Raw genomic sequence first — 114,555 nt, 5'->3', positions numbered from 1 at the left:
TAGGAAACTTTATTTAAATTATTTAAGAAGTCAAAAAAAAAAAAGAAAAAAGACTCCCATTCTTCCAAAAAAAAAAAAACATAGAAACTTGTGTATGTACATTGCCATGCTCTGGACCTATCTATCTTCATTTCCTAAGACTTTTCCATTCTTCAAAAAAAAAAAAAAAAATTTTCCCATTGTTTGAAAAAAGAAACGTGTGTATGTAAATTGCCATGTTTTGTATCAAGCTTATCTTAATTTCCTGAGATTTTTTCATTCTTCAAAAAAAAAAAAAAAGAAACGATTCCCAAAAAGATAGGGTTTATAAATTGAGAAAATAAAAGACTTTTCCTTTGTTTTTAGGTATGTAAATTGCCATGCTTTGTACCAATCTTATCTTCATTTTTTAAGATTTTTTCATTCTTAAAAAAAAAAACAGAGAAAGAAACGATTCCCAAAAAAATAGGATTCATAAATTGAGAAAATAAAAGACTTTTCCTTTGTTTTTAGGTAAGTATATTTAAATTATAAAAAAAAATAGAAACTCAGAGAGAGAGACGGTGAGATGTTTATGTAGAGAAAAAGAGGGTGAGGAATATCGTGGGAGAGAGAGAGAGAGAAAGTTATCAAGAGAGATAAGAAAAAAGAGAGATAAAAAAAGAAGATATTTGAAACATTATATACGGATAGTTCAAATAAATTAATATAAAATCTAATATCCATTCGAATTGCAACATTGTTTTAAAATTTCTGTATATTTTAATTCTTTATTTTTTATTTTTTTTGAGTTATACTATGAAATCTTGTTGTGACTGGTAAAACTCAAAATGGTAATAAATAAAATGTAATATAATTGTTTTTAAAATTTCTGTATATCTTAATTTTTTTCCACTGGTTATAACCAACATATATCAGTTTGAACTATTACCAAAAAAAAACCAACATATTTCAACTAAAGCAATTATGATTATTTTATTATCACCTTCTTTTTCTGGGAAAAATTATTTTATTATTACCTGTATTAACAGATATCAGTGTAAATTATCATGGAATAGTTTTTATTAGAATGTCTGATTTGATCATTATCCGTTGCAGAACTAGTTTAGATGGTAGTTATGTAGACATTTAAAAAATGATTTAGTTTTATTGTTATATATTTCTACTATAAGATAACCAAACTTATCGTTTAAAAAATAATTTAGTTTTATTGTCATATATATCTACTATATAGGGAGAGGTATATCGAGAGATAGAGAAAGAGTTATTTTCGGTTGCTAATTAATCGTTGGAGAGTAAGTTTAAATTTTTTTTTTTTTTTTTTGAGTTGTACTTTCACAAAACTTTAGATAATAGTTACGTGGGAAAAATAGAAAATAGGAAGAAGAGACATGATTGTTTGGAGAGAATGTGTGACTTTTTTCAGTTGCTAATTATTCGTTGGAGAATTAGTTTAGATGGTAGTTACGTGGACATTTAAAAAGTAATTTAGTTTTGTTGTCATATATAAAATAGTACCATCTTATCTTACCCAAAAAAAAATATTTACAATATTATCCATTATTACATGAACAATCGATAAACCCCCTCAATTAATTGTTATAATTTTCAGCTAAATTCAATTCTTCCTCAATTAATAACATCATCTCTTAAAATAAAAAATAAAAAAATATTGCAATATTATCCATGATAAATCCTCCCTCAATATTGCATTAATTATTCTTTTATAAAAATTAAGGGTACCATTAATTTCACTACTTAGTTTTCTCACGATTTTAAAGCTAAATTCAATTCTTTCGCCATTAATAACATCTTATCTTAAAAAAATATATTACAATATAAAAGCAAAAATAGATTACTGTAATATTTGTTTATATAAATAATTTTTATTATTTAAGTAAAACATCTAAAATGTTGGGTGTTCATTTCGGTGATTCATACGTGAAAAAAGCAAACACGTGCATTTGCACGTGTAACTTTACTAGTATATATATATAGGGAAGCAATTTTCTATACGGGAGTGTGGCCTACGCCAGCACTCCCATGTGTCTATCTCTCTCCTCCTTAAAACAAGGGGGCAGAGGTGTCTTTTCACATGGGGAGGAGAGAGATAGACTCATGGGAGTGCTGGTGTAGGCCACACTCCCGGACAGAGAACCTGTGTACAGTAGTGGTATACTGTATGTTAACACCTTATGTGTCTATCATTCTTCCAGCCTTTGAGGGGTAAGCGAGTCATTTCAAAGAGGGAAAAAGAGATAGTGACATAAGGTGCTAGCATACCCATCCATCTCTCTCTCTCTCTCTCTCTCTCTCTCTCTATATATATATATATATATATATAGAAAAAGTTCTCTGTCCGGGAGTGTGGCCTATGCCAGCACTCCCATGAGTCTATCTCTCTCCTCCCCATGTGAAAAGACATCTTTGCCCCTTGTTTTAAGGAGATATATATATATATGGGAAAAAGTTCTCTGTTCGGGAGTGTGGCCTATGCCAGCAATCCCATAAGTCTATCTCTCTCCTCCCCATGTGAAAAGACATCTTTGCCCCCTTGTTTTAAGGAGGAGAGAGAGAGACACATGGGAGTGCTGGCATAGGCCACACTCCCATACAGAAAACTGCTTCCATATATATATATATAGGGAAAAAGATCTCTGTCCGGGAGTGTGGCCTACGCAAGCACTCCCATGAATCTCTCTCCTCCTCTCCATGTGAAAAGACACATTTGCCCCCTTGTTTTAAGGAGGAGAGAGATAGACACATGGGAGTGCTGGCATAGGCCACACTCCTGGACAAAATATATATATATATGTATGTATTTTGACAAAACTTTAGGCTCTTATTGGTTACAGCGGATATTAAAAGACATGAAAATTTTCAACCTAAAACTGAAACCTTTGTAATCAGTACCCTACATGGTTATACCACTAATTCCAAAGTATTCTATATTTGGCTATTGAATTTCACTTTACTTTGCATTTGAATCCGTTGAGTTTAAAAAGTAAACTACAAATTACATCTGAAAAAGCATCATTACTTAAGTAAAATAAAAATTGTATCTAAAAAAGCATCATTACTAAATACAACATGAAATTTAAGTAGTTTATATAATCATGTTTGAAAAAAGGTTTTGAAAGAGGCTATTAAAAAGATGGATAGACATTCTATTTCTATAGCTTATCATTTAGCTAATTTAGCGCGATGTAATTTAATGTGAGGAACATCTTACTTGTATTATTAGTTTATTTTTTATTTTTAATAAATCTTCTTTTTTATAAAAAATAAAATAAAATTTCGTTATTTAGGTTTGAAAATTTTAAATTCCCATCCCTTTAATTCCCTTTGCAACCAAACATAGTCTAAAGGGAAGTGAGCCATTGGGCTCCTCTCCAGCATGGGGTAGATGTCAACACATGGATGGTGTGCAGATCGAACAACACCCCTGAGTTGGGAATGGTGCACATCACATAGACCCAGCTCGGGGGTGCCGTTTGATCGGCACCCCATCCACGTGTTCACATCTGTCCTTGCGCTGGATAATATTCAGCTCGGGTTTGCGTTGGATGATGGCCAGCTTGAGTTTGCGCTGGACAATGTCTGGCTCGGGGGTGCGCTGGAGAGGAGCCGGATCCAAAGGGAAATTGTAAAAAAGCCAATTGGGAAAGCTTCATTCTTGACGAGTTAGACAATTGAGATAAGCCAATAAATTTGATAGGTGTTATATTTACAGGGTTATCCATTGATCCAATAATCATAATTTTAAATCATCAAAAAATACCAAAAAAAATAATGGAAAAGATCCAATAAAGGGTTGGGGGGAGGTTTGCTATAACCTTTTCTTGAAAGAGTGGGGAAGAATCTTAAAATCAAAGTCAAGTTCTTTATTTATTATTTTTTAGGTAACTGACAGTGGGATACCCAATGTTTAGATAAAATACACTTACGCTACCCAATGTTTTTGAAAGTATATTTGGGGTGCCTATTTTTATATTTCCAATTATAACCCCAAAACATAATTTTACACCAATGCACCACCACCACCACCACTACCTCCGACACTATTACCACCTCTTGCAACACCCCTCCCCTGCAACCCCTCAATAGACATACCTTTCAAGTTATCCTTCTATTTCCCTCATGACTTGGGTCTTTATCAATTGGGTCTTGCGGAAGAGGACGCAAGAGATTATTGGGATATGAGAAAAATTAAATAGTCACAAAGTGATAGGTGAGAGACATGAGAGTTTCTCTTTCAGCCTTTCAATTACTGCCATCAGCCCGTCCCATTGTCTAGCGATTCCCTTTTGAGCTATCCTTCCATTTCCCTCTTGACTTTGGTCTTCATCAATTGGATCTTGCAGAAGAGGACGAAAGAGATTATTGGGATATGAGAAAAATTAAACAATTACAAAGTGATAGGCGAGAGACATTAGAGTTTCTCTTTCAGCCTTGAATTGCAATGAGCGATGCGTGATGACCTCGTCTTGCATAACTTTGTGATCATCTCTCCACACTTTCTCTAATTTCCTTGAAAATTCTGCCAAAACGCAATGAGAATTTGAGATTGTGATTGAGAGAGATTGATTGAGCTTCTTTTGTTCCCAGTCTCAATCCACATGTTAGGACTTAGGACTGGTTCGGCAATCCCCATTCTCGTCCCGCCCTTCTTTTTTCTAGTAACCCATTGTTCCCCCTTAAATTCTTGGAACCATACAAAAATGAAACTGTAAAAAATGTGACTGCCTTGATTTTTGTTTCGAATTCTTTCATGGTCTGAGGAAGCGGATGGATTCAGTGGAGAGGGTTAGAGGAATTGCGGGGGCAAGGGAAGGGCAGTGGGAATTGCATGGTAGGGAGAGAGAGAGAGATGGTCGAAATGCAGCATGGAGAAGAGGGAAGGGAACGGGAAAATGAGCAGTAGAGGAAGTGGGTAAGGAGGGGTAATATTAGAATGGGTCTAATTAGCTTTAACAAGCTCACTTAGTTTGAAATCAATTTCAGCTTTAAATTAATAGTACTAATCACGGTTAATGTGATTGCATAAGTTGTTGTTGGGTAATTGTATTACAACTCCTTACAAATAATTGAAACAACACAAATTGTAATACAATAGATTGAGTAGTAAAAACTAGGCTTGACCTTTGGCTGAAATGAGAAGACTAAAGCTTGAATTTGATGTAGAACCACACCCGCAATAACTTGAACAAGCTTGAGGTTGAGTCATACTTGTGGTGCTGCCTTTAAGGTAATTGATGCCTCCTACTGTCAATGAGTGTTCTGCACCACTACCCCAAGATAAAACAACATCCAACTAGAAGATGAAGCAGTCCTTCTAGTCCCTTGAAGGAGCCAAGAGCTTCAACACAACAACCTTCTAACACACTTAGAAGAAAAGAGAGAGAGAGAGAGAATAATACTCTTAGTGATTGCTAAGTATGGATATAAACATGTATCCAAAGATGTATCTTACAATGCAATTGGTTGGGTTTATATAGGCCCAAGACCAATCCTTGCACTCCTTTGGAATTCCCAAGAATTACCAACCACTTATGACCAAATTGAAGAATGAGATTTATGGACATGAATATGGACATGAATTGGAGGTTAATTCCAAATTCATGGCCATTCCCCACTAAGGGTCATGAATGGTTTTAAAATTCATTCATTCTCCACTAAGACCATAAAGGCCTTAAAACTCCATAAAGGGTCATCCTCCATTAAAGACCATAAATGCCTTAATACCCCATAAAGGGAGAGACATCACCTATGGCCATGAATTGAGAAATTAATCTCATTCAATATCCTTGACCCACCTTCCCACTCATGATAGTGACAATGAAAAGACTTTAGGGTACCCATAGGATGTTACAACCTTTGGAATTCAACCATTACTTCTTTGATCATATGGGTCCTACACTATAGCAAAGCAATCAAAATATTTTGAAACTTAAATAATAAAATAAAATATATATTAAATATATTTTAAATCTAATAATCCCCCACAAGTTTCAAAACGACACGAGACACACATGCTGTGACTGAATTAGACACTATAGGACACATCGTTGTAGGTGTCTTCTAGACTTGAACCTACACTAGGTCTAATGGATCGCGCTACAGAGTAGAGGTAGAGTCAAACTCCTTGAACCTTTCTCATTGGTATAGCTGATCGTTCCATCAACCATATCCCATAGGTCGACTCTTGAGCTACCCGTCATATAATCACTTTGGACTTTTGAACCGGCCATGTCCCTTATCTTGAACTCGTGAATGTTTTAAAAAATTCACCTATAAGTTCTCATCGGCGGCGGTCACACCCTACATTCACTTAGGTTAGTTTTTGGTATGCACCACAACTGACACACCCCCATATTTCCTGGGATTAGACTAATTAAGAGTTTTACCTCTCAACCTCTTTTTTTGTGGTAGTACTAATTCCACCATCTACAGCTTGGAATGAATATTTATACGAGTAGTAGTACAGAACTGATCAACCGGTGACTTCGTTTGTACCCCTTGAACTTAATTCAGGCATTTAGCCTCTTCACATAGGTAGGGTGTCCATCATTTGACCTATGGATTAGGCATTAACCCCATTCCTGTAGATGCACTACTCAAGTTCTTGACAGACATAGCCTTTGTGAACATGTCAGCTTGGTTACTTTCTGACTTCACATAATCGATAGCTATCATTCCTTCATCTATATATTGTCTCACAAGGTTGTGTCTGAGACGTATGTGCCTCCTTTTACCATTGTATATTCGGTTCTTGGCTAGATGTATAGCCGCTTGGTTATCATAATGTAGTGACACCGATGGCGTCAGTTTTTACCACAATGGAATATCTGCCATTAAGTTTCTAAGCCGTTCGGCTTCCGTTCCTGCCTTTTCTAAGGCTATGAAGTCAGCTTCCATGGTAGAGTCTGTCCCACAAGATTGCTTTGTGGACTTCCATGAGATTACACCGCCTGCTAGTGTAAACACATATCCACTAGTAGCTAAGGACTCGTTTGTATCCGAAATCCAATTTGCAGCACAATGCCCTTCCAAAGCCGCTGATTTAGCACTATAGTGTAAGCTATAGTTTATAGTGCCATTTAGGTACCTTAGTAACCTATCAACTGCGCTCCAATGCTCCTTACTTAGATTGTGAGTATGTTGACTTAACTTTCCTACCACAAAGGTAATATCTGGACGCGTACAATTCATTAGATATGTGATCGAACCAATAATTTGAACATATCTTTTTTGATTCACTGGTTCACCTAGGTTCTTTTTCAAATGACACCCCATATCAAAAGGTGTTTTAACCGCTGAAACTTCATGGTACCCATACCTTTTAAGTATATTTTTTACATAACGGGCTTGGGATAATGAAATATGATTTCCTTGCTTGGTGATTTTGATCTCAATGATCATATCAGCCTCTCCTAAGTCTTTTGTGTCAAAACTAGACATCAAAAGTTTCTTAGCTTGATTAACCATTTCCAAGTTTGTTCCCATTATAAGCATATCATCTACATATAGTAGTATGAATACGCCCCTACCATCATAGAACCTGCTATATAAGCATCTTTCAGCGTCGTTTACAACAAACCCATTTGAAATTAGAACCTTGTCCAATTTTTCATGCCATTGCTTTGGTGTCTGCTTCAATCTATATAAGGATTTCCGAAGTTTACAAACCTTTCGCTCTTGGCCAGTTACAACACAACCTTCTGGTTGCTCTATGTAAGTTTCCTCCTCGAAGTCCCCATTAAGAAATGCCATTTTCACATCCATTTGATGGATGACCAAGTTATGTATTGACGCCATTGCCAACATAACCCTTATCATGACAATTCTAGACACCGGGGCAAATATGTCAAAGTAATCAATATTAGGCTTTTACCTAAAACTTTTGACAACAAGTCTGGCCTTGAAACGATCAAGTGACCCATCACTTTTTAATTTCTTTCAAAATATCCACTTAGTTTCCAAAGTTTTGGACTCGAATAGTAAATCCACCAATTTTCAAGTGTTATTCGGCAAGATTGAATCTAGTTCACTCTTGATTGTCTCTTTCCAAAAGACGGCATCCAGTGATGTAATAGCCTCTTTGTATGTAAGAGGATCCTTATCTACTAAATAGACAAGCCACTCATCATCTGTATATTTGGGTCTTTTGAGTCACTTGCTCATCCTAGGCCGACTTTCGTCATCATTACTCAATTCTTGATTGGTAACTCTTTCATTTGACACCATTTTCCCATTAGTCAATTGACTATCCTTACTTGTAGGTAAGTTGGACTTAAAGAGAAATAAATTTTTTAAAAATTCAACGTCTCTTGATTCTATGATGCTATTAGGCTCAATAACATCATCCATGGCTTTAATCACCATGAATCGGTATGCCATACTATTTGTAGCATAACCCAAAAACACACAATCACATGTTTTTTATCCCAATTTTTTTTTCTTGGAATCCGATAACAACACCTTAGCCAAACAACCCCAAACCCGTAGATGTTTTAGACTAGGTTTCCTACCAAACCATTCCTCAAATGGAACCATACCAGTCTTATTATGTGGGATTCTATTTGATAGATAACATGCCGATAGCATGGCTTCCCCCCACATATCAAGTGGTACACCTGAACTCAATAACATAGAGTTCATCATCTCTTTAAGAGACCTATTTTTTTTTTTTCGGCAACCCCATTTGATTCTGGTTGGTATGGAGCGGTTGTTTCATGGATAATTCTATTTTTCTCACAAAATTTATTAAGGTTAAAGTACTCAGTTCCTCTATCGGTTCTAAGTCTTTTAACTTTTTTACTAAGTTGATTTTCAACTTCCATTTTGTAAGACATAAACGCCTTTCCGGCCTCATCCTTTGATTTGAGTAAATATACCATGATATATCTAGAGTGGTCATCTATGAAAGTTATGACATAGTTGTTTCCTCCCCTAGACTCATATGACTTGTAGTCACATAAGTCACTATGGATTAATTCCAAGAAATCACTCTTCCTATCCATAGTCTTGTGAGGCTTTTTGGTTAACTTTGTCTCTACACAAGTTATACACTTGTTCACAGGAGGTTCCACCTTATCGATGATCATGCCTAACTTGCATAGTTTGATGATATATTTCACACTACTATGTTCCAACCTACCATGCCACAAATCAAAAAAGTTAGAAGAGACAACCATGTAAGCAGAAGAAGTATTAGTTTTCTCAATTACAATATTTCCAACACTTAGTACAAATAACTCCTCACTAAAGTATCCCTTCCCCACAAAAATATTATTTTTAGTGATAACCGTCTTATCACTTTCGAAAGCTAATTTCATTCCTACTTTATTAAGCAAAGGAACTGAAATTAAATTACGCCTAATATCCGGCACATGAAAAACATTGGTGAGAACCATAGTCTTCCCCGAAGTGAGTTTCAAAGTCACTTTTCATTTTCCCATAACAGGAGCATTTTAGGAATTTCCCATAAATATCTTTTCATCCTCTGTATTCATGGAATAAGAGGAAAATATCTTCAGATCACCACAAATATGTCTTGTGGCACCGGTATCCAATACCTAATCCTTTGTTTTTTCAACTAAATTTGCTTCTGTGACCATAGCAATAAAGGCGTTGTCTTCAACTAGGTTCACCTTTTCAGAATTTTTCTTCCTGAACCGACAATCTTTCTTGAAATGTCCTAGCTTACCACACACAAAATAAGTAAGTTTCTTCTTTTTGAAAGAAGGCTCATCATTGTCTTGACGATTCTTCCTTTTCTTGCTTTGTTTGTTGGTCTCTACCAAGTTCGCTTTTAGGCGTCTTTCCCTAAGGTCTTTTTCACCCTTGTCCTTGTGCCGGTTCTTCTCCTCAATTTTGATCCTTACAATCAATTGGTCTAGAGTCAACTCCGTCTTCTTGTGCTTCATAGTCACCTTAAAGGCATCCTAAGAAGATGAAAGTTTTTCAATCAAGGCACCGGTCACAAATTCTTCTGGTAGAACCATCTTTTCCTTTGCTAGCTTTTCAACCAAAATTTGAAATTGATCAATTTGATTTGAGACGGTGTCACTATCTTTCATAGCAAAGTTTAGAAAGTTAGCCACCAAGTACTTCCTTGAACCAGCATCCTCAAGAGAGTACTTTTTTACCAAGGCATTCCAAATCGAACACGCATACTCCAAAGAACTATACACATGGTATAGGTCATTTGATAATGCGTTCAAGATTCGATTTTTGCACTGGTAATCCGCTTGAATCCAAGCCACCCTTTTGCCCTCCTTTTCAGGATCATTATTTTTTTTCGGCATGGGTTCAGTCAAGGCAAATACCACCCCAATTTGGACTTATGCAAACAACATCATTTGCCTCCATCGTTTGAAGTTTTGATCTCCAAACTGTTCGATCTTGTCAAATTCAGAGATAATCCTCATCTTACCCAAATTCGGGATAAGCTCCGTCACCGACGGGATAATATTGGTGGGAATTGACTCAACGGTAGGGAAAAGAAGAATCTCCTTACCATTGCGGCTAACAGGAACTCCGCCTTCTTGGTTGTTGAATGCTCCTTCAATACTGGTGTTTGAAGGATTTTCTTCGTTGGCAGCTCCATCAGCGGTGTTGTTGTACGAAGCATCACCCTTGTTGCTTACAGCTCCAAGATCAGCCATGAGATCTTACAACAATCAATTACCTTAAACTTGTTGGGTAATTGTATTACAACTCCTTACAAATAATTGAAACAACACAAATTGTAATACAATAGATTGAGCAGTAGAAACTAGGCTTGACCTTTGGCTGACATAAGAAGACTAAAGCTTGAATTTGATGTAGAACCACACCCACAATAACTTGAACAAGCTTGAGGTTGAGTCACACTTGTGGTGCTGCCTTTAAAGTAATTGATGCCTCCTACTGCCAAGGAGTGTTCTGCACCACTACCCCAAGATAAAACAACCTCCAATTAGAAGATGAAGCAGTCCTTCTAGTCCCTTGAAGGAGCCAAGAGCTTCAACACAGCAACCCTCTAACACACTTAGAAGAAAAGAGAGAGAGAGAGAATAATACTCTTAGTGATTACTAAGTATGGGCATTAACATGTATCCAAAGATGTATCTTACAATACAATTGGTTGGGTTTATATAGGCCCAAGACAAATCCTTGCACTCCTTTGGAATTCCCAAGAATTACCCACCACTTATGACCAAATTGAAGAATGAGATTTATGGACATGAATATGGACATGAATTGGAGGTTAATTCCAAATTCATGGCCATTCCCCACTAAGGGTCATGAATGGCCTTAAAATTCATTCATTCTCCACTAAGACCATAAAGGCCTTAAAACCCCATAAAGGATCATCCTCCACTAAGGACCATAAAGGCCTTAATACCCCATAAAGGGAGAGACATCACCTATGGCCATGAATTGAGAAATTAATCTCATTCAATATCCTTGACCCACCTTCCCACTCATGATAGTGACCATGAATAGACTTGAGGGTACCCATAGGATGTTACAACCTTTAGAATTCAACCATTACTTCTTTGATCACATGGGTCCCACACCATAGCAAAGCAATCAAAATATTTTGAAACTTAAAGAATAAAATAAAATATATATTAAATATATTTTAAATCTAACAGTTATAACTTAAGACCCCTTTACAAGGCTTTTTAAAAAAAATAAAATTAATAAATAAAAATAAAGTGAGAGAAAGGTGAGGGGAGTTGGTCTGTCACAGAGTATGAAAGGGCAAAAATCTTCGGGCATTGAGGGTGAAGGTGTCCCATCAGGCTTTGAAAAAATAGGTAAGGTGGGATAGTAGAGACCAATCCCAGTTACAATGGATAAGACTAATCTTTGTATGAAAACTAGGGCTGTGTTTGATATGCATTCTCAACCAAGAATGAGAACATTATTTGGATACATATTCAGCGTATTTTTAATTTTAAAATGCTTCATCTCTTAAAAAAATATTTTTCACATTTCATCGAATAATTTATGAGAGCTATTTAATGGATGGGTAATGACTTCTTCAGATGTTAATGAGAAATGAAAGCCACGGCATTGATCTTGAGTTAGATGGGAATCTTCATGCTTAGAAATTCCTGGAAGATTGGACATTGTTCCTTTATGTAAGCAGAACAACCATGAATGAAGTAGCAAAGGAAATTTCAGATCAAATAATCAAAAACGTCGAGGATGGGGAAGGCTGCTTACAATCCGTGTTTCTCGTCAATGACGACACAAATTAAATCGCAGTGAAGAGGAGCAGTTAACATAAGAAATCAAGAAAGGTAGCTCAACCTGAAGAATGGGAAAATATCCCATTCCAGAATTTTGAGAATGGACTGTATACCAAACAATGTTTTTTAGAGTCCAGAATGTGTTCTTGATGTTGGACAAGTGTGTGTCCATCAAACCTGGTTCGGTCTGGTTCAACCTGGTTCACCTTTATATTGAACTTTTATACATTTTAGTTTAATATTATCACATGCGATATAAACTTTTTGAGCATTATGTATCCGTAAGTTTTACTTAAAATGGTAGTCACGACTAGGGTTTGGGCTGGACACCCTTATCATATGGTCATCGTATTGGGTATGCCTAGACATGTGATGTCAGGGTATGAATGCGAGTGCTCACATGTTTGATGTGTGTATTGGCGAAGAATCTACTTTGTCGATTCCCTCATGTATTACTGCCAGATGTAGGAAGGGATAGACATGTGTCATCAACACCATTTGCTTGAGGAAACCCTGTCGGTGCAAAGTGCGATCGCATTCTTTGATTCATCAATGACTGAGACTCAAGCGAGTCAAAGTCGGTGTTCTAGGAATGCGTGAACACTTTGTGAGTGAAGGAATTATCCAACATGGTCACCACTGCCCGATTAGGGGAACACCAAGATTGAGACTGTCTGTGTATGGTCGGATCAGAATTTGGATAGAGTGTTGTTTTGGAAATGATTTTGCAAAAATCTATTTTACATAAAATGATAGATTATATATAATTATTTGAACAAAGTGTTTTATCGAGTTTTGCGGGACCCAATCAGATGCACAGACGCTCTTATATGGACATGTACTATGGAGTGGGGTTTGACAGTACATGTGTACATGCCCTAGATTCCATAATGATGGTGTTGATTAGTGGGGGGGGTTGTATATGATAATTTGTTATCATATAGGGAGTTATTTAGAATTTGCTAATTTAATTGGTTCTTTATTTAATTAATGGATATGGTGCTAATTATAATTATCCATAAATATTAAATAAAGTAACTAATTAATACTTTCCCTATTAGATTCTGCTTCTTCACCAATTAAAAGCACTTTGAGTTTAAACGGAATTGCCAAACAAAGAGAGAGAGAGACAGACTCTCACTCGGATTAATTCTAATCCCTTCAGGGTTTTTAGGAAACCCTAGCTCTATATATAGGGGACCAAAAACGCAGAGGGGGCACTGCTCCACGTTTTTGGCTGGCCCCCTCTCTTCTGCGTTTTGGACTCTCTCTCCCTTTTTGAGATCTCTTCTTCTTCTTCTTCTTGTTTCTCTCACCTGTGATTGAGAGTTAGGGTTTCGAGAAAACCCAGATCTGTGCTTGAAGAATTTTAGAGCATCTAGGATTGGCTTGAAGAACCTTGGTAGCGCCACTTTGGAGGTTCAGATTCTTTTACTTGGAGCGCTCATTGGAGGAAGAACCATTATCTATTGGAGGAGCAACCCTTGAGGCTCACCAGGTTAGCAATTCTTGATTGATTCCTTCAGTTATTGAATATTTAATATTTATGGGATGCGAAAGAAACTCGAATCAATTTATTTCCGCTGCGCATTCGAGTGTGGGATGACTCCCTCTAGCCTTGTGATGGATTAGAGATGTTTTTGTCCATGCCTAATGCGTTCCATAATTGCGTGGGACACATGAGGGAAGGAGAAACCCTAACAGGGATGCACTAGGGATCCCATGGGCAACTATGGAAAATCCTAAAATTAAAATGGGGCGCCCATGGGACACCATGGGCTAACCCAGGGCGTGCAATACCCTAATTGGTTTATAATTGGTTTCCCTAAGGAACCATGGTTTTATCCCTAGACCGTAGTTTAACCTACAGTGTGGTATCAAAGCCACCTTTCCCACCCATGAATATTAGATAATTAATGGTTTAATATGATTATCAGGAGTAAAATGCAAGTTGCACATGGGTGGTTATATTATAGTTGTTGTAACAACCTTCCAATGTGCATATGGGTAGTTACAAGGTTGTTAGTGTAACAACTTACCCATGTGATGATGGATTTGGTAATTAATTTGTTCATTCCAATTGTTGAAACATGGTATCCAAGTGGGGATGATAATTAATTTTTATTTAAAATTTTTTTAATCATGGTTATATGTGGGGAGGGAACGCACACTGCCAAGCCTCTGCGCACGCCCTCCCCCCTTACCCTGCCCTTGTGCGCAATCCCCTGCTGCCCTTGGGCCTTGGGCATATGGGCTGCGACGGGAGTGCTTGCGGCCTGCTCTTGTGGTCTGCATGCACTCCCCTTGATTCCCCTCCAGTTTTTAATAAAAAAAAAAGGATTATTTTTTAAAATAGAATTTTAAATGTTTGTTTTGTTTTTGGAGGATGTTGATGGGTGAAGGGATCCCTCCGTCCACCCACTTACGATTAAAATGTGATTTTAATTTATGGGCTTGGATACATGTTATCACATGTGATGTGGTGATTCAAAGATTGAAGAAATCCATGTTATTTTGGTTTACTTGCTTTAATAATGCCCATGCATGAAATTATGTTATGATGTGATTATGGGAATGACATTCTAATAAAATGGATGGATTGTTGCATCTATGGGCAGCCCAAATGATGGGTTGGTTTCTCTATGCGGGGTTTCTTTATTATGAAAAAGAAAGTGCATAAAATTTTTCTTAGGTTTCCATTGTAATTTTAGAGGAGCTAGGACTCCCAGGGCATGTTGATGGTGATCCCCATGTGACGCTCAAAGCTTATGGAGATGCAAATCACCTACTTTGAAGACGTGATCGGACGGAGGAGATGATCGAGGCGTGGCATCCATGGCATAGTTGATGCACCCAAGTTATTAGTTTTATTTTTAGTAGGAGGGTTTTTTAATTGCTTCTGATAAAAATGCCGCCATCCCATAATCACTTGTAATTAATGTTGATTAATTATGTTGTTTAAATCTATCCATGATATGTGAGAATTGATTAATCCCTCTTTGATCATAATACATGTATGATATGGACTAGTCTTAATCGGTAGACATGTCTATGGCCTCCTATTGAAGATAAATGTAGAAAGTGTGTGACATGACCCCGCATAAGCAGACAGGACATTGCCAGGATCTCTGTCACTCATTTATCTATATTTACCTCTATCTAGATACGTTAGGGTATGGATAGTGAGAGCCTGAGAGGGCACTAAGACAGTGGGCCATCTTTCATGATTCCATGATTCTAACTAATGCAATAGGTAAGTACATGACTTGGGTATCTGTCAGCCGACAGGATCTGGACTTGACACCCAGGTGGCCAAAAATATTGGAAGCCCATGAGGCGGACAGCTTAGTCCACACTACCATGGTGTGTGTAATGACTCCCGACAGGGTAAGTTATGTATGCAAGGGTTGTAGGTATCCAATTCATCTTTTGGGTCATGAGGGAGACCCAAATCATGAAAGACCATTAATGTGTGTGTGCTCAATTTTAATTTCAATGGTTGTTGATAAGCATGTGCTTTTTACTTGTACATGTGTAGATTACTTTACAATGGCTGCCATTAATTCCAACCTGCTAACACTCATTAGCGAATACAAACTTAATGGTACGAACTATGTCGATTGGTACCGGAATATTAAGTTGCTCTTGACTGCTGAAGGACTGTACACAGTTCTAGATGAACAAGTTCCTCCTCAACCGGACCCAAATGATTTTGAGGCAAATGAAGAGATGCAGGATTTCATCATGAGGGATTCCAAGGCATCACTTTATATCCTAGGATCGTTGAAAAAATCAGTTCTGGACTCGATCAAGGATATACGCATTGCTGGGGGTAAGATGGATAAGCTTGCTGAATTGTTCAATAGGCAGTTGACACACATCCATTCTGATGTGGTGAGTCAAATCCACAACACCGAGATGTCCCAAGGGACTCCAGTGATGGATCATGTAATGAAAATGATCAATCTGTTTGAAAAACTGGAATCCATGGGGACTGATATCAGCCTGCGATACAAGACCAATATGATCTTAGCGTCACTCACTCCTGCCTATGCACCCTTTAAGATGTCCTACAAGATGTTCGATAAGGAGGTGGAGCTCACCGAGCTTGCTAACGCATTGGTAGAAGTGGAGGCTTCCTTGAAAAAGGATAAGGCTGAGGTCAATGCAACTGATGTGAAGCCTTCTTCAAATGGGAAGAAGAAGAAAAAGGGAAGTAAGGGTAAGACCCTGAAAATCAAGGGTGGGAAGTCTGGCAATAAAGGCAAAGGCAAGTGCTTCTATTGCAAGAAGAAGGGTCACTAAAAAAGGAACTGTCGTGCTTACCTGACGACTTTGAAAGACAAGAAGCCGGATGAAACAGATGCTGCTAAAGAAGGTACATGTGGTGCTTATGTTCTTTATAAGTCTAATTTATCTTTTGAACCGACCAATTCTTGGTTGGTGGATAGTGGTTCCACTATTCACATTTGTAATGATTTGCAGGGGTTCAAGGAGACAAGGAACCTGGAAAGAAATGAGGTGCGTCTTCGAATGGGCACTAGAGCTAAGACCATGGTAATGGCTGTGGGGATTTTTATTTTAAATTTTAGTTCTGCTTGTATAGTTTTAAAGGATTGCTATTATGTACCCTCTTTTAAGAGGAAGATTATTTCAGTTTCAAAACTTATTTTGGACGGGTATAGTTTCTCCTTTAATTCTAAATTAATTATTCGTTTTAATAATTCCTTTGTGGCATCTGGATATATGCAAAGTGGTTTGTACTTTCTAGATTGCCCTATTAGAACGAATGTTGTTTCAAATGTTGATTTGAAACGGAAAGCAGCTCCAGTGAACTCAATATACCTGTGGCATCTAAGATTAGGTCACATTAACTTGGACCGAATCAGTAGATTGGTGAGGGATGGACCCTTAGAGAGTCTGAGGGTGGAACCATTCCCCACGTGTGAGTCATGCCTTCAGGGCAAAATGACCAAGAAACCCTTTAGCAATAAAGGTACTAGAGCCACAGATCTGTTAGAGTTGATACACACTGATGTGTGTGGACCCGTAAACATACAAGTAAGGTATGGGTATGAGTACTTTATCACATTCACCGATGATTACTCTAGATATGGATACATATACTTGATGCATAGGAAATCGAAGGCCTTTGATAAATTCAAAGAATTCTAAGCCGAAGTCGAAAGATAGCTCGATAAATGCGTCAAGTCCTTACGGTCAGATCGTGGAGGAGAGTATCTATCGGATGAATTTAAAGGATATCTCATATCACAAGGGATAGTTAGTCAACTAACTAATCCAGGCACACCACAACAAAATGGTGTATCCGAACGACGCAATCGAACCCTATTGGATATGGTCCGGAAGATGCTCACTTATAGTGAGCTGCCTCTCTCTTTCTGGGGGTACGCTTTAGAGACGGCAATTTATATCTTGAATAGGGTTCCATCAAAGTCTGTAGCCAAGACACACTTTGAGTTGTGGAAAGGGCGAAAGCCCAGTCTTCAACACCTTAGGGTATGGGGTTGCATAGCACATGTGTGAAAGCAACAGACAGACAAGTTGGAGTCTAGGACTTCAAGATGCTATTTCTTAGGCTACCCCAAAGGCACGATAGGCTATTATTTCTATGACCCAGTTGACCAAAAGGTCATTGCAAGTAAACACGTCACATTTCTGGAGGAAAAAATGATGACCCAGAGGTCCGAACCAGTAGTCATTAAAGAGCTATCGGATAGCTCAGAAACGTCACTTCCAGAAGTGAGGCTAAGTGACATACCCACTGAAATACCAACATTTGAAGAACCTCGATGCAGTGGGAGGACTATTAGACCACCCACTTGGCTTACTCTTCTCACCAAAGAGGAAACAGTGGAAGAGTTCCACGTGGTATCGGTTGAATCGGATGATGATTCGATGACATATTCTGAGGCTCTAAAGGATGTTGATGCCACTAGGTGGCTGGAGGCAATGCGCTCTGAATTAAATTCAATGCATTCCAACAAGGTCTGGACTCTAGTCGATCCACTACTTGGCGTTAAGCCGATTGGATGCAAATGGATCTTTAAGAGGAGAAGGACACAGATGGAAATGTCGAAAGATTCAAAGCGAGACTGGTGGCAAAGGGCTATACCCAGAAAGAGGGTATAGACTATGAGAAAACCTTTTCACCAGTGGCGATGATGAAATCCATCAGGATTTTATTGGCTATCGCTGCACACTTTGATTATGAGATCTGGCAGATGGATGTGTAGACTGCATTTCTAAATGGGTTCCTTCAAGAGGAATTCTACATGGAACAACCAGAGGGGTTCTCTTCCTTGGAGGAAGAAAGAAAGGTGTGCAAATTGTAGAGGTCCATTTATGGGCTGAAGCAGGCTTCCAGAAGCTGGAACATCAGATTTGATTAATCAATCAAATCGTTTGATTTTGATCAAAACATGGATGAACCATGCGTTTACAAGAAGATCAGTGGGAGGGCAGTATGTTTTCTTATTTTATACGTAGATGACATATTGCTGATTGGTAACGATGTAGTTTTTCTTTCATTAGTAAAACAGTGGTTATCCATAACATTTTCGATGAAAGACCTTGGTGAAGCTAGCAATATCCTTGGGATCAAACTCGTGAGAGATCACCAGAGAAGGATGCTAGGCTTGTCGCAGGCTACCTATATAGACAAAGTCCTTGCCAGATTTAGCATGGAGAACTCCAAGAGGGGAAGTGTTCCCTTCCGACATGGAGTCAGTCTTTCTAGATCTCAATGTCCTCAATCTCAGACGGACATTGAAGAGATGAAGAGGATTCCCTATGCTTCAGTAATAGGGAGTCTTATGTACGCTATGTTGTGTACGAGGCCGGACATTTGTTATGCAGTAGGTATGGTAATTCGTTATCAATCTAACCCTAGACGTGAGCATTGGAGTGGTGTCAAGAATATCCTTAAGTACCTGAGAAGGACTAAAAAATATTTCTTGGTTTTTGGATCTGATCAGTTGTCAGTATTGGGATACACAGATTCGGATTTCTAAACTGACAAGGATGACAGAAAATCCACGTCTGAGATGGTATATCTAATGGGTGGAGGTGCCATTGTGTGACGGAGTGCAAAACAGAAGTCTACAGCCGATTCTACTACCGAAGCAGAATACCTTGCAGCTTGCGATGCAGTAAAAGAAGGTGTTTGGCTGAGGAAATTCGTATCAGATTTGGAGGTTATCCCTGACCTTATTAAGGGCCCCATACCCCTATTATGTGACAACAGAGGGGCCATTGCACAAGCTGAGGGGCTAGGGCTCATCAGAGGAACAAGCACGTGCAGCGAAAGTATCACCTCATCAGAGAGATTATCCAGCAGGGCGACGTGAGTATCTCCAAAGTGGACACAACTGAAAATGTGTCTGATGCCATGACAAAGGGTTTGTCTCCAGGAGTGTTTGAGAAACACATGGAGGGCATGGGTTTAAAATGTATGGGGAATTGGCTTTGATGTACAAGTGGGAGATTGTTAGACAAGTGTGTGTCCATCAAACCCGGTTCGGTTCGGTTCAACCCGGTTTACCTTTGTATTGAACTTTTATACATTTTAGTTTAATATTATCACATGCGATATAAACTTTTTGAGCATTATGTGTCCGTAAGTTTTACTTAAAATGGTAGTCACGACTAGGGTTTGGGCTGGGCACCCTTATCATATGGTTGTCGCATTGGGTATGCCTAGACATGTGATGTCAGGGTACGAATGCGAGTACTCAGATGTTTGATGTGTGCATTGGCAGAGAATCTACTTTGTCGATTCCCTCATGTATTACTGCCAGATGTAGGAAGGGATTGACATGTGTCATTGATACCCTTTGCCTGAGGGAACCCTGTCGCTGCAAAGTGCGATCGCATTCTTTGGTTCATCAATGACTGAGACTCAAGCGAGTCAAAGCCGGTGTTCTGGGAATGCGTGAACACTTTGTGAGTGAAGGAGTTATCCAACATGGTCACCACTGCCCGATTAGGGGAACATCAAGATTGAGACTGTCTGTGTATGGTCGGATCAGAATTTGGATCCAGTGTCGTTTTGGAAATGGTTTTGCAAAAATCTATTTTACATAAAATGATAGATTATATATAATTATTTAACCAAAGTGTTTATTGAGTTTTGCTGGACCCGATCAGATGCAAAGACTCTCTTATATGGACATGTACTATGGAGTGGGGTTTGGCATTACATGTGTACATGCCCTAGATTCCATAATGATGGTGTTGATTAGTGCGGGGGGGTTGTATATGATAATATATTATCATATAGGGAGTTATTTGGAATTTACTAATTTAATCGATTCTTTATTTAATTAATGGATATGGTGTTAATTGTAATTATCCATAAATATTAAATAAAGTAACTAATTAATACTTTCCCTATTAGATTCTGCTTCTTCACCAATTAGAAGCACTTTGAGTTTAAACGGAACTGCCAAACAAAGAGAGAGAGAGATAGACTCTCACTGGGATTAATTCTAATCCCTTCAGGGTTTTTAGAAAACCTTAGCTCTATATATAGGGGACCAAAAACGCAGAGGGGGCAGTGCTCCACGTTTTTGGCTAGCCCCCTCTCTCTTGCGTTTTGGTCTCTCTCTCCCTCTTTGAGATCTCTTCTTCTTCTTCTTGTTTCTCTCACCTGTGATTGAGAGTTAGGGTTTTGAGAAAACCTAGATCTATGCTTGAAGAATTTTAGAGCATCTGGGATTGGCTTGAAGAACCTTGGTAGCGCCACTTTGGAGGTTCAGATCCGTTTACTTGAAGCGCTCATTGGAGGAAGAACCATTGTCTATTGGAGGAGGAACACTTGAGGCTCACCGGGTTAGCAATTCTTGATTGATTCCTTCAGTTATTGGTTATTTAATATTTATGGGATGCAAAAGAAACTCGAATCGATTTATTTCCGTTGTGCATTCGAGTGTGCGATGATTCCCTCTAGCCATGTGATAGATAAGAGATGTATTTCTCCGTTTCTAATGCGTTCCATAATTGCGTGGGACACATGAGGGAAGGAGAAACCTTAACAGGGATGCACTAGGGATCCCATTGGTAACCATAGGAAACCCTAAAATTAAAATGGGGCGACCATGGGACACCATGGGCAAACCCAGGGCATGCAATACCCTAGTTGGTTTATACTTCATTCCAAGAATGCATACCAATCACTGCCAAGGGCTTAGGGTTTTTTTTGTTTTTTTTTGGGGGGGGGGGGACTTTGTCTGGAAGTGGAGCTCCTACACCCAGACTCAGGATGGGAAAAAAGGAAAAAGTGCCCAAGTACCTACTAACCCACTCACACCCCCATTCATATCCAATGTGAGACTATTTTTTTCGCCTATTGCGTGGAACCCCAACATTCTCCCCTTCCACACAGAACCTACCAAGATCTTCTCCATCTCTCCCTTCGTACGAGAGCTTTTGAGATCACACTGGATTTCCACATCTTGGCTTTCCCCCAAGTTTGACGCTGCCACAAATTGGGCCGGCCGTTTGGTGGCAAGCTTGGATGACCTACACAAGGGCTTGAAGCTACTGCTACAGAGTTTTGAACTAGGCGTACGTCACTGGTGCATCTAGACCTGGGTGTCGCATGTCATGGTAGGCTTCACCTTGGAGCGTGCTAGAACGCTTGATTTCTTAACTTAGTTGGTGACTGTTGTGATCTTCTCCTTTGATGGTTGGTTGGCAACTTGATGTTGCATTTCTAGTACTGGCTTGTGTAGTTCTTCTGTTTCTGGTTGTCATGGTGGTTCTCCTTCTTCACTGCTCTTTGTTCCCATAGACAACGTCAATCTGTTGCCACTGAAATCTGATAAGATGACATATCATTGGAAGACCTACACACCACCTAAAACCTTTGAGTGTGCACAAGAGAGGGACAAAGTTGGACTCCGGCACAGACTCTCTGATGCTTAAGTTAGAATTCGAACAAAAACAGTAGAGCTTGGAACAATGAGAGAGCACTAGAGAATAGAATAGTGTTAAATGTTGTCTAAAGCCTTTACACCTCAAGATTCACCTTCTTATTTATTGGAGGGGTGGTGCGTGAATCTAACTTCTTAACATGGTGGTGGACAGTGTAGGCTTTTCAGCCTATGGGTGGTGGAGTGAATCTGAATTTTCTATAAATGGCAGTTGGCCCTGACTTTTCTACGAGAGAGGAGATGCACCCAGGCTGATTGGGTGTAAGGATACCCCCAGACCTTTCTGCATGTCGGGGCACGCTCTGACGTCTTTGACGAGCTACTTAGTTGATCTTTGCTTTTCTATATTGTAGAAGTCCATAGCTTTGCCACGTGTCCTCTGACCATAGGCGGGTCATTTTTAGGTTTATCAGCTTATATGGCCCCTTGCACCCAAAAAAAAAAAAAAAGGAAAAGAAAAAAAGGAATCATGACCTTTTTGTTCGGGGCTAAAATCATTTATCCCTTGTACAAATCAAAATCAAGGAATTTAAAATTGGGAAAAGTATCTATCAGCTACCAGCAGCTGCTCTATCTATCTCTCTTTTAGTGCACTCTCTCTCCTATTCCAACCCTTTTCCCTGATTGGTGGGTTCTCCATACCTCTAGCTCAGAATATTCTTAGAAAAATATAATATCTTAGATCCATTTAAGAAACAAATCCTTTTCAAAAGACTAGTCTCACCTATTTGTGTATATTTAGGAACTTCTCCATCTTTGCAATAATTAAAATGCCAAATTAAAGCATTGATTTATGTTGTTAAAATACATAATACATGGTGGAAAAAGTCCAAAATAAGGGTGTGACGCTAACCTTTTTTTTGTACAAGAAGGAAAAGAGATTAAAAATGAAAGTCAAATTATTTAAAATATAAAAAAAATGTAATATCTTTGATGGGAGAAAGATCCCTGTCAGGCTTACATCTCACTCTATACTGATCCTAAAAACTTAATCTAGGAATGGAGGGAAAGCTCAACCACACTTCAAGGAGATCCACTAAAATAAGAGCCTCTATATTCCACAGTGCATCATGTATTATGGAGCTGACAGGAGTTCTACTTTAAAGGCCTGAATCCAACTAAATCTGGTCTCCACAATTATTAAGAAGTACCCCACAAGAGTGCTATGGATCAAGCCACACTTTAATGTATTATCCATTCCCAATTTGATGTTCAATCAACCAAACAATCTAATATCTGTATTTTTAAATTTTTCTCCATACCTAGGAGCAGTTCATAAGAGGTTTAATATTCCACAAAGAATCATTCTTGAGTTAGCTCTGATTGATCCATTTGACCCATAAATTCTCTCTCATCCAATGGTTGAAAGTACGACTATGTATGTATACGACCATAAATAAATCCTTTTGCCAACGTTTAAAATGTAAAAATAATAGTTTAAAGCTTATAGAGACAAGGAAAAATGGGCATATGTATCGTTTGAATTATATTAATGGTTTAATAATGGTGGCAAGAGTATACTTCGTTTTTGAATGAAGATGTTTGGTTTCTATGATTTGAAATGTTCATCTTACTTTAAAATATTTTTTTTTGGTGTAAACACCAAAAGAATTAAAAATAAATAAATAAATAAATAAAAAATAGTATGATTGAGTTATTGGAGAAAAATTAAAAAACTAGCTTTCATCTATCCACAGTAAAGGAGAATCCCTTCACCATGGCTGAAGAAGATGAAATGGGAGTCATTATTACGGAGAAGGGTATTTTTGACAGGACCTAATTGAGGGTGGGTATTGATGGTAGTTAGATCTCAGGTGAACCCTACTCCATGGGAAAGGGAAGCTTTTTCCAAAGAGAAAAAAAGGACAAAGTTTTCTTTCACCACATAGTGAAGATTCAACCACCATTCTAGGATTCATAAAACCCATATAGGGTTTTAGTATGTTCCCAAAATACCCTCCAATAGCCACTCGCCCATCAAGAAGTCTGCGGTGAATGAATTCCCATTCACCATGGCTGAAGAAACACTCAGTTATTTTTTTTTTAATAAAAACTGTGGAATGACTCCAATGTGTTAGTGGGTGGGATTCCCACCGGATGTGTTTGCTGATTATGAAACACACAATATATAAGACCGTTAAGAAAAGAATTGCTCTGGTTATAGTATGTCTTTATTGTGGATAAATGTATTTATCTGATCAGTGAGAGTAATTTCTTTTTTTTTTGTACTTTAGGTTGGTGTTATATTCCTTGTAAATAATAATGATGTTTTTCTACACGAGACAGAACAGTAGTAACTATTTTGATATATTATGAAACACACAATATATAAGACCGTTAAGAAAAGAATTGCTCTGGTTATAGTATCTCTATTGTGGATAAATGTATTTATCTGATCAGTGAGAGTAAGTTCATTTTTTTTTGTACTTTAGGTTGGTGTTATCTTCCTTGTAAATAATAATGATGTTTTTCTACACGAGACAAAACAGTAGTAACTATTTTGATATGAAAATCTTGGTGAAACCTCTTATGTTCTAGGCTGTAACAGATTATGTTGCATTCTTGGTTTGTCTCGAAAGACCTATTATGGAAGAGGACACATTTACCAAAAATCAGATGAATAATATATTGGGGTGGTGCTACTATGGAATTTGTTCGTTCAAATTTCTCTTGCATTGTATATATTTATATTCTACAATTAAGTGGTCTTGTTCTATTGCTGACTTTTTAATGTGAAGCTTGGTAGATGGACAGTGAAGTGTGAAACACATTGTTTGATAGCAAGAAAGTTGCATCCCCCTCCCTTGCCAGTAGTAGTAGCAGTCTTCCAAATTAAACATCAGATATTAAAACCTATAATAGACATTAGTATATAAAAACAAGAGGTAGTTTTCCTTCACCCACCACCCTGGACCTTGACCGAGGGTTTATCGACCTTGTACTATGAGGGGGCAAAACAAATATGACCCTTTACAAGTGTACTTAATTTTTCTTATAAAATATAGGGGCAATTACTATCACTATCCTGCACTTAGCCTATATTTACTAAAACTACCCTACCTTAAAATTCATTTATGATACTATCCTACTTTTAAACTTTACATCTCCTTCTACCTTCATATTTTTAAATACCCAGATTGCCCTTCCTTTGTACCTAGTAACTTGGTAATCTATTTAACCTACCATTCATCTTCTACAAAGCACCCACCCGCTTCTTCTCTCTCCCGTTTTTTACTCCATTCAGTTATTTTTTTTTGTTTTTCTTCAATCTGTCTATTTAATTAATTTTTTATTCAATATTGCATCCTTATCGTTCTTCTCGAACAAATCATGGTTCTAAGTATCAGTATCGTATCGCCCATAGCAGGCGATACATACTGGTTTGCTAGTCATCGATATCGATACCGATACCGTATCGGTAGCACGGTACGAACAAGGGGTAAAATGGCTAGAAAACTCATTTTTAAGGAGATTCAGGGGTAATTTTTCCCGATACAGCCGATACTGTATCGGTTTTGCAGGTTACTGATACTCGTTCTTATACCGTGCACTAAAACCATGGAACCGATCGACTCTCTTCAAAGCATCCCACTTCTTCTCTCTCTTCCTCTTTTTATGCAATTTACTTTTTACTATTTTTTTTTGTAGTAATTTGGAGTTTTAGTGGGCAGTTTTTCAAATATTTAGCCAAAAGTGGATACGACATGAAAAGGGCACTGGATTGGATTATGCAGCTACTATTTTATGAGGGTCTTCTCATGGTAATTCCTGATTGAGGGACTCGAATATTACTACTTGAATGGAGAAAAACCTCAACAAGCAATTAGGTTGTTGATTGCATCTTCCATGATTATCTTTGTGGTTTAAGCCAAAGAGAGACTTTCTTTATACTGTGTATATTTTAGTGAATGAAAATCTTTTTGTTAGTTTTATTTACTAGAAATTCTTTTTGTCAGTTCAGTTCTGTTTGATATTTCTTCAATTGCATTGACAATCAGGTCCTGGTGCAACCATTGGGGGCATGTGTGCTACACGTTGCTCTGGGTCATTAGCTGTAAGGTACCACGAGTTTTCCTTTACCTTTGGCTTTCTTAGATGTAATATGCGATGAAACAGAAAGTCTATCTAGTTGATAAGTGAATTTTCTTTTGTTTGTGATTTGTTAATTCTTCTGACCTGGAAGGTTCCCGTTTTTCTCTGCCAAAATGACTATTTTAACATGGGTTGCATTCACAAGTGAGGTAATTGATACTATTAGCTCAACTACTTTACTATTGTCAGTTCCTTTTTCCAACCTACTGAACAGAAAGAATAAAAACTTAATACTTTTTAACATGGGTTGCATTCACAAGTGAGGTAATTGATACTATTAGCTCAACTACTTTACTATTGTCAGTTTCGTTTTCCAACCGATTGAACAGAAAGAATAAAAACTTGTTGGCAGAATCGTGGGTTAGAAAGAGACAATGAGAGAAAATAATGTGTTGTATTCATTGATAGGTAAGCCCCTCTATTTATAATAGAGGGGAAATTACAAAGAGACTAAACTAGGCGATGTGGGACTAAAACCCACATAGCCCACTTACACTTAATAACATATGAAGAATAAAACTACCCCAAAAAGACCAATACCCCCCACGGTATTCTAGATTACATATTCCAACACTCCCCCTCAAGCTGGATTATACAAATAAGCAAAGAAAGAAGATCCAGCTTGAACTAAAGAAAAAATAACTCCTAATAATGCTACCACTCCCCCTCAAGTTGGCGCATACAAGGTACTAATGCCCAACTTGAACAAAAAAGGGAAAAAACGAAGTTGTAGCAGAATCCAGCTTGACAAATGAATGCAGCTCCCAAATAAACCTTCAAGAACTTGAAAAATAGATCTTCAAAACCTTAGCAGACTTGAGCAACAAACTTTCACCAATCTTTAACAGTTGTCCAGTGATGAATCTCTGACTGATAATCTTAAAGATAAGTAACTAGGGTAGCGAGCAGATGAATCAAGCAGCGGAAAAAATCAACCCAACTGTAGAACCTCATATAGGCAGGCAATAACCAAACATCTTCAATACCTTAATGCTTCAATCTCCCCTTTACGGCAAACTCAACCCAATTGGCAATGGTGAAAACTCTGATCTTCTATGTTTTGCACCAAGTGTTCCTGCAAATTCTGCTTCTACAATGTCTGCAGGTGTACTGTACATAATCCCCCCCTCACGTGTAGTACAAGTGGACATAACAGAGATGATGTAAGAGATAGGGCAAAAACATAATATTCCAGAATTTTCCAAGAGGTGCTAAGGGTAATGGAAAAGGAAGAAATGGCAAATTAGAAAATACCATTAACTTCCAAAGGGGTTATGGGTATAAGCCAAAGGTATGTTTTGGGACGTGGTGAAGTGAAAAGAGCAATGGGATAATGAACCATGAACAAAAACAATGCAACACAGTAATCTTCAACCTTTTTCAATCGATCAAACTAATTCCAAAACACCAATCTCCAATGATCAGATCTGAATTATAAAAAAACAGGTCTGATTTTTAGAAGGAGAAGGCACCATTCTTCAAAAACTTGATCGATCTTCACACAAGGAAGAACCAGTGTGCAAAAATCCAAACTATAAACTCCCACATGCTAAATAGAATTGACGAAGATATCTGGACAGCAATGGATGTAAGAAGCTTCAACAAAAAACTTGGATCAGATTTGAATTAGTGAATAAGGCTAGGATCAAGCTCTCAAAGTAAGCCGGATACGAACCAAAAAAGCTTCACATAACTGAATAGGTTCGTAGTTGCAACCAATAACCTTGGAACACACTGTTGTAATCCCAAATAAGCTGATCTCCAGGGTAGTAGATTCGAGTCTTCAATAATGAAAGAAATTCGATCTCCAATAGTAGGATACTCAGTCTCAATAATAGGGCAGCAATAGTCCACATAAAGGCAGCAGTAACATGTCAACCAGTCATGCTTACAGAAGCCAATCAATAGAACCAGCAAGGTAGGTAGTAAAGCTCAATAGAACCAGCAAATATAAGATAATCACTCAGTAGATCCAATAGGTAGTTGAAGCAGCCAGCCACATAAGAACAAGGAAAATAGGTTGATAATTGGAAAAATCGAGCCATAAGAATGAACCTGAATTTTTTCCAAAAATAACTGATGAATGATGTTGAAATATGGGTTGAATACTCCTTTGATATGTATAAGACTCTCCTCAAAATATGAGCTTGATAAGAAAACCCTAACCCTAAAATCGATTATTGTCAGGGTTTTCTTTAGAAAACCCTGAAATTGAGATCGATTTAGGGAAAGGGGGCTGTAATTGCTGATGTAGACATATAATAGATGCTGACCAAGGCTGCTAGAATGGAACCTCCAAGGTGAACAATCAATCTCCAGTGAGAGTGAGACCTGATCTTCAAAGGGGAGAGATTCCAAAAAATCGTAGAAGTAGAGCAGGGCAGCATTACAGCACTACACCAGCATAAAGGACCTTCTTCAAGCCTTGAACTGATGAAGGAGAGTTCTCTTTTAATGTTAGAACCACCTCCAAAGCACTCGAACAGCAACAAACATCCCTAGCCCAAATCGATTTTTATCAGGGCTTTGGAAAACCCTGAAAAGAAGAGATCGATTGGGGTAGGGGTCTTCAAAAACTTGGATAGGTGCAATATTGAGGTCGATTGGTCCTTGAAGTGGGAGTAATCAACCCTCCAAAAATTAGCAAAAGCCGAAACACGAAAGTCGGGGTTTTTGGCACTAACCAAATTAGTAGGTTAAGGAATTTTTGCTTTGTAGAAACAAATCCAGCCATTAGAAAGGGTCCAAACTTAGGTCGAGTAGGGCTTGTAGTAATAGGGAATCACCCCCAAAAGATCAGTTGCATCTGAAAAAGGAAACACCAAAATCGATTGGAGTCAGGGTTTTGAAAAACCCTGACAAGTTGAGATCGATTAGGGTATGGTGGCTGGAATTAATTAAAGCTTGGAGAAAAAGGAAATATGGAATGAGGATAATGAAATAGGGTAGAAAGGGGCTGGAGAAGGGTGCATAGGGAGGCTCCAACAATGGAGGATCAGTCTTCATTAGGTAAAAATCAGATCTCCAAAAAATTTTGGACAGCTCCAATATAGCAGGTATGGCTCCAGTAGATTTCGAACAGAATTTTTTACTAAATAAAGGTAGAAAGGGAGGGGGGCAGCAACTAAATCATTGGTATGCTGTGTGTACCTCATTAGTGCTGCCCCTTTACAAGGTTGAGAAGAAGGAGAAGCCGAGAAAAGGAGAAGTCGATTGAAGAGATGGATTAGGGTTTTCTTTCTCTTTTTCTAACCTAGATCAGACCAGCTCTGATACCATGTTGGCAGAATCGTGGGTTAGAAAGAGACAATGAGAGAAAATAATGTGTTGTATTCATTGATAGGTAAGCCCCTCTATTTATAATAGAGGGGAAATTACAAAGAGACTAAACTAGGCGATGTGGGACTAAAACCCACATAGCTCACTTACACTTAATAACATAAGAAGAATAAAACTACCCCAAAAAGACCAATACCCCCCACGGTATTCTAGATTACATATTCCAACAAAACTTAATACTTTTTAAGCATTTTCGAGATTGGATGATGCATCATATTTCAACCTGCCTTAAAAGATAGGACTTAAGGCAACTGGAAATTATGATTCAGTATATGATCAATATGGGTCAATTGCCTTGTGGGTCCCCTTAGAACTATTTAAGGGTCTAGTCTGTCTTCTGTAGCCAATATCGACTTCAATTGTGGTGATGATGGCTTTAGAATGGTTATTCTGTTAGCGGTTTTGTTAGTTTTGTTTATCTTATTTACTAAGTAGGTATTGTGGTAATTTAGGGCCTGCATGATAACACTTCTTTTTCTTTATTTCTCTGTTTTTTTGTTCTTGGGACGAAAAAAATAAGAGAAATCCGTTTGTTAATACTGGTTCATTTTTTTGTTCCTGGAAATGAATCGGGACAAAAAAGTTGTTGAGAAATAGAAAAAAATTAGTTTTGTTTATCTTATTTACTAGGTAGGTATTGTGGTAATTTAGGGCCTGCATGATAACACTTCTTTTTCTTTATTTCTCTGTTTTTTTGTTCTTGGGAAGAAAAAAATAAGAGAAATCCGTTTGTTAATACTGGTTCATTTTTTTGTTCCTGGAAATGAACCGGGACAAAAAAGTTGCTGAGAAATAGAAAAAAAGAAGCTCCAATTCGAAGCTTCTCTGTCCCAAAAATAAAAGGAAAAATTAAGGGGAGAGTTGCTCTTTAATGAGCACATGGTTAATTTGATGGGCAAAACAGTAATTTCATGTTCAAAATAAAACACCACCTCCAATGCAACTTCGACCACCACCGTCGTCGCCGCCACCACCTCCACCACCGTCATCGCCACCTCCTCCACCACTATTGCCACCGCCACCTCCACCACCACCACCGTCATTGCCACCATGGCACCACCTGTTAGAGTTAATGGAATAGTAGTATAAGGGCAGTTTGGTCATTGTCTTATCATTAGACATGGCTAAGTTGTATTTTCTGTTATTTCTTCTTTATTTCTATTTACCTCCCTAGGGAGGTCTATGTAAATCTTTGAATAGTTTAATGAAGTGAATATGTGTGTTGAGAATCACTAAACATACAGATTCGATTCTCCCCAAAACTTTCTTCTTCTTTTTCTTGCTGTGAATCTTGTCCCATTGCTTGAATCCTTCCATTTTTAAAAACTAACTTTGTATCAGAGCAGTTCTTTCACTGGTTTGAGAGTCGACTAAGACTTGGCTGTCCTCTTCACCTCTTCTTGGAACCCTAGAAAGGTAGAGGGTTCCATTAGGGGTTGTATCATGTGAAATACCTCATATATTGCATTCTTTGGAGCTGTTTCTTTCAGACCGACAGCAAATGGAGGAAGATTCTCAGCTTATGAAGAGCATTTGAAGCCCTAGAAGCTGGACAGAACACTACCGCCAGCCTGGAGAGTCTTCTTCCCATCTCTCTCTCATCTCTTCACCTATTGGGATGAGGTTTGAAGTCTTTGAATCGCCTGAGGGTTCCCTTTTAGACCCCCAACAGCTCAGTTCCTAAGAGGAGCTGATTGAGGAGCTTAACTCCAATCTGTGCTGCACTTTAGGTATCGGCAGATTCTGGTTCTTCCTTTCTCTGAGTGCTTTGGTAGTTGTAATGCGTGGAATAGTCTTTTTTGTCATCTATTTGGGTGCTTTGGTTATTGTGGAGTGGAACCAAAGTCTCTTTTGAGTGTTAGTTACACTTTTTCATCAAGGATGTGCTTTCGAGTTACTTGTTAGCTGGGCTGCTACTTGTTGTTTCCCGTTGTTGGCAGCCAACACATTGGATGGTTATGAGATGTACTCAAGGTTTTTGATTTAAGTTCTCCTTCCGGATTTACCTGCTTGGGCAGTGTATTGTTCCCTTTGTTTGCTGGATTTCTTGCTTGTGTGTGGGTAGAGGTTACTCCCCAGTTGTGCAAGACACCAAATTGTTTTGTTGAGTATTTTGGTACCATGTCTACTATGTCTGGGGCTGATTCTGAGGTCAGTGGACCACTTTCGGCTAGTGGCCTCCCCACTATGGCTTCCTTTGACAATCCCAACACTCAAATAACTGTTGTGAAATTGGACAATACCAACTACTTGGATTGGTCCCGTTCTATGAAGTTGTCCCTATGCAGTAGGGGAAAGTTGGGATACATTACTGGGTCTATCAAGGCTCCTGCTACAACTGATCCAGGCTATCTCTAGTGGGAGACTGAGAACTCCACTGTTATGACTTGGCTGATTTTCTCCATGAAACCTGAGATAGGTAGGAGGTTTATGAGTAAGGAGACTGCCAAAGATATCTGGGACAGTGTCTCCAAGGTTTTTGATAGAGTTGGTGATGCAACAAAAGTATATCAAATCCTCCAAAAATCATCCATATGAAACAGGGTGATAGGAGTATATCTGACTACTACAACACTGTAATCAGCTTATGGGAGGAATATGATCACTATAACAACCTCTAGCTGTCCAATTCTGATGATGAGGTAAAGGTCTACAGGAGCCACGAAAAGGAAGGGATCCTTATTTTGCTTGGTGGTCTTAACCCAGAATATGAGCCTCTTCGCTTGCAAATCTTAGGGAGATCTCCCTTTCCATCTCTAGATGAAGTGTGCAGCTACTTGCAAAGTGAGGAAACCAGGAGAACAACTATGGATATTGCACCATCAACAGAGAGATCTGCACTTGTTTCTAGTTCCCACAGAGACTGGAAAAGTGGAGGGAAAGGCCAAGGACCAACTCGTGGAGATCACCGTGAGAGATTTAAATATGATCACCGTAGAAAGCTTGGACAAACCAAAGACAGGTGTTGGGATCCACGGATAGCCCCCTGGTATGTGTGGTGGTTCATTTAGTGCCTGTGGAGGCAAGCGAGGGGGAGTTTGGGCTCACTCTATGACATTTGAGTCTAAAACATCTGAACCCCAGCCTGCCCCTGATTCCCTTTCACAGGATGATATTGTAGCCTTCCGCTGGTTGGTGTCTCACCTTGGAGGGTCAGCTACTGGTCCTATCTCTGGAGGGTCAGCTACTTCTGCCTTAGCTTTGTAGGTCTCGTCTACTCCTTATACTGCGCCCACCTGGATTATTGACTCTGGAGCCTCTGATCACATGACTGGTATGCCACAGTATTATGATTCCTACTCCATTTTCTCTGGCTGGGACAAGGTAAGGGTTGCTGAGGGTTCCCTTTCTTCTGTCTCTGGTAAGGGTAATGTGAGAGTTACCCCTTCTATTTACCTTGAGTTTGTTCTTCATGTTCCTGATTTTGCTACTAACCCATTATTTGTGAGTCACCTAACAAAATCTTTAAATTGTTGTGTCACTTTCTTCCCCTCCTATTGTCTTTTTCAGGATTTGGAGACAAATAGGGTTATTGGCAGTGGGACTGAAAAAGGAGGACTCTACCTTCTTGAACCACGGTTACTTGATCAAGATACTGCAACAACTTATGTTTGTGGTCGGAGTGACCGTAGTACTTTGGAGTCTGTAATGCTTTGGCATCAACGTTTGGGTCATCCCTCTTTTGTTGTTATGAGGAGACAGCTACCCCACCTATTTACTTCTTTTCTTTCTTCTTATGTTTTTTAGTGTGAATTTTGTATTTTTGCTAAACATTGTCGCACATCTTATCCTTATCGTGGTAATAGATCTACTGTACCTTTTTCTCTTGTTCATACCGATGTTTGGGGGCCTTCTCCTATTACTTCTTGGTCTAGATTTCGTTACTTTGTTTCATTTGTGGATGACTATTCTAGATCTACTTTGACTGTTTTGTTGAAACAAAAGAGTGATGTTTGTGATGCTTTCAAGGATTTTTATTAGCTTATCAGTACTCAGTTTGGTACTCGAATCCAAATTGCTAGGTCTGATAAGGGGGTTGAGTACATGTATGGGGAGCTCCAACAGTTCTTTACTGATAATGGCATCATCCATCAACTGGCCTGTGTTGGCACCCCTCAACAAAATGGGGTGGCTGAGAAAAAACCGCCACTTGTTGGAAATCACACGGGGTCTTCTCTTTGGTATGCATGTGCCTAAGACTTTCTGGTCTGATGCACTTCTTACCGCTGCCTTTCTTATTAACCGGATGCCAACTCAACTCCTTGGCTCCAAATCTCCTCTGGCTCTTCTTTCTCCTCAATCCTCAGTCTTCTCCTTGCCTCCAAAAATCTTTGGCTGTGTTTGTTATGTTCATTTGAACAAATCAGCCTGCACCATGCTTGAACCCAAAGCTCTCAAGTGCATCTTTTAGGGCTACTCTGATTAAACCAAATGGTATAAGTGCTACCATCCTCCTTCCTGAAGGCGACTTCTCTCCAAAGATGTCACCTTCTTTGAGTCTATTCCTTACTTTTCTTCTACTCAGCATCCTCTTTAAGAGGAGAGTACTAGAAGTGAACAGGATGCTGATGTCATTCCTTTTCTATCTCCCTTGCCTACCTCCACTTCCCCATTCCTATTTGATATTAGAAAATACAAAGAAGTGGATGTTGTTGATGTTGATGGTGTTGTTGATATTGATGCTGATGGTGTTGTTAATATTGAGGTTAGTAGTGGTGGTGATGCTAGCAGAAAAAAAGAATATAAGGGAATAAGATTCAAAGATGTTGTATTCACAAGAGGTGAATGCTTATTAAAGGGAAAAGGAAAGCAACCCCGGTATGCGTTGAAGGGAAAGCAACCCTGCAAAACCCCTCTTTGGATCCACATCCTCGCCTCATCCTCCTCGATCATGTCTCCTATAGGTATTGCCTTTTCCACTGCCCTTGAGTCTTCTTCCATTCCCAAAAAATGTTATAGAGGCCTTATCCGATCCAAAATGGATGCAAGCAATGCCAGAGGAAATGGTGGCTCTGGAAAAGAACAATACTTGGACCCTAGTTGATCTTCCCAAGGGGAGAACTCCAGTTGGCTGCAGATGGGTTTATACCATCAAGTATAGATCCGATGGTACAGTGGAAAGAGACAAAGCTAGGCTGTTTGTAAAAGGGTATAGTCAAGTGTATGGCATTGACTATCAAGAGACTTTTGCCCCTGTAGCCAAGCATAACTCAATTAGAGTTCTTCTTTCAGTGGCAGCCAATAAAGATTGGCCAATGTACCAATTAGATGTGAAGAATGCATTTCTTCCTGGAGATTTAGCAAAAGAAGTGTACATGTAGCCTCCATCTGGTTTTAAGCGTCCCTCAGCTGAAGGGAAGGTGTGTCTCTTGAAGAAAGCTCTCTATGGCCTCAAGCAACCTCCTAAGGCCTGGTTTGAGAGATTTAGACAAGCCATCCTGAAGAATGGGCATTATCAGAGTCAAGCTGACCACACCTTGTTTATCAGGTGAGATAATGGTACAGTTACAACTCTCATTGTCTATGTTGATGACATTGTGGTAACTGGGAATGATGTTGCTGAGATAAATAGATTGAAGTCTTATATGGCTAAACAATTTGAGATCAAAGACCTTGGACTCTTGAAATACTTCTTGGGTATTGAAGTATCTAGATCAAGGAAAGGAATCAACATCTGCCAAAGGAAATTTGCCTTGATCTTCTGAAAGAGACAGGCATGATGGGGTGCAAACCAGCAACTTCCCCCATTGATCTGAATTATAAGCTTGGTGATGAATGTGGCTCTTCTCTTATAGATGCAAGCAAGTACCAAAGATTAGTTGGGAAACTAATCTATCTCTCCTTGACTCGACCAGACATCTCTTATCCAGATGGAGTGGTGAGTCAATTCATGCATGCTCCTAGGAGTGGACATCTGGATGCGGTGTATCGCATCATTAGATACTTGAAATCCAGTCCAGGAAAAGGTCTTCTGTTTGCCAGGCATGACCATTTGTAGATTGAAGGCTACACAGATGCTGATTGCGCTGGTTCAGTCTTTGACAGGATATCTACTTCTGGGTACTGTACCTTTGTGGGTGGTAATCTAGTTACTTGGAGGAGCAAGAAACAACCAGTTGTAGCTACATTCAGTACAGAGGCTGAGTTTAGGGCCATTGCTCATGGGGTGTGTGAGCTTATATGGCTAAAGAGATTTCTTCAAGACTTGAGTTTTGAAACTGAAGGGCCAATGAGACTTTATTGTGACAGCAAAGCTGCTATAAGCATTGCCCATAATCTGATTCAGCATGATCAAACCAAACATATTGAGGTTGATCGACAGTTCATCAAAGAGAAGCTGGATTCTGGTTGCATTTGTACTCCCTTTGTGAAGACAAGTGATTAAGTAGCAAATATCTTCACCAAGGGTCTTGTTCCTAGTCTATTTAGTACCTTATTGTGCAAGCTGGGAATGTATGACATTTATTCTCCAGCTTGAGGGGGAGTGGTAGAATTATTAGAATAGTTGTATAGGGGTAGTTCTGTCATTGTCTTATTATTAGACATGGATAAGTTTTATTTTCTGTTATTCTTGTTTTTTTATTTACCTCCCTAGGGAGGTCTATGTAAATCTTTGAATAGTTTAATGAAGTAAATGTGTGTTGAGGATCACTCAACAGACAGATTCGATTCTCCCCAAAACTATCTTCTTCGTCTTCTTCTTCTTCTTCTTCGTCTTCTTGCTGTGAATCTTGTCCCGTTGCTTGAATCCTTCCATTTATAAAAACTAACTCCATCTCCACCTCCTCCACCTCCACTGGCGCCACCTCCTTCACCACTACTACCACCTCCATCGCCACCATCTCCATCGCCACCACCACCTCCACTACCACCTCCATTGCCACCACCACCACCGCCGCCACCAGCTCCACCTCCACCTCCGTCACCGCCACAACCACCACCACCACCACTGCCATCTCCACCACCACCTCCACCACCGCTACCACCTCCATACCTCCGTCACTGCCACCACCATGTTCACCAAATTTTTGGTAATTCTATAGAAGTTCTAGAAACAGAAATGATTTTACATAACAAACGCATTGTTGTTTCTTTTCTGGCCCAGAAATACAAATTATTATGCGTTAGCAAATGCATTTTTTTTGCCCAGAAATTTGTCCTAGTAACAGAATCACAAAAAGTCATTTCTGGAATAGAAACATGGCCCAGAAACAGAAGTGTTATCATGCAGGCCCTTAGTTGCAGATTTGTTTGGTTTAGGTATAGTTCTATTTCCTGTTTCATGTTCTTGTGAGTTGGTTTGGGTCAGTTGGCTCAAATTTAGTTATTGTTGGTGTTGTGGTCCATTTCCAATAAGATAAGTTTCATTTACCTGTACCCACAAATTTTCTATTCCTTTTAACCCAATTTCTGGGGGTCCTTATATGAATCGGCAGTTGCTTCTTTTGAACATTAATGAATGAATGGAGCAAAGAGTACTTGTTTGTAATGCAGTTCAGAGTTCTAAATGAAATCTAGAAGAACACAAGGCTGATGAACCAGACTAAGTCCAGATTCAATAAAGCAGAACAGGGACAGAATTATTAGCTGATAGGAGAGAGAAAATATTTCACAATCCAACGGTTAGATCTGAACCAAAATATGGTCGAGTGTAAAGGACTGATAGATCTATCAATTGATATAAAACTCTTGAAAATCAGAATTCAGGAATCAGGATACAAATGATTCCCAGGCTGCTTAAGTGTTAAGCTAGAAGCAAGAATTGAGAATTGATTTTGATGATGATCTAAGAAGCAGTTCAGATATGATTCAAGTAAAGTTCTATAATCTCGGATTTGATTCCAGAAACTTTATTCAGTAGGTAACAAACAGAATACTAAATTTGACTTTTTTTTTTTTTTGGTGAATAAATAAGTATTACCAAACCCCAGGAGGGGGCCGGAAGGAGAAAAGAGGGGGGGGGGGAGAAAGAAAACCTGAGTCAAGTCCTTAAACTAGAAGGGGACTGCAACATAGTACTATCCAGACCCCAGGTAACAACAATGTGCCTGTTCCTTGGGGTATCCATGAGGGACCGGTGAGGAATAGTGCTGATCTTAGAGGAAACTTCGAAGGAGATGTCTTTCCAAATCAAGTCGAAAGATCTAGATTTGGAAGTCCATCTCCTAAGATTCCTCTCCATCCAAATATGATGGACAACAGAGCCAAAAACAAGCTTGCCAATACTGTCACAGATGGAGCTGCCTTTAAAAGCATTGGTCAACCAGATGCATTCTCGGTCAAAAGGAAGGTGTCTCCTGCTTCGATACTAGATGGAAGAGAGGGCTTTTTTCCAGATGTTAGAAGAAAAAGGGCAAGCAAAGAAGAGATGGGCAGTGTCCTCAAAACCGTTCCAGCAAAAGGTGTAAGAGGGGTGAACAGGGATGTGGCGGTGCAGGAGAAAGGCTTGAGTGGGAAGGCAAAGGTGAAGCGATCTCCAGGCTGTAAGCCTATGGCGAGGAATGGAGCCTTTGAACCAGACTAGGCTGTGCCAGGGGACGGGGGCGGAAGGGTTGCGGACGAAGTTCCAAGCTGATCTAGTGGTGAAACTGCCAGAAGGGGCTGGGAGCCAAATTGACTGATCCACAATGGAAGGAGAGGGAAGGTGTAAGGGGGGGAGGGTAGGCCAGATTTGGGATAGGACAGAGGGAAGGGGAGAAGGAGGGGACCAGGAACCAAGGGAGATGATGAGAGATATGGGGGCAGATTTGGGGATGCCAGAAGAGTAGACAGCTCGAGGGCCAAAGACATTATAAAGAATGCCTAAAGGATGCCAAGGGTCAAGCCAAAGGGAGGTAGAGGAGCCATTAACAATGGCGGTGGAGGTGACCGTCACGGCAAGAGGCCGGAGAAGAAGAATCTTACGCCAAACCCAAGACGCGTCTGGGAGTAAAGGAGCAGTCCAAATGGAATCATTCTTGAGAAGGTGGGAGTAGACCTAGTTGACCCAGATGGAATCGTGCCTGGAAGAGATTTTCCAGATGAGCTTAAGGATCCCGGCTTTGTTGGAGTCCTGAATGCGGCGAATGCCTAATCCTCCTTCAGCCTTGGGGAGACAGACAGATTTCCAACTGATTGGATGCATGAATTTTGAGGTTTCTTTGCCTTTCCAAAGGAAAGCACAGAAGAGGTTCTCAATGGCTTTGATGGTGGCTTTAGGGATGGCGAAAATGCCACACCAATAAATGTAAGATGATTGGAGGACCGATCTGATACATTCAAGCCTACCAGCATAGGATAAAAGTCTGCCTTTCCAGAGCTGAAGGCGCTTACGGATATTATCAAGCATGGGGGAGCAATGATGGTTGGTCAGCCTGGCGGGGATGAGAGGCAAGTCAAGATATTTGACCGGAAGGGAGCCAAGGGAGAAGCCAGTCAGACGGAGGAGGGATTCCTTGTCAGACTCAGGGATCCCAGCAAGGAAGAGTTTGGATTTAAGGAGATTTATTCGGAGCCCAGAAAGGTCTTCGAAAAGGCGGAGGGAGGACAAAATGGCAGCAATGGAGGAGGGGGACGCCTTGGAGAAAATCATCAAGTCATCAACGAAGGCTAAGTGGGTAAGGTTGATGTGCTTGCATTTGGGGATGGGGGAGATGAGATGGAGATCAGTTTTGGATTGGAGGCTCCTGGAGAGGACTTCAAGAGCAAGGGAGAAAAGGAAGGGGGAGAGGGGGCATCCTTGGCGAATACCAACCGAAGACTTGAAGAAGCCAGCAGGGGAGCCATTAACAAGAACAGAATAGGAGGGGGAGGAGATGCAGGTGTGAATCCAGCGCACAAAAGCATTGGGAAAACCCATTTGGATGAGCATGTTACAGATGAAGTCCCATCGGATAGAATCAAAAGCTTTATGCAAGTCAATCTTCATGAGAGCAGCAGGGGAATGGGATTGACGGTCGAAGCCACGAACAATCTCAGAGCAGAGGATGATATTGTCCGCAATACTCCAGCCCGAGATAAAGGCAGATTGATTGGGGCTGACCAGATCAGGGATGACTCGTTGGATCCGATTGGCGAGGATCTTAGCAATGAACTTGTAGAGGAGGTTACATAGCGAGATGGGTCTGAAATCAGACAAGGAGGATGCGCCATCCAGTTTGGGAATGAGGTAGAGGAAGGTTTGATTGATCTGGGCAAGTTGACTGGGTTTAAAGAAAAAGTTGCGGATGGCTTTGAAGAGCTCGCCTTTGATCGAGTCCCAGCAACTAAGGAAGAAACCCATACTAAAGCCATTGGGACCTGGGGCTTTATTGGTTTTGTGGGAGAGAATTGCTTTGGAGATTTTGTCATCCGAGGGGATAGATAGGAGGAAGTCAGAAAGAGAAGGGGGAACAAATTTATTGATGAGATTAGGGGGAAGTGTGGATACGGAGTGAGGAGAGGGGTTGAAGAGAGAAGAGAAGAAGGAGGCAGCTTCGGCCTTGATCCCAGAGACGGAGGAAATAGGGGTCCCATCCGAAGAGATGAGATGGGTGATGGAGTTAGAACTACGCCTGGCACGCAAAGAGCGATGGAAAAAGGCTGTGTTCGAATCACCCAACTCGAGCTACTTGATTCTGGATTTTTGGCGTAAAAAACTTTCTTCGAGGAGGGAGAGAGATGAGAGCTCCTCGGAGAGCTTTCTCTCCTCCAAAGCTAGATCTTGAAGGGAGGGGTCTTGTTGGAGGGAAAATTGAACACGGGCCAGATCTGAACGGCATGAGGAGAGGCGGGAAGTGATGTTGCCAAAAGTGGAGAGATTCCATCTCTTGAGGGCCGCTTTGGTACGACGAAGCTTGGAGGCGAAGGCGAGGAGAGGAAGGGAGGGGAAATGGATAGGAGGGCGCCAGGCTTGGAGAAAAGTGGTTTGAAAGTCGGCATGGGAGGACCACATGTCGAAGAATTTGAATGGCTTAGGGCTAAAAGATGAATAGGGCTGGATAAGAAGGAGGCAAGGACAATGATCTGATAAGCCCTGAGGGTGGAAAGTAGCATGAGAATGAGGAAAGGTAGTGAGCCAAGAGTCATTAATGAGGAGGCGGTCTAGCTTACAGGCAACTCGCTCAGGGCCAATCCGTCTGTTGTGCCAAGTAAGAGGAGACCCAGACCACCGAAGATCATCAAGACCGAGATCTTCAATGCAATCATTGAAGGAGTTGATAGAGGGAAGGTTAATGGGCCGACCTCCTAATTTTTCGGATTGATATCTAACCACATTGAAATCACCGCCCACACCCCAAGGTAGGGAATTAATCCCAGATTTGAGGAGAGATAGGTCATTCCAAAGGGCTAGACGGTCAGCAGCCAAATTGTGAGCATAGACCACAGTGAGGAAGATGGAAGAGGGGAAATTCGGGAAGGAGAGATGAAGGTGAAGGAGTTGGGAGGAGGAGTGAGAGATGGAAATGTGGATTTTGGTGGGATTCTAGAGTATCCAAATACCACCATTTGGGGAATGGGTGTAGTTAGAGAGCAAGGACCAAGAAGGAGCAATAGAAGCAGCAATACGGGAGGAATTCTCTTGGAGGACACGGGTCTCTAGGAGAGCACAAAAGGAGGAGTGAGAGGAGTTGATGAACGATCTAAATTCATGGTGCTTAGCTAGGGAATTGAGGCCCCTAACGTTCCAAATGAAACCAGTGGCCATGACTAGGGGATAGAGGGCAGGGAGGACCTAGGGGGAACACTTCGGTATCGTCTGTGGGAAAAGACAATAGCCGGGTTGCGAACATAAGGGCGCCAAGGGGGGAAGGGTCTAGAAAGGCCAAGAGGCTGGGGGGGAGAGCAGGAATTGAAGGCAAAGGCACTGAGATAACTAGAGGAGCAAGGGGAGGGTCCTCAGGAAGGGTGGGGAATTGGGATTCAGAGCTGGACCGGGTTAGAAGAGGCCGAGGGGAAGGATCAGGGAGATGGGGAGGTGGGTCAGGGAGATGGGCTAAGAGGAGATGGGCTGGGGGTTTAATTATAGGAAGATTGTAGGCAAAATAAGAGTTAAAAGGGGGAGGGGGGTTCGGTTGAGAAGGAAAAGAAGAACGAAGGTTGGCATGGGTGGGCTTAAGAGGGATGGGTTTAGAGGAGAATTTAAGACTACTGGAACAGGTGGATATGGACGAAAGGATGGGCTTAGGGGGGGTGGGTTTAGAAAAGGTTTTAAGGATTTTGGAACTGGTTAAAGAGGAGGAGACTGTGGGCTTGATGGGTGAGGTAGTGGTGGAAGATTTGAGTGGGCTTAAAAGGGCTTTGGGACTGAAGGGCTTAGGAGAAGAGTTAATGGAAGTGGGTTGATGGGCTTGAGCGTGAATGGGCCAGATGGGTGTTAAAAGGGTTGATGGGCCAGAAAGACAAGGGGATTTGGGAAAAAGTTGAGGAGGGGTGGGATGGCTGGAAAGTAAGTTGAGAGGACACTTGTCAGGAGAAGGTAAAGTGGGGACAGGGGGGTTTAAAAGTGGAGGAGAAGAAAGCAAGGAGGGTAGTTGTGAATAGGGAAAAGGTGGGAGAGGGGGGGAACTACAAAAGGGGGAAAGGGGTTGGGGAGGGGGGTTATGCAAACCTGACGCGAGCGCAGGAGTCGAACTTCCATTCCCAGAGAAGGCATCGTTGACCAAAGCTTCAGGGGCAGGGGCATCGTCAGCAGCAGAGGGAGCTTGAAGAGGCAAGTCCTGGTTAGCGAAGGAGACAGGGCGTGAAGAAGCTCCTCCTCGATCAGCAGAAAAGTCCTCACGGATCCAGGGGCTCCGAGACATCACAGTGAAAGTCGCATCATTCAAGGTGCAAGCAGGGCTTGTTGGATAGCTTGAAGTAGCCAGACCAGAGGGCTTGCAGTGCGGCAGAGCGGACAGGGGATCAGACTGCAGAGTCTCTGATCCACCAGAAGCAGCGGTAGTCGACGCAGAGGTCTGGGGCATAGCAGGTTTCGAAGAGCAGGCAGGCATCTGGGCTGCCTTTCCAAGATGTTTCTCCGGCAGGGCAGCAACGTGACGATTATTATTGCGCCGGCGGGAAGAGTTGCAGCGGCGAGAGGAAGATCTTCCCCGAAGAGGTAGATCGACGGGAGGTGAAAGCTGCGGGAGATCGTGGTCTTCAGAGAGGAGATAGTTGACATTTGAAGCATCTGGCGAAGCGGAGACTGCAAGTGGAACTTCAGACGAAACAGGGGCAGTACAAGCAGCTTCAGACGAGACAGTAACTACTGGGGTAGCAACCGGCGGAGCAGGGACTGCAAGGGCTTTCCCTGAACAGGACAAGGATTGGTGGCCAAAGACTTTACAGTGGATGCAATGAGGCGGCAACCAGTCGTACTTCACAGGCTGTTCGAAACTGAAACCATCGTCCTCCACGATGGTAATGGAGGAGGGAGGGGGGCAAGCGGCAGATATGTCGACACAGAGGCGGGCGAAGGAAAGTCTGAGCATCTTAGAGGTTCGTTCATCTGAGTACAGCGGCACCCCAATGACCGAGCCTAGCCGGCTGAGACACTCTTGGCTCCAGTAGTGCAACGGAAGGCCAGGGAGGGTAATCCACAAGGGAATGGAGCTGTGGTCGACCTTGTGGAGCTGGATATAAGGAGTCCATTGGCGAAGGAAGATTGGTTTGGAGCCAACCATCCAAGGGGCGCCAGCAAGGGCTCGAGCTTTGACATCGGGGGAGTAGAATTTGAAGATAAAAACTCCATTATCAAGCAGGAAGAGGTCCAGCGCTCCAAGAGCTTTCCATTGCTTGGAGAGGGAGGCTTTGACAACATTGAAGGAGGGTCTGGCCCCAAGGAAATGGCCCACGAGACATTCGTTCCATTTATTGATTTCAGGTGCTAAAAGACTGTTTGGGCAGAGGGCGTAAGTAGCGCCATTCTCAGAGGAAGGTTGGATAAAGTGTAGGGAGGTTGCAGAAGAGGATGAGTCACGGTGGAAGAGGTGGTTGCCCCAGTTTTTTGCAGGGGCAGGAGTATCGGAAGGTAAGAGAGTATTAGTGGTGATGGAGGGAAGAGAGGAGAGGGGGGGGAGCAGCGGTGGTGGAGACGGGGAGATTGAGTGAAGGGGGCGGTAGAGGGTGGAGGGGTGGTGGAGGGTGGAGGGTTGGCCGGAGGGAGTGGCGCTACCATGATCAAGGGCCCATTTTGCAGCAAGGGTATTTGTGGCGCAAATGTTATTAATCTCCGTGTGTTGGTTTTACTCCAGGCACATATCTGCTAGCAAGATATTAAAGCATCAAATTTTCCAATTTACTCTAAATTTGACTTATTATAGGATAAGAGAGATTATAAAAAATCAGAAGTAGAAGAAAGAGGATAGAAGAGAAGATTGAAGAGATAGCATCTGATTTGCAGTATAGTTCAGAACTAGAAGAAGAAGAAGAAGAAGAAGCAGAAGAAGAAGAGAAGAAGGAAGCAGTAGGCTAGAAGAAGAGCATTCTCCCACATTTGCAGTGCTCAACAGCTTAAAAACTCTTGAAATAAACTCAACGATATTATTCAAATCATATCTGACTGATGGGTTGTGTGTGTATATATAGGGAAAGAGATTGCTGCCCAGTTGTGTAGTCCCTGCACCAGCGTGGGGGCCAATGAAAGCGCGTGCAGGTGCATCTGCCTGGATGGGATTTTTTAATTTCACTGGGGTCTGGACAGTAATTTCTCGTGCTCTTGTGTCTCAGCCCAGGAACCATGTGACCCGGAAGCATTCTTTTTCCCATATATAACACATTTTAAAATTCCTAAATCAACTCACAAAAGGACTCCTATCCACTCTCTTATACTGACTTGACTTAATAGACTATTAGACTCAAACCAAAACTCTATCTAGCTAATAAGTTATCCTAATCTAACTCAAACACTTAACTATTAATCCCATGAACTAACTTCACCCCCACCATATGGGCTTATAAATTAGGCTCATTAAAATGAAACTGAAGAAAACAAAAGGCCCAATGTATGATATAACTACCCAAAGTTGAGTTCAAGCTTGTGGTTGATGCTTCTTCCATGAAACCATGAAGACTTCCAAGCACACATGCTATATAAGGTGCTAGTGCTCTTGGTAAAAAGAAAAGTATGATAATTTATAGAAGAGGAAGAATGAAGAAATAGCAGACCCCTCAAATGCCGAGAGTGCAATGGCTGTAACAGAAGAAAAATTACAATGGGAGGGTGGGCTAACTATTCGTAAAAGATCAAGCCGTATTGTGTAGCTTGCTCTATCAACTCTAGAGTTATTGACCACTGCCTCTATTGCTATGAGATACTCAGCAGCAAGGCAAGAGAATCAGTCTCTGTGTTGGGATGAGACAGTCTCGAAGGATCATTCATACCACCGAGGATTGAGTGAGACTGATCATTGATTGGATCTCTGTTATCGCCTTATAATGCATATCTGGCATGTTAAAAAGTAGCTAGTTGACTGAAAGACTTCCCAAAATGTCAACATTATGCAAAGCTATGTGAACCTTCTGAAGTCTGAACAACTGAGAGATGCTAGGAAAATTCACTGGTGTTTAATTGCCTATGTCCAGTTCTTTTTTGGGAACAAGAACGAAAATTCATCATTTGGTATAGGTTCTTGTTACTTTACTAAATTATTCTTACCATATTTTGTCTTTGATTGGATTTAATGATTTAGGTTTTAGCATGTAGGTATGGAACTATGCGTGATAATGTCATCAACCTCAAGGTTTGTTTGATCCTCTTCTAGTTTCTGCTATGTTAACTTGGTAAGTCAGAATCGTTTCTCAAATGTATCTTTGCAGGTTGTTCTGGCAAATGGGGATGTAGTCAAGACAGGTTCTCGTGCAAGAAAAAGTGCTGCAGGGTGTGTTTCTCTTTCTATCTCTTTCTCTCTGTTGCACACACATGCACACACACACACACATAATCTCACTTATTAATTTGTTTTTTGTGCTTGAGAAGAAAATAACCAGGGTGCTCTTGCTCACTCAAATAAGCTAGTTCAGGCAAATGAGAAAGGGCTGTGAGGCTTAGAGTGTTCTGAGTTTCCACAAAGCTCTGTTTATCTCAACTGGGTTTATTTTCTATGACAGTTGTTAAGTTAGTTTAAAAGGGCATACCCTGTGCACAAGGCTCCCGCCACTGCAGGGTCTGGGGAGGGTGTTAAGTTGGTTATCTGTCCTTAATCATTATGTGTTTAATGTCCTAGGTTGATACTTCTGCTTTTGGCTACTCATAAATGACTAGCTGTGGTTCAATGATTTTGGATTTAGGTGGTGCTGCAATTTGAATTTTGAGATGGAAAACACCTTGGTTTCCTAGATTCTTTTTATTAGTAGGTTGTATTTTTATGAAGTTAAGGCTTAAAAAAGAAGTTTTGCAACATGCATGGATCTTAGAATCATTTTTTTTTATTTAATGACACAGTAAGTGGTTCAATAGATGCAGCTTCTATGTCACTTAATGTGAATTATGCCATTAATGCTGTTAACATACAGACACTTCTTCTGTAACTTATAATGTTCCAAATAATTTTCTTGATATTTGGGTAAGCACGTGTGAAAGGCTTTGTCTGAATCCTTTTGTTAAAAATGCAATGCTGAGGTGATTGGAGGGACTGATTTCTCAAGCTTCAAAACATTCTGATATTTGTAATTAAGCGAGCTACTGAACTGCTAAATCAGCTCAAGCTTAAGCAGATTTCTGCCTTTTTCGCAAAGAAGCAGAGAAATTTTAGAGTTCTGAGGTGCCAAATCCTCAACTCTCTTATTAGATCTCTTGAAATGCTGGCAGAAGGTTAGAGCAGGTCTTTGAGGAAGATATGGCACAGGCAAGACTAATGGTAATTGGATATCATATATTTCTGTATATACATTAACCCAGACTTTTCCAGAAGAAAGTAACTAAAATCTTTGTAAAAGCATATTTATGGACAAGTTCCTCTCCAGAAAGAAAGCAATAAAATTCAAAGACCCCTCATAATATCATTGTACACTTAAGTCCCTTTCTCAGCTTGAAAACTCTCATACATCTCATTATGTAACCTAGCATCTGTGAACTATTCTCCCAACAAAGAAAAATATTATCCCAAAATGACTAAAAGACTGAAGCCGGACAAGATGGGCACCGAATCAACCTGACTTAAAAGTTCAAAGTGATGAAAATACCCCTGTTTAAAGTCCTAAGGCTGCCCAAAAAGTTTCATGAGTTCCAAAAAGAACTATGTAATTCCACATAAGAGACAAAGTAAGTAGACTACTAAACACTGCCTCAACTTTGAAACAGACTTTGGATGACAATATAATTAGAAGTAGTGCAAAGATCGATTCAAGAGAAGGGCAAGGTATAAAATTTCGCGATATATCGGTATCTCGGGCCTACCGAGATATCCGAAATATCAGAAATATGTCGAAATTTCGCCGAAATATTGCATTTTTTCTGCAATATTTCGGGAGTTCATCTTGGTGGAGTTTTGGCCATACCTAGGCCTGATACTTCATGGACACCCTTATTTAAGCTAAATAAACACATTTAAACTTTCATATTGCAAAAAAATGAACTCAAAGTGGTGTTTTGGGCTTGCACCCTTGATTGACAGTATAAGGTCGCCGACCTAATGTATAAATAGTTAAATACACATTGATTAGACAGTCAAAGACAAAAAAATTTAAACATACTAATTAAAACTCATAAGACATAATTGATAAATCATATTCTCATAAACTCCATAATAGTCAATGACTCAATACTCAATAGCTCAATACTTTAATATGCAATACACAAAGTCACAACTCACAAGTTCACAAATCACAACTTACAACTTACAAGAGTGCAAGACTCACAAGTCACAAGTGCTAATAATAGTTGGTGTCTAACATATATTTAATTGATCCCCATCTAAGTTATATTACCCCTAATTTTTTCCTATTTTAGTTGTAGAAAAATCAATTTTTAAAACCAGAAAATTAAAAAAAAAAATTACATATGGAAAAAAAAATTCGACACCGTGAGGTTGTAGATCGGCCTCCGGTGTCTAACATATATTAATATCATCACCATCCAACATGTATTGAATATACTAGTTTCAAAAAAATTAGTTTTAGAGAAAAGAATTACCTTAAATAGTGAAAAATCCTTCACAATCTTGCTAGGTGTTTCCGACGTGTTTTTGGGCGATGATCCGTGGAAGAAGATGAAGAACAAGTTGGAAGATGCTTAGAATCCAAGTTGGAAGAGTAGAAAACAAAGAAAAAACCCCAAAAACAGCCTCTGCCCAGCTCTCGGTCTATATTTCGACCGTTAGCTGGCGAAATATGGTATTTATAAGGCCTCTTTAATGAGTCACGTGAGGTGTTTTGTAACATTTCAGCGATATTTCTGTATATCGCTGAAATGTGCCGAAATGTTACGAAATATCGTCGAAATTTTGTCCTTTATGGTTTCGCCTTCACATCTCGTCTCGGCCCAAGTGAAATTACCGAAATTTCACGATATATCACCGATATATCGCGAAATTTTGTACCATGGAGAAGGGAAGAGGAAGTAAGAGGTGAGAAGAGAAGAAGAGAAAAAGATGTGTGTAATAGCTTGGGGAGTGAATCGATTTCTCTCCCCTATATAGATTCACTAACTTGAGGTATGAGAAATTACATACAAACTCCCCATGCTAACATAAGGTAGTCTAGGGAGGTAAAAGGTAAAAAGTAAAAACACATTACAAAATAATAACCCAGTACCCAAAGTACCCTTATTACATAAACTCTTGACAAATATTTTCTAGTTTGATGCTAATGGTGCTGAATCTTGGATGAGACATTTTAAGCGCTGTCTCCAGGGATTTGAAAGAGTTAATGCTTTTTTACTTTCTCTTTCTCATTGGTATTTCGAGGGTGTCTATTTCTATTCATGTAGGTTATTTTCTTGAGTCTCTAAAACTTGCTGATTTTTTTTTCTCCTTCTCTTCCTATGCTCTTAGTTTATTTCTCCATACTTCAGTTTCATTTGCGAAAAAATTTGCTATGATCCAAACATTTAGTTTGATTTCGTCTCTGTATAAGCTTATACACAATAATTAGCTTGAGGATAATGATACTAGTTAATCAAATAATAATAAATAGGAACAAGGTATTGATAACAGGATTGTCTATCTTTTAGTAAGCCATGCTAATATTTTGTTTGTCCTAGATACGATTTGACGAGGCTGATAATTGGAAGTGAAGGAACCTTGGGAGTAATAACGGAAATTACTTTGCGGCTTCAAAAAATTCCCCAGTACTCAGTGGTATCTTTTTCCCTTCCTTTATTTTAAGGCATTGTATTTTCAGTTCTTTGAAGTTTTCCCCAATGATGTATTTCTTTTGCAATAAGGTTGAATGCTCTTTATCTACAAACATTACCTCAAAAAATTCAAAGTGAAATCTTTTGGCGTCTTAAAAGATAATTTTTCTTTTCCTTGGTTGTTCATTTGAACTGGTTTTCCACTTCCCAATCCTTGATATGAGAATGAGATCAATATAATGCCTTGAGGGTATAAAGGACAGGGAACTGAAATCTTGATTTACTAGTTGCCACTCTTTTTTATTAAATAAGCTGATAGTTTAGGACTAATGGTAAAACAAAAAAGAAAAACATAAAATGTTGAAGATCTTGGGAAAAGATTTGCATAATGTTTCTGGTATCTGAACTATCAAATAAAATATGTATAAATTCTAGTGACACACTATACAAAAATGCAAGGTAATTTACAAGTGAAGCCAACCCTATGCCTAAACAATACAAACAAGTGACAAGAAGTAGCTTTGGTAACACAGTAATGGTTCTAATTTCTAAACTGAAATGTCTCATAGATCAGTTGATAAATACTATGAGATCAACCAGTTAGTCAGTTACTCTACAACTTTTGTCCCAATAGGAGTAATTTTCTATAAATGGTGTAATCGGGCTACTAAAATTTCGATATAAGTCTTCACATGTTCATATTATGCCTTACATTCAAATTGCAACATTGCAGGTTGCAATGTGCAACTTTCCAACAATTAAGGATGCAGCTGATGTTGCCATTGCCACTATGATGTCTGGGATCCAGGTATAGTTTAAGCTGCAAATCTTTACATTCATTGTATTTGTGGTAATTTTTTCTATCATGCTGAAGTTTTATTTCTTTTTAATGGGGAAAGTAAGGAATGACCACATTAGAGCTGAGTTGGGAGTAGCTCTGATTCATGATAAGCTAGGAGAAAGTCATTTGAGGTGGTATAGCCATGTTCAACGGAGGCCTTCGGATGCTCCAGTTTGGAGGAGTGATTTGATTCAGATTGAAAGATCTAAAAGAGCCAAGGGCAGGCCTAAAATAACCATAGGAGAGGTGGTGAGGAAAGACATGCATAGCCTTGGCCTTGTACCACGTGTGACTTCGAATGAGCTGATTGGAGTGCAAGGATCCATGTAGCCGACCCCATTTAGTTGGGATAAGGCTATGTTGTTGTTTTTGTTGTGTTGTGGGGACATAATGTCTCTGCTTCGACCTAGTCCTATTTGATCAGAGACTAACTCCTATTCTATGCGTTAACTCTTTCCTCTGTTTCTTAAGGGCATTTAATATGGTTGTTTTCTGTGGATTTCAGTTTCTATGAAATTACCCACAATTTATTAAAAATTTTCTCATTTAGGAGGATCATTTGTAATGTATTTCAGTTTGCCCTTGGCATGTATGTAAGCATGTACTGCCTGGGCCCATAATAAATAATTTGAAACTCCAAATAGTTTAATGGTGGTAATCTGTACTTGGACATTGTCCGATGGTGGTTTAGGATCAGCCATCAAGTCCAAAAAGTAATAGCAGCAGCAAAGTAATCGGCTCTTGAACAGAACCTGGTTAGGTTTAACAGAGAAACCCAAAAAAAAAACACAGCGGTAATATTCCAACCAGCAGTAGCAGTAGCAGTAATCACAAACGGGCAAAAGGCTCTTACTCAGGTTCTGATTAGGGTTTGAAAATCTGAGAAGAGTAGCAGGAACCAATCGGCTGCAGTAGGGTTTGTAAACACAGAAGTAGCAGCAGTAAATAGGGGTTTGAAAACCCAAAAGTAGCAGCAGTAAATAGGGTTTGAAAACCCAAAAGGAAACAACAGAGAAGATGAACTGCAGGGTGAATCTATAAGAGAAATCAGATTTCCTAGGTTAATGGATCAATTAGAGATAAAATAGCACCTGATATGAAAACCCTCAATGGGTTACTGCAGGAAGTAGTAGAGAGAAAAAATTAAGTTGAATCTGCAGTCTTCAATAGTAGAGAGGATCCACAGATTTGGATCAGTATTATATGTAGAAGAAATCGGGTAGATAGGATTAGTACAAACCCACCCTAGTTTTCCCTTGAAAACTCCATCTAGGGTTTAATCCATAACAATATGCAGCAGTGGGTGCTGCACCCCTTGAAGAGAAAGCCTTTAGAAGACCCTCAAACCAGAACGCATCACTTCCAGTCTAAAGGTGATGCTCTGATACCATATGACAGAGTATAGATGAAGAAAACCAGAATCGAGAATGGAGGAAGAAGAGAGAAAGAGAAGAAGGTGAGGAAGAGGAGAGAACTGTTAAATTAATCAGTCTCCCTCATAATGCTTGTATTTATAATCTCAAATTACAATAGAAAGGGGAACTCCTAATCAGATTAGGAATTCCTAATCATGATAGGATTCCAAGTTACAATAGGAAAAGAACCATGAAATAAAACTAGAACTAGAACTAACAACTCAAACTGAAACTAAGACTAACAACTCATAGTAGAATTAGAACTTGACATAATTAGAAACTATGACTCCAACTAAGACTAGGAAAATAGAAGATACACATATCAACCAAATCACTGTTCACGTGAACAGTACTTCCACAGTAACAAATTTCATATAAAGTTTCCGTTGAACATAGTTGTCAAGGAGACACCTTGGCGTCCAGGCACCTTGACAAGTATCGTCACCTTGGTTGCCTAGGCGGGTGCCTTGATTACCTTGTTGGTGTCACCTTTGCATCTAGGCCCCCTCTAATCCCTTGAATCACCTCGGCGCCATGACAACTATGTTGTTGAATACTAATAGCCGAAACAGAATCCTATTGTTTTAGAGTACTAAAAAGCTATTGCGTTGTGATTAAAAGCTATTTGTTGCTCACTCTCTCTATCTTACCTAGGTCCAAAAGTACTGCTATGCTGGTAGATAGACCAGTATGGTTTTTCTAGTCTGTTTGGAAACTTTGCAATGTCCAATTTATGTTTCATTCAGATCATACGAAGTTAAATGTGCCGCTTTTGCAGTTTAAATTGTCAAATGGATTTGGATGATACAGACTTGTTTGAGCATGATATGGACTACATGATTTGCTAATAGATGCATTTGTCTGTTTTCTATATGTTCTCATGTCTTCACTAGGTGTCCCGAGTAGAATTGTTGGATGAGGTTCAAGTAAAGGCTATCAACATTGCGAATGGGAAAAATTTTCCTGAAGTTCCAACATTGATGTTTGAATTCATAGGGACAGGTGGGAGTTAATTCCTTTCTTGTCCTTTTGTTGGCTATATATTTTATTTTATTTCCTCTTTCTTAACTGGAAACTCTGAATCACTTCCTTGAAATACATTTGCCATTGGACATATGGTGTTTTATTGTCACTTGCTAATTGTGTAGAAAAATTATTGCCACTTCCTCTCAACTGGTCAATCTGCCATTCTTTTCTTCCCTCAATTTTGTATCACTTAGTTGTACTAGCAATAAACAATGTTTGTAGAAATTGGATGAAGGAGGTTCTACTTTGCATTATCCATAATTGTATTCAGTCCCTTTAAAAAGGGGATAGGTTAAGAGATGGCATGAGCTTTACTCACACGAGGGCAGTTAAGGAGGTGGTCAATATGACGAGAGGGAGATTTCTCAAAGTGATTATTTTAGATATTTGGGTTCTATTGTAAATAAAGAAGGCAATATAGAAGATGATGTTGCCTAGAGAATTAAAATATGATGGATAAAGTAGAGAGGTGCGTTTGGGGTGCTGTGTGATTTGGCATATTCCTTTAATGCCTAAAGGAAAATTCCATAAGACAGTCCTACGTCAGGTTATGATGTATGGAGTGGAATGTTGAGCAGTTAAGAAGCTTCAGATAGATAACCTAAGTGTAGCAGAGATGAGGATGTTGAGATTGATGTGTGGCAAAACTAGGAAGGATAATGTAAGGAATGACCATATTAGAGGTGATTTGGGAGTTGCCCCGATACAGGATAAGCTCAGTGAAAGTCGTTTGAGGTGGCATGGCCATGTTCAACGGAGGCGTTGTGATACACCAGTATGGAGGAGTGATTTTGATTTAGATTGTAGGATCTAAAAGAGCTAGGGGCATGCCTAAAATGACCATAGGAGAAGTTGTGAGTAAAGACATGCATAGTTTAGGCCTTGTCTCAAGTATGACATCAGATAGAGCTGATTGGAGGGCAAGGATTCATGCAGCCGACCCATTTAGATGGGTTTTTGTTGAGTTGATGTCGATGTTGTTGTGCTCTTTTCTTTTGTACCATTATTTTTATAATGTTGCCTTTGCAAGGATCCATATAACTGACCCCATTTAGTTCGGATAAGGATCTATTGTTTGTTGTAAAAATAAAAGAGAACCCCCTTTAAATGATTGTATCATTTGATCTATTGCATTTATTGTAGAAAAAAAAAATGAGGTGAATGATCCGGAACTTAATTCAGTGTAATAAAAATCTTATTACCACTACCTGGGTCAGCAACAGATGGCCCAGAAACTTCTTTAAATCTGTGAGAGTTAAGAATGTTTTCATCAAATATTGGGTCCCTCCCCCAGTGTATACGGCATACACTCTTTGCCATTTGTACATCACAAGTTTAGTCTAGAAGACCAATGTGTAGATCATGCTTTCTATTTACCAGATAACGTTATCATAATTTTGATATTCACTGATCTTCAATTTTCAGTGATAATTTTGCTGATTCCTGTAACATATGCAGAAGCATATTCACGGGAGCAGACGTTAATGGTTCAGAAGATTGCTTCTGAGCACAATTGTTCTAATTTTGTCTTTGCAGAGGATCCTGAAGCTAAAAAGGAACTTTGGAAGGTGAAATGGTTTATCAGTTTTTTACATTCCAACTCATTGTATACAGATTACTTTGATAGTTATCCCAATTTATTATTTTCACTATGTTAGGCCTTTGTCAATAATAAATCCAGTTAGTTTTTGTAACTATTTACTATTTATTATATCCTCCTGCACAGAATTGAAATATTGCTTGTTATTGCTGTTGAATTGACTCTGAATTATTTTTATCACAAGCTCTTGATAGTCATTCTAAACGATTTGACCATAGTTCATGTAATGGGTGTGCCTTTTGGAGGTTGCATTGAATTTCATGGGCTGGATGTAACTGCCTTGGTTTAGTTTCCTTAATTTTCTGTTTAACGGTGAAAATCTTAAAATCTAATATGCTCTGATTTAGGACAGTTTGTTGGTGTAATCATTTCTTTACAGTATTTATCAATAAAGTTGTGCATGGGCCTCCTAAGTGTGGCTTTGGAAGAATTGGGTGCTAATTTAAAATTGTAGGCAAGTTGTGGTTATCTGATAGTCCTGCGAAGAAGTAGAATAGTGAATCTTTGAGTAAGTTAAGGTCAGGGTTCTACAGGGAAATTAGGGGGGAAGCAAGCATGATTGAAACCAAAGTGAAGGGTTTAAAGGTCTGGTTGATTAGGTGGAATTATATTTATACTTGCAGTTGTACTTGAGGGTTTTAAAGGGTTAGATTATGGTACTAGGTGAAATTTGGCAAGGAAATTGCTGACCATGGGGATGGATTAAACTCAAGGAACAGCTAGGTTAAACTAGGATTGCGATGTGGTTTTGTAGGTTAGGTGTATTTCCTTCGGCCTATGGCTGAGAACGGAAGCCTGGCTGGTGTTTTCAGATTCTATTGTGGAAATACTCTTACACAATGGAGGGACAGAACTGAAAATGACATAAGCAGCTGATGGTTCACAGAAGAAATGGAGAGGATATTACTACGTTCTACTCTCTAAAATGACATCTAGTTCCCCTTAAATCGTAAAGTTCTCATAGAAAAATCACAATCCACACAGAAGTTAAGCAGCAAATGTGCTTCTCATGGAAAAAAATGTCTAAATAGTGAACTGGGTTACAGAGCCTTGTCCACCTAGTTGGACGTTGCCCTTTCACTAGTAGCAGTAGTGGTATCCACTTTCGGTTCAAACTAGAAGGCAGAAATGAACCTAAACATTCTTAAGACTTAAGCTCGATAATAAAATGAGAGAACCATACCTGGATTCAAAATTACAAAATAGCCCTATTACCTAAGCTTCAGAGGAATCGAATTGTTATCAAACTAATGGATGGAGTTCCAAAATAGGAATAACAATGGCAGGTTTCAGGTGGATTTCATGAATAACATCGCTGAATTATGGGTAATTTCATAGAAACTGCCATTGTTATTCCTATTACAAAAAAAATATAGCATATTATCGCTTGCATGATCCCAACAAAAAGGAAAAAGCACACCAATACATCCAGTAAGCTACTCATTCATAAAATCCTCTCATCTATCCCATATACAAAAGCAATTCTCCCCTCTAAAATCAGGGACAACTAAACACCAACTAACCATCCTCATTGCCTTGAATGCAGTCCTCTCATCTGTCTCTTCCTTTGCCAAAAAAGTGTTAGTGTTTCTCTCCTTCGAAATGCACCAACAGGTTGCATAAGGAATCATCTTCCACAAGATTTCCATCCTCCCCTCAAATGGGCATCCCTCCCACTGCAACAAAATCGAAAGAAGGGAATTAGGAAAACTCCAATTCACCCCCATCCTCGAGAGGCAGTGAGGTACTTCCCCCAAGCTTCCAAGACACACACATAAAAGGAATAGATGACACTCATTTTCTTGTCTGTCACCACAACTTGCACACATTCCATATACTCCAATCTCTTTTGATCAAATTGTCCATCATAAGGATCTTTACCAATACTGCTGTCCACATGAAGAAGCAAATCCGCGGAGGCACCCATCGATATCAAATCAACTTATAAGTAAAACAGCTCCCCTTGATGCAGCATCTTGAAAAAAGACTTATGGAAATGTTCCCCTCCTCCTTGTCCCCAGCATCATCCTGTCTACCCCTCCCTCTTTTCAAATTGACCGCTCTCTAAAACCTGCATTAAAGCCTCCACCCCTCTACCTCCCCCAATCATTAAGGTTTCTCCTAAAATTTGATGACCAAACTCTGTCTTTCCATCAAATCTGTATACTCTTTAACCATCGCATCCAGATGGCCAATGTATATATATCCTTCTGAAATTTTGATCGATCATGACTTGTCCTGAGGTAGCCCCATCTGAGCCTATCTAAGAGTTGAGGACCTAAAATTGGAAGTGGCTGTTGTGGAATCATACTTGTCTACCTGCTCCTTTTCATCTGATGGAGAACACTGTGGGTAACAAGATTTGACTCCTGAGGAAACTACTTGTGTCTGTTCACCTAATGCTTGAGAAAATCATTGTGGTTTTCAAACCCTTTGATATTGTTGTATTATAGGTTCAAGGGTAGAATTGTCCTAGGGGTTTTTTTGTCCTTGAACCCATTCCAGAATGCTCTTTACATTATAAATAAAGATGGTTGTAGTCACTCTGACTCAAGCCAGTATTCATGGAATTCAACACGGTATCAAAGCCAAAAATATTCCTGGAATATGGGAATTAAAATTTTTCATTTTTTTTTCTCTCTCTCTCTTCTTCTTCGTGGTTCTGCCCTAAGGACAGCCACTACCATAGGCTCCTCCACCACCACAGGCCTCCTCCACCTTCCGCCACCTCTGCCAGGCCCCACCAGCCCCTCCACCACCTTCTGCCACCTCCGCCAGGCCCCGGCAGCACCTCCACCACCTACCGCCACCTCCTCCAGTCCCGCAGGCCTTTTGCCCTTCTTTTTTCTCCCACGAGAGGTCCCCTTCCTTGCCATTATTTTTCACCCACCCTTGGTGTTGAGTTGACTCCCACCGAGGGTCCTTTACCTTCCCTCATGTTCTGAATTTTTGGAGGCTTTATTTCTGCGATTTTTTTATACCAACCAACATGCCTGGCAATTCAGAGGTCTCTTCTGCTTCATCTGCTTCTGATGGTTTGTCGCAACGTGACCTCATTCCGTTTCCGGTGAATCCCATCAAGTTAAATGGAAGCAATTATCTTTTATGGTCTCGCTCTTGCTTGTTTGCAATTGGTTCCCGTGGTTTCTCTGGCTACATCACGGGCACTCTGGTTAGGCCTGTTGAGGCTGGTTCTGCACAGGATAGATGGATGAATTTCAATTTCTTGGTCATGTCCTATCTGGTTAATTCCATGGACCAAGAAATTGTCAGGGCGTTACCTTATCCTTGATTCGGCTGCGAAAATTTGGAAGACACCCCAGGACACATATTCTCGGGTTGGGAATGCCGCCCAATGTTATGAACTACGTCAGAAGATCCATTCTACCAAGCAGTTGGAGTTGTCCCTTTCTCAGTATTACAATACCATGTGTACCATGTGGCAGCAGTTGGATTTTCTGAGCACCTTTACTGCCACCTGTGATGTTGATGCCATGGCTTTCCAGAAGTGGGAGGATGGTTTACGTGTTTTTGATTTTTTGGCCGGACTTAATATCGAGTTTGATCAGATCCGGGCCAATATTTTGAATCAGGACCCACTTCCAACTCTGGAGTAGGCCTATGCGATCCTTTCGGCTAAGGACAGTCAGCGTACAGCCATGGTTCATCCTGTTACTGAGGAACAATTGGCCCTTATTTCCGGTTCCCAGTCTTCCCGTGGAAATTCTTCCCGTTCTGCTAACTGATCGGACATCTGGTGATCGCCCTCCCATTAATTGCGATCACTGTGGAAGGAATGGCACACAAACGACCGATATTGGAAGCTTCATGGTCGCCCTGCCGATACTCGCGGGAGTAGGAAGGGTGGTTCCAATTGGCCAAGTAATACCTGTGCTCATCAGGTAGCTACTGAAGAACAGCCTGATCAATCTCTTTCCCAAGTCGTGGTTGAACTGCAAAATCTACGGGATATGGTGAATCGCTTGGACACATTTTCTTCGGCATCTATATCTCCTTCCATGGCTGCCTCGGCTCTCTCTCTACCTACCAATCCCAATACACCTTCTTCCACAAGTATTTCATTTGGTGGGAACTACGCCTCAATCATGCCCAATTCTTGGGTATTTGACTCAGGGGTAACCGACCATATGACAGGTTCTTCATCTCTTTTTTCCAAATATTTCCCTTTATCTGGTCATAATAAGGTTCGTATTGCTGATGGGTCTCTTTCTCCTATCTCGGGGAAGGGACCTGCGCAGTGTACTTCCTCTCTTAGCCTTGCATCTGTGTTACATGTCCCTAAGTTTACTACTAATTTGCTTTCCATTAGTAGCCTAACCAAGGATTTAAACTGCAAAGTAACTTTTTCCCCGAACCATTGTTTGTTTCAGGACTTGGCAACGGGCAGTACGATTGCATGTGGTAGAGTGGTTGGTGGGCTATACGTGCTTGACAGTTCCCGGGCAGTTTTGACATCTCAGTCTGCGTCTTCTGATTTTGATTCTGCATTGTTTGAGTTGAATAATTGGCATCGTCGTTTTGGCCATCCACCGATTGGTGTTTTATTTGATTTATTTCCTAGTTTAGTGAAACGGTGTAATAAATATAATTTTTCTTGTGATGCTTGCACTTTGGCAAAGCAAACTAGAAGTATTTTTCCTATTTCTAATAATCGAAGTTTAAGTCCATTTTGATGTGTAGGGCCCTGCCCGATGTGTTTTTACTTCTGCGTTTTGATGGTTTGTCACTTTCATTGACTATTTTAGCCGGACCACTTGGGTCTATTTGATGTATAGTAAAAGTAACGTCTTCACCTGTTTCACCCTATTTCATAAAATGGTCCAGACCCAATTCGATGCCAAAGTGAAGATTCTCCGATCAGATAATGGAAAAGAGTACATGGATGGTGCCTTTCGCTCATATTTGGATAGCCATGGAATCATACATTAGACTTCTTGTGTTGATACTCCTGCTCAAAATGGAGTGGGTGAACGCAAGAACCGACATCTATTGGAGGTTGCTCAGTCTCTTATGTTTACTATGGCTGTTCCTCCTCGTTTCTGGCGTGATGTTGTCCTTACAACTACTTATCCTATCAAACGGCTTCCCTTGCGGGTTTTAGGAGGCCGCTGCCCTTTGAAAATTCTGTTTGGGAAATCCACGTTTGTTGTGCCTCCCAAGGTCTTTGGCTATGTAGTGTTTGCTCGGAATCACCATGTACACGGAAAGTTTGATCCCAAAGGGCTACGATGCTACTCTGCTACCAAGAAGGGGTGTAAATGTTATCATCCTCCTATACGATAGGTGTTTGTCACTATGGATGTGGTGTTTTGGGAGTCTGAGGCTTACTTTAAACAGCCGGTACCTCTGCAGGGGGAGATTCTAAGTGGTGAAGAGGTCCCGCTGATTACTCCTCTGGACATTGAGATACCTACCATAGAGGATGTCTTTGTTGAACTAGAAGATGGAATTACAAGTCAAGAACAAAAAGTGGGACAGACTGAGCAGTAGCAAACGATCCAGGGAGAGAATAATGTGAAGACTTACTCTCGTGGAACTGATTTTCCTTTTCATGGCCCTCAGTACAAAGAGATCACCACCACCGATCCTACACAATCGGCATCTGTTCCTACTCCAAGTCATATCTCTGGTAAGCTTCCTCCTGATCTCAGTCTTGATTTACCCATTGCTATTCGAAAACCAAAGCGGAGTTGTACACAACACCCTATTTCCAACTTTGTGTCATGCAACTCTTTAACTCCTGCTTTCTATGCCTTCGTATCTTCTTTATCCTCTGTTACCATCCCTAACAATTGGCAGGAAGCAATAGCTGAATAGAAATGAAAGGATGCGATGAACGAAGAAATGCTTGCCCTTGAAAAGAATCAGACCTGGGATTTGGTGAATCCTCCACTAGGAAAGAAACCCATTGGTTGTAAATGGGTCTTTGTTGTGAAGCACAAGGCTGATGGCTTAGTGGAAAGATACAAAGCAAGACTAGTTGCCAAAGGGTTTACTCAAACCCAAAGAATTGACTATCAAGAGACCTTTGCTCCTGTAGCAAAGATGAATACTATGCGGGTTATCATTTCTTGTGCTGTGAATCTAGGTTGGGAACTCCAACAACTTGACGTGAAGAATGCCTTCCTGTATGGAGACTTGGAAGAAGATGTTTACATGGAGATACCTCCTGGTTTTACTTCTTCAGAGACCTAAAGAAAGGTATGTAAGTTGAAGAAGGCTCTGTATGGTCTGAAGCAGTCACCAAGGGCTAGGTTTGGTCGATTCTATAAGGCTATGATTGCTTATGGGTATAAGCAAAGCAATGCTGATCATACTTTGTTTGTTAAAAGGATGGGACAATAAGTGGCAATTCTGATTGTCTATGTTGATGACTTAGTAATCACAAGTAGTGATGCACAGGAAATCCAGAAGTTAGACTTCTTTGGTCACCGAATTTGAAGTCAAAGATTTGGGCAGGTTAAGTTATTTCTTAGTGATTGAGATTGCCTATTCAGACAAGGGCATATCTCTCTCTCAAAGAAAATATACCCTAGATTTATTGAGTGAAACAGGGATGCTTGGGTGTAAACCAGCAGATACCCCTCTTGAGCCAAACACACTTGAAGAGTAAGGAAGGTGACCCAGTGGATAAGGATAGCTATCAGAGGTTAGTTGGCCGATTGATATACCTCTCACATACCCGTCCAGATATCACATTTGCTATGAGTGTCGTAAGTTAATACATGCATGACCTCACTCCTCTTACTTGGAGGCAGCATATAGAATACTTCGCTACCTTAAGTCATCTCCTGGAAAAGGAATCTTGTATTCTCTACATAGCCATCTCCAGACAGAAGCATACATTGATGCAAATTGGGCTGGCAGTCCTGACAGGAAGTCAACATCCGGGTACTGCACATTTGTTGGAGGAAACCCAACTACTTTGAGAAGCAAAAAATAAGCAGTTGTAGCTCGATCGAGTGTTGAAGCTGAATTTAGAGCTATGGCACAGGGTATTTGTGAACTTCTCTGGTGCAAGGGACTTCTTTAAGATTTGGGTATGAATGCTGATCTTCCAATGCAACTTTACGGTGACAGCAAGTTGGCAATCAGCATTGCTCACAACCCGGTCCAACATGATCGTACCAAACATGTTGAGATTGACCGACATTTTATCACAAACCAATTGGAACAGGGAATTATTTGTATTCCATTTATCCAGTCTAGTGAGCAGCTGGCTGATATCCTTACCAAAGGAATCAGTAGTAAGTTATTTTGTCCTATAATTAGCAAGTTGGGCATGTTTGATATGTATGCTCCAACTTGAGGGGGAGTGTTGTAATATGGGTTCAAGGATAGAATTGTCTGAGGGGTATTTTTGTCGTTGTACCCATTCCAAAATGTTCTTCTTTACATTATAAATAAAGATGGTTGTAGTCACTCTGGCTCGAGCCAGTATTCACGGAATTCAACAAATATCTTTTGGGATCTCAAATTCTGTGGACGTACTCATTTTTCGTCTAATTTTTTGTAAATATTAGCTCAAATGCATTTTACTACTTGGTTGAATAAAGCCTTGAGCAATGGTTAAAATGGTTGAAAAGTTGCCTGATTGATGCTGATCATGGTTCGAGATGTCGCGAGTTCTTGGCGAGGTCTCGTGAGATCTCGGCAATTTTCTCAATTTCGACCAGGATCGAGTCGAGATAGAGTGTGAAATAAGAAGAATACATTTTCTCACCCAAAATTTTGGTATCTTGCTGAAATGTCACAAATTCAGTTATATAAATACCATGTTTCGACTTGCCTCAGTCAAAATTTTGACCTATTCTCGGTATACTCGACTGGTTTCATCAGTTTGTAAAGAAAACGGTTCCATATCTTACAAAAAAAAAAAGAAGCTTGGAACACTTGGATTTGATGCTCAAGAACAACATTTGGAGGAGATTTGCTGCCCAACAACCTTGGAGGAGATTTAAACTTGAAGGCCTAACACTCGTTTAATATTAGGATGAGCATATAGGGATAGCGGCCCGAACCCGCCCTGAGCCCGAACAGGGCCTGGGCTGAGATATTGGTCTTGAGGGCGGTCAAGGATGGAAATTTCTGGCCCTGAGTCAAGGTCTGGTCGGGCCAGGGTTGAGGCCTCGGGCTAAGCCTGGCCTGGCCCAGCCCGACCCTGTTTTAAGTTATACTATACAATATATATATTATAAACTTTAAACGTCACCCACATTTTGTTATATAATATATTATATAAGAAGACAATAAGAAACATAATTCATTTTATTACAATGTTATTTTACGTAAAATTGATAATTTTCTCCTTGGTCCATTCCAGCCCATGCATTTCCTTCCCCCTCCCCATGATCAGGGCCAATCAGGGTCAGCCCGGGCCGACCCTGAGGGCGGGTCGGGGTGGGATTTTTCTAGCCTTGAGTCAGGGTTGGGCTGGGTCTGGGCCCAGCTAAGAGGACTTAGGGTTGAGCTAGGGTTCTATAAAGCCTGGCCCAACCCGACCTTGTTGCAGCCCTAGATAGGGGTGACTTGGTACTTGGTAGTTGTATCACTTATTTGCTCCAAATCTTACCAAAAAAAAAAAAAAAAAAAAAGCTTGGAACATATGGATTTTATGCTTTTTTGTTTTTTTTTGTTTTAAACCCGATTTTACTTGAGACCCAGGCCAGGCCCTAAATGTTTATTTTTAATTTGAGAAAATAATAAAGGAATACATGGGGGGGGACATACCACCTTACCCCAACCCATCGAGCTAACACACTCAAGTCCTTACAGACACTCCTTCCCCCAATAAGGGGAGCAAAACAGAAGTGCTATTTCCTGAGAATCCGCAGTCCAGCCTTGTCCTCTCGAAGAATCTCCTGGAGCATCCCAGAAGGGAGACAACCCTGATGGAAGATGTTAGACAACCCAGAGTCACAAGCAAGGTTTGCCGAACAATCAGCCGCTCTATTGCTTTCTCGAAACGCAAAGGTCACAAAAGCTTAGGCATAAGAAACTAGCTCCAGCACCTCCCGGAACCAATGCCATCCCTTCCACAAGGAACACCTTTTTTGGTTAACCACTATGGACTCAGTGTCCGAGTTAACCACCATGTCGAAAATACCTGGCAGAGAGCCAGACCATCCCTTAATGCTCTGAGCTGAGCTATCGAGTTAGTACAGGCACCATAGAAGTTTGAAATGGCCGCCAAGACGAGACCGTTCGAGTCCCTAATGACCCCTCCACCCCCTCCAAAGCCCAGATTGCCCCGACAAGCACCATCCACATTGAGTTTTACCGAAGTGAAGGGAGGATACCAATAAACTGGCAAAGGGCGTGCCAGCTTGGGTGTAGGGGCTAAAAGCCCAAAACACTATAAAATCAACTTGTCTCTTACTGACCCCAACCATCCAACCTTGGTTTTAATGCGCTCCACTATTGAAGCAGTAGTGCGGCACCTTTCCCTGTGCCTTCTAGAGTTTTTCTCCTTCCAGAGCTCCTAAATGATCAACGCAGGCAAGATTCTTGTGATATACGAACTAAGGCTTTTTCCACTAGCTGCGCCCTGCCAAAGAGCGATCCTGCCTCTGACATCTTCAAAGGGAAAGGTAGTAATGTCAAAAAGAGAAGTAACCCCACACCTTGGAAGCTGTACTACCCGACACCAGACAGTGATCAGTAGTATCCCTCCGAGGACTCCCGCAGCAGCTGCATTTCGAGGCCAAGGGAATTCCCACCAACATTAAAGAATCATCCGTGGGGATCCTTCCATTAAGGAGCTGCCAAGAAAAAAAAAAAGCCATCTTCAAGGGAACGGTTTGGTTCCAAATCCACTTCGCATAAGGGATCACAGGAGAAGCACTCCTCACCTCATTCCATGCCGACCTAGTAGTGAAACAACCATCACTAGCTGGGGTCCATGCCAAGACATCACATCTATCTGAGAGAGCAAAATTAGCCAGATTAACGGTCTCCTTGATAGCCGTCGAATCAATGAGAGCTAGAATGTCTGACCTCCAAGCACCATCCTTCCCTAAAGCATCCTTGACCCGCAGATCCAAGTCCACTAGCAGCCCGTTGTCAACCTGGTCAATCAGTGGGCCAGCGTCAGACCAGTCATCCAGCCAAAAGGAAATATTACCATCTCCAAGAAACCGCCTTGACTTCTCCAGTAAGAAGCCCTTAAAAGCTAGTGTGCTACGCCAAGATTTTGAGCCAACACCATGCGACCCTGCTAGGGCAACATGGACATTTCTGAAGAATTTGGCCCTGAAAAAATCACTCCACAGAGAGCGCTCTGAGAGGACCCTCCAAAGGCCCTAAGCCTGAGCGAGAGGCCGACATCCTCAAGATGCCTAACCCCCAGCCACCTTTCATCAAGAGGTCTATAGATCTTCCACCAACTCACCCAGTGCCTGCGTTTCCCCACTCCGAACTGCCCCACAGAAAATTTGCAAAGATCCCATATAATCTTCGAAGGACTGACCTTTGGAGGAACCAGTGTTGCGAGAACGTGGATGGGGATGGATGAGAGGACATGTTTCAATAGAGTAACGCATCCCCTTGATGATAAGAGTCTTCCTTTACAGCCTACCACCCTACTTTTAATCTTCTCAATAAGCTCGTCAAAATAACAAATCCTAAGCCTTCTTGAGTAGAGTGGCGCCCCCAAATAGGTAATTGGGAGCGACTTTCTAGGAAATCCAGTGACCGCCCCTACCATCTAGGCTCTCGCCAGGAGACCTCGTCTCCCAACCCAAAACAACTCTTTTGCCTATTTACCAACTGACCCGAAAAGCCCTCATATTTGCCAATAAACCCCGTAACTTGCTTGAGCGAGCTCTTCAAAGCCCTGATGAAGATAATGGTGTCGTTAGCAAAAAGTGAATGCGAAATCCCAGGGCAGTCCCTTGTTAGCCGGAAGTAGGACGCATGCCCCTCCACGAACAGATTTTTGATACCCCTGCTCAGCACCTCCTCTGCCAGAATAAAGAGTGGTAACAAAGGATCCCCCTGCCTCACCCCTCGAGTCGACTTGAAGAAACCGGACTGGCTACCACCCAAAACAATTGAGAAAAAATAATTCTCCACGGTCTTCCTGATTAAGGCAATCCAGGCTTCACTGAAGCCAAATCTAGCCAGAACCAACCATAAGTACTTCCACTCTAATCAGTCATAGGCTTTTGCCATGTCAAGCTTGAGGATCACATTACCCCCTCTAGCCTTCCTGTTCAAGTCTTGAGCAACCTCTTGGACAATGTAGATATTATCATGAATACACCTGTCTTGCACAAAAGCCCCCTGTTCCTCCTCAACTAAGGATGGGAGCAGTCCTGCCAACCTGGAAACAAAGATCTTGGCAATAATCTTGTAAGAAAATTTACAAAGGCTAATAGGGCGGAAGTCCGCCATTACCTCCGGGTTGTCCTTCTTGGGAATAAGCACCAGATTGGCCGAGGTGAAGCTTCTAGGAAGCGGCCCACCCTCGAAGAAATCCACCACAGCATCCCAAACATCATGGCCCACCACCTCCTAGCAAGCAGTAAAGAAGTACCCGGAAAAACCATCTGGGCCTGGCTCACTATCACATGACAATGCGAAAACAGCCCCCTTCACCTCCTCCAAGAAGGGGGTCAGCAAGAGAGAAGCATTCTTCGACTCAGTCACCACCCTGGGAATCAATGTCAGCAAACTTTCATCCACCAAACATCCTTACGAAGCAAAGACTCTTGAGAAGTGACGCACCGCCTCAGACTGCACCCTAGCAAAGTCAGCGATCCACTTACCATCTTCCCCTTTGATTTTACTTACCCTGGCCTTTCGGCGCCTGACGTTAACCGTGGAGTAGAAGAACTTTGTATTGCAATCCGCCTCTTTCAGCCAGGTGACTCTGGACTCTTGTTTCCAGAATATTTCCTCCTGAAGCAAAACCCCCTGCAGGACATTCCTTGCCTCTTCCAGCGCCTCCCTAGCCTCCTCACTAGCTCCTTGATCAAAGGTCCCCTCTGCCCTGCTTACCGCATCCTCCGCATCCCTAACCTTCTTATGCACATTGCCAAAGACCTCCTTGTTCCACTTTCGCAACGCACCACGAAGCCTCTTGAGCTTCAAAAACAACCCAACAAGAGGGGAACTATCCACCTGCTCAGCCCATTGCCCCTTGACAAAGTCAAAAAACCTGGGTGCGACAACCACATCTGCTGGAATTTAAAGGCTGAAAATGCTCGGCTGCAAGTAGCAAAGAAGGCGAGCCAAATGGGAGCATGATCAGAACACGTGCGATTAAGGTAGCTCGCCTCACACCGGGGGAAAGCCCCAATCCACGCAGCATTCACCAAGAACTGGTCTAACCTGGCCATAACCCTTCCCGCTCCTGAGCGATTATTCGACCAAGTGAATATATTACCGGTGTACCCTGCATCAATAAGTCCAGCACCACTCACAAAACTCCCAAACTCATCCAGAGACATCGAGCATTCTGGGCTGCCACCAACCTTCTCCAACGGGGACACCACGGCATTAAAATCCCCACCCACCAACCATGGGAAGGGGGTAGACCGGGAAAAAAGCTCCAGCCTCTCCCACATCTCCCTCCTTTCCGCCACCGAGCAAAGTCCATGGACAAAGGTGGCAACAAAGGTTCCTGCATTGGCATCCACACATTCCAGGGTCACAAACTGACGTTGTTCCTCCACCCAGTAATTTGCAATAAGGCTCTCCAGAAAACCCAAATCCTCTCTGAAGTGTGCACCGAGTCCAAACCCACCCGCCTCTACACCAAGCGCGCTTTTGAAACCTGCGCCTCGGGCTCCGTAACAGCAACAATGTCAATCTTATGCAGATTAATTAAAGTTTTCAGCCGCCTAGTGGTAGGCTTATTCCCTATGCCCTGGGCGTTCCAAAACAAGCAACTCATTTGGAACCGTTCGGGGTGGAATCCAGCGATCTCATCGATCTCGTAACCCGTCGCGGAGGTCCCTCATTTACTGGTCGCACCTTCTTAGCCTTCTTAATTTTCTTCCTCTTGTACACGTGGGCAGCACTGAGGAAAAGAGCCAGAGAGGGCTGCCGCTTTCCAGCGTGAGGGCCTGACTGCCCTACGACCGTACCTTCCTCACTAAGTCTGTTCAGCGTTTTGTTAATTCGCCCTTCAATGGCAGCATTAAAAACTTTGAAACTCTCCAGTAAAGCCATGCGGCTTAAGGCAGGTGTGGTAGCCTGGCTTGACGCAAGCGGAGTCGTCCTTAGCCCTTGTGGGCCCAGCTGCGACATCAAAATAAGGCAAAGGGGCATCACCCTCCGACATTACCCCGTGTTCAGCCAAGGTACAACCCGTAGCATCCTCAGTTCCCTTCGCAAATGCTTCCAGCCCCAGGCCACTAGGCGCAACCAGTGCCACTACCCTGTGCTCGACGCTACCATTCAAATCTGCAGGTAAGTCATCAGGCCTCGCGAGAGGGATCTCTCCCTCTTCTAATGGCTGTGCTGCAACCCCATCAACAGGCCTTTCTTCGCAGGCTGCTCCATCCGACTGGTCCCCTGCGAGCAAAGTAGCCTTAGAAACACCGTCTCAGGGGGACAACACCGCCGCTTGCACATTTCGCTGATCCACGGCCTGATGCTGAGCAGGTATCCAGCGCCCTCCGCGTCTTGCCACAGGCTGTCTCTGAGCAGGCAGACCCCCAATCACGCCATGCAAGGGCCCCTCTCCCCTTGGAATAAAGAACCCCTCTCCCCTTGGAATAAAGAACCCCTCTCTGGTTCTGGCTCCAGCATCATCTCCCACACTCGCAGCAGCAGGGCCACCAAGCCGACGATCGCCCAAGCCCCCGGCAGCTTCTGAGATCACCACAGCACCCTTCTCCGTATGTAATTTCCAGCAAGACACTGTCGAATGGCCAATCTGTGAGCAGGAGTCACAGTATGATGGCAGTCTCTCCACGACAACCTTCTGATAAAAACCCTCTGAGCCACACCCTAACGAGAGCTTTGATGGCAGCGCCAATCTCAGGTCCACCTCAACACAGAACCTCGCCTCGACCGTGCGAGTGCAGTTCGCCGTCGCTCCGTCGACCTTCAAGAGCCTTCCAATTGCTCCCGCAATGGACACCAGATAGTTGCCCTGATAAAAATTGATAGGTAGCCCTGGCAAGGAGACCCAGATGGGGGCGAAAGGGGACTCCCAGCCTGAGACAAACTCCGATGTCCACTTCATAAAACGTAGGAGGAAGCCCTGGACATGAACCTGATCTTTCAACCACACCTTCACATATTCGGACGGAGCCGAGAATCGAAGAAGTATATGCCTCGGGTCCAATGACGAAACCACTACTTCCCCTTGAAGGAACAAATGCTTCTGCAGAAACTCCTTGATCACAAACAGAGAGGGTCTCCCGTAGCTGCACTTGGCTATCAGCGTTGTGGAGAAAGCTTTCTCAGACAGCTCTATTTCCTCCCTAGTGAAGAAGACCGCAGGGTCACCAAACAGTGACGCAGGCTTCTTTACTTCGATCGCAGCACATGGGATGGCCATCGACTTGGAAACCACGGCAGCATAGGATGGGGCCGAGGCCCTACCAGCGTTAGCTTCTAGTGGAGGATCCGGGAGGCGCTCCTCCCGAGAGGGAGGACCCGCCATGACCTAAACCCCACGAGAGAGAAAAAAAAAACCCTATCGTGCACCCAAGTAGCGTTGCTTATTGGGTTTTGATGTAGGAAATTGAGCACCAACTCATTCCAATTAGATCACAATGATATATGCTTTGTTGTTTAGTTACCTTGAACCTAAGCAAGTTGCTGTTTTGCATCTATCCGATTCTCCTGTCAGAATTGCTAACAACTGAGGGAACTGACTTGGATTTGATGCTCAAGAACAACATTTGGAGCAGATTTTCTTCCCAACAACCTTCCTTGGAGGAGATTTGAACTTGAAGGCCCGGCACTCGTTCAATATTAGGATGAGCATATAGAGATAGGGATGACTTGGTACTTGGCAGTTGTTGTCTTGTATTGTTAAATGTTAACTCAAAATATAGTTGACTCTATATAACAAACAACGTTAGATGTATGATTTATGAAATGGTTCATAATTTGATGTCTTTTCATTCCTATTTCTTATTTAAGTTGTTCTACTTGAATTATATGTGTTTTCATACAAAAAATTGTGTGGAATAGGACATCAGTATATATATACTACCAACCTAGGATCCTAAGTCAAACTACCATTTTGCATGTGATTTTTAGAAACTAAGGGTTCCACCATGTTTATAGGGCCTAAAATAGGCTGTCTTGCAAGTCCACCGAAACCAAGGGCCGAAATTTGAAAATAAATAAATAAATAAAATACTCGGCCGAGATCTCAGCAAGTTACTGAGACAACTCGGTTTTGGGGCTGACCGAAACTAGCCAAGATACCGAGACCTCGAACCTTGATGCTAATACAGCAGTAGAAGTCTGATACATGATGGACCATGTGATGGACAGAGACTTGAGTTTTCCCATCTATCAAACAGATACAATGGCCAAATTAGCCACACACAGTAGCTAAAATCAAAGGGCTACCCTGCCTAGTTTGGCTACATGAGGCACTTTAAAATCTTTTCCTATATTGGATGATAGAACTAGAGCTTAACCTTAAAATTCCAGAAAATATTAAACTTGGAAACCTGTAATCCCAGAATGAGGAAATAACCTAACTTCCTGCTCCCAGGTTAAGCAGTTAAGTTAAAAATTCAGCTAAAATGAAATTGAAATACCTCGATGGTGGTAATACTACAGGTCCAAAGCAGGAAATACCAAGTTTCTAGGATAGGTGGTGTTTCCAAAATCTCAGGCCCTAAAACAGGGCACTACAAGCCCACTGTAGTTCATTCATGGACCTTGCAGATTTGGGAGAGTTTTGGTTTTGTTCAGGCAGTTTCTTCAATATAAAAATAATTCAGTTGTCTTGTTCATATTCTGTTGGGTTTTTTTCATTGTATTTAATGCTGTGTTATTTGTTGCTGTAGTGTCTTAGGATTTTTGGTGGCCTTTCCATACTATGGGTATTGATGTTTGAATGTTGTTGGCCTGAATTTCTTGTGGTATGATAATTACAATCAGACTAGTAGTAATAGTTGTTATGTTCCTTTTTCCTGGAATCCAGTGATAAAATTTGGTTCTCCCCCCCCCCCCCATGTAGATAAGGAAGGAAGCACTTTGGGCTTGTTTCGTAATGCAGCCTAATCTTGAAGCAATGATTACGGTCAGTTTGTAATTAGTTCTCATTTATTTGGCTGTTATATACTATTTTCTGGTGTTGATTTGAAAAGTAAGTTGAGAAACAATCTAATCTATTCCATGTTATGGGGGAACTTTGTGAAAGTAAGCACAAGATTGCATTTCCCTTTCTTTGGCCCATGTTAAGCACCTGTCAGCCTTTGTCTAATCAGCAAGGCATATTTTATAATTATTGCTGTCGTTTACCACAAACTCGGTTTTGTTTTCATGCTGTCTGCCTAAACCTTGTTCGAATGATGAAATAAAACAACTGGACGACTGCATACATTTTTCAAATTTTGCCTTTTGATTTTAACTTGAAGCCATTCATTTAATTTTTATTTAAGAATTATGTTGGCTGTTTTCCTTGTAATTATTGTCTTGCAAAAATTTTAGAGTTTTTAGAAAAATTGAGCATTTTGTCCCCCACCTCCAAGCCTTTCTTTCCCATTGTGTACTGAAAGTTTCTTTTCGGCCACTGAATGGAGATTATCATATGTTTTTCTAATGGAAAAGTTTTTTCTGGATCTTGATCAAATTTGGGTTCACATTTTCATATGTGTTCCTTTCATTCAGGATGTATGTATTCCTTTGTCACGGCTTGCAGAATTGATATCAAGATCTAAGCAGGAGATTGATGCATCACCATTGGTGTGGTATGTTGGTCTGTTCTGAATATACAACAAATCAGAAAGGGATTGATATAGTTTATATTATCATATTCCTTTCTGAATTTTCTATTATGAACTTATTCTGCAGCTACTTGGGTGGTATGGCATGCATCTATGTTTATTGTCTTACAAATAATGCTAATGAATAATGATACTTAACAGGAGCAGAGAGAAATAATCACTGATGCTGTTAATGTTTTCCTTTTTTTGACATTCATGACATCAGCACTGTTATTGCTCATGCTGGTGATGGGAACTTCCATACAGTGATCCTCTTTGACCCCAACAAAGAAGAACAAAGGCGAGAAGCAGAGAGACTAAACCATTTCATGGTCCATACAGCCTTATCGATGGAAGGTACTTACGATATTTGCAAACTATATTTAGTCAATACTTCTTCTTGATTGAATGCTGGATGATGTAGTTACACCTAAATCAACTCAATTTTGCCTTTTCCAAACCGAAGGGGGTCAGAATACAAGTGTTCTGTTTCATCATTCAACTTTTTTTTTTTAAAGCTATGTTTGAGAGATGATGGTTATATTATACGAATTAGTATTTTATCCTTCAATATCTCCAGCTGTATTGGTTCCTCTGGGTTTTAGTAATGATAATTGAGGGCTATGTAATAAAGAGTCAATGATAACTCTGACTTATGTAATAAAGTCACTTGTTATTTTCAAATTTTTTCGTATGACATAGATACCCTATGTCAATGTCAGACACCAACCTGCAACCGTTACTTATGATTTCGATATAAAGTTGTTGTTGAATAATGTAAACCAGAATACCGTAGGGGTATTCTGGTCTTTTGGGTGCTTTAGTATTATGTTTTATAGTTGTTTATGTACTGCCTAGCTGTATTGGCTAGGCAGGGGTATTTTGGTCATGTAATTTCATATTCCAGCATTATAAATATAGGTGCCTGGGTGATCACAATAGATCATTCAAGTTTTCTCAGTTCTGTTTTTTAGTATTCTAGTTTTGAACATGGTATCAGAGCTAGGGTTTTAAGACCTGCTCGATTGTTCAAAAACAACCCTTTTCCCTTGATTCCTCTCCTCTCCCTTCTCCCTTCTCTCTTCTCTTCCTTTGATCCATTCAACCCTTTTTAGGGCAGCACCCATGAGGTGATCCATCTATGGTTCGAGTGCTGCCCTCCATCTCACCTCAATTTTAAAACCTAATTCAGATCGATAGCTGCTGCCATTATCTCTCTCTGCGATTCAGGATTGCTTCAGTTTTTTTTTTTGGAGATCGATCTCATAACAGTTGGGAGATCAATTGGTTTCTTTGGAGCATCAATGCAGGCCTACGACAGCATCTATCCTCTCTCGATTTCACATTGATTGAAGACCCCACAGCTGCAGCCTCTTTCCTCTTCTTATCGATCTCAACCGTCGGGGTTTTGCAAAACCCCGACACTTTATCGATTTGGTTCTTCTAGGCTGCTGTTTGGGCAGATTTTTTGAGGGATTATTCCCTGGTTATATTGCTGCACTCGACACTGTTTCAGCCTTGAATTCCTGCTGTTTTTTTTTGAAGATCAGAATTCTGTCCAATTTCAGATCGACCACTGCAGAATTTTTGAAATTCAGTTTTTTTCAAAAAACTCGAATTTTACCTTCCCGCATTATGGGTGACTCGGAGGTTACATCAGCTGCTCTGGAGGAGATCGACCAGGACTGATTTCTTGCCCTATGCTGCTGCCATAAAACTAGATGGTACCAATTATCCGATTTGGGCCGATCCTTATCCCTCACTGTGGGGCGGGGGACTCACTCGCCACCTTATCGTATCACCAAACAGCCCATCAAGAAGGGGCTGCCCGCACTAAATGGGCTGCTAATGATGCGATGGTGATGTCTTTTGTTCTGAATTCTATGACCACTCGACATTTCTAGTCGTGCCTTCTCTCGACACCGCGACTCGGATATGGACTGTTTCGCAAGGGTACTTATGGTCGTCAGGGGTGGTGCTCGGTTTATGAGATCCGAAAGACTCTTCAACACACTACCCGAAAGAGATGACAATACTCAAGTACTATGCTGCCCTCAGTGCTTATGGCAGCAATCGGATCACTATGCTCGATTCTCGCCTACTACTGCTGGAGATATTACAGCCTACCACACTTATGTGGATCGGTTTGAGTCTATGACTTCCTGGCTAGACTTAATGATGATTATGACCCTATTCGGGTGCAGGTTCTTGGTCGAGTTCCTTTTCCCACTTTGGAGGAAACTTTTTCATATGTTCACAGAAGAGACAAGGAGGGCTGCTATGATGATTACTCCTAAGGTTGATAGATCAGCTTTACGTGATCACTCGGTTCCTTCACTACGACACTTCGTGATAATGTTGCTGCTACGCTGCTAGTAAAGAGCCTGTGAAGTGTGATCATTGCCACAAACCATATCACACTAAGGCTCGGTGTTGGAAACTTCATGGGAAGCCTGCTGATTTTGAGAGCAAACGTGGTCGTGCTAAATCTAAAAACAAGGCCAATCACACCGAAAGTGTAGCTTCAGCTCCCACTACGACATTGGTTTCTCCCGGGAAGAACTTCAAGCTCTCCGGCGTCGTTGAACACATCTGCTGCCCCACTACATCTCGCCGCAATTCAGGTTCCTTCTTTGCCCATACAGTATTTCCTTTCTGGTCGTCATTGTGCATCCGTGGTCTCCACCTGATCATAGACTGCGAGCTACGATCACACGACAGTTCCTCCGGCTTTTTAATACCTACTTCCCGCCTCGGTAAAGACAAAGTAAAATTGCCGATGGGTCCCTCTCCTCCATATCCGGGAAGGGCTCCATTGGTTGTTCTCCTTCATTGACTTTATCTTCTCGTGTTACATATTCCCAAGTTTACTACTAACCTTCTCTCCATTAGTAGTATCACTAAATCTTTAAACTGCAGCTGACATTCTTTCCTACTCATTGTGTTTTTCAGAACTGACTCGGGAGGACGATTGATCGGGTAAAGTGCATGGCGGATTGTACCGCTTGATGGAGATCTTGCATCTACACCGGCTTTACCTTCTAGACTTTGTTCACCAAAGCATCTTTTTCCTCTGAATTACACTTATGGCACTCTAGACTAGGACATCCACCTTTAGGAACCTTATCTACTTTATTTCCCGCATTCGGCAAAACTTATAATAAAGAAGATTTTTTTTGTGAGCCTTGTGTCTTGGCCAAACAGACACATTCCAACTATCCTATTTCTAATAAAAGGTCATCTTCTTTATTTCATGTTGTTCATTCGATGTGTGGGGTCCTAGTAGAAAAGTTGCCCTTTCGGGTCATCGGTGGTATGTCACCTTTATTGATTGCTATTCTAGGTTTACTTGGGTTTATCTCGATGCACAACAAAAGTGAGGTTTTCTCATGTTTTCAGCACTTTCACCACCTGGTTCAAACTCAATTTCATACCACTATTCAAATTTTACGGAGTGATAATGGGCGAGAGTATATGGAAGGTCGGCAAAAATACCTGGCTGCCCATGGGATCCTCCACTGCACCAGTTGTGTTGATACTCCAGCCCAAAATGGTGTGGCGAGAGGAAGAACCGCCACCTCTTAGAGGTCGCTCGTGCCCTTTGTTTGCCCGGAATGTCCCCTCGCTCATCTGGGGATGTTGTTCACCGCCGCCTATTTAATTAATAGGCTGCCCGATCGGGTCCTTCACTCTAAACCCCTGTTGAGCTACTACTTGGCTCTTCCTCCTTTATTGTTCCCCCTAAGGTGTTTGGTGCGTGTGCTATACCCGGGATACCAGTCCCAGCAAGCTTGAACCCCGTAGTCTTGATGCATTTTCTTGGGGTACTCGCTACTCGGAAGGGGTATAAATGCTATCACCCTCCATCCCGCGGACTTTTGTCGAAGATGGATGTTGTGTTTCAGAGCGTCTCTCCTACTATGTGTCCCCACCTCTTCAGTGGGGAGAGTGTTAGCGAAGATGTGTTGATTGTGAGCATCCTCCTCCACTCCATCATATAATGAGTCCTGTTCAGCCTATTGGTCCTCCCCGAGTCGTGGGGAGAAGTTCTTGTTCGGGGGGCAGACCACTCCAGTCCAGGCATCCGAGGTTCCTGTTCTTGCCTGGGGAGCAGACCGCTCCCGTCAGCCGAGGTTCTGTCGGGGAGCAGACCTCAAGCCCAAACTCCCGTCCGAGAGAACCATTAGTGAATTTCGTGAGGAGGATTGATGTTAGCACTATGAAGACCTATGGAAGGAGACATAATCGAGTTCAATCCACTGTTGCTCCTGTACCCATCCAATCGCGAACTTCGGATCCGAACCCGCCTCTCCACCTGTAATGTTCCTTCTCCCGACTTGCCTATCGCCCTTCGCAAAGGTGTCGGGACTTGTACTCGGCATCCCATATCTCATGTTGTCTCTTATGACTCCCTTTCCCCATCATTTCGTGCTTTTGTTACTTCTCTTTCTTCTCGCTCGTGTTCCTAATAATTGGCGGAAGCTTTATCGATGGAAAGTGGAAGGCAGCCATGATGGAAGAAATGGAAGCTTTGAAAAAAATAACACATGGGAGCTTGTTGTTCTTCCACCGGGAAGAAAACCGTTGGATGTAAATGGGTGTTTGTGGTGAAACGAGAAGGTGGATGGCACCGTGGATAGATATAAGGCACGGCTCGTTGCCAAGGGTTTTACTCGGCATACGGCATAGACTACCAGGAGACCTTGCACTGTTGCAAAAGTTGAATACATTCGTGTGTTGTTATCTTGTGCGATCAACCTTGGTTGGGAGTTGCAACAGCTAGATGTTAAAAATGCCTTCCGAATGGAGCACTGGAGGAGGAGGTATACATGGACATTCCACCAGGGTTCTCTTGTGGCAGAATAGAGGAAAAGTGTGCAGTCGAAGCGTATGCTGTATGGCAAATCCCGGGCTTGGTTTGGTCGATTCCACAAGGCCATGATTTCTGTGGGCTATAAGCGAGTAATGCTGATCACACACTCTTCATCAAGAGGGTTGGTGAAAACTCACTGCTCTTATAGTCTACGTTGATGATATAGTGGTTACTCGGCAATGATGGTGATGAGATCGCATGTTGAAGACCTTCCTCGCCAGGAATTTGAGATTAAAGATCTAGGCAAATTAAGATACTTTCTTGGGATTGAAGTGGCCGAGATCTGCGAAAGGCATATTTCTCTCCCAAAGAAAGTATGTCCTAGACTTGTTGGCTGAAACCGGTTTGCTAGGCTGCCACCCTTCTGACACTCCTATGGATCCACTGCTCGCTCAAGGAAAATGGGGTGAGCCTGTTGATAAAGGTCGGTACCAAAGACTTGTAGGGAAGCTGATTTACCTTTCACACACTCGCCCGCACATTGCTTGCTTGAGTGCAGTGAGTCAATTTATGCATGATCCCTACACTTCTCATATGGAGGCTGTTCTTCGTATTCTACATTATTTGAAGTCACTCCGGAAAGGGCATTCTTTTGTCCTCACATGGTCACCTACGGGTAGAGGCATACACCGATGCCGATTGGGCTGGTTCAATAGATCGAAAGTCCATTTCTCGGATATTGTTCTTTTGTAGGTGGAAATCTTGTTACTCGCGAGCAAGAAGCGTAATGTAGTTGCTCGTTCTAGTGCCGAAGCTGAATTCGAGCTATGGCACAAGGAATTTGTGAGTTACTTTGGCTTAAAGGGCTGCTACAAGACTTGGGTCTACCTATTCGCTTCCTATGATGCTTATCACGATAACAAGGCTGCAATCGATATAGCACACAACCCGGTGCAGCATGACCGTACTCAAACATGTTGAGGTGGATAGGCATTTCATCAAGGAGAAATTAGAAGATGGGCAGATATGTATTCCCTTTGTGACTTCTTCGGATCAGCTTGCGATATCTTCACCAAGGGTCTCGCTGAAAATTATTTCACCCTAATCTAGTCAAGTTGGGCATGATCGACATATTTGCTCCAACTTGAGGGGAGTGTTGAATAATGTAAACCAGAATACCGTAGGGGTATTCTGGTCTTTTGGGTGCTTTAGTATTATGTTTTATAGTTGTTTATGTACGCCTAGTCGTATTGGCTAGGCAGGGGTATTTTGGTCATGTAATTTCATATTCCAAAGCATTATAAATATAGGTGCCTGGGTGATCACAATAGATCATTCAAGTTTTCTCAGTTCTGTTTTTTAGTATTCTAGTTTTGAACAGTTGTCCTATATGACTTTCCAATTAGGTGCCATAACAGACATTGATCTGGACACAACCTGTTGGATTGTATGGGCCAGAATACCGTGGGGGTATTCTGGACTTTTTACTGTTTTATTTCATGTACAACCATGTCGGCTATGATAGGGACAATTCTGTCCATGTAATTTTCATTCCTTATTATAAATATATGGCTTGGGGAGTTAGATTTTAGGTTTAGGAAAGTTAGTAAGAGGAGAGGATGTTGGAGGAAGAAGAAGACAAGAGAGAGGATTCGGTTGTAATGTGTTGTGTGTGAGATTATTCTCTCCACATCTATATTACTCAAATAACAACTCTTAACATATTACATCCAACCTCCCTAGGGAGGTAAAAGGTAAAAAGAAGAAAAAGAAGAAATTAAAAAATAAGGGAACTAGATAAGGTCCAGTTCCTAAAGTACCCCTAGGACATAAATTCCAATAACTCTAACACTCCCCCTCAAGCTGGAGAATAAATGTCATGCATTCCCAGCTTGCATAGGAGAGTACCAAACTGAAGAGAGGCAAGTGCCTTGGTGAAGATGTCTACCAATTGATCACTAGTCTTTACAAAAGGAGTACAAATGCAGCCAGAGTCTATCTTCTCCTTGATGAAGTGTCGATCAACTTCAATGTGCTTGGTTCTGTCATGTTGTACTAGATTGTGGGCAATACTGATGGCAGCCTTGTTGTCATAGTAGAGTCTCATAGGGCCTTCAGTGTCAAACCCCAGTTCCTGAACCAGTCTTTTCAACCATATGAGTTCACATACTCCATGAGCCATAGCTCTAAATTCTGCCTCGGCACTGGATCTAGCTACAACCGGCTCTTTTTTGCTTCTCCATGTAACCAAGTTACCTCCCACGAAGGTACAATAGCCGGAGGTAGACCTCCTTTCTGTGATGGATCCAGCCCAATCAACATCAGTAAAACCTTCCACTCTCAAGTGGTTGTGCCTGGGCACGACTTCAAATATCTAAGAATACGATACACAACATCTAAATGCCCACTCTTGGGGGCATGCATAAATTGGCTCACTACTCCCACTGCATAGGAAATATCTGGGCGTGTCATAGAAAGGTAAATAAGCTTCCCAACTAGCCTCTGGTACTTTCCCGCATCAACAAGAGAAGGACCACAAACTTCTCCTAGTTTGTGATTCTGCTCAATAGGAGAACTTGCTGGTTTGCAGCCTAACATTCCTGTCTCTATCAGCAAATCAAGCACAAACTTTCGTTGACATATGTTGATTCCTCTCTTGGTCCTTGATACTTCAATGCCTAAGAAATACTTCAAGGGACCCAGATCTTTGATTTCAAACTGTTTAGCCAAGTAGATTTTCAGTTTATTTATCTCAACCATATCATCTCCAATGACTACAATATCATCAATATAGACAATAAGGGCTGTAATGGTACCATTGCCCCGCTTGGTAAAGAGAGTGTGGTCAGCTTGACTCTGCGAATATCCATTCTTCAGAATAGCCTGTCAGAAGCATTCAAACCATGCCTTTGGTAACTGTTTGAGTCCATGTAGTGCCTTCTTGAGGAAGGTGTAGGAGACACACCTTCCCTTCAGCTGAAGGTATTTTGAAACTTAGTGGGGTTACATGTACACTTCCTCTTCCAAGTCACCATGAAGAAAGGCATTCTTCAAATCTAACTGATATAATGACCAATCTTTATTGGCAGCTAATGATAAAAAAACTCTTATATAGTTGTGCTTAGCCACAGGAGCAAATGTCTCCTGATAGTCAATCCCATAGACTTGATTATACCCCTTGGCTACCAACCTTGCTTTGTATCTCTCAACAGTACCATCAGATTTATACTTGATTATATAGACCCATCTGCATCCAACTGGGACACGTCCCTTAGGAAGATCTACCAATTGCCAAGTACCATTCTTTTCAAGAGCCATCATTTCCTCAGACATAGCTTGTCTCCACTTTGGGTCAGACATAGCATTAGTAACATTCCTGGGAATAGAAGCTGTAGAGAGAGCAGCAATAAAGGCAAGACCTGTAGGAGAAAGAGCATCTTAGGAAACAAACTGGGCTATAGGATTAGTACAAGCTCTTTTCCCCTTTCTAACAGCAATAGGAAGGTCTAAATCAGATGGAGGAGAAGGGATATCACCTGATTGAGGAGAATGAATCTCAGGATGTGGATCTGGATCCAAAGAGGACTCTTGGTAGGTCTTCTTTCCTTCATTATGCAAGCCTTCACCTCTCTTGTATTTAATGTGGTAATCCTTCTCCTTACCAGAACCATTGTCAACAACCAAATCTGTATTCACATCCACATCCACAGCCCTATGCTTTCCAATGTCAAGCATAAAGGGAGAGATAGATAAAGGATAATGAAGGAAATCAGCAGCCTGTTCACTTCCACAATTCTCCCCCTGAAGAGGATGCTGAGATGGTGCAAAGAAAGGAACAAACTCAAGGAAAGTGACATCTTTGGAGGTGAGGCACCTGCGGGAAGATGGGTGATAGCATTTGTAACCTTTGGTAATAGAAGAGTACCCAAGAAAGAGACAGTTGAGGGCTTTGGGATCAAGTTTAGTACAATGTGAGTTGTTAACATGCACATAACAAACACAGCCAAAGACTTTAGGAGGAAGAGAAAAAGCAGAAACCAGTGGAAATAAGATTTCTAAGGGAGATTTGAAATCAAGAAGTTTGGTAGGCATGCGGTTAATGAGAAAGGAAGCAGTGAGAAGAGCTGCAGACCAGAAGGTCTTGGGAACATGCATGCCAAACAAGAGACCATGGGTGACCTCCAATAAATGGCGATTTTTCCTCTCAGCAACCCCATTTTGTTGGGGTGTGTCAACACACGCAAGTTGATGGATAATGCCATTATTAGTGAAGAAAGCTTGGAGGCCACCAAACATGTATTCTACTCCTTTATCAGACCGAACAATTTTGATATGAGTATCAAACTGAGTAAGAATCATCTGAGAAAAATTCTGAAATGCATCACAAACATCACTTTTATGTTTTATGGGCAGCTAGAGTGGGCTGTTATTGAGATAAGGATCACTGGAGATGATCCACCTTCCTTTCTCGGTCTATTATCACATGTGATTTACATGTGATATGGATTGCTCTATCAAAATAAGAGAAACAATAAGAAGAGATGAGAACACAGAGTTTTATTATACTGGGCTCGTCTATAATCCAGATCTGCCTTCAAAGCTTACAAGACTTAGTATTTAAAGGGAAACCTCCGGACTTAACAACCACTGAAGTCCGATACAGCTTACAAGCAATACATAAAGTAATTCCACAAACAAAGTGACACGCAAACAAGCAATACATAAAGTAATTCCACAAACAAAGTGACACGCAGACAAGCAATACATAAAGTAATTCCACAAACGTCCATCAGTCTGTATCAAGGTCAGACGAAGAGTCATTCGGTGCATTGAACAAGTACTGGTCCACTTCGTGCTCAGCATGGTGCATCATGATGCGATGAATTAAAGGGTGTCTGAGAACCGTTTGATTTACATCCCATGCTGTAAAAGTAGTATTGATGAGGACAGCTGGTAAGGTGGCGGGGTCCACCTGGTTCTCTTGGCACATGGTTCTCATGAACGCTATCCATCCTTCTCGAGATTCGGCATCATCTTATCTTCTGTAAAAAAGATTGGCTGGGCTGGTACTCATGATGGAATAAGTGGGGTCATAAGCAATGAGGTGGTGATCCAATATTGGTGGTTGGACCAATGCAGGATGGATGTGATCCACGAGCCTATGAAAGAGAATGGTGACATAAAGTTGGTCGCTGGGTAGATCTGTCAGGATATTGATTTACTGGGGTATGGGGGCAAATAATTGAACGAATCTGACAAAGTGAGAGGGGACTGCGGGGCGAATGAATCGATGAGATTGGGATCTGGATGGTAACCGATATGTGGTGCTGGTTTGCCTGAGATAATGGAGTAGGCCAGGGGTAGAGAAACACATAGCAATTTTATGGACAACCAGAAGGTGCCAGAAAAATACTACGAATTCCTTTTGGAAATTGTAGAAGTAAGTCATGGTGAACAGGGTAAGGTATGGGTAGTCTGGGTGGCAAACTTGCCAATCATAGAGGAGTCCATATCGAGAGGTAAGGACAGCCAACATGTTTTGGTAGGTTTGGGTGCTATAGTTGGTCATGGCTCTTCCTGAAATATCTGAGTAGATTTCAGGGGGTAAGGAAGGAAGAAGGGAGAAAAGATCAGGTTCAGGAGGAGGCTGGGATGGGCCAGGGTCTTGAGGTGGTTGAGACGGGCCAGGGTCTGTAGGCCAGAGGGGCATACAAAGGATAGGTATAGAGGAATGGATAGGGATTTTGGTTCGGGATAAGAAATCTGCCAGAATATTCTCTTTTCCTTTGATGTGTTTAACCCGGAAAGACCATTGAGAGAACCATCGAGCCCATCGGAGAAGTTGCGGTTCTGGGAGGACCTTTTGCTTGAATTGTAACATTTGAGGGAAAGATGACATATCGATCTCTACTTGAAAAGTGTGGCCAATGAGATAAAACTGGAATATTTCAATGCCACGTCTTACTGCCAAGATCTCCTTGAAGGTGGAGTGATAATGCTGTTCTGATGGCTTGAATTGAGAGCTACGGTATCCACAAACTTTTCTATGGCCATGATTGTCTTCTTCAAGAAGAACTGCTGCCCATTGTTCATCGCTTGCATCTGTTTGAAGGATGCGCAAGCCATTGGTGGGGATATGCAGAGGTGGAAAGTGAACTGCAATCTGTTTAAGAGCTTGAACTGCCTAGGTATGCTCTGTGGACCATGGGGGAGGATTCTTCCTGAGAAGCTTGTTCAGGGGTCCAGTGTATTTTGTCTGGTGAGGGATGAACTCCGCCATATAATTTATAATACCCAAAAACTGCTGGAGTTGGGGTACAGTGAATGGTCCATTTGTGAACTGTAAGAGAGACTTGCCTATGTGAGGCTGGAGCTGATACTGGCCCTTGTGAATGGTTACACCAAGGAAATCCACAGTAGTAATGCCAATTTCCGTCTTCTTAGGAGAAAGCATGATCCCATGTTGAACAGTGAGTTCATAGAATTGAGAAAGGAGTTGCTGATGATCTTTATCAGTATTGGAGAATAAGAGAATGTCATCAATGTATATGAGAGCTTGTATCTGGATGGGAGCATAGATTTTCATCATAGCCTTCTGAAAAAGAGAAGGGGCAACCTAGAGACCAAAAGGCATGACATTCCAATGGAAATGGAAGCCAGGGATGCAAAATCCAGTTTTTGGCCGGTCTTCGGGTTGGATTCCCAATTGCCAAAAACCTGCTTTTAGATCAAATTTACTGAAGATTGTAGCTTCTGAGAGTTGTAGCATCAAAGCTGGTCTAGTAGGCAAGGGAAACTTATCATCCGCCAAAAAGGCATTAAGAGGCTGATAATTTATCACAAGACGCAACTTGCCACGAGTTTGTTCTGCTCTCTTATTGACATAAAATGCTTCACACGCCCATGGGGATGATGTGGGCTCAATCAGCCCTTGGGCTTGCAATAGTGTGACTTCTTCTTGGGCAAGAGCTAAATGATTGGGATTCATTCCAGAATGACTTGCTTTAGTTGGATTGGCATCCTCATTCTTTTTTAAGGGAAGGTGAATAAAGAATTGAGGATTTTGCCACAGAGGATGATCACACTTGATGATCACACATGTGAGAATCTGCACAACATTGAGATATCAATTGGTGCTTGATATCTTCCAAGGGGGTTAAGAGGAAAAGGTTGGGTATTGGGATCCAGGGAAGGAATTGCTTTTTGTAGGTGAGACCTTGTGAACTCCATTGGAGATTTGGGAACTTAGTGAGTAGGTCAAAACCAATAAGAGCATCTCTTCCTAGAAGAGAGGATCCCAAAACTCTATGGCTGACTGTCAAAGTAGGGAATATCTTGAACTTGAGGGGTGCTTTGGAAATAAGATCGACAACAAAGGTTTTGCCATCTGCAGCAATAAAATACTGCTTGTGTGGTTTCCAACAACCGGGAGGTAGAACATGGGGGGCTAGAATGGTCATGGTAGCACCTGTGTCAAAATAGCCTATGACCTTGACAGGGCGATCCCATGCAGTAGGGACAATATATAAGAGGGCTAAAGGGAGGGTAATTTTCTGGGTAACTGGATAGGATGGTATTGAGGACTGGTAAAGAGGGTAGACGGGTTCTAATCCGTCGGACTCGGTATCAAATTCAGATTCAGATTCGGAGGGGTAATCTTCTAGAGCAAAAAGGAGATCAGGAGAGAATTCTTTGTCAATAGAGTACAAAGATTCTATGTCAGCATCCTTATCATCCTTAGCATCAAACTGAGTCAGCATGTGCATGAGCTTGGCTTTCTTCTGTTTGTCTGGACAGTTCTTAGCAAAGTGGCCTTTCTTGCCACAGGAGAAGCATGTATCAGATGTTTTACCGCGAAATTTCTTTCTTTTGAAATAGCGGTATCGCTTGCCGTCGGGATGACCTGAAATGCTTGGGATAATTTGGCCAATGGTTGGGAAGACGAGTGCGGTGAGACTTCTTCTTGGTAGGGCAGTGGCAAGATTGGTCTTTGCACTTGATCTTCAGGTAGGAATTATTACAAGTGTCCTTCAACTTCTTAGTGGTTTTCTCCCAAGTCTTAAAGAATTGCTACTGATTACACAAACGCTGGAGAGCAGTTTGGATTTCTTGATAAAGCCTTCCAAGAGTCACCTGATGTAGTTGTAGGCCTTGAGTGTGCAAATGTTTAATGGCATCATTTCCCAATGGTCCGGGAAAAGAGTTGAGGAAGACATGTTTCATATTCACATCATCTATGCCGCCAAGAATATAAAAGTGGTCCATCATGCGTGTAAAATGTTTCTCCAAGTCAGAATGCTGGAAAGAGCAGCACTTCATCGTGAAATATTCTTCATGGGCCTTGACTCGATCATTCTCAAGTGGACCAATAAATTCATTGTCCAGTTGGAGAACAAATTCATTAATTCCCAGTTGGACCCACTGCATCTGTCTATAGGGACCTAAGGCCATGTACCATTCGCGAAGAGTACCATGAGTTCTTGCAAGGAACTTGGTGATGACTACTCGAGGGGTCATGCCTTCCTGGAGTAATTCTGCTGTTAACCAGGCATGAAATTCTGAAATCTTGTTAGGCCACATGTAGAAAGGGATTCCATCAAAAGTGAATAGCTGTTTGGGGTCCTGATTCTGAAATGGCTGGAATTCTGGTAATGGAGCCTGGAAAGGCGGGGCATTTTCACCAACATGCTCTTCTTCTTCAGATAAGACTTCCGTGACACCTGTTGTATTTGGCTATTCCTGGGGTGAGTTGGTGGCAAAAACCGGATGAATGTCATCGTCATTCTCAGGACATGAGTCTGCAGTGACAAAATGATCTGTAGTCGGAGCTTTAAGAGAAAGAACCGGAACTGTTTGTCGGGATTCCAAATAGAGCTTTTGAAGGAAGGTACTGGGAGAGTTCGGGTTTGTAGCCTGGAATAAAGGAGAACAAGCTGGTTGAGTTGAAGAAGGTTTGGTAATTGGGGGTACATTAGGGGACAAAGCTTGGTCTTCAGGGACTTGGATGAACAGGTTGGAAGGTGGGTTGGGAGTAAGACTGGTAAGACTGAAGAGGATAAGATTGGTGAGGTTGATATTCCAATCTGGTGCTAGGCTGGTGATGAAGTGAGGGCGAAGACATTGATGACTATGAACCGGAAGATGGCTTAGGGGACTTTCGCTGACCAAGCCGTCTTTGATCCTGTCGCAGTTCTTGTTACTCTTTAAACATCTCTGTAGGAAAACTATGGTGGGTGTGTGTGGAAGACACACCATATTCAAGGACGGGGGGAAAATCTGGATAGTACGGGACAGGGGATGGTGAAGACTGGAATGGCACATGTGATTTACCTGTGATATGGACTGCTCTTAAACAAGGAAACCCAATATTGGGCCGAATACAAGGCTTTGGCAGATGCATCAGCTAAGTTGATTTGGCTGGAATCGCTACTTATTGAACTTGGTCGTCCGTTATTTGGCACACCTATTCTCTGGTGTGACAACTTGGGTGCCACATATTTGTCCGCCAACCCAGTATTTCATGCCAGGACAAAGCATGTTGAAGTCGACTTCTATTTTGTTCGTGATTGGGTCACCAAGAAGCAGTTACAAGTCCAGCTTATCTCTTCTCAAGATCAACTCGCTGACACACTGACAAAACCGCTGGCCAACTCCCGTTTTGAGGGTCTATGTGACAAGCTGAAGATTCGGTTGCCTGATTCTCCAACTTAAGGGGGTGTATTGAGAGAAAAATCACTGGAGATGATTCACCTTCCTTTCTCGGTCTATTATCACATGTGATTTACATATGATATGGATTGCTCTATCTATGGCAACCAAATATTGATCGCGGTCTATTATCACATGTGATTTACATGTGATATGGACTGCTCTATCTATGGAAACCAAATATTGATCGGCTGTGGTGATTATAGCTTTGTATCTCTTTGTATCACCCAATATTGGGTTTCCTTGTTTAAGAGATCTAGAATCTCATTGTGTACCTTTTTTTTTTTTTTGGTGAATAAATAATGTATTTCCAAAGCCCGAGGGGGGCGAGGAGAAGAGAAAAAAGGGGGGGGGGGGGGAATATACAAAGGGAGGAGAGGGGGATGGGGAAGCGAACCAGCTAGCAGGTTCTCAAAATAGAGCTATCTAAACCCCAGGACACAATAATATGCTTGTTCCTTGGGGAATCCGGAAGGGCCTTCATAGGCAAAACACCAAGTTTGGAGGAAACATAAAAAAATATGGCTTTCCAAATCAAGTCGAACAAACGAGAATTGGAGGTCCATCTCCTAAGGTTTCTTTCCATCCAAATGTGATACAGGACTGCACCAAACACAAGCTTGCCAATAGTGTCGCATATAGTGTGCCCAAGAAAAGTCATGTCCAGCCAAAGTCACTCTCTAGCAAAGGGGAGGGGTCTCCTTCTGCGAGGGCATATAAAAGAAAGGGCTTTTTTCCAGATGGTAGAAGAGAAAGGGCAGTCAAAGAAGAGGTGTTCAGTGTCTTCATGGCCGGTCCAGCAAAAGATACAAGAGGGGGGAATTGGGATTCTTCTGTGGAGAAGGAAATCTTGGGTTGGGAGGCAAAGGTTGAGGGTTCTCCAGGCTAGGAAGCTATGGCAAGGGATGTGGCCTTTGAACCAGACTAGCTTGTTCCAAATGACAGACGGGGCTTGGGATCTAGCTAGGTTCCAAGCAGAACTGAAACTGAAGAGGCCATTAGGAGAGGGAAGCCAAATGATCTTGTCCGCATGGGTTGGAGGGGGGGGAAGGGGGGGAAATTCCAAATCTGGGAGAGGGTGGGGGGACAAGGGGAGGGGGGGTCCAAGTGCCATGGGGCAATGATAACTGAAAGAGGAGCGGACTTGGGAATGCCGGAGGTGTAAACTGCTCTTGCACCAAGGAAGCTATAAAGGACACCGTTGGGGTGCCAGGGGTCAAGCTAGAGGGAGATAGAGGATCCATCAGAGATAGAGCAGGAGGTGGCTCTAAGAGCCAGAGTGCCATTGTGTACCTTGTATATATATACCTATGGGATTCATGAATAAACTAAGGGAATATTATTCACTCTCATAGCTGTGAATCAACCAAACCAAGTCCAGATGTACCCGAATCAACCATATTGTATGGGAAACAACACTTAACCATAAACCAGATTTCCAACAGCAAGTGGGGAGTACACACTCAACCCAAATAGAGGATTCCAATACAAAACAAAAATTCCAGCAAGGAAGAAAACAAGTACCAGCTGGACAAAGCTTTACCCTAATACTCTCCAAGGAGTAAAAACAGCTTACACAAGCTCCAAGACTTCAAATACAGGTATTCATAATCACCCCTCAGCCAAACCATCAATAGAGAACACTAGAGGCAGAAGTAGGACCCTTGTACGATCCTATTGAGTTACTCCAAGCCCCAAACACATGCCAAGAGATGGAGAAGCAGAACCTGCAACTTGTAGCTGGTGGTAACCCTAGCTGAGACTGGGTGAGCTTCAAAACAGCATGAGAGCTTCAACACAGCTCAAATAACACTTGCAAACACTTGAATAGGTTATATTGAACCTATTTCATGCTTCTTTAACAGCTTTCTTACATAGGAGTCTTCTCCTTGAAATCCTTTGTGAACTAGGATCTCAAAGAGTAGAAAAAGAATAGAAGAGAGGAGCAGAAAATGATTCTCAAACCTAAAGCTCTGAGTCCAAGTTAGATTTTAGGTTTAGGAAAGTAAGTAAGAGAAGGAGAGGATGTTGGAGGAGGAAGAAGAAGATGAGAGAGAGGATTCGGTTGTAATATGTTGTGTGTGAGATTATTCTCTCCACACCTATATTACTCAAATTACAACTCTTAACATATTACATCCAATCTCCCTAGGGAGGTAAAAGGTAAAAAGAAGAAAAAGAAGAAGTTACATAATAAGGGAACTAGATAAGGTCCACTTCCTAAAGTACCCCTAGGACATAAATCCAATAACTCTAACATGGGGTCTACCTTAGACTATCCAATCATTCAGCTCTAATTCTGATCCTCTCAACATGGCATCAGAGCAGGTTTTGAATTAGGGCTCTCCACTTCTCCACTCTCAATCACCTCTTTCTCTCTTCTCTCTCTCGATCTCACCTTCCACTCCTTTTTTCTATTTTGTTCCTTATTATTCCATAGGGCAGCACTGATGAGGTGATCTATAGATCTAGTTGCTGCCCTCCTTCACCTCATTCCTTGCTATTACAAATCTGATCAATAAAGACTTGCTCTCTGCCTGCGAAATTTGAAGACTTTTTTTTTTGGATTGATTCAATCTCAATTACAAAGAAACACTCCAACCTTATTGAAGATCAAGACATGTAGCAGTTTCTAAGCCAAGCCTCTATCTCCAGCCAGCAATTTTGAAGACTTCCTCCTTGATCGATTTTTTTTCAGGTTTTCCCAAAACCCTACAAATATCGATCTCTGGGGTACTGCTCTCTGTTAGTGCTGATTTTTTAAAGGGTGATTCAGCAGTTCCCCAAGCCCACTCGATCCCAATTTCAGCTTCATCCAGTGATTTTTGGTGCTGTTTTTTCCCTCAATCGATCTCAACACAATCATGGTTTTTCTCACAACCCTGAAAAAGTCGATCTCAGGGATTTACCTTTCTATTGCTGCTGATCTTTGGAGACACATCTGATTATCTTTCACAGAGCCTCTCCTCTTTTTTTTGGACATTATATTGGAGTATTTTGTGGGTTTCTCATCACCACAGCCCCTCTCTGCGATTTGGGCTTCTCTGCTGCAATTATGGGTGACTCGGTTACTCCGACTGCTACTTTTGTTGGTGATCGCCAAGGAAAATCAGATTTTCATACCTTTCCTCCTAATCCAATCAAACTAGATGGTTCTAATTACTTGCGTTGGTCTCAGTCTGCTTCCTTCGCCATTGTTGGCTGTGGCCTTACTAGTCATATTAATGGCACCAGTATTATGCCACCTGAGGCTGGTCATGCTCAAGACAGATGGCTTGCCAACACTGGGGTGCTCATGTCCTACCTCATTGGTTCCATGACTTCAGACCTTGCGCATGGGTTTCTTCTCTTTAACATAGCCTCTCAAATTTGGGCTGTTTGCAAAGAGACTTACGGGTAGCTTGGCAATGATGCCCAGGTATATGAACGCAGGAAGAAGGTCCTTCACACTACTCAGGGAGAATTATCTGTCTCCAAATACTATGCTACTTTGCGCAGCCTTTGGTAGCAATTGGACCACTTCTCTGATTATCACCCTACTATAGCTACTAACAGATTTTTTAGTTGGTTTGAATGTGGAGTATGACCAGATTCGTGTTCAAGTGTTGGGCCATAAACCTTTTCCAACACTTGAACAATCCTATGCCTTGGTCTCCTTTGAGGAAAACCATAGGGCTGCTATGTTGCACCCTCCTATTACTGACAGATCAGCCCTCCAGACTACTGCCCCAGCTACTATTGCACCTGTTGGCACTCCTTCTCCTGGTAATTCTACTACTGGCACTGTTGTTTGTGAGTATTGTCACAAACCTTACCACACCAAAGAGAAGTGCTGGAAACTTTATGGGAAACCGGCTGACTTTGAAGCTAAGAGGGCTGCCAAGAAAAGTATTTTGGGGGGGAGGTTTGCTCTAACTGATAGGGAGGATGTCCTGATTTGGTCCCCCTTGAGTAATGGGAGATTTACCACCAAGTCTGTGTGGAATGAGATTCGGACAGCCTCACCGATGGTGGCTTATGCGAAATGGATATGCAACGCTTCTGTTCCGGTAAAAATTGCAATCTTCTCTTGGCAGCTTTCGAACAGCAGGATCCCTATGGACGAGACGCTTATGTCGGTAGGAATACCTTTAGCCTCAAAATGTAATTGTTGTGGTAATCCTCGTTGCGAAACGACGGATCACTGTCTGCTTTGTGGAAGTACAGCGGCCAAGGTATAGGACTACTTTGAGCTTGTTTTCGACATCCACTCTACTCCCACTCAGAATATCAGAGGGCGCATAGGGCAGTGGCAGGGCTTAGCAGGGTGCAGCTCCCTTAGCACTTATATCATAGGTGTTCTACCGTCCTTGGTAGTTTGGGAGCTATGGAAGGAGAGGAATAACAGAAGGCATGGGGAAGGCAGCCACGTTGCGAGCTCCATCATAGCAACCATTAAAACCTGGGTGAAAGACATGCACATCCCCCCCAAGGTAGGGCGGTCAAGGTCTTGGAGAGAGGATCTAATTCTGCAGTGCTTTGGGCTGGCGCCTGCGGCCCCCAAAGTGAATCGCCCGATGGCAGTTTATTGGTGCCCTCCATTTGCATCGGTGAAACTCAATGTAGATGGGGCTTGTAGGGGCAACCCGGGCGTAGGAGGAGGTGGAGGGGTCATAAAGGACCTAAATGGGATGGTCCTTGCTGCTTTCTCAAATCACTATGGGGCCTGTACAAACTCGATTGCCGAGCTACGTGCATTGAGAGATGGTCTAGGGCTTTGTCGCGATCTGGGGTTCATGGATGTAACAGTTAACGTGGACTCTGCCTCCACGGCCAGGATGGTGTGTCAGGGGCGCTACAACCTATGGAAAGGCTGGTACTGGTTCCAGGAGATCTTGTCTCTCGTTTCATCAACCCGAGCCTGTCTCGTTTGCCTATCGGGAAAGTAATAGAGCGGCAGATTGGTTAGCCAACATGGCCTGCGATACTGGGTCTTCGGTAACCTTTCAGCAAGATGGTTTACCTACAGGTATGTTTCAGGTTATCCTCTGTGAGGACAAGGAGGGTCTTCCGGTTCTCAGAAAGTAGGGTAGGCCTTCTTTCCTTGTCGGTCGTTTTGTGGAGAAGCCCTGTGAGAGCATCTCTGTGGGTTAGGGGTAAGGTGGAATGCCCCCCCCCCCCCGTGTATGCTCTTATTCTTTTATTCATTATTAATAAAATCCTAGGGGCTGTCCTGGGTCCCAGTTAAGTTCGGGGTAAAAAAAAAAAAAATTGCTGCCAAGAAAAAGCCAAAGAACAAAGCTCATCAGACTGAGTTTGTTACCACAACCCCTGTTACTAACGCTGGTATATCCTAGGATGATCTATAGGCATTCCTACGTGTGCTAAGGTCTTCTGCTACTGCTGCCCTTATTGCATCTACTACTACTTCCAATTCTTCTGCTCCTTCAGGTTCACACTTTGCCCGGTCAAGTATTCCATTTGGTGGTTACTGTGCTTCTGTAGCTTCCCATCCTTGGATCATAGATTCTGGAGCTACAGGTCACATGACCGGTTCCTCTAGTCTGTTCCATCGTTATTCTCCCACTTCTGAGAAAGACAAGGTCAAAGTAGCTGATGGTTTCCTTTCTTCCATATTTGAAAAAGGAATTATCAACTGCACTTCCTCTCTTCCTTTGTCCTCTGTTTTACATATTCCTAATTTACTACTAACCTTCTTTCTATTAGTAGTATTACTCGTGATCTTAATTGCAAAATAACTTTGTTTCTTTCCCATTGAGTTTTTCAGGATCTGGGCTCTGGGAAGACGATTGGATTGGGTAAAGTACACGGTGGATTATACCTGCTTAAATATGGTCGTCCCTCTCCACCACCATTACCTTCTCTGCTACACCAGAACTCCTTGGTCTCTTCTGAACTTTACCAATGATACTCTAGATTAGGTCACCCTCTATTAGGAGTTTTAGCACATTTATTTCCTAGTTTGGTCACTCACTGTAATAAGGATGATTTTTTTGCAAGGCTTGTGTTCTGGCCAAACAGACATGTTCAACTTATTCTTTATCAAATAAAAGGAGTTCTTATTTTCAATTGGTGCATTCTGATGTTTGAGGCCCTAGTCGTAAAACAACTCTTTCTGGTCATCATTGGTTTGTTTCTTTTATTAACTGTTACTCTAGGAACACGTGGGTGTATCTTTTACACAAAAATCAGGTTTTTGAATGTTTTCGGCATTTTCATAAAATGGTCCAAACTCAGTTCCAGGCTACTCTCAAAATATTGAGAAGTGATAATGGAATAAAGTATAAAGAATCTCAATTTCAAAAATACCTAGTTGACCATGGCATTGTTCACTAGACTAGTTGTGTTGATACCCCTGCCCAGAATGGTGTGGCTGAAAGAAAAACCGCCACTTATTAGAACTGGCCAGAGCTTTGATGTTTGCTAGACATGTTCCCTCTCAATATTGGGGAGATGCTGTCCTCACTGTAGCCTATCTCATCAATAGATTACCTTCTCGGGTTCTTGACTCCCGTAGTCCAGCTGAAGTTTTAATGGGGAATTCCTCCTTTGTTATGTCTCCCAAAGTGTTTGGTTGTGTGCGTTATGCTAGAGATACCAAATCTCCAGGCAAACTTGAACCTCGAGGGTTACGTTGTATTTTCTTGGGTTATTCTCCAACCCAGAAGGGTTATAAGTGTTACCATCCCCCTTCCCACCGTACTTCGGTCAGTATGGATGTTATTTTTCATAAAACCCTTTCCTATTATTTTTCTCCACCTCTTCAGGGGGAGAGTTCTAGTAAAGATGTGTTGTCTTTTGAGGTTCTTCCTCTTGAGGTTCCTCCTCTTTTACCCCCTACGGTTGCTGTCCAGCCCCCTACGACTGCTGCCCAGCCTCCTGTGGCTGCTGCCCAGACTCCTCTGGCTGTTCTCCCCTCATCTGAAGGAATCCTTTACAGGGGGAGGCCATGGAAAATAGTGTTGTTGATGTTACTATTTAGGGAGAGCTGACTCCTGTCCAGAGAACTATTGGTGAATTTCAGAAGAGGATTGACAACTCCAATATGATCACCTATAAAAAGGGAGGCACCAAAAGGGGCCAGCTTCAATCCACTGTAGCACCAATACCCATCCAGTTGCCGGCTCAAGATTCAGATCCTTTCTCTCCTGGTAAGCCCTCTTCTTCCAACCTACCTATTGCTCATCGCAAAGGTACTAGGACTTGTACTCTACATCCCATATCCCGCTTTGTTTCTTATAGTTCTCTTTCTCCTTCCTTTCATGCATTTGTATCCTCTCTTTCTTCTGTTTCAGTTCCTAAAATTGGCAGGAAGCATCTACAAGTGGAAAGTGGAAAGCAGCAATATTGGAAGAAATGAGAGCATTTAAAAAAAATAATACGTGGGATCTTGTGACTCTTCCTCCAGGGAAAAAACCAGTAGGATGTAAATGGGTGTTTGTGGTCAAACAGAAGGCAGATGGAATAGTGGATCGATACAAGGCACGTTTGGTTGCAAAGGGCTTTACTCAGACGTATGGAGTTGACTACCAGGAGACCTTTGCACTAGTAGTAAAACTCAACACAGTAAGGGTATTGTTATCTTGTGCTGTGAATCTTGGCTGGGATCTTTAGCAATTGGATGTAAAGAATGCCTTCCTCCATGGGAAGCTAGAGGAAGAGATCTATATGGACATGCGACCAGGTTTCTCTGATAGTACTATCAGGGGCAAAGTTTGTAAATTGAAGTGTGCTCTCTATGGGTTGAAGCAGTCACCTAGAGTTTGGTTCGACAGGTTTCACAAGGCTATTATTTTTGTGGGATACAAGCAAAGCAATGCTGATCACACCTTGTTCAAAAAACGTATTGGTGATAAGGTAACTATCCTCATAGTCTATGTTGATGATATTGTGGTGACCGGAAATGATGGTGATGAGATCAACAAGTTGAAGATCTTCCTTGGCCATGAATTTGAAATAAAGGATCTGGGAACTCTAAAATACTTTCTAGGGATAGAGGTTGCTCGATCTTCAAAGGGCATCTTTCTTTCTCAAAGAAAATATATCCTAGATCTGTTGTCTGAGACTGGGTTGCTAGGTTGTCATCCTTCAAATACTCCTATGAAGCTACTGCTAGACTTAAGGAGAAAGAAGGTGAACCTGTTGACAAAGGTCGTTATCAACGATTAGTGGGCAAACTAATCTACCTCTCGCACACACGACCAGACATAGCCATTGCTGTAAGTTTGGTGAGCCAGTTTATGCATAATTCTTATTCCTCTCACATGGAGGCAGTCCTTCGCATCTTGCGATATTTGAAGTCTACTCCAGGAAAAAGAATCATTTTATCTCCCAATGGTCATCTAAAGGTTGAAGCTTATACTGATGCCGATTGGGCAGGCTCTACTGTTAGAAAATCCATTTCTGGCTATTGTTCTTTTGTGGGTGGAAACCTTGTCACATGGCGTAGCAAGAAGCAGAATGTTGTGGCAAGGTCCAGTGTTGAAACAGAGTTCCGTGCAATGGCACAAGGAATCTGTGAACTTTTGTGGCTTAGAGGATTGTTGCAGGATATTGGTGTTGCTGTCCATCTTCCCATGATGCTTTATTGTGATAATAAAGCAGCCATTAGCATTGCTTATAACCTTGTCTAGCATGATCATACTAAGCATGTGGAGGTTAACCGATATTTCATCAAGGAGAAGCTTGAAGCTGGACTCATCTGTGTTCCCTTTGTGAAGTCTGCTGATTAGTTAGCCAATGTGTTCAATAAGGGGCTAAGTGGCAACGTGTTTCTTCCTATCTTAGTCAAGTTGGGGCATGCACGACATATATGCTCCAACTTGAGGGGGAGTGTTGGATTTTATGGGCCAGAATACCGTGGGGGGTATTCTGAACTTTTTACTGTTTTATTTCATGTACAACCATGCCGGCTATGATAGGGACAATTCTAGTAATTTTCATTCATTATTATAAATATATGGCTTGGGGTCTACCTTAGACTATCCAAGCATTCAGCTCTCAACACAACCCATTGCCTATGCATATTGTAAACTGGCAATAGTTTCACTCATGTGGTTCTTGTTTCTATATGTGTGTGTACAACATTGTAATTTCTTAAAAACATTCTTAGCATGTGAGCCAATTGCTTATGTTACAATAAGCTAGTGGTAGGAATAGGATTTTTTCAGTGATGTTATTGTATATTTAAAACAACAATCATTGCTCTACTGCTCCTTTATTGCAGTGTGTATGAGCATAGTTCAAAATCCTTCATTTATGATGTCTTTAATGTTTACATATTATAATAAGCTCCTTTTGTGCTTTTATAATTGAACAGGAACATGTACAGGGGAACATGGAGTTGGCACTGGGAAAATGAAGGTATATCTTTTCTTTCATACATCAGTTGGGTGCCATTTTGTGCAATAATCCTGGTGCACACCCTGAGGGAGCCCATAAACCACAATAGTAAACATTATCATGATGATTTCTTCCTAAACAGCATCAAGCACTTATACCAAGAAATTCATATTCCTTTTCCTTGACTTTCGCTTTTACCACATCGAATTGATCTCCAAACTGCAATACAAATGCATAGATGAGCCATGTTCTTCTCATGTTTATTTCATGTAGCTTTCTTTGGGATGTGTATGAAAAACTTTTCAAACTTTAGCATCGAAGAAAGGGGACTAAAAGAATAAAATAGATATTTTACCTTTATGTTTACCATATGCATCAGTAGAATACTATCCCTTGTAATACCCGGCATTCTGATATGGATTAAAACCTTTTTCTTTCTTTTTTTTGTTTTTTTTTTTTTTGGGGGGGGGATGGTGGTGGTGGTGGGGGGAGTACTCTGATACTCTTATTCCTGCACAAGTTAAATATATATGCTTTTCTGAGAAATTGGGTCCTTTTCTAGTGGCAGTTTTTAATTCAATGAAATAGCCATTGACCAAATGGAATTTCTTTGTTTTTTCAGTACCTTGAAAAGGAACTTGGAATAGAGGCTTTGAGGACAATGAAAAGAATAAAGGCAGCCTTGGATCCCAACAATATCATGAATCCAGGAAAACTGATTCCTCCTCATGTTTGTTTCTAAGCTATATTCATATTCAGATTGTAGAACTGCATGTTGTCCTATATTAGCCGAGAAGTCTGTAATAATAGTAAATCATACTTTATATTTTGGATTAGAAAATCATGAGAACCAATGTGACTTTAGCTGTTTTACTTCGATCATCCCAAATAACGCCCTTTTTTGGCTTTATTATCTGAGGTTTCTGTATTTTCTTTTTGCCTTTTTCTGTTGGCTTTCATAACCAGTTATATGAAGAAAATCTATTTTGGAACTTATCAATAAGAAAACCCTAATTTCTCTTTTAGGTGTGAAAGGTGTGGTATAGGGTTGGTCCCAGTGGGATAGAAGATGTCCTTGGATCTGAACATCTAATGATCCAGTTGTCATGGGCATGTCTATGGATTGGAAGGCTGGGAAAGTGGGAAGATCTCACAAACCAGAACTGACTGTTAATATGATCCCAACCAGTCAGTCATTCTAATTCTATTGGAAATCTTTTTTTGGTAAGCAGACATTTTATTCCAAAGGACAAGCAAAGCTCAAGGACTCCTGATTACAAAGATTCAAGAGCCAAGGATTGGAAAGAGGCCATATTGTCCGGCTTGTGGCAGACAAGGCCTTCCTGGCTAGGTGATGAGCAATTACATTGACATCCCTAGAAATGTTAACAAAACTACAGCTGGAAAAGCTTTCCGCTAGCCGAAGTATGTCATGGATAACACCATCAAGGTCTAGAGGGTGAGAATTGCCTCCAATGAGAATACTGATCAGGTTGGAGCAGTCAGATTCCACAATGAATAGGGGGATATTAGCCTGGTTTGCCCAATATAAGCCCGCTCTAACTGCCAATGCTTCTCCGAGCAGAGCATTAGAAATGAAGATTGGCTCTGAACAAGCAGTTAATGTAGAGCCATTATGATCACGGGCGATGAATCCCAACCCACCAGCCGTGGAATCAAGAGGGAGGGCTGCGTCGCAGTTGATCTTGATGTAGTCCGTTGGAGGGCATTGCCAGCCCTCTGCGATCTCCAAGGTGGAAGGGAGATGTTGGGTCACTGGCTCTGTAGGACCTTTGCCTGTAGTTGAAATGTCCCAAAATTCTTGAAAGGCTGATTGGGCTCGAGAGATGACCTCTTCAGGGGACCAACCAATACCAGTAAAGGTAATGTGGTTTCTAGCCAACCAGATATGCCAGCAAACAAAGGACACCAAACAAAGAACTTCTTTACCTCGATCTTTAGAGGGAAATGGAAACTTATCCCATCCAGTGAGAAGACCTGCAAGAGAAGGTTGGATGTTGGAAACCAGGAAGCTGAGATTGGACCCGAACCACACTGCTCTGGGGAAAGGGCATTCGAACAGTAGGTGATCACAAGTTTCCAAATTGTATCCACATAGACAACAGCCAGGGTCAATAGAAATATTCCTCCGAGCTAGATTGTCTCCACAAGCGATTCCATCTACATAGATGCGCCAGAGAAAGTTCTTAATCTTCGGCAGTGTTGTGGAGTGCCATATCCTTTTCCAAACACTGGTTGGGACATCTTCCCACTTATGACGGTTTGAAGAAGAGGCATGCCCGGTCGCAAGGTAGTCCCTCAGGTTCAGCAACAAATGGTATGTAGACTTAGTGGAGAAAATTCCTTTTGAAGCAGCTCCCCAAACCTGTTTATCTAAGCAGGGGAACAAAGGAAGCTTGATTTGTCGGATGGCCATTCGGTCAGTGGGGTGAAAAAATCTGATCAGCAGGTCCTCCTTCCAGATATGATTGTCATGATCGATTAGTTCAGACACCTTTGTAAGTGCACAGCCATCGGGCCTAGCATGGAGAATGCGAAAGGTTGGAGAGGTTGGAACCCAATTATCAGCCCAGATGTCCACCTTGTCCCCAGTTTAATCTGCCACAGGAGACCATCTTTGAGCACCTCTCGACCCACTAACAAACTTCGCCAAGCCCAGGAAGGGTTGTTGCCACAAGCAGCAATAAGAAACTCCGAACGAAGGAAATAGATGGCCTTGATGAGCTTCGCCCAAAGGGAGTCAGGATCAGCCCATAGGGGCCAAGCAACCTTACAAAGGAGTGCCCTATTGTGGAGAGTTGGATCTCTAATACCCAAACCACCACGCTCCTTGGATTGGCATAGTCTGGACCACAAAATCTTCTGGATCCTATTTTCATTCTCTTTTTGGCCCCAGACACAATTAGCCATAGCCTTGCGCACCTCATTATGATGGAGACTTGGGAGGGTGAAATGTGCCGCTGCATAACTGGATAAGGAGCAGGCCACAGATTTAATGAGAGTAACTCTACCTTCTGGGGAAAGCAGCTGATTCTTCCACCCTTGGATGCGTTTACACGTTTTAGAAGTCAACTCCTTGAAGACCGCGACTTTAGAAACCCCAATCTCGGATGGTAGCCTGAGGTACTTGGTAGGACCATCCCCATATCGAACCTTCAAAATCCGAGAGAACCAGGCCTTAAACCTTCTTGGGGTGTTTGGACTAAAAGTGGGAGAGGACTTGTGTAGGATGATCGCTTGGCCGCTGGCACGACAATAGATGTCCAAGCACTCCTTTAGCGCAGAGTTATGCCGAAGATTCACCTCTGAGAAGAGAAGGCAATCATCAGCGAATAGAAGGTGGGAGACTGTGGGCGCCTTGTTCTTCACTCTAATACCCTGAATGAGGCCCGAGGATGCTGCTTCACTGATGATAGATGTCAGAACCTGAGAACACAAAATGAAGATAAAGGGGGATAGGGGGTCCCCTTGACGGATACCCCTAGAAGGTACAAAGGACCCTCTCTCGGAACCATTAACTAACAGGGAGTAAGAAACCGATGTAGTACATTGCATAATTAAATCCACCCATCGATTACAAAAGCCTAGCTTAAGTAAGGTAGCCTTAATGAAAGGCCACTCAAGCCTATCATAAGCCTTTTTCATATCAAGCTTGAGGGCTAATAATTTTTTCTTCCCCTTTTTCCTATGCTTAATATAGTGGAATAGTTCATGAGCCATAAATACATTATCAAAAATAGCACGATCAGGGACAAAAGCCGATTGAAAGGGGGAAATAATACCTTGGAGAGAGTCTTTAAGCCGGTTAGCCATGATCTTAGAGATGATCTTCACCACCACTCCACAAACTGATCGGTCGAAATTGTTCAGCCAATTCCGGAGAAGCATTCTTTGGTATAAGACACACAAAAGTCTTGTTGAGTGAAGAAGGTAAAGCACCGGTAGCAAAGAATTCAGCAATAAATTGATGAACTTCCCCTCTTGTTATAGTCCAAAACTGCTGGTAGAACAAAGGGGGGAATCCGTCCGGGCCCGGGGCTTTAAGAGATCCCATACCCCGTAGAGCCTGTAGAACCTCGTCCTCTGAAGGAATAGTGCATAGACTCTCATTAAGCTCAGCAGGAATAATGGGTTGAATGTGAATTAAGGCCTGGTTAATGGCACCTAAATCCACTCCCTCAGATGTCATCGCTCCCTTGAAATGATGCAGCAGCTCACTATAAACCTCCTCAACAGATTGAGACCATTCCCCATTCTCCAATCGTAGCTTCAGGATTCGATTCCTCTGCCTTCGTTGAATGGTAGTAGCATGAAAGAAAGCAGAGTTGCGATCCCCTTCTTGGATCCAATCAACTATAGATTTTTGGCCCCACAGCAGTTCTTCCCTAACCAGCTCTTCTTCTAACTGTTCCACTAGTTGCCTTTCACAATGTTGTCTCTGGTCCGAGACGGGTTGTCCTTGAATGACTAGTAATTGATGCTTAAGGGCTGCAATCTTGACTTGGATGTTACCAAAACTCTCTTTGTCCACTTTTGCAGGGCCACTTTACACTCCTGCTTCTGAATGAGAGTTTGAGCTGCTGAACCATTATGAATGGAAGACCAGGCCTTAGTAACAACTTCCTTGCATTGTGGGTGACGAAGCCAAGCTTGCTCGAATCGAAAGGGACGAGGACCAGTGACTTTGCCGCCCTCAGTATCAATAAAAAGTGGGTTGTGATCAGATGCATAGGCTGGTTTAACGAAGACAGCCACATTGGCAAAGTGCATTCTCCAGGCTGCATTAGCGAGAGCTCGATCCAACCTGATACGTATATTTGCTGAGCCTGTTCTTCTATTACTCTAGGTATATCTCGGTCCATTTGCTCCGAGGTCCAGCAAATTACATCAATCAAGCATATTTTTGAACAACCCCATATCACGGGTCCCATCTTGATTCCCTCCTTTTTCATGCCAACCGAGATATGAATTGAAGTCACCAACATACAACCACTCTTGAAAACGGGAAGAGCCATAAGCGACGATTTTATCCCAGATTTCATGACGCTTAGCTTTGATCGGTTCTCCATAGACATCAGGGTATATATCATGATTCTGTGGGTATATTCCATAATGTGGGGAATCACTTCTGGAGCTGCTGAATATGAACAAAAGAAAACTGGGGGAGGGTGAAATCAAGCCAATACTAGACTGATTATTGGTGTTATATGTATCAAAACATCAGGGCCTCATTGTGTCATCTTCCTTTGGCAAATGGTCCAGGTAGAAGGCCAATGCCATTGGCATTAAATACTACCATCGATCATTAGTGGCTGATGTCCTGCTGATTTTTTCATGTGTAGAGCAGTGGAGCCAACCTCTGATCCAATCAAAGAGATTGCCTATGCAAAAGGCAAGGTTGGATTCCAATCAACTTGTTGAGTAGCTATATCAGTGCCCATGAGTATTAAGAGATTAATGCCATCTCTTGAAAATTGCGAGTTACTATAAGTTAAGAAGGTCTCCCTAAAGCCTCTCCCCTTTCCAGCCTTATTGTCTCTGGGTCATGGACTCCCCCTCCCTCCCTTATCCCCTCTACCTTATCCTTGTTTTGGCAGTCTCTCCCCCCCTCCCCCCTTCGCCCACCCTTGTTGATAAAATCATTTGGCTTCCTTCCTCCACTGGCTCCTTCTCTTCTAGGTCAGCCTGGAACTTTGTGCGTGATCCCAGCCCCACCGTCCCCTGGCACACCCTAACCTGGTTCAAGGGCCACATCCCTCGCAATAGCTTTATTGCCTGGAGATCCCTTAGACTTTGCCTTCCTACCCAAGCTTTCTTGCTGCACCACAACATCCCTATTTCCCCTTCTTGCGTCTTTTGTTGGAGTGGTCATGAGGATATAGTCCACCTTTTCTTTGCCTGCCCCTTCTCCTCCACCATCTGGAAAAAAGCCCATTCCCTCATTTGGCCCCGAAATAGAAGATCGTTGGACTTTGATCAGGAATGGCGTTGGTTGGTGAAAGCTTTCTCAGGGAAGTCTGTCTGTGACACTATTAGTAAGTTGGTTTTTTTGCTGCTATCTATAATATTTGGATGGAGCGAAACCTAAGGAGATGGACCTCCAACTCCTAATCTTTTGATCTGATTTGGAAGGTCATCTCCTTTGACGTCTCTTCTAAAATCAACTGTGGTCGCATTCGTCGTATGTTGGATTCCCAAGGAACAGACATATTGTTGTTTTCTGGGGGTTTGATTTGTCTCTTTTAAGGACCCCCTCCTCTGCGTAGGCTGGGCTGGTTGTCTTTCCTCCCCCCCCCCCCCTCTCTCCTCTCCCTTTGTATATCCCCCCCCCCTTTTTTTCCTCCCTGCCCCCTCCTGGGGTATGGTAATATATTCATTCATCCAGAAAAAAGACGGTAAACAGTTGGGAAACTTTGCAGGTTGGTTCGGGTGCTAACTTTAGATCATAAGCTCCTAATCTTGTTGGCCTTGGGAGTTAACTTTCTTACTAGACTGCCTGATATGACACCTTTACTGTCATCACTAGAAGAAGGAAGTCATAGTGATCTTCCTCATGTTCTGTACCATTTCCCTCATACAGATTTTTTTTTGGGGTGAATAATAATTCATTAGAGAAACAGAGAAATCCCAGAAAAAAAGGGGGGAACAAGAGGCTTCCCGATTGGGGGGAGAGAAGACAAATTACATTTCAAACAAGAAAAACAAACCAAATGCCACATTCCTTCAGCAGAGGGAGCAGGAGGATGAATTACGGAAGGGTGACCCTAGGGGCCTAGGATACAACAATATGACAGTTCCTTGGGGGTAACCAGATCTTAATGAGAACTCAGACACTTTACATTTGACATCAAAGACAATAGAGTCCAAAATCTGCTGATTGGTTCTAGATCTCATAGACCATTTTCTTAGGTTGTGCTTCATCCAAATGTGAGAGACCGTCCTTCCAAAAGCAAGCTTAACCACCACATCATAGATAGACTTCCCAATAAAATCCTCCTTTTAGGTCAGCATTTAGCAAAAAGGCCAGAACAAATTGAAGAAGAAAATGGGTACGTAAAGAAGAGAAGATCAATGTCTTCCCTGATATAGATTGATTGGGCAATAACTGCCAGTCTGCCTCTTCTCATTACCACTCAGCTTAAATTAGAGAAGTATGTCAGTATATGGAGTATGAGGCAACTTATAGCATGGGTGAATTAAATGATATTTCTCTCTCTCTCATAGTTGTCTAAGCCTTACCTAGGTTACAAGGCGCTTCTCAGAGCCCTAGGCGTGCTGTCGCTTTTATGAATGCCCAAAAGGTGTACGCCTTGGCCCACCTTGTGGCCTACGCAGATGTTTTTCTTTTGGGCTTATATTTTATTTGCTATGTTAAAGTGCTTCTTTTTCTGAACGTTTTATTGGCTTGTGTTATATTGAAGTGATTTTTTTTCTCTTTCTTTATTATATGCTGGTATGCTCTTTGTTTATTGCTTTATTTTTTTATGAATATGCTCACAAATTGAAGAAGAAAATGGGTACGCAAAGAAGAGAAGATCAATGTCTTCCCTGATATAATTATGTTTTTTTTATGAATATGCTCATGTTTATTGCAAGGGTAGGTTACATACATGATGATCCTCCCCAGACCCTGTAGTGGCGGAAGCCTTGTGCACTAGGTACCAAAGAACTAAAACTCATCTCGAGTGCAGGTTTCGAGCTGGCCAAATAGCAAGTTGGGTTAAAATCTCGGTGAGATCTTGACAAGTTGGGGTAATTTTTTATTTTTCAATTCGATGGTTGGTTTCACTGGGGTTGAGACCTATTTTGGGGTTGAAACTTGGTACTCAGCCTATATTAGGCCATTTAAACACAATTGCACTACCATATTTTGCAAAAACAAAGTTCAAATAGGTAGGAGTTTCACTTCGGACCCTAGGTTGGTAGGCGACGACGTACTAATAGGCCCTATTCTACACATAATTTAGTAATTAAAAGCAATCAAATCATACGATTAATATAAAACAACTTGAATAAACATTATAAATGTTAAAGTGTACAATGCATCAAACTGTTCAACATATCACATGGCTATCATCCCATAAAATGTGACTGAATCACGATGAAAAATGGCTGGCAGCAGCTTGGGAGCAAGGTCTAAGCACCTCTCGATCGAGATCTGGAACTTATTAGTTTGATTTTGGGTCGAGAACTAGGTTGGACCCGCTATCTTGACTCGACCCGAGATCTTGCCGAGATGGCGTAATATATGGTATAGCCTAAGATCTCGTCTTGAGCTCACAAAAAAGTGCGATTTTCATCGAGATCTCACGAGTTTTAGTTCCATCCTGGGTACACCCTTTTTTTTTCTTTCTCATATGAGGTGATTATTAACATAATTATATCATATTGCATCGATACAGATATATATTTGAGAGAATGGTTCAGGTTCTCATACACCCTTAGGCGCACATATGGAATCCAAGAAAGTGAGTGGATTCCATTTATGCGCCTAAGGGCATACGAGCGTTGTTCTTGTACAAGAATTGATCCAGCCTCTACATTTAAAGTGTTGTAGATTTTTTTTTTTTTTTTTTTGGGTAAGAGAAAAAAGCGTTATAAATAGGGATGTAAATGGATATCTGAAAATCCGAATTCAATCCGCATTCGTATCCGTTTAGGTACTTCCGTATTCGTTTAGAGATATCCAAAAAAAAAATCCGAATACTCAAATAAAAAATATGTCCAGAAAAAAATCCAAATACTTAATTAAAAAAAATTAAGTAAATAATGATCTTGAGGGTTTTTGAAGATTCAACAGGTTTTAGAATATGAGAGAATCATATGTTAAGAGATGGATTGAGAGTGAATTGTATCCGCTAAGGGGAGAAAGGTCAAGGTAACACAATGCAGAGATGTAAATGGATCGTCGAAAATTCGAATTCGATCCGCATCCGAATCCTTTTTATCCGTATTCCAGATATTCACTGACTGAAAATGGACTTGGATGCAGATTGAATTGATTTTTGACCATCCATTTACATTATTTTTCGCATTGTTTCTTAGGCGCCTAGCCACTGCCTTTGGGTGCCTTGACAACTACTCTCTCTCTGTCACACCCCAGCCTGGTTAGTAAGGGCAAGGTGTGACCGAATGCTGACTGGCTTTCAATCGATCCCCCAGGATCAATTAGTGCAGTACTCCAAAACACAGTTCATAAACACAGTAAATCATTGTAGCGGAAGAGAATAAACAATTATAATAACAATAATAATAAAGGAATTAGATGATAACTAAATATTTATATTAAGTGAAACCTGTGATACAATGTATAGTTCTCAAAAGGCACCACAAGTACAAAAGTATAACAGTAACTACATATATATTTCACAAAAAGTTTATCAACACAAAAAGATTAGCCTGGTCCATCAGGCTAGATCAAGTGAACGCGCATGCATCGTATCCACGGAAGGCTTCATGAACTTCAAACTTCTGCACCGCACGGTCTCCCTCGCTGTGGAAGTTAGAAACAGTAATATCAACATCATCTGGTTTCTCAAAATCAACAGCACGATCTGAAAAAGAAGAGGTATTACAGGGGTGAGCTACACCGAGTCCAGCAAGGAAAACATGCAAACACAAGCACATAGTCCATGATGCATGACTTACATATAAGAATGCTACTAACATCATTGTCTAGGTCTCATGAGGTATAAATGCTACTGTAGTAAGTATGATATTCCCAGTCACGGAATGAACTCATCGACCTTCCCAAGAATACCACTCTACTACGGTGGGGACCCGCTAGTTTTGGAATATACACATCAGACCCCGACGAAACCCCAGTGATAACCCTACTGTTGTTTCCATTCTGGTATGTACTCATCAGACCTAGGATAGTGAATGATATTCCGGTATTAACCCTTCAGACCTGCCATGGGGTTATCCAACACCTTACCCCTGTTGGCAAGGGTCGTAGCATTTGGGTTAATGATAGCCTAGCCATTTGCATTTCTAAACATAAAGTCATATGAGACAGCGATAGATAGTAATTTAGAAGTCCAACATCATTTCTCAACACATTACAATAGATCATAGTAAAAGTATGCAAATGCAAAAATGAGATGACACCAATAACATGCATATTTCTAATGCAAAACAAAAGCTATAAAAACTACACGAATATACTATTTGGATGATAGATGTAAATGGCAGCCAGCATAAATAAAAATTAAAGAAGAAACAATCCAAAGAAAGTCAGAATTCCCTTACTTGTACTGGAGATTATCCCTAGACCAATGAAGCTCCAATACACACCAAATTAAAACACCACTTGATGATTATTAGTCCCTAAATAACTAATATATAACAAATATTAGGTCTAATGTAGTCCTAGGTAAAAGCCTAAGGTACCCAAGAACCCAAGCCAAAAGGTAGAACCAGATTTAGAACTAGTTGAATCCGGTTCACTTTATAACTCAGGTGTGTGAAACCAGTTCAGCTAGCAGTGACTATTTTAGGATCCAAAGTCCATGGATCATTGAATTATGGGGCTACTTTCCCAAAATTAGTTTAGGGCTTTGATAGATTACAGCAATTGGAAGATTTTGACTCATTTGCATGTAGGATCAGATTAGGGTTTCAAATAAAATTTTAAATAATTATAAATTCTGTAATTTTTTTAAGAAAATGGCTGAAATGAAAGAAGGAGATAAGGGATTGGTATTACAGCCTGGGTTTAGTAACCTACCAAGCTATAACTAAGTCTTAAATGGGGATTTTATCAAAAACCATCTAAGCTATTAGGTCTAGGTTGAAATAGGTCTTAATTCTAAGAAGAAATCAGCATGACATATAGAGAAAAAGTTGAGAAAATAGGGATTTAGGGTTACATGTTGTTCTAAGAATAATAAATTGGTTAATTAGATCTTCAATTTAGGGTTTTGAACAACCCAATCTAGGGTTCATCATGTTAGGGTTGATATGGGTTAATGATTCATCCATTAGAGAAGAGAGAAGAGAGTAATTTGGGAAAAACAGGTTTAGGTTTAGAGGCTTTACCTGAATTGAGAGGATTCTTGATGATGGCAGCCCCAATTTCCAATTCCAATTGAATCTCAAGGTTGGAAGAGAGTAATCTCAGCTTTTCTTCTCTTTTCCTTAGTTTTCTTCTAAGCTCCCAAGGCTGGAACGATTTCTATTAGGTGTAGAAATGAAATCGTAAGATATGGATTTCTTATATATAAAGTCTACTAAAGGCTGTTTGTTTACTTGTTAGTTAAAATCTGTTTTTAAAATGTAATTTTCTAATCTGTTTTTAAAGTAAATTAATTACTTATTTCTGATTTTTAAGTTGTAATTTAGGGTTTCAAAGGTAATGGAAGTGGGCCCGGGTATGTTGGCACCTAAGCAGTCTAGATCTACAAAGGGGTGTGGGTCCCACTAGATAAAAATTACTACTATGCCCCTAGTACAGTAATTAAACAAGAATAGTATATATATATATACATAGATTGGGATTCTTACCCATATACCAGCCTAGGATATGGTGAGATTCCGCATATGCTCGACCCAACATGTCAGGCATAGGAAACTGATATGCTGGAACCTGGCAGGATTTTCAGACTCAAGGATAGCTAGCTGTCCTGGCTCCTCGGAATCCTTCATAGGTGTGTCAAAGGATTGCTTTGAATCCACCACCGATGCAGCCCATAACATAGAGGCAAACATAGATATAGACCCAGAACCTGTAATCACACAAGTTCGAAAAAGTACAAATTAGAGGTGGGTTTCACACTCCCCCAACCTTATAATAAATTTTGTCTTCTAAATTTGACATACCTGGTAAGTCAAAAAGATAGGGATATCTTTGTCGCATCACGTCTTTCCGCTCCCAAGATGCCTCACCAGGAGAGTGATTACTCCATTTGACTTTAACAAAAGAGATGGTGCGGTTCCTTAGATTATGTTCTTTCCTATCCAGGATTTCTTCTGATACCTCCTCATATGTCAAATCAGTAACTAGCTCAGCAGGTTGCTGCGGTAAGAGATGCGTAGAATCCGGTATATATTGCCTCAACACAGAGACATGGAAGACATCATGCACACCTGCAAGTGATGGAGGTAGTGCTAGCTTGTAGGCCACTGCTCCAACTCTAGCTAGGATCTCGAAAGGACCAATGTACCTTGGATTAAGCTTCCCTCTTATACCATACAACTCCTTTAGTTGGAGATACTTTTAGGAAAGCCTTCTCTCCAACATTCAACTGTAAGTGTTGTCTTCTCTTATCAGCATAGCTTTTCTGTTGAGACTGGGTAGCCCTGATCTTTTCTTTTATAAGATTAACTTTCTCTCAAGTAGATTGAACCAGTTCTGGACCCAGAATGTGTCGCTCACCAACTTCATCCCAATACAATGGGGTGCGACAAGTTCTTCCATATAATGCCTTGAAAGGAGTCATTTCAATAGATGCTTGGTAGCTATTATTATAAGCAAACTCAACTAGGGATAGATGCTCATCCCAGCTGCGACTCATCTCCAATGCACATGCCCTAAGCATGTCTTCCATGGTCTGAATTGTTCTTTCTGATTGGCCATCTGTTTCAGGGTGATGCGCTGAGCTATGGTTCAATTTGGTACCCATTGCACTCTGTAGACTCTTCCAAAATCTTGATGTAAATCTGGGATCCCTGTCTGACACAATATCTACTGGCACTCCATGTAGTCGAACAGTGTTATCAACATACAGCTTCGCCAACTTATCCTTGGAATAATTGATCTTCATGGGAATGAAATGGGCTATTTTTGTTAGCCTGTCCCCAACCACCCAGATGGTGTCCATACCCTTCTTAGTGCGAGGGAGGCCTGTGACAAAATCCATTGTAATCTGTTCCCATTTCCATTCCGGTATAGACAATGGCTATAGCAATCCACCAGGTCGATGTCTAATAGCCTTTACTTGTTGGCAGGTCAAACACTTGGAAACAAAAGCTGCTACATCATTCTTCATTCCATACCACTGCAAGTATTGCTTCAGGTCCTTGTACATTTTAGTACTCCCTGGATGTACAGACACCAAAGATTGGTGTGCTTCTTTTAACACCAAATTTTTAAGGTCATGAATTACAGGCACACACAATCTGCCTCTAAACATGAGGACACCACTTGGAGTTAGAGTAAAGTCCAAGTCTCTCTGTCTACCTTCTTTGATCTCTTCCATTATTCTTTAAAATTCTTCATCAGAAGATTGGGCTGAAATGATCTGTGCTCTAAGTGAAGGCTCCACAGTTAACGCAGCTAGACCCTCTGTGGTATTTCCCCTCACAAAGGTCATGTCCAGATCCTTGAACTCTTTCACTAGATGCTTGTTCAAATGTATCATTTCTGTTAACCAGTCTGGTAACTTTCTGCTCAGAGCATCAGCCACTACATTGGCTTTGCCTGGATGGTAGAGGTTTTCACATTCATAGTCCTTTACAAGTTCTAGCCATCCTCTCTGTCTCATGTTCAATTCCTTCTGAGTGAAGAAATATTTAAGGCTCTTATGATCTTTGTAAATCTCTATCTTCTCTCCATAGTGGTAATGCCTCCATATCTTTAAAGCAAAGACCACTACAGCAAATTCTAGATCATGTGTTGGATAATTCTTCTCGTACTCATTTAGTTATCGAGAAACATATGCGACAACCTTCCCATGTTGTATCAGTACACATCCAAGTCCTACTTTGGAAGCATCAGTATACAAAACCATTCCTTCAGTGCCATCCGTAACAATCAGAACAGGGGCTGTTATTAGCTGTTGTTTCAGCTCTTGAAAACTTTCCTCACAAGCCTCAGACCACTCATACTTGGCACCTTTCTTAGTTAACTAAGTCATAGGCACTGCTATCGTAGAAAAGTTTTCTATGAACTTTCTATAATAGCCAGCTAATCCCAAGAAACTCCTTATTTCTGTCACTAATTTGGGTGTCTCCCATTTCAGAATTGCTTCAATCTTAGCAGGATCTACTTCAATTCCCTTTGTTGAAACAATATGGCCCAAAAATCCAACTTGTGATAGCCAAAATTTACATTTGCTGAATTTGGCATATAATTGTTTCTCCCTTAGCCTTTGCATTACAAATCTCAAGTGTTCTGCATGTTCTTCTTCATTCTTGGAGTAAATTAAGATGTCATCTATGAATACAATTACAAATTCATCCAAGACATCATGGAAAACCTGATTCATTGGCTCCATAAAAGCTGTCGGTGTATTAGTAAGGCCAAAGGGCATCACTAAGAACTCATAATGCCTATATCGAGTTTGAAAGGCTATTTTATTGATATCGTCTTCCCTGACTCAAAGTTGACGGTATCTAGATTTGAGATCAATCTTCGTTGTTGACGACACTTCAATCTCGATCTCCATTGGAATACCAATCTGAGGCAATCGTAGGGCATGCTTTGTGTGGTCCTCATCAGTATGGTGACCCACATAAAGAGTCAAGTCGGCCACGTTAAAAAATGTTACTATTGGCCATGTTAGGTAGTAACTCAACTGTATATGCATTGAGCCCAATTTTCTTTAACACCTTGTATGAAACCATCTTTCAAGGGTATAGCTTTGTGTTGGTACTAGGACCAAATTGTTCTGGAGTGATTTGAACCATTACCATGTCTCCAGTTGGAACTCGACAAAGCGATAGTGATGATTAGCTGAAGGGAGTATGACCCGAAGTTTTATTGAACGAACTATTGTAGGCGAATTCAGTGATGTCGAGAATAGACGGCCAAGTCTTCTCATAATCCCGCACCATCGTAAGAGATTGCCTAAGCTCCAATTCATCACATTAGTCTGTCCATCGGTCTGTGGGTGAAAGGCCGTAGAGAAATGCAGTTTTTTATTGTCTTAAACCACAGAGTCTTCAAGAAATGGCTCATAATTTTTACATCCCGGTCTGAAATAATAGGCTATGGTAGTCCATGTTGATGGATCACCTCCTTGAAGAATAGGGTAGCAATGTTGGTTACATCATATGTCTTTCGACACGATATAAAATGTGCCATCTTTGAAAACTGTTCCACCACTACGAGTATGGGGTCAAGCTTTTCCTGAGTAGTGGGTAAGCCGAGCATGAAGTCCATGCTAATGTGTACCTATGGTGCATGGGGAATGGGTAGCGGGGAATACAATTATGTGTTCACTTTGTTCCTTGAGTAAGTTGATGCGTATGACACCTTTTAATCATATGTTCAACATCTCACTGAAGGTGCTATCATAGTAGTGATCAGCCACTTGTAGAAGGGTCTTATCTCTCCCAAAATGCCTGTTGAGTCCTCCTCCGTGCAGTTTCTGAATAAGATGTTGTCATAAAGATGACGCGGGGATGCATAATTGTGTACCCACAAAGAGAAATTCATCATGGAGTGAATATTTTGAGTCTTTTTCTCCTTGCTGTAATGTCTGACGAACTATAGAGAAATCTGGATCCAAAAGGTTCTCTTCCTTTATATGATGAATATTCATAGCATGGGCGGAAAAGGTATGCAAGGCCAACACCTTTCTACTCAATGCATCAACCACTGTGTTCTCCTTTCCAGCTCTATACTTCAGAGCAGATATAAAATCTTGCAAAATATGCCCACCCATTTGGCGTGTTTACTACTCACCGACTTCTAAGATTGTAAATGCTTCAATGCCTTGTGGTCGGTAACTTTTTCGATCAAATAGTGTGTCCAGTGTTTCAACATTTGCACAGCAACATACAACTCCAAATCATAAGTTGAGTAATGCTCCTTTGCGTTGTTTACTTTCTCGATGTAGAAGGCTGCTGGATGTTCTCCTTGCATAAAAACACTTCCAATGCTGATGTCCAATGCTGATGTTAGAAGTGACTGTGACGATCTTTAATACTGATCAAAATCAGATAACTGTAGTACAAGAGTCTCGATCATCCACCGTTTAATGAGGGAATGCTTTGGTGGCTGCTGGAGTCCATTAAAACTCCTTTATCTATCTTAATGCACTCGGTAATGGGTGCCATGATGGTATTGAAACCATGGAAGAAGTACTCGATCGAAACCTGTCGAAACCACTGAGTTAACTCGATTTTGTAGTTTTTCGAGACGAGTTGGAGGGTGATTTTAACAAATCCAGGGTTTCAACCGAAATTTGATGGTTTCGACCAGTTTCGACTGAGATGTTAGTAATTTTGCACCTTGTAGCTAATCAAAAAAGTCGTCAATCCTTGGCAAAGGATATCTATTCTTTATTGTCAACTTATTCAATTCCCGATAATGTGCATACTCCCATCTTTCTTCTTCACAAATAATACCGGTGCACCCCAAGGTAAGACACTTGGCCTGATAAACCCCTTTTTTAATAAGTCTTGCATCTGAGCTTGCAATTCTTTCAACTCACTTGGCGCCATTCTATATGGTGCCTTGGACACTGGTGCTGCTCCAGGAAGTAAATCAACCATAAACTCAGTCTCCCTTGGTGGAGGTGGACTTGTCAAATCATCAGGAAACACATTAGGAAACTCCCTCACAATAGGAATTTCTGACATAGGCCTAACCTTAGTCTCTGTATCTATCACTGGGATAAGGTATCCCTGGCAATCTTTGCTAAGCAATTTCTTCATCTGAAGTGTTGAAATAACTGTCTTCACTGACTTTTTCTTCTTGTCTCCCATAAATATATACCCTTGTTCTCCCTTAGGTTGGAAAACAATCTTCTTATCCGCACAAAGCACATTTGCTTTGTATGTTGATAACCAATCCATACCCAATATGACATCAAAGTTAGTCATATCAAGTTGGATTAAATGTGCTATCATTTCCCCGGCAGCAATCCTTACAGGACATGGTTCATACACTATGTCTAACTCTATTGTCAATCCTGTGGGTATGCTAAGCGCCAAACCACTTGTTAGACTCTTGGGTGTAATCCCCATTCTCTTTGCAAAAGACGGAGACACAAAGGAGTGCGTGGCTCCGGTATCAAACAATGTATATGCTGGCGATGCACAGATAAGAATAGTACCTATTCGACAAAGACTTGATGAATGCATGTGTATGTCACCAAACAATGAATATAAGAAAAAGTATAGATAGGATTTATACCTGTAACTACAATCTGACTTGCCTCAGCTTCCCCAGCGGAGAAAAAATAGACGCGACCTTGAGGCTAGTTGCCTTGTTGTCAACGGGGTAGTGGAGGTCTCCGATTGGTACAGGTCCTTGAATAGTGGCATGCCTGACCACAATTATAGCATTTTGCTTCCTGGCTGACTACACTTGTCGGAACTTCTATAGCCTTGATGTTGGGATTTGCATACACTGGCTTAGGAGCTAATGACTCTATAGCCCCTCTTGGAAGTTGAGAAGAGGCTGAGCTGCAGTAAACTTGCTTTGGAAATTTATTGTATTCTCTGTCTGCAAAAGGTATTGATCTCTTGCCAGACCCCATATTAGTCAGATAGGTGTCTCTATGTTTGTCTTAAATCCTCTTAGTAATTTGTTCAACTTCTGAGCTACCCCGAGCCTTATATGTAATCAATATTGTGGCAAGGGATGGCCCCAATCCATCTTCAAACTTTTGTGCTTTAGCCTCATCAGTGTTCAAGTGGGGAGGGGCCAAGGAAAAGAGTTCTTCGAACTTCTATCGATATTCTAACACTAATCTGGGACCTTGAACTAACTCCATGAGTTCAATTTCCTTCTTCTTTCTCACACTAGTAGGGAAATAGTTTCCAAATAAGCCTTCCTTAAAGATTTCCCAGGTTAGAACAGGGTGGGCAGCAGCCAAAATAGGCTTGGTGATCTACCACCAGGCTTCTGCTTCTTGCTATAGCTTATATCTTGCACAAGAAATTTTATGTTCTTCATTGCAGCCTAAAAACTCAAAGGCTTTCTCCATTTCTTTAATCCACTTAACTGGTACAAAGAAATCCTTAGAGATCCCAGCAAAAGTAAGGGGTTGGATCTTTAAGAATCTCTCCATTAAGCGGCCAGTAGCATCATTTGCAGGAGCATTTTGTGCAGCTGGAACAGCAGGAGTAGTAGGAATAGTAGGAGCAGTAGGAGGGGTCTGCATGAACCTTACAGTATCTTGCATCTGTGTGGCCATAGTAGTCATAAACTGTTGCATTTGTTCTTGTTGCCGGTCCATCATATGATCTACTATTGAAGTAACATCTCGGACCTTGAGATTTGGAGGATTTTCATGAATGTCCTCCCTTTGAGACTGATCAACATTAAGGGGATTAGAAGTAGAGGCCGTACTAGTACGTCCTCAAGTATTCATCCGCTGATAGGTGTTCGGATGTTGTCCAACCATGGTTGATCAGCTGAGGAAAGAATCAAACTATTAGCATTTACAACAATAGTTTGATATACATTAACAACAATGTAACTACTAAGGTTAAACAAAGACATACATTTATAGTGCCTTATATAAGGCATTGGACTTGGTCCGCCCATCGATTAAGTATGCTTTCGATGCGAGTAGTATGTACTTGAAGGTATCTCACCCTTTGCTCGATGACGTTAAAGTCTCTAGTCATCAGAGTTCGATCATTCCACAACACAGACTGGAGATATCTTCGATCATTTATAAGCATTTCAACTTTACAATTTAAATCATCGATATTTTCATCATTGTAAACATATTCACCAATAGGTCTCAGTGTGTAACTCATTGGAGTTGCAACAAAATATCGCAAAGAAATCCCTATACAAAGCATAATGTTATAACAATTTATCATTATAATATGCATTTATAATTATATAAGTATAAAAATCAAACTTTAATACATGATATTTCACAAAATATAATATTTATGTATCAAACTACTTGATTATATGAATGAAGTTTTTATTTTCTTGTCGTTTGTGTTTTACAATCAAGTTTCTTTTAGTTTGAAGCATTTAATTTAAACTTTTAATTCAACATTAGGTAGACTCACCTTCGGATTAATGAGTCTTAGATGTTGCTGTGTTATGATTTGGGCTGTAAACAGGAGTAGAGCACCGTTCTCTCTGATACCACTAAAATGTCACACCTCGGCTCGATTAGTAAGGGCAAGGTGTGACCGAATGCCAACTGGCATTCAATCGATCCCCCAAGATCAATTAGTGCAGTACTCCAAATCACAATTCATAAACACAGTAAATCATTGCAGCGGAAGAGAATAAATAATTATAATAACAATAATAATAAAGGAATTAGATGATAACTGAATATTTATAGTAAGTGAAACCTGTGATACAATGCATAATTCTCAAAAGGCACCACAAGTACAAAAGTAGAACAATAACTGCATATATTTTTCACAAAAAGTTTATAAACACAAAAAGATTAGCCTGCTCCATCAGGCCAGATCAAGTGAACGTGCATGCATCGTATCCACTGTGTGGAAGTCAGAAACGTGGAAGAAGGCTTCATAAACTTCAAACTTCTGAACCGCATGGTCTCCCTCGATGTGAAAGTCAGAAACATTAATATCAACATCATCTGGTTTCTCAAAACTAGCAACACTATCTGAAAAAGAAGAGGTACCACAGAGGTGAGCTCCACCGAGCCCAGTAAGGGAAACATGCAAATACAATCACATAGTCCATGATACATGACTTACATCTAAGAATGCTACTAACATCAATGTCTAGGTCTCATGAGGTATAAATGCTACTGTAGTAAGTATGATATTTTCAGTCACGGAATGAACTCATCGATCTTCCCAAGAATACCACTCTACTATGGTGGGGACCCGCTAGTTCTAGAATATATACATCAGACCTCGACGAACCCCCAGTGATAACCCTACTATTGTTCCCATTCCGGTATGTACTCATCAGACCTAGGATAGTGAATGACATTCCGATATTAACCCTTCAGACCTGCCATGGGTTATCCAACACCTTACCCCTGTTGGCAAGGGTTGTAGCATTTGGGTTAATGATAGCCTAACCATATGCATTTCTAAACATGATGTCATATGAGGCAACGATAGATAGTAATTTAGAAGTCCAACATCATTTCTCAACACATTGCA

At 41.4% G+C, this 114,555-nt stretch overlaps 2 protein-coding genes and 1 long non-coding RNA gene across 4 annotated transcripts; 1 reads left to right on the top strand and 2 right to left on the bottom strand.

Moving 5' to 3' along the window:
- Nucleotides 1-26,155: 26,155 nt before the first annotated feature.
- Nucleotides 26,156-95,403, top strand: LOC122649750 (D-lactate dehydrogenase [cytochrome], mitochondrial-like). Of its 2 annotated transcripts, XM_043842990.1 has the most exons (12): nucleotides 26,156-26,242; nucleotides 45,258-45,294; nucleotides 45,371-45,432; nucleotides 48,753-48,849; nucleotides 49,579-49,653; nucleotides 51,995-52,103; nucleotides 53,586-53,695; nucleotides 69,911-69,973; nucleotides 70,564-70,643; nucleotides 70,885-71,015; nucleotides 94,499-94,542; nucleotides 95,144-95,403. In XM_043842990.1, the coding sequence occupies exons 1-12, from the start codon at nucleotides 26,205-26,207 to the stop codon at nucleotides 95,261-95,263; spliced, it is 966 nt and encodes a 321-aa protein (XP_043698925.1). In that variant the 5' UTR covers nucleotides 26,156-26,204; the 3' UTR covers nucleotides 95,264-95,403. The 2 variants fall into 2 exon arrangements, with proteins under 2 accessions (XP_043698925.1, XP_043698926.1); XM_043842991.1 differs by lacking the exon at nucleotides 69,911-69,973 and having other exon boundaries at nucleotides 26,163-26,242.
- LOC122649751 lies at nucleotides 36,405-47,842 on the bottom strand. The gene is made up of 3 exons (XR_006331325.1): nucleotides 47,833-47,842; nucleotides 36,556-36,563; nucleotides 36,405-36,441 (listed from the first exon to the last, which is right to left on the bottom strand). It is a non-coding gene; the product is annotated as an uncharacterized LOC122649751 (long non-coding RNA).
- A 355-nt stretch (nucleotides 95,404-95,758) lies between the features above and the next one.
- LOC122650780 lies at nucleotides 95,759-96,958 on the bottom strand. Its single transcript, XM_043844163.1, has one exon. It carries the CDS (start codon nucleotides 96,956-96,958, stop codon nucleotides 95,759-95,761), a length of 1,200 nt encoding a protein of 399 aa, XP_043700098.1.
- Between the last annotated feature and the right edge of the window lie 17,597 nt (nucleotides 96,959-114,555).

The sequence above is a fragment of the Telopea speciosissima genome, chromosome 2 (genome assembly GCF_018873765.1).
Source record: "Telopea speciosissima isolate NSW1024214 ecotype Mountain lineage chromosome 2, Tspe_v1, whole genome shotgun sequence".
Taxonomy (NCBI): Eukaryota; Viridiplantae; Streptophyta; class Magnoliopsida; order Proteales; family Proteaceae; genus Telopea; species Telopea speciosissima.
Note: the sequence above shows the minus strand (reverse complement) of the source record. Positions and strands in the feature narration are given on the sequence as shown.

Bases quoted from the DNA above. Each gene is read 5' to 3' on its own strand.
- LOC122649750 (XM_043842990.1), top strand. From the start codon at position 26,205: ATGTGTGCTACACGTTGCTCTGGGTCATTAGCTGTAAG. The intron at 48,850-49,578 runs GTATCTTTTTCC...GCAACATTGCAG, and splicing joins AAATTCCCCAGTACTCAGTG to GTTGCAATGTGCAACTTTCC. The intron at 69,974-70,563 runs GTCAGTTTGTAA...CCTTTCATTCAG, and splicing joins ATCTTGAAGCAATGATTACG to GATGTATGTATTCCTTTGTC.
- LOC122650780 (XM_043844163.1), bottom strand. From the start codon at position 96,958: ATGGCCATCCGACAAATCAAGCTTCCTTTGTTCCCCTGCTTAGATAAA.